Here is a 133,876-nt window from a genome sequence, read left to right as displayed (position 1 = left end):
AAAAATTGAGTCATTTTCACTTGGTTTGCTCTCTGAGCTTTCATATGCCTCATAGTCAGTGTTTGTTTTAGCTGTCCTCCCCTTATACACAGTGTGACTCTTGGGGATGGTCCTGTGCAGGACTGAGAGTTGAACTCGATGATCCTTGTAGGTCCCTTCCAACTCAGCATATTCTTTGATAAATCTTTCCACTTCCAAATACCAAGGAAGGATGATACTATCATGTGGTATGAACTGATTTACCATTGCTAGTATAGCCTTTCCAATGCATGTATCTTAGTATTCCTGTCACTGGAATATATTTGTGTGGTCTAAAGTGCTTATCAAAAGTTGATTTTCAGCACTGAGGAAGTTTCAGATTTCTTTATGAGGACAGAAGAAAGATCTTTGCAAGTGTGTGTGGCAGCGGTAAGGGAATAAATGCTCTAGAACCAGGCTTGAAACCAATTCAGACCCTGTTCTGTTTCAGCTGTCAGATGATGAAGCTGTCAAGCAGTCCAGCCTGCTGGATCATGGCAGAGTATTATCAATATCCACACTCCAGCAAAATACTTTTAAAAGTGATGCTGTGTTGATTCAGTTAAGTGAAGTACCCTAAACACCCAAATTTATTCATACAAAAATAAAAAAAAAAAAAAAAGAAAAGAAAAGCAACTTTTTACTTCGAGGCTGCAGAAGTTATCACTAGTTGAGAGGAAGCAATAGGAATGGCTAAAGTCAGCTGAAGTGACTGAATCTAGTGAGGCTGGAGATTCACCCAAGCAGTGAAAATCCTGGCTGCAACCATGCAGGGAGGATGCCGGAGTGAAGGCTGAGTCGGCAAACAGGCTTGTCCACTCCAGAGTTTGGTTTCCGCCTCTACTCAGCATGGTCCTGTGGTGTCTCTTACCAATGCCTGAGGCTTTGTCAGTGCCTGTTGATGCTGTGAGGAGGGCTATTTCCCAGGGTGGATAGCTCTGACAGCACCGGGCTCTGCTCAAGGGTGTCCTCAGCCAGGGGAATTCCCAGTCAATCTGCACACACTGCTCTGGGAAACACTCCCTGCAAAGCAAGGGTCAGCCTTGGATTTCTCCATATCAAGACCTAAGGACTGCTGTCTTTTTAGCACGTGGTCACAACAGGTGCATCTCTGGGTGTCAGGGAGTGTGGTTTTGTCATCAACCCCTTGTGGACCCTTCTTCAAGGCTCATGCAAATGTGCTTTGTGAGCTCCTCCTTTCCGCATTCTGAGGTTTTGGCCGGTCACCTTGAAAAGTTCCAAAAACAGAGCAAATTTCAAGGTGCTTCCCAGCTTCACAGGCTTCACTGAAAACCCAAAATGTCCCTCTGGGTTTCTGGGTTCTGGGTTCTCAGACCACTGAGGAAAAAAAAGTGCTGTTGGTGGCAGTCTGGGTTTGATGACAGTGCGATCCTTCCTGTGTCTCGCTCTGTGCCTCTACTCATTATCTTCCTTTTTCTCAAGACTGCTCTGCAACCTTCTTGTGAAACCCCTGTGGTTTATTAGAGGAGTGTAATGGCAGCACCAGAGCTTTTAGCACTGCATAACCATGAGTACAGAGGCTCACAGTGTGCCTTTGGTGTTTTGGGAGCAATAAAATGCTCCCCAATGGTCTATCCTAAAAATATGTCTAAAGAATGGGCATTAGAGAGGATATTCCTCTGCACAGTTATCATAGGTTGATGCATGTTGAATAAGCATATTTTTCATATCAATGCACTACTACCTGGACCTCTGGGGGTTCTTTCACGTTGTCAGTGTCGGACACAGTGATAGTAACAGTGGCAAGAGTTTTTGTGAAAGGCAGTATTATGATCTGACAGCAAAACCTGTCCTAAGCATTCATTAAATTGTTCCAGGCACTGGGACAGCCTATGATTATGTCAAACAAGGGAGCAAATTGTACGCTCTGCTTTCCCGGTATGCGCGAACTTAATCTGAAAATCTGCCTAGAAAGGTTAAACACAGCCAGCTTTGTTTAGGAGAACTCCAAACTGGCAGAGCCCATCACCCCAGAGGGTCACTTGTGAGGGGCTACCTGTGCCAAATGCCTGTGCTGGTGCAAGAACGATTTCTGTGGGTGCAGGTTGCAGCTGAGCTTATCCAAGATGTTCCCTCAGGCATTCGAACATTTGGGTGTTCCCAGCAGATGCAATGCTATTTGTAGCTCAGGCTCTGACCTGTACATCTGGAAAGTGGTGGTCCCCAAAACAGAAGCTGGAGTTCCCCGGGAAGCAGTTGTGTGGGGAACTGTGGGCTGTGGCTCCTGCTGCAGGAGAAGCCATGTTCTGGGAAGTGCTTTTAGTGACACCGGAAAGCCCAGTTCTCCCAAGAAAAGTGAGCCTTGAGGGGGTTCTTCACCTTACATAGAAATTACCCACCAGGGTATTCATTAACTCTGTCAAGAAGAGGTGCTGTTAGGAGTCAGGTTTGAGAACAACCCTTCTGGTCATGAAATGTAGAGTGGGACACGAACGAGCAGGGGGTCCTGATTGCCCAAGGCTGAGCTGAGTACTGGGAGCAGGACAGAGCATGAGGCCAGCAGAGCCATGTTCAGGCTGCAGAGCTGAATGCCATGGTGCCTGGGTTGTGGTTTCTGCAAGAAACACGGCTTGTGTCCACTTTTGCTTCTTGCTGCCAAATTTTGTAACTTCATTGGCATCTTTTGATTTTTTTTTTCTGCAGCTTGTAAAGAGCATTTTCTGAAAAAAATTCTCCGACCTTTATCTAAAAATAAATCTGTAGTCCTTGCAGCTAAAAAAACCCAAACAAATCCAAACAAAAATAGCTGACACAAAAACAAGACCTGAATGCATTATAATAGTTCAGAAATCAGATAAGAATGTCTGAAATGTAAGTAATTTGCAAATGCTTTGTAGGTAGGTTCACCTCATGTTTTGGCCTCAGGCACAGAGATAGAGGCTGACACGATTTTTCAGCATTTTGGATTGACCATGCTGCTTGTCCCTGCTGCTGCTCTGATTTATCAGCTTTGTTTAAAGATCAAAGCATTTAGTATAAATAAGTTAATGTAGGGAAGTCTGACTTCTTGCACTCTTATTTTCTCTGTTAATGAGAAGAATGACAATCTGGCTGAATTGACAAAATGAACACTGTCCAGTTAGCTAAAAAATAGCTATGCCAGTACAGAAGACGCAAAAAACTCAGGAATATTCCTCTCAGCCCAGAGGAGGAACCAGCGGTGAGCAGCTGTTTGACAGCTATGAACCATGAGGGAAGTGAACCTGAGTATCTGGCCAGCTCAGAGCATCTTGACAGATGTGATAAGCGACAGGGATTAGGGACCTGGGAAAACTGCCAAAAGGAGAAATTCCGAGGAGCAGCAGGTCCCAGATTGGAAGTCACCTGTTTGGATGAGAAATAAAAAGAGCCAGAATTTTTAGATCACATTTTATGTATCTGGTCCTGCAGAAAGTTCAAGAGTTTTAAGAGAGAAAGAAGCAGCAGATTGTCTTGCCCAGGCTAGTGCAGGTGCTTGAGGTATATCTGGGAGTCAGCCTGGATTACTGCACAGTTTTTGCTGGTGCTAAAAGATGCTGCTGCCTTGCAATGCTGCAGGACCATAATCAGCAAAGAGGAATAGCAAAAACCCAAGGCAATTTGCAATAACTTAGATAAAGCAGAATTAAGAAAAGATCAAATTCCTGCTGGAGTCCAGGTTGTGTTAAGCAAACACTGCCCCTTCCTTTCCTCTCTTCATCTGCAATATGAGCTTTGTATTGCCTTTTCGGCCATGCAGGGATCTTTACTTTTCATTTACTCAACAAAAACAATCAGGGACCTTGGTGAGAGGTATCAAGTCATGTTTTTGAGACCACACGCTGAGCAGCAATGCCAGGATCCCCACCAGCACTATCAATTTCCACAGCTTATTGCCGAGGCAGTAAAGACACAAGCTGCTCCGTGCTGGCCACAGCAGGACTCGCAATCCCTGTGGCACACCAGGCAAACTGCATTTTCAAGAAAAATACCGCAGATGCTTCAACTGGTAGGCCTGGGAGCCATGCTGGGAGTAAAGAGTAACTGGCCAGTGTGACTCGAATAGGCATCAGGATGATAGCAGGTAGCTTCTTTGCAGCATCTGAAACTCTTCAAGCTCCCCATGGGTCTCTGAAGAAAACCAGGGGAAGGAGGCAGTGCAACCAGTGGCCAACCCCAACTAGGCAGGGTGGCACCTGCACTGTCCTTTCCTGGTTAGATCTTCATTAAAAACAGGTCAACATGAGTCAGTGTCCTAAGGCAGTGACACCTGCTGGGGTGTGATAACTTTTAGCTTTCCAACCTTAAGAAAAAATAGCAGTGCTGCAGTTTGCTGCTTGCACTATCAAACGTATTTGCTAAGACCCTTGAGGGTTAATACAAAGAGCTGTGAGTACACAACATGAATAAGAGTGGAAGTTCTGAAGTCATGACTTCTTGCTGATGCCTGGTTATTCTAGCTGAATATTTACTTGGTACCACAGATGGCATGAACCCCAGATCCGTTTCCTGTAGCTGAAGAGAGATTCTCAGTCTTTTTTCTGTCATTCCTATGAGGGTAAACCAGATTCCAATCCCAAAATCGGTATCGAGACATGCAGGAAAAAGTTACTGTAGCTAGGTCCACATAAGCAAGTCATGCAACACCCTGGGAAGGGAGCTGTAGAGGAGTAGCCAGTGCAGAGGCCCATGCAACACACATCACTGTGATTTTTATCACAGACCAGCTCTCACTCGGTCGTGTATGTCACATGCACATTGGTGGTTGGAGTGATCTGATTAAGTTTCCTCTGGCAGGAATCCAGATTGCACACTCCAGGGACTATGCTACAGTGTGAGCCACAATAAGGGGGCAGCCACAAAATGAATTCTAAAAATGTGTTCATGATCCAAATTAAACTACCAGCCTGAAAATACCTAGAGATAACTAGTGCCTTACCCAGTGCCTTAATTCAGTGCCTTGTGGGTGACTGAACCCCACCCAACTCAGCATCCCAACACTCTCCAGCTTGGAGAACTGGAGGACCAACTGTAGTTGAAGAAAAAAAAGAGAGAATCACTGCTAGCATCTGTCTCTCTCCATATTTCTGTGTGTGTCTGTCTCTACAGAGAGCAACTGAATGCTTATACTTTGCATGTCTATATAATTTCACTTTGCTTTCACTTAAAATTTGTTTCAGTTTGCAGGGGGTGATGTCAGGCTGGCTGGCTAATGACCAGTCTCTCATTCTCTAGGGAACAGCAGTCCCAGATGGGACTGTGCATGCAGGGCCCATCAGCTGCCAGAAAGGTCCCTGTGGATGCAGAGCATCCTGCTCCAAGCCATGAGGGCTGGTTTGAAGCAGCAAAAGGCAGCTGGGAAACTGGAGTAGCACTGGCATAGTGCAGGAAAGGGAACACCCAGATCCTGGCTGCCTCTCCAAAATTATAATTCTTTCCTTTCCACGGCATTCTCTAAGGACTAAAACTATGTGTCATCTCATGTGAGAGCTTCAGATATGCTACCCACCCTTACAGGTGTTGGCTCAGAGATTAATTTACTAATAAATATTATTCTGTTAATTATATATCTACCATGGGTTTTCTTAAAATACCAGATGCTGTGTAAACATCACAGTTATCTAGATAGGTTATCTCACACCCTGCCTCCACCTCTTTCCCATTTTTCTCCGTCATGTGATGCCCCAAATGCACATGCCCATCCTTATGCCCACAGGTGCTTGGGACAGCACAGCCCCAGAGCTGCATTTGCAGAAGTGGAGCTGCTGGGTGTAACTCAGAAAAGAAATGATGCAACTCGTAGAAATTAATGAAGTAGTAGCAAGTAAGGCAAGATTTTTTTGAAATGAGAATTAATTATTATTACATACTAAGCTGGTTATGCATCCAGGTTGAGACGTACAGAGTGGGTGGGCTACACTATAGCTGGGAGAAGTGGGGCACACAGCCAGCCCCGTACAATGTGTGTGTTTGTGTGGCTGGTGGCAAGAAAATCCGTCACCCTCTTTGGAGAGTACTGTAAATGTGAGCAGAGTCTGCCAGATGGCAGACGTCCGGAAAGACACAAGGATGGAGCGAAGTACAACCGCATTGTGCATGGCAGTGAGCACACTGGGTCTGTCCGCACATGGAAACTTGCAAATCCCAGCCCTGGGGTGAGCTCACGGGAAAATGCTGGCAAAGTCAGACCTCAACTCCCCAGGCTCCTCTGAGAAACTGAAAAACCAGGACGAGGGTCCGGATCAATCTCGTCTTCTAAGGCTACACAAATCTGGAAGAAATAGCAAGCCTGGATGTGGCTGAGCTGCTCTTGGTGCAGGGTGCACAGAGGGGCATTAAAAAAGACAAACTGACTGACAGCTCATTAGCTCTGGGACTAATTAGAGTCTGGATTATAATCTGCAGACATATGCTTTGGCTATAAACCCGTCTATGGAGTAGATAGAATAAAACTTCAAAATCAGAAAGCACAGGGAATGCAAATAATGTTCCTATTTCCTCATCCAGCTTCCTTTGCTTGTCACTCTCCCTGGGCAGCCACAGGGTAAGGTATCCTAGAGCTGCTGAATGCCAATGTGGAATAGGGAGGGGGAATTTTTATGTAGCTGTTTTCTTAGTTGCATCATGCTACTATTTCCAAAAATTGAATTGCATGAAATGAAGACAAGAATTGCTGGAAGAAAAGAAAGCCTTTTTCTTTTTATCCCCTACAGCATCCTGTCTGTATTTGACTAACTTACTTTCTTCTTTGCAAAACTTTTTGTCTGTTTTCCCTTTCAGGGCAGGCTGAGAAAACAGAGAGCAAAATGGAACCTGTGCTCTGTCCTGCTTTCCTCACCTGCCTCAACTCAAGACACAGGTGGGCAAAGATGGGGAGAGGATGCTTACCTGAGACTTCTGACTTAGGCAATGAGCCTCTGTGCAACACACTTTCTGAATCACTCCTCTGTATGACAAGTAGGGCTAGTCTTTTTGCTACATGTGTCTTTTAGTTTTATTCTTATCCCATATGAGCCCAAATAAGAGAAGCCTAAGACATCTATCTCAATCCAAATGAAAACAGATAGCCTGGAATAGTTGATTTGATTTACACCAAAGGACAAACCTGTTTAGACAAACTGGTATGTGTTCTGAAGCCAGGTACTGATAAGTCTTTCTGATAAGTTTTTCTGAGTTATGCTTTACTCCAGAAACAAAAAGACGTAGCAGAAACACCACAATTTGGGTGTTGGTCTGTGGCATATTGTAACATCTTCTGTTCAGCAGCTCTTGAGACTACGCTGGGGTGTGTATATGTGTCAAGGATCCACAGAAGGGTGCTTTGTAAAGGTGCAAGGCTCTTCCACGCTGCTGTGATATAATGGGTTGTTAGTGACTTGTCAGTTCATGTTTTCAATTACTGTTATTACTATTATTTTAAAACTGTGGGTGTTTCTAAAATTGCTTTATATCAGATAATAAGTATACTCATTCTTCAGTTACACTAATTAGTGTTCTGAGTTTGATTCTGCCACCTCAATGGCTCCAAGAGCTGGGACTGGTTACCACATACACAAAGCTCTTAGCTCTTATCCATAAATAAATTACAACCTCACAGTTTTAACTCTTAATGTCCCAAAGATGATTATTCCTACCTCTGGCTTTTCTGTGGCTTGTTCCTGTTACTTCTTTGGAGTTTCTCTCCCACCCAATGATGTATCTTGCAAAAGAATTTATCTTTTTGACCAAAATAAAAATACAACCCCTAACAAATACCCATTCCATAGCATGTTGCTGTAGAACACATTTATTTGAAGTGTCCCTAGTGAACAGCTTCCACATTAGCCTCTCCTAGGCTGCTCTCATGTTTCCTCCCAGTTTTGCACGCATTCCCCAGCCCTGTGAGGGGACAATTCTGACCATTGCCAGGCTACAGCCTGGAGTAGCCTGAAAATGCTGTGTGTACCCATCTAGCTGAAAACAAAGCTGATGAGCAGTGAGCAGAGCAGAGAAAAATCTTGCTTTTAAAAACTGCCTTAAGAAAATATCTGAGTCTGGCCTAAAAATAAGCAAAGTAGCAGAGCAAGTCAATTAGAGCAAAGAGAGGAGAGGATTCAACAGTGTGGCACTGCTGGATGCAATGAGGCTTAAGGTAGGTTATCATACCAGAAAAAAATGCTTTCCTGAAAATCTTATGGTATTTCTTTGGAGAAAGCTCTAAAGGGGCATTTCAAAGGAAGAAGAAACCAAAGAAACAAAAAAAAATCCAGCCCATATGAAACCTTGGAAGATGGTCGGCAAGGACTTGCATTAAACTGAGGAAAAGCAAATGGGTTATCTAACAGAAGTGACTGAATTTTTAAAGCCTTTTTGGTAGAGTGTGTATGCATTTTATGGTCCACCTCCTGTCTGAAGAATACAATTTTCTCAGAGAAATCAATATATCTCAGAGATATTAAAATCAAAAACCTCAGAGAAATAAAATAGTTTTAATGACTGGGAGATACCTAGAGCCCTGAAACTGGCACAGCCAAATCTATTTAAAGAGGTAAACTGTTTTTCTCATCGCTGGACGATACTTCCATATCACTCACTTACCTGCTTACCTTCTCATCCAGAAGTTTGCTGCTCTCCTGTTGCCAGATGAAGCATCTCAGCTCATTTTCTTACATTAAGAACATAAAGAAGCTGCCGGTAGGTATCAGCTATGGAGCTCACTTCACACCTTAGGTTTGCCATCAAACAAGTCCCTTCACTTTCCAGGCCCACTACAAACCTGCTCCTTTTCTCATTGCAGATACGGGGTTTTCTATCTGTGCAGTAGCACAGATATTGATTTGATTTCTAGCAGGTCTATTTGTAGCACATGTTTCCATCAACACTAAGAGACAGCTTCCCAACCTAACCAACCAATGGTCCACTTAGTGCATTAAACCAATACATTCTCCTTACTGTGGTAATCAGTTGTATTAATAAAGCAAACAACAGCCACATAATAAAAATGAGCTCAAAACACTGCTCCTGGCTTGGCTTCTGCCAGGGGCCACATTGTAGATGTGATGAACTCAGATGCTTTCCTTTGTTTTTGACGTTCTGGGGACACATCTTGGGGTGCCAGAAATGCCATAGAAACCTCTTCCTTGAAGGCTGCATCCCAAAATAAACCCCCTGTCTTCAGGACAACAGTGCCAAACCATTATTCACTGCTGTTCAGGAAGATTGTAGCTCGTTAAGATGCAATGAGTAATATGTTTGAGAGTGTAATTAAAAAGTTTCTCAATCATTAATGGAAACTCTTTTAATGCAGAATAAAGCTTGATAATGTCTGTGATTGTACTTTGACCTGATGAAAGCTCTGAATGGAAACTTGTACAGTAGGTAATATTTATTCTGGCAGTGTGTCAGTAGGCAATGTCTACTGCTTTTATTGCTCTGTGGAATAAAAGTTTTGAGTTTTGCTCTGTACTGAACCATTTATTGTCTTGAAATTGGCACCAGTAACACCCAGCTGGATGCCGGTATGTTTTGTGTTTGTGAACAGACTGATCCATGGGAAACAATCTAGCAGACAAATCAACCTCGTTACGAATTAAACAAAATCTTTACTTGGGTATGAGACATTTGAGCCTGAGGAGCTATTATTTTGGAAAAGGCCCATAAGAGGACTTTTTTAAGACATGGACTTTGTGCGTCTTAAGTGTGATACTCTTAGACTGCCTTCAGTTATGCCTTGCTTTGCATAACACAGTGGACTTTTATAAAACAAGGACTTCTATGTAAATGGTGCTGGGATCCCAAGCTCTGAGTTGAAAGTCAGAACAGAGCTTGATGTCTGGCCAAGCCAGTGAGATGCTTAAATTCTTCTTCTTCTGCCTCCCACCCTTTTTTTCTGCCTGTCCCTGGGACAGGAACTGCCACTTCCTTTCTGTACCTCTACTGCATACCACTGAAAAATTCCTTCGTATAAGCAAAGAGAGAGGTTGAAAGTTTGCCCATAAATAAGTGAGTGTTCAGTACCAAAAATAAGCATAGCATGAAGAGATAATTCTGTGTGCTTAGAGCCAGTCCTATCGACTCTCACAGTCTTGTGAATGTCATGGGATCTGAGGTTTTCTTAATTCCCTGGCTGATGGTAATCGAGGAACCACATGATAACCTTGACTTCATTAACACAATGAAAAAAATCCCATGTAAATTACTCGTTTTGTGGTTGTTGAGAAAATATGAAGCCAGTCTTAAATTCCAAAGGTAAATAAAATCACCTGATGGTCATTCTGACACCTTTTTTTCACTCTTTCTCTGTTATCATGCCTAATGTTTCTAAACTGCTTCTTAGACATGGCCACACAAAACATTGGTTCATCATGAAATAGCCTGTAACAGCCTTTGCATCTTTATGATATTTTTGTTTTCTCCTTCACTGGCCCAAAAGTGTGTGCTGACAATCAGCCTACACCAGTATGTGTTGGATATTCTCACAATTTACACATAGATTGTTCTTGCTGTAGCTTTAATAAAGGCCTCATGTGCTCTTTTTCTTCCTAAAATGCTGTATGCTCAGGCTATTACACTAGTACTCACTGGAAATAGTTTCCATTCTCACAGACTTCCCACATGACTTTGGGAAAGCCACTGTAACAGTTCCTCTATTTTTTCTATATTAAATGAGGATAATCGTATTTCTGTCCGTGGTCTGTTTGGGACAGATCATTTCTTAGCACAGGTGTGTACAGGGCAGTGCCCACCCAGGCTTTATAATCAGTCTCTGTTTACTTTATATGTCCCTTGAAGCAGGGACTGGGATTCAACTTTCTCCCCTGTCAGGCTGGGCCAGAGGAGATATGACAAAGGGAGGAAGCAGACACCAAACTTCCCCGCAGCTGTGCACAGGCCATGTGCCAGCAATCTACAGCCTGGACACTCAGAGATGAGCAACCTTGCACTGGGTTCCATAAAACACAAATCAGAAGAGATTAAGGTTGCTAATGCTGCTGTGAATTGGGGCTGGCATGACTAACCATTCATGGGTATTTTTAAATTACCAAAAAAAAAAAAAAATATCAGGTTCAGTCTTTAATCCATGTCAAAGAATATGCTCTGGGCAGGACTTTTCCCAGTGACTGGGATGATACTGTTTGCTTTCTTGTTGCATAGCTTTCAGAGATGGGCAGGCAGGTTTTTGTCACATGACTTTTTTCTGGACTATGATAAGCTTCAAAGACAGACTAATTTTCCTTATTCTTTCCTTAAATTCATATAGCTTTAAGATGTTGCCTTTAGCCATGTTTCAGAGTTTGAACACTTGATATTTTCAGAAAGAAATGTGAAAAAGAAAGAAAAACATAATAGTTTCCGATCATCAAATATTTTGGGTGAGTCATTCGCCTGCATCGCCAGATAAATGCAACAGGACATCCTGTAACCGTTGGGCAGTTTCTTTAACTTCTCCTTTTTTTTCCCTGCAACATAAATAGTGAAGCAGGGAAGACAGTGGCAGTGGAGTCCTGTCCAGACACTCCTCTTTGCTTGGATTCTTTCCCAGTAGAGGGGGAAAGAATCAGTAGAGGGAAGTTAGTCAGCTCTGGTGATACTACCTACCTTGGTACTCGGATATACAGATGTATTGTGGTTTGCTCCTGGCCAGTGGCAGGGAATTCAAAGGCAAAGCTTCCTGAGGGAGTTATTTTCCTGAGCTTTTTGCCTTGTGGAAGCATTTCTAGCACCAGAGGGAAAGCATAGCTATGAGTCTTCACTGGAACTTTCCCGGAAAAGACCTGGAAGGAGGATTTCTGTGCCACCAGTCCCTTCTCTCACCCACAATCTCAAGACTAATCTTGCCCAGCAATTTTTTAGCTCTTCCACGCAAGTTGAAGAATTTCAAAGAGATTTCTCTTCTTTCTTTTGGATGCTGATAAAGGGATATAACTGACCAGAATACCAGTAAGAGGGATGCAACTGAAGTCAAACAAATGCTGCTCCCAAAACAAGAAAGAAATAAATCAGAACACCAAAACTCTGATCATAAAGTTGACATATTTAAAGGTAACAAAGACAGGAGAAGTTGAAAACATGGCAAAATGAAATATACGTTTTTCTTTCTACTCTATCTGCAAGTACAAACAGAGCTCTGAAACTTAGATCTATCAAAAGCCAATCTGACCTTACCCAAAGATCTTGAAAATAAAAAAAAACCAACCTGATCTGTGGAAGATGTACATCTAATCAGAAATCTTAGAGCAAGCCTGAGAAACAGTTTGCATGTGTGTGAGTATACAATCACCAAAAATTAAACAGACAACTTTATGTTGACAGATCAAGTGAAAGGGAATTAGTGGAGAAATAGCAAATTAATAAAGCACAACTTTCAGCAATAATTCTTGACAGAACTCTGGAGGCATGACTTCACATGAAATAATTGGAATCTACTGAAATTCATGTCCATCCTCAAAATTCCTTTTCAAGACTTGTCCCTACTATGACACTTAAAAGCTGATGAAACTGGAATGGTCATGCATTACAGAGGATTTTCTTTCATTTTTCATTGTCAGCTGTTATATATTCCTTTTACTTCATGTCAGGAAATGCCCTTCTGTGTTTACAAAGGACACAGTACAGTGGTCTTCAGTTGTGGCAATGGTTTCAATTAACCTCATTAATAATTACCAGGAGCCAAATCTGTCAATGATAAGTCTCATAACTTCATGATCTGACAGTGAAACAGGGAAGTCAATGTCCAGCTGCTATCATGTATGTTTAATTGTGGCACTGTTCTTCCCCTCTCTCCCATACACACACACCCTCAGTAGGCAGAACAATAAAGACAAGGCTCCTTGGTTTCATTCTTTACTTACATCAGCATTTTCTTCAGGGTGAGAAGTTCCCTATAGTTCTTTTGAACACATCTCATCTGCACTTCTCCCACTCCCTCATTCTTTGAGTCTTTTCCTGATCTGATCACAGGTTTGCTGGCAGCAGGCATTTTAGCTTTTGTATTGGCAAACTTTTTTTTTCTAATTTTCAATCACTGATTCTCCTGTCCTCTTCAAGTGGAAGGTTCACAACAGTTTTTGTCAACAAAGCATCTTCCACTCTCTATCTGCTTTTCACATCAGATTCATGCCTAAAGTCAAGACTGGGAAGTCTCTGGGGCAGGAACTGTTTCTAGGTTAACATGTATGTATATTGACTTATTCTCAAAAAGCCCCAGCCTCAAACATCAAAGTCCTGTCAGAGTAATGAACTTTTGTGTGGGTGAAAAAGCTTTAGCCTATTTATTCCAGGAACCACTCTAAACACTCTTTTCTGGCCTTAACCAAAAGGCAAAGGTTACTATCCACTTCTTCATTGCCCTCCTAACCCTTGAGCTCCTCTTTCAACCAGCTTCAGGCTCTGCAGCCTCTGTTGAGGCTGTTTCACAATAGTAATACAGAGCCTTTTCTTTTTCTCCCCTTTTATATTGCCTTCCTGAATAATATGGGCTTTCCCTGCTTTTTTTTCAAATACTACCTAAACCCTATCTGCCTCTCCTAATTGTTCTTACACTATTGTTTTCTAAAACCTTTGATTTAGTTGGCTTAGTAAAACATGCTATGAAAAAATGCCACAGGAAAGAAAGTATTGCTTTGTTCCAGATGGTTATTTTTATTTCTGTAATAATTGGAAACTCTTTACAATTTACCCACTAACCTGCTTTCAGTGTTTGTTGTTGCTGATTGTGGTATCCCTTTTCTTTTACCTTCTTATCACCTACTCTGGTGTAATCACTGCAATCCTTTACTGCTCTTTGTACTTCAGAGCACAGCTGACACACCAGTTTAGAGGTGTTCTTATTTCCTTTATCTTTGATGACTGACACAGTTGAGTCAGTTCACAAAAATAGATTTTTCCAGCAGTTAATTGAAAGTTTTTGTTTAAATTACCACAGAAAATAAATAGTGAAGCTGGGAAGGGAAGGAGAGTTTTTGTTATGCTGCTGTTAGATCTTTACATTTGTCATTGCGTGTACTTATTTTTGTAAAGCCTGTTTCAACATAACCTACATACTGGATAATGTCAAGAAGCATGACACTCACAAAGCATATGCAGCAGCGTGTTAAGAAGCAACGTGTTTGTTTTCACATGAGGTAATTCTCTGCCCACTGTCCATATCTAGCCTGCTTCATCTGGCCAAAATACACCTCTGTCAGAGAGGGCTGGTGTATGGCTTATATGGAGGTCACCACTGTCCCTTTCCTTTAGGACAGCACAAACCATCCTCAGGGTTCACGTTGCTGTTAGCAGGCAATGCAGGAGAATGATAAGGAAACAAAGGAAACTGCCTTTTCACGGCTTGACTTTCCCCCAGTCTCCTGGGGCTGGAAGGCTGGGTGATGGAGCCTGCAGCTGCAGAGCAGTGGTGTCCAGGGAGGGGATATGTTGTTACCTCCCAGAAGCCATGACCTGTGCCTGTGTGCACGAGGCTCTGACAAATGCTGCATGACTCTTCTGCACAGGAGTTTGATCCCAGCTGATGCACTCAGCCTCGGAGGACTGTACACAGCTGCTGCCAGAGGTGTGCAGTGTGGTGGTCTTGGGCAGGTGATTCCTGACTGTCTTGTAGCTGAGGATGGATTAAACACCCCTCCTCTGCATAGCCTTCCCTTCACCCACACAGCCAATTGAACAAGAACCATAAGACTGTCCTATAGATGCCTTTGTGCCTCACGAATATCTGCTTCTGACCTCTCTTTGCCTTCATGTCCTGCCCCAGAACAGTGTAGCAGACATACTCCCACTCACGAATGTGACACCCAGGAAAGCTGTCCTGGGATCCTGGCTGAAGCTCATCCCCATAGCTGGGAGCTCTGGTTCCCACCAAACCTTGTCACATTCATACACTCCTTATCTGAGGGTCCAAAAAGTTTTGAGATCTCCTTGTCAGCTCCTTCCTGACACACACCAGCAAAGTGTGGCTGCTCAGTGGAGAAGTCCTCTACAACACCAAGTCCCTTTTTCCTCCATCCGTCTCATTCAACCTGACAGTTTCTTTGAGCAGCGTGGGACTCCATGGGACTCTTTCACAGAGATTTTTGCCATCTCTCTTTTTAAAGAAGTGGCCCATGTTGGCTCCTCCTTATCTTCATTTGTATTCTCCACTGTGCAGATGAGGGGGAAGCCACAAGATCAGAAGTAAATGGGCTGCTTAGTCCTTGAAGACTTTATCTGCTGTGCCTGGGGGATCTGTCACGTCAATGACATTTTTAAGAGCTGAAATTAAATATTTTTATCATTCTAAGTAGTTTGTGTTCTGTGCTAATTCTTTTAGGAGACTTCAGCGTGCTAGGTTTGTTTGTGTGTTCACAATGAGTGAGTAGCCTTAACTTTGCTCTGCGTTCCATGATATCAAGTTAATACCGTCACTGGTAGCCAAAACTAGACTCTTGCCAAAACTGCTATTCATAACTTGCCTTCCAAGAAATAATATACTACTGACTACTGCTACCAGGCAGTTCTCAGGTATTTGCTATTTTGATTTTTGTTTATATGTAATTAAATAATAGGCTTTTTTTTTTTAACACACTTTGCCTCAGTGATAAACTTGGAACAAATGTGTCTTAATATCTCTCTTACATTTTTATGTTTTTTCATTAGGATTTTTCTATTCTTGTCATTACACTAAATTGGATGTTAAAAGCTGTATTTATAAATCTGGCTTTTAGATATCAAGCAGGGAACAAGCCGCACACAGTGTAAGGATGTGCTGTCCTATGGAAACACTTGATGTAGCATCAGGATGCAATCTGGATGAGTGGGCTCAACCTCATATGCAACAACTTCGGTGTGACTCTTTCAGCAGTTTTATTTTTGTTCAATAGATTTCTTCCACTCACTACCTGCCGAACAGAGAAGAGCTAAAGGAACTTCTTCCAGTCCAAAGACAAACAGGCATGGGAGAGCATGATGAAAAATTGCAGAGTGGACAGTGTGCACATGAATGGTCTCACTTTGGGGTCAGTGTTGCTGATGGTGACCAGGTAGAGAAGAAGGCTTGAGTGGGGTGGGTTAAAATGAAGTTTATTTGAGAACAAAGCCTTAAGGAAACAGAGATTAGCAGACCGAGATAGAACCAGAGAATAATTTATGTTGGAGTTCAACTTCTCACTAATATCAGGGCTTTGATCATGAGCTTCAAAGCTGTATTAGGTTGATGAGGACCCTGTCTTGGAGTTTTGAGTATCTCCAAGGATGGAGATCCTGCAGGCTCTCTGGACACTTGTACATTTAAGCACCCTCATGAAGAAAATACTTTTCCTTAGATCCATCTGGAATTTTTACTGCTGTAACTTCGGCCATTGCATTTTATCATCTCATTCTGCACATCCAAGAACCTACTTCTCTATAACATGTCTTCAAGTAGCTGAAGAGCATGATTAGAACTTCACTGAGCCATCTCTTCTCAGCGATGAACACGGGTCTCAGATTTTCCTCATGCATCACATGATCTAGTTTTCTAATCATCTTTATGACCCTCTGCTGAACAAGCTCCAGTTTGCAAATTGATCGCTGATGACAAGAGGTGAAAGATAACAGGATAGGAGAAGAGGTAGAAGAATAAAGAGAACAGTGAGGGAAACCTTCAAAAAACAAAGACCAGAGCAATTAGGGTGCTGCATGCAAAAGAGAATGGAAGGCAGGAAGGCAAAAAAATAGCATGAGGAAAGTGGCCATGTAGTTCCAGCTGTACCCTGTAGTAGCTCTTTGGCTAGAACATCTTAAGAATTGGTCCCAAAAAGCTTTTATCTTAGAAAGCTCTTGTTCCACTGATTCATTTCAAAGGTTAGTGTTGATGTGGATTTCTCTCTTTGAGAATGGCTTACTAAAAATCTAATTAATTTTGCATTGGTGTGCATAAATTATGGAGAGTATGAAATGGAAGGTTATTCACATTAGTTATCCAGAAAAGTGAGTGACTCCAGGTTTTGCACTAGACTTATTCTCTCACAGACACAGATATCTAAGACAGATAACTCTGAGACACGGATGTGAGAGTGGCAGATAGTGATGCCCAGGCTCCAATTCCTTAATTTTCTTTAACATAGAAGGCACGTCCACTAACTTGCTGTGCAGACACATTCCCATCTTTTTTGCAACATACTCATCTCCTGGAATCCAGTCTCATAAGAGTCACTTGACAGTTTTTGCTCAAAATGGTCATCAGGGCTGTAGGTGTCACTAACAGCAACTTCTTCTACTGCTTCAGGACTGCTGTGAACCATTTCTCTAATCACGAGCTTGAGGGATTAACTAGCTGTTGCTCAGTGACCCTGTAGCTGGCAGACACTGATTTGACACATCAGGGCAGGCAGGTACTTTGGAGGCCGGGTAATGTCAGTCCCTGACAATGCACTACACTCATGCAGAGGTGATGGTAAAGCAGAGCAACGTTTTCAGTAATGTTACCAAGAAATGGGACAACAGCTGCCGTGTTTTAAAACGTGTGCATATTTCTGTTTTTAGAGAAATCATTTAGTGTATTACTCGGTAAAGAGATATTTTACATTTTCAGCAACACCTGCAAATTAAGAAGCATCTACCTCTGCTGTGAGTGCTTTTTTTTTCATTTTTAAAAATCTTTCTATGACTAATCAATCTCATTAGGCATCTACGTAGATGTCAATAGTTATCTAAAATGGTGAGCTATTCTGCAATAATAATGTTATTGATAAAGAGCATTTGAAAATTTACAGAAAGAGATGAAATCTTTATAGTTCTATATACTCTTATTAAGTCTAAATGCCAAACTGAAGAGGAAATCAGAAGTCAGAGAAGTAGGTGAACATGCAGTATCAGATATGGACAGCTGCATCCCATTTTAGCCCATTTAAGAGTATGGAATTTCAGAAAGAGCAAGTCCTACCTGTCCATCCTAGTGACCTTCTACGATTGAGTGACTACATCAGTGGACAAGGGAAGGGTTACAGATGTCATTTATCTGGACTGCTGTAAGACCTTTGACTCAGCCTCCCACAACATCCTTCTCTCTTAACTGGAGAGAGGTGGATATAATGAGTGGACTGTTAGATGTAGAATAAATTGATGGGATGGTTGCATTCGAGGGTAGTGGTCAATGGCTCAGAGTCTCAGTGTACATCAGTGACAAGAGGTGCCCCTCAGGGGTCTGTATTGGGACCGGTGTTATTTCACACCTTCATTAATGACATAGACCAAGAAATCTAGTGCACCCTCAGCAAATTTGTACATTACACCAAGCTGAGTAGTGAAGTTGACCCACCTGAAGAACAGGATGCCATCCAGAGGGACCTGGACAAGCTCAAGAAGTGAGTCCATGGGAATCTCATGAGGTTTAACAAGACCAAGTGCAAGATGGTGCACTTCTGTTGGGGAAACCTCTGGTATCAACACAGGCTGGTGAATGAACAGATTGAGAGTAGCCCTGCCAAGAAGGACTTGGGGGTGCTGGTGGATGAGAGGCTGGATGTGAGCTGGCAATGTGTGCTCACAGCCCAGAAAGCCAATTGTATCCTGGGCTGCATCACAAGCAGCGTGGCCAGCAGGTCAAGGGAGGTGATTCTGCCCCTCTACTCAACTCTGGTGAGACCACACATAGAGTGCTCTGGTGTCCCCCCAACACAGGAAGGACATTAACCTGCTGGAGCAAGTCCAAAAGAGTGTCATCAAGAACATTAAAGGGATGGAGCATCTCTCCTATGACGAAAAGCATTGGGTTTGTTCAGCCTGGAAAAGAAAAGACTTGAGGGTGACCTAATTATGACCTTCTAGTACCTGAAGGCAGCCTTGAAGAAAAATGGAGAGGGACTTTTTATGAGAGCATGTAGTGACAGGACACAGGGGAATGGATTCAAGCTGAAAGAGAGTAGGTTTTGATTAGATATTAGGAGGAAATTTTTTACTGTGAGGGTAGTGAGGCACTGGCACAGGTTGCCCAAAGAAGTTGTGGATGCCCCATCCCTGCCAGTGTTCAAAGCTAGGCTGGATGGAGCTCTGAGAAACCTGGTCTAGTGACAGGTGTCCCTGCCCATGGCAGGGGCTTGGAACTAGATGATCTTTAAGGTCCCTTCCAACCCAAACCATTCTATGATTCTATGAATCCAAGTGAGCTCTTTTGGTGACAATATCCAAGATGCTGGGAGTCCCTTAGCAGCTACACATCTTCTGGATGGTTTTGATAACCAGCACTCTCCTTGTACCTCCCTATTTGGTGGTCTTCCTGGGAGGTGAAAGACTTGGAAAAGACATATTATCCTTTTGATTTTTTGAGTCCAAAATAATGTTGGTGGTTTTTTCCTATTTATTTTCAACAGCTTTATTTAACACAAGTTGAAAAGGCTGGAAAAACTGTTTCTTCATAGTAGATTAGAATCAGATTAGAATCTACTCTGTATCACATAGTTAAGAATGTTGAAGATTGGGTTCATTCAGTTTGTCCCAGGGCTTGCACATTTCACAAGCCCCCTCACAGCTGCACCTGAAGAAATGCTGTTACAGACACACAAATAGCGAATTAGCCATACTTATCATTAAGCAATTTGCATGCCTAATGCAATGTGTGCCTCTCTGTTGGTTTGGGGAGTACACAGTTTCCTTTTGTGAGCAAGGTTGATTTACTGTTCACTACCAGAGTGCCTAAATGTAACCCTTTATGAGCAAGAGGGCTGCCTCAGTGACAGCAGTGGGTGCTCACGTATGGGACCTAATTGCAGGTTGCACTGATAACCTTGCATTGGTAGCATGAACTGTTTTACTTGTAAACAGAAGTTGTTAAACAAAATTTAATGTTACTGTATGGACCGCAGAAAGAAAATTGCCCATATGCTTGTCAATTCACTTCATATTAACCAAAATTAACTTCTTAGCTAATCTGACATCTCTTAACAGGCATGCCATCTACAACAATAGCCTAATCCCTCTAGAGCTCAGTCTGAAATTGCTTTTGACATTTGAGTTGTATTTATAGTGCCACCCTTGCCTCCAAGGCTGTTGTTCAACACAACAGTCAACTTCACTTTAAATACCACTGGACCATCACTGCAGTGGCTGTCTAATACAAAACACTGCCCTGAAACATACAGTAGAATGTTTTGATGGATTAAATTTGTATCAATTAATTTTAAGCTGGCTTTGCTGCAGTATAAATTCAGTGGCTCTCTCACAGCTAGCACCACCCCAAGAGTCTGCCCCAGTGCCCTCTTGCCTCCACCCTGTTCAAAGAAAACTATCCTTGGATGTAACCTATCTTGTCTTACATGTGCTGCTGTCTCTACTGGACTCTCACCGGTCAGACTTCATTGTCATAGATCTTACCCTAGATTCCTGTCTTGCCTCACATCTCTTCATCAAACCTTTTCCTTAACCCTTGTCTTTGCCTCAGCATTCTCACACACAGTCTGCTAATACATCACTGTCACTGATTCACAGCCAAGCAAGCTAAAGTCAAGCCATAAATCTGTGCAAGCCATAAATATAGCTGGGGGTCCTCAGGAACCACGCCTTAGGCTGCACCATGCTGTAGACCTTTGTAGGCAGTACATAGCAAGATACAGTTCACCATTTCCCACAGATGCTTCAGTGGGGACATCAAAGGGTCTTGGGAAAGTTCAGGGCAAAAGACACATCTCCAAAAAAATCTGCAGGCTGGTTAGGGACAATGGTGGAAAGGGAGCTGAAAGCTTTATGGTGTCATTATGGACCATATCCTAAGCAGGGACATACACATACTTTCAGAGAAAAAAAGGGATTCCACATCATAGAATACAGGTATTCCTTTGTTGTACTTTAGTGTACCACTCATTTTAAGGTAGAGGACAAATTTGAGCACAAAACCTGCCCACATGGAAAGACAGTCAAGGAGAAATTAAATAATCTCGGTAGCCAAAAGCCCAATCTATTCACAAGTGCTCCAAGAAGGCTCTATTTTTTTCTCTTTTCCCAGCTTATCTTAGCATTTTTAGGTGTTCACTCTGGTCCCAAGTACTATACCAACAAACTAGCACACAGGGAATGCTGTTCCCCAACTCTTGCATGACCCTAAGTCTGTGGCAGAGGTTTTTGCCTTGGTTTGCCCCAGGCTTGTGCTCTATGGTACCTCCCCATTACTACCCAGTGCATCCTGACCCCCACACCACCACAGCATGTCAGGTTGAATTGCATGTCATACTTCTGCAAGCCTTCCAGGTCTGTGATTGCAGTGTGTTACCAGTATTGATCTTTAGTCCCCTCCCTTGGAAAGTACCACTTACCATCATTTTCAAGAGTTAGTCTTGTCTGTAAAGCAGAAGAGGTGTCACCAGTGGAGCAATCTGCCTTTGCTGCCATCCACCTTGTTGAAAGTCCACTTTTTTTCTGTCTTATCATGCCATGCATCCTTCAGAAACGTATATGCTTCCACTCATCCTAGGAGGTCTCCTTTTCCCCAAAACACCAACATAGGTTTGTCATCCCTCACTCTAATTCTCAATCCCTCACAGCTAAGGACCCATCTATCCAAAGAATATGCACACAAAAGCTGCCTCCAGTTGAGCTGATCCAGGCAGGGCAGGTGTACACTTTCAAATAACCTTTGGAAAGTTTAATGACTTGTTTAGATAAGGAAAGAAGAGGGATTACATTTATTCACTTACTAAGCCAATTCTGCTAACTGTGGCAAAAAAAAACAAACCAGAAAGCACAGGGTATGCATGGAAGCCAGTAAGCTCAACAGTTCTGTGGCAGCAAATGTGTGGATGCAATAAAGATGTGATGACAAGAAAGAACAGCCTTCATCTTGGACTAAATAAAATATCCTAGAAGATTCAAAGAGTGGAGCCAGGTGACAAGTACAACCTCCGGTGAGAGCACATGTTCTAATACAGACTCAGAATAGGTGGGTTACACCATAATCAACATTAGTAATTCCTAATGCCTCAGAATCTCCTGCAACCTCAGACTTAGCCTTCCTGACCCCTTCATATCCTATCCTAAACACTTCCACACCAGATAACTTAGCTGAGGCTCAGAGGCTGCTAGGAACAACTCCTACTAGAGGAGTGGGGCACTGCCCTCAGGAGACACTGTGTAACATATTTGCTACAAGCTGATCCAGGACAAGAACTCTGGTAATGCCCATCTTCCACACTCCAAGTGTGTATGAAAATAGTTTCTGTTTCCAGTTTTTTTCAACACTTGATTTTCTTTTTGCCTTCGTTTTTCAATTACTTCCTACTTTTGTTTCCAGCTGAGAGCATTATTTGGAGGGTCTCACAGCAGGGCCGAGTGGCATCAGAAGTGTTCAGGGATGAAATTCCAAACATTTGAAAGCCTGGGGCAAAGACCATTGCAGAGCTGGAGTGGATGGGATGGCACAGCTGGGATTCCAAAGCCAGTAGGGCCTGGCTCCAAGAGCGGGATACAAAGGGCTTCAGGGTAAAACAACAACTGGAAACAGGAAAGTCAGAGAAAAAAGTTGATTTACTGCTCATGTCCGACATACGCATCATTTCAAGTTACAGCAAACAGCTGTCAACCACTCAAGAGAAAACGATTAGTCAGGTTGTCCCTGACAATGTGACCCTCCTAAATTTCACAGGAAATGATCAAGCTACAGCTGGTGGAGGGACTGGCTGTAGTTCCACTTGTTACACTCCTACCCCGCCACCATCTGCTCTTTTGGCTTTCTGAGTTTTTATGAAGGACACAGCACGCAAACGAGAGCCTGGTTTGGAAGGGCAGTTCAGTAGCCCTCCAGCATCCTTTTAGACATACTGCACAGACATTTTGAAGCCTGACCTACACAGGTAGTTGTCATATTCCCAAGCCCAGGATGATGGGTAATGTATCAGCAACAGTTAGAGGTTTCCAGGTTTTATATAATCAAGGCAATCTTCTTCTTGATGCCCAGAGTTGCTCCAGTGATAACTATTTTCTGTCCCACGTAAGAGCTACATTTCATAAACTCTGTGCAACAAGGGGAGGAGTTTGGTAACTTTAACTGGTACCAATTTTTTTCCCTCAGTGCTGCCAGCTTTAACTTCATTAACTCAATATTAACATGTTGCCTGATGTTCTTCTCCCAGAGGAAAATGAAATGCGGTACATGGATGCTTCATACTGCTGTGTGTTTGTCCAGGAATGGGACTACCTGTCCACTGCTACTGGGCTGTTAAAGAGCAACTTGAGCAAGGCAGCAATGCTAATGATGGTCCAGTGCCTTTCCACGAGCAAATTTTCTGTAGCAAATTCCTAGTCCTGGAAAAGGAAACCTACTCTTCCACAGAAGTCCACTGTGGCAGCTGCCTTCAGAAATATCATGTTTCTGAACTAACAATTTGTGTGGTGCAGGACAGGCAAGATGCAGGCTGAATACCCATCCAGGTTGGCAATATGAGGTGTAATGTCCTGAGTACAAGGCAGAAGCAAACCAAAATATCACCACTGTGTGATCTTGCTAATTTGAAAGGATCACACACATGCTCCTGAATTAGCTCAAATCTGTTCTTTCAGGTAATTCAATATTAATCACAGAACTGTGTACAAAACTAATCATCAATTAAACATATTTTTTATTAGCTTCTTCAGACCAATAAGGGTATCTGGAAATGGTAACAAATCTTTGAAAGCAGAGGGCTCCTGGAACAACTTGTTTCCAGCTCACCCTTCTCATTGCCTATCCAAATGAGCTGTGAAGAACCATTGGTCCAGCTGCTTTTCTTGGCTCTTACATAAGGTGATATTCACGAGAACCAAAACAATCCTTTATTTGATCTGCCATTTCTACAGAAAGGCAACTGGGATATTCTATAATGTCCATGTAGATCATTTGCAGTCTCTGTCAGGTTACTCAGGATACTGTTCCACCAAGACAACCTAGTACATTCCAGATGGTTCTCAAACTGGTTTTCAGTGCTGGACACATTTTGATTCACTAAATAACAATTTTTCTGCTCAGAGTCATGAAAGGAATGGGAACAAAATGGAAAAGACTCCTATGTATAAAAACAGGTGAATAAAATACTTAAAATCAGCAAAGACAGAAGGAGCAGCTTTTACTAACTTTCAGAATTACAGCACCTCAAGACAAGCACTTTTTCTATGTGCTGTAATATTTTGAGTTGTTCATGGGCATTGGAAGTAACAAGATGAAATAAAAAAGGCTGAATTTAGGATTTATGGTCAGAAAATATCAGTGTAATAAAATGTAAGCGGCTATGCATTAGGTGGAGTACTGTCTACAGGAAAGATGCCAGCTTTCTGATCTTTAGCCTACTGAGTATGTGTAGTGTTAGTCTGAACAATAGGTCAGTAGAGGGACCTGTGTATTATTCCCCAAAGTATTTTTAAATACTTTCTAAAATTTTAGTCATAAAGTCAGTCAAGATTGTAAATTATTGTGTGATACACTTCAAATAAACACAATGGAACTATTATTAGAAATTAAGAATGTGTTTGTTTGTTTGTTTTCATTTCTTTAAAGTGTTGCAAAACTTGTTTTCCCAGGCTCCAATCCGGAAACAAGAACAGGAACTAGTGAATATCCACATATCAAAGTGCAACTTATTGCCTCATACTTGAAAGTAAAATTTATTTCCTTTACTATTTTTCCTTGAGCAAATAAAAGCAACCCATCTTTATCACACGAAGAGCACATTTCTTAGAATCAAATTTGTAAATACTCTTCTTACATTGGTCAACATGACTTTCTCTAACATAGTAGGAAATTAGAATACATTGCAATAAGAAAGGAAATTATGAAAAAAATTAATGTCAAAACATACTGCTTTTATTTTCTGGGTATTTGGGTTTTTTTCTGCAACAATATTGGCTGAAGAATGTCTGAGCTGGATTGCATTTTTTGTATTCGACTCTTCACTCCTTGTTTTAAAATTGCTACATTATTATGAAGTAGGTTGACAATTTGGACTTTAATTACTTAATGATAATGGCTTGAGGAAGAAATAATATACAGCAAACCAATGCAAATGGTGACTATGCAAATGCTGGAATTTCTAGAGAAAAGACATTTTACCCTTAACAAACTGAGAATGAGTTTCCAAAACTCTGGCTCATACATGCCTCAGTGTTTTCGTTTTACACGTGGTTTTGCCTCTTCTTCTGTGAAGAATTTAAATCCTTGTAAACCTAATTTTGTACAAAGTGAACTTTTCCCTGTGTTTTTTTCATTGAACACCTCAGGTGTTCCTTGGGGTCTCTCTCAATTTGCTATCCTGTCTGAGCTGCTTATGCTTTGATGTCTATTATTTTTCTCTTACTGCTTCTTTTACATTATTTAAAATTCTATTATACTCTGAGTTATGAGGGATCCACAAGTGATCATTGAGTCTGACTCTTAAGTGAATGGCCCATCCAGGGATCAAACCCACAACCTTGGTGTTATCAGCACATGCTCTGACCAACTGAGCTAAGCATTTATGTATCTCATAGAGAGTACTCAGCCACAACGAGAGTAAGGACTATATAAAATATACAGTGAAGTTTGCTGCCTGCTTTCACTGTCCATGACAAAGTTTGATGTACTGCCCAGAGCCACTGTTCCCCACAGTTTGTGTGCAACTTCACGCTCCCGGACACAATCCAAACAGTGATCAGCAGCTACCTACTGGAGTGTGCAGCTGGATTGGTCTGGACCCTACAGGGCGATGTACAGGGCTCTGAGTCTACTGACAGAGTGTTGGACTGATCCCTGGCCCAGGCCACATCTCTCAAAAAATTCCAGAGATGATTCGAAGTAAACATGGTATTGTGGTTTAACCCCAGCTGGCAACAGGGTTACCCCAGTACCATGCAGCTGCTCGCTCACTGTCCCTCCCCAGTGGGATGGAGGCGAGGATCAGAAAAAAGTAAAAACTCCAGGGTTGAAAAAAGAACAGTTTAATAATTTAAACAAAATAAAATATGAGTAATTACAATAATGATAACAATAACAACAACATTATTATTAATAATAACAACAACAACTGTAATGTAAAGGAGAGAGAGGAATAAACCCAAGAAAATACAAGTGCTTCCCAATACAGTTGCTCACCACTCAATGCTTGATGCCTAGCCCATTTCTGAGCCATTATCAGCCCCTTCCTGGAAAACTTCCCCCCAGTTTTTATACTGAGCATGACATTCTGGGGTATGGAATATCCCTTTGACTAGTTCAGATCAGCTGTCCTGGTCATGCTGCCTCCATGCTTGTTGCGCACCTGCCTGCTGGCAGAGCACGGGAACCTGAAAAGTCCTTGACTTAGGGTAAGCACTACTGAGCAACAACTAAACTGCAGTGTGTTATCAGCATTATTCTCATCCTAAATCCAAAACACCACACTGCACCAGCTAATAAGAAGAAAATTAACTCTATCCCAGCAGAAACCAGAACATGGGCCAGTTTGGTGTAGTCCCCATGTTCTGGGTGCCAAGAGCATGGACATGGACATTGCCAGCTGCCCTTGCAGCCTTGCTTAATTCAGCAGTAGAGACATTGTCTGGGATTCCAATCTTCCCAAAGCGGAAAATCAATTGCTGAGTGTGAACACTGGCTGGCTAACGTGACTCACAGTCCTTCCTACAAGGACTTCCACTTCAGTGACAAGCTTGAAGTTCTGTTCTTACCCCATTTTATACCAACCCCCCCAAACTTTCTTGATCTATACACAAAGACATTTAAAACATGTGAAGAACAGCTGATCTACAGATGTAAGGGAGGCTGGAATCAGCTCTTTTCCCCTTTTGATGAATATATAATGAGAGAGAATTACTTTTCTGCTTATGCTTTCTAAAGTAGATTTTGTACATATTCCTCTAAGCAATGACAACAAGGATACACAAAACCACAACTTCTTTCAGATTATACTAACAACTTGTCTCTGTTTTTATTTCTTATGAAGCAGAGTGTATTTATTCCTCTTTAACCCTTTTTCATATTACTTCTTTCAGGGCAGAACTGATGAGTTTGTGCTATGCCTCCTCGACCTACCAATGCACAGTAGCCTATTAAGGGTAATTCAGCACCACTTTTATTTTTCCAAATTATTCATATTAAAGTGTGTATTCTACTAGACTTCTAGACTCTATTATGCACTCATAAAACTAAATTTTATTTTCTCTAATGCTTTGATAGGAGAAGGTGAATGTTAAACCTAGTGGAATACTTGACAATGAAATGAAAAAATAAGGAGGAAAGGAGGGAGAACAAGACAGATGTGGGATTTGTACTCTATTTCTCCAAGAAGAAAGATACAATATCAATGACTTACCCTATAGAGAAAATGGAAACATGATGCTGTAACAGTGAACTTCCAAACAGAAATAGCTCATTTTATATAAACCTTTGGAATCCACATCTCCTAAAAAAAAAAAAAAGTCAGATCTTTCTTTTTTGTATAAACTTCTCATATATAAAAAGGTTGTTACGTGGTTTGTTTGTTTTGATGTTTTTTGTTTGTTTTATTGGTGGTTGTTGTTTTTGTTATTATACACCTTTACGTAAGTTGGGGGAAGGGAGAAAACAATTACCAACTTTTTATTAATACCAACTTTTTATTAGTTATTGAGGAATTCCTTACTGTCTCACCTTTTAAGTTATACTGAGTATCTACATGATGTTATTTTAACAACTGATGATACAATTAAAAGAATACCAGAAACTATTGCCCACTGCATTTCAGAGATGCCCAGGGACATCTGGGACTGATTAAGAAATGCGACAGATTATGGTCTCACTGTTTCTACAGACTATCTCTTCTACAGGATCAACCTGTGTGGGGGAGAGAGAAGGGACTGTGCCAATTGCACATCACCGTGAGTGGCAGGCCTTTACATCAGCACTGAAGATCTGTAAATCCTATTGACGATTCAAGTTCTTCTCTTAAACTCAGCAGGGTGTGAGCTGCACTGGGCTATTTTCAGCTATTTGTATGCCCCGTTACAAGTCCTCACCAGCTCCCCAGTCTACTTCAACTCACAGACTGTATTGGTGGACTTTGGGAAAGTACACAGAGGTACCTTTGAATATCTTGCATTTTGTACCGCTTTGACTGTTCCCCAAACAGCATCCGCTATTGTCAACACTTTATATGGAAAGCTTAAATGCTTTTCTTTTGATATTCTACCTTTGAAATCTCGTGACCTCAACTTGCCCATGTGGTCTGGCAGCACATATATGACACCTTGACTCCAGCTCTTGTAAAGCTTTTCAGCTGCATCCTCTGGCTGTTGCGTCCACACATTCATATTTCCTGTTTTGCTGACCTGTGAAATTTTTATTTCACTTTTCATCAGGCTAGTAAATCATTCTTAAAAGAAAAGAAAAATTGAAAGATAAGCTTACTTTTTTTTTTTCTTCTCCCAACCCAGCCTCCAAAGGACCTTAGAAGCTGCTTGCAGTGGGATTTTGGAGTTCAAGATGTTTTTTAGGCTGCTGGTGGAACACGACAGCCCTTTCTGTTTTGCCTCTCAGACTAACGCGGTTTTATTTAGCTATAATTTTTAGCGGAGGATCGCTTCCCTCACGAAGTTCGCTCTGGGGCACAGAGGCGCAGTGGGGGCAGATCCCGCATCCCCTGCCCCACCTCGTCCCCATCACAGCCCCGCTCCAGCCGGAGGAGCCGCGCCTGCCTCCCCGCCCGGAGCCGCCGCGCCGGGGCCGGGGCCGGGGCCGCCCCCCGCTCTGCCCCTCTCCGCGCTCTCCCCTCGCAGCCCCGCATGCAAATGTGCGGCGGCAGCAGCAGGAAGTCACCCGGCGGGCCGTGAGCCAACCGCGGGCCGGGCGAGGATCCTGCCCGGCCGTTCCTCTGTGCCGGCCGGCGGGGCAGCAGCGCCGCGCCCCGAGCAGCGCCCCGGGACCCCCGCTCCGCGCCCCGGCGCTCACCGCGGAGCTCCCTCGCTGCCGCTCAACTTGCGCGCCCGGGAAGAAAAAGTAAGTGCCTTCCCCCGGGCGCGGCGAGGGGCAGCGGAGCCGGCTCTCCCCCCTTCACCCGCGGGGTGCTGCGGGCAGGAGCGCGGGCTGCCCGCCCGCTGCCTCCGTCCGTGCCCCCGCCCCGGCACGGGACGGGAGTACCAGGCAATTTTAGGGAGGGTTGCTCTCGCTCCTGCCCCCGCGAGGAGGTGCCGCTGCCGCCCGACCTTCCCGGTAGGACTGGATGGGGTTTTGAGGGAAATACTGCATTTGGGATAAAATAATAATTCTCAGGAGCATGGTCTATCTCGTACCCCCTTTGGCTGTCTTCTGCCGTGGTCTGGAGGGCACGGGTGTTTTCGGGCTGTTTCGTGCCGGGAAGCGTGTGAAATTAGCTGATCATAGTCTGCAGTCGGCGTTTCAAGCCAAAGCGATAGCCTTGGCTGAGGTGAGGTGGCTCCTGGGTATTCCTTGTTACACTGCTTTTTTCTAGGAGAGTAATTCCTGGTGTGTCTTCCAAGCTAAAGCTGCTCCCTCTTAACTGTACGTTCCAATGTGCTTCGAATTAAGGGACGGATGAGAAAATAGTATTGTGATGTTTGGTGCATGGTGTTTCTTGCAGATTACTATTGTAATGGTACTGTATGCCTAAGGAATGATGTAGAGGGGTTTTCTCCTAGTAATTTTAGTTTAGGAGCTGATGTTGTAACTTCAGTAAAGCAGTAAAAAGTTTCAGTAGAAATTGCATCTTTCTAATGTTTGCAGTGAATGCCTTAGCAAGAACTCATCCTGCTGCCCTGCTCCCTTCTGTTGGCACTAAAGACCAAAGGGATTAACACTTAAAACTTGTTTAATCAGATCATATTCCTGTGGATATACATAGGGAGCACAAAACTGGTTTCATCTGAAACCCCTAATCAATATACCACCTCCTGCCTTTAGTTCCACCTTTGAAAAAAGAGAAACAGTCTGACCAGTCTTAATGTATGTTAGCACATTGTAATACAAATTGCAAATCACATTCTTTAGCTTGATCCCACAGAGTTACAGTAATAGTTTTGTAATTTAGAAATATTAATGTTGGTTGCAAGTATGTGTAAAGTACAAGTGCCACGTCAATAAGTCTGCACTCATCATAATATCATTGTAGAGTTATTAAAACAAAAAGCGGAAGATTTGTGTTGAGAAATTGCAAAGCTATGTCGGGAAAATGTTACCAAAAGGATAGTCAAACTGTGCTTGTGTGAATTGTTTCCCACCCAGCACTGAGGGCAGAGTAGATGTCTTTTATGTGTCAAGACTTTGTATCTTTTTAATATGTACTATCAACAGCACTCAAAGTATGGATAAGAAAAAATAATTAGTTTTATCTGAAAAAGTAGCAACAGGCTAAAAATCAGTTAGATACTGTTAATGGGATGTTATGAAATCTTGGGCAATGATTGAAATCAATGAACTCTTAAGATCAACAGATGTCTCGTTCTGTGGATCTCTTCTGAGGTTTAGAGCATTTTTCTTTCTCCATTTCAGCTTTGTGAGCTACAGACTAGTTAGAAAAGAATCCTTGATTTAATAACATAAAAATCTATTTTAATTATGTGTTGCTGAGATATATTATTTTTTTAACCACGATGATATAGAATGATCATCTTTGTACAGTAGCCGGCAGATTTGAAGCTAGTCTTTTCTCTATTTTTGAGGAAATAAGGTTTTTCTCCTAAATAAATATACAGAGGACAAGGTAAAGTTTAGGCCTTTTCTTGTAAGTCCCTTGACCAGTTGAGTTGTGCAATGACTCTTTCTGACAAGGCAGTGAATTGTGAAACTTTCCAGTACAAAGTTAAACCTCGTTGCCTTTAAGATGTTTAATATTCTGGGTTTTAATGTTACCCTTTCAAGAAAGTTTCTATAAATGTGAAATTATTAATTTCATGTATTATGAATATAGAAGTATTTGTGAATGTACAAGTAACAAACAAAACATTTCATAATATTTCCCCCTTCCAATTTATCTGTGTACTTGAAGTAACCTATCTTCCTATGGCTTTATTGACTCCTGTAGGCTTAATGGCATCATAGAACAGCAAGTGTTGCAGGAAGCAATTCCTAAAACAGGCAGTGAAAAAAAAGTCCGAAGTCCTCCTGGACTTGGACTTTAAGATCAGCTTAGTACCTGATCTTCAGTGGGGTGTCTCAAAAGACCAGAGACGTTACATCTGGCCCTTCTTGTGGTGCACATCAGGGAGCAACATTTGACCTCCACGTAGTTATTTGGGAAAGTTTAAGAACTGCTTTCTTTAATCTCAGATGTGATTCTATTTCTGTCACTAAAAGGAGATGTTTGTCTCCCTATACATTACTTGGAATCTTAATGGGAATCTTTGAGGTTTTGGGATGAACACATGTTGACCATGAACCAATTTATATTTTTGTCAAAGGCCTAGGTGATCGGGGGAGGGGATGAGATCTCTCCTCCTTTCCATATGTGCATATTCTGAGGGACTGGGAGACTTAATTTCTTAACTCTTGGAGTTTAGGGAGCTCTTTGCAAAACTAAATGAACTCAGAAAACAAGTAGATAGGGAATGAATAAATAAATAAATAAATAAATAAATAAAGGCATGGGGTGGCAATTAGGTGTAGACTAGGATTTCTAGCACTCTGCTGTAGTAGCATGGCTGTACACAGAGGTGTAGGTCTGCAGCAACAGTGATCCCTGAAGGATGTGAGCTGTCATGTGCTAGTGCAAGGGATGGGAGGAGAATCCGTGGGCTGGGGATCCTGAGGGTTGTGTGAGCTTTGTATGCAGGGGGTGATACTTCCTTTTGAAGCTATGGAGCCGAGTGTGTAAATAATTACATCAAACCATGTGACTCTGTTAAGTAGTATTTATTAAAATTTTACCCCTTTAGGATTTCCATCACTAAGAAGAACAACTGTATTCTGTAGAAGAACCACTTGCCCAGCTGAGAATTAGGATTTTTCTCCTGCTGATCATATTCCTACTTTCTATTTTTTCCATTTATTTCTGCCCCCTATTTCATGAGAGTGCAGAACTGCCGCAGATGGTATAGAGAGAAAGGCTTAGAGACTTGCTAAGCCATACCACAGGAAACTATGGAGATAAAAAATGTAAAATTACATTCGTATGAGAACAGTCTTTAGTGACGCATACAGGGAGAAGGAGACTGCTGCCCTGTAAACAGTAATGGTGCATTCTCAAAGAAGTTAGCATCTACTAATAAAACACAAATGCAATGTAACTGTCCTTAGTGTGACTGTTGCTAGTTTAAACTTCATTGTCCTTCAGGGAAGGATGGAAAGGTCTGTGCTTTCGTATTTATTTTTGCCTGATTCAAATACATTTCCTGTTGACATTGTCATTAAATGCTGTAATTTCCGAGACTGAATCACTCACATTTGTGTTCAGCATCTTTCCTGAAAAATTTGGGTTCATGGAACAAAACGCAAAGGCGGAATTATTCTTGTCCTGGAAGCATTTCCTCCAAATATTTATGAGATACTTGTATTTGCTGTACGCCCTAAAGAAATACTCATAGAGGTAAATAGATCAGTTATTTTTATCAGCCAAACATCAGAAGAGAGAGGGTATTTTGGCAGTAACGCTTTGCTGGGAGAGAAGAACGAGACCAGGGAAGGGTGGAGGGGGTAATGGTTAGATCTCATTTCTCTGAGGGGAAAAAAAGGGTAGACTAGTACCATTCAAGCCAGCAATTGCTCTCTCTTAGGTCAGCATTGCCTATCTTTTTCAAACTGCTGGCATCTTAAGTATCTACAATTCGTTCCTGTGTTTGCGCAGTGTACTATCTTACTTCTTCAGTTCAAAGGACTCAAATGATAAACAATCTGAACAAAGTGTCCTTCTTGCTCTATGGTCTCTGCTGCACGAGGCATGAGGCTACTTCTTCCTGTGGTTGATATGTTGTAGAATTTGCTACTTTAATTTGCGAAGGCCAGCTGTGATAGGAAATAGTGCAATCTCAGACTGGAAAATGTGATAGCTCACCATAGGGGCTGAAGTATGGGATGCAGCTATTCTTCTGGAATGGCACTTTTTGCAGTTTTCTCTGTTTTAGCAGGCTGCTCTAGGTATGGAAATGATAGAAGTTTGGAGGGAATGGATTCCCTCTGAGATGTGTTTTTAACTACTCCTTTGTTCGTTTAACAGAAAGCTGTTTCAGGAAGTTCATCAACAAAAACAATCTGTTAAGTCAGCTTTCTGATGTGGCATCTACAATACATTGCTTTGCCTTTCATGTTTTCCTTCATTAGTTTGTATATAGTTGAACACAAACCTGTTTAATAATGTTTTTTTATTAATTACTCGGGTTTTATCTCAGGCGTTAGTGCAGAAGTATATTTGTCTGCTAAGCAGGTTTGTTCTTTCCACATATGACCGTACCAGGGGCTTAGAACAAAAATAATATCAAAATTTAAAGAATATGTTGCAGTGAATTCCTGTGTAATGGTAACACATTTATAAATCAGTAGACCTGACTTATGACTAGGTTTTACTCTATTCAGACCAAGAAAATACTTCCTGGTAGTATCAACTGAGTAGGGAAACATCTGGATGATGCCACATCTATTGATTGAATTTATTGAAATTGCTTGCTTGAGTATCCCTTGCTAGGATTGTGAGGCGTACATTCAGTAGATGTAGTGGAGACAAAATGGTTTTCTCCAGGGCAGCCCCAGCCTTACCAGGTGTTTTGATGGGATTTTAAAAACCTTTCAGTAAGTGCTAAATGCCCTGGGGTAGCTGTGATTCAGGTATGGCTGGACAAGAGCTGGAGAACTGGGGTTACCAGAGCTGGTGCCAGTGTCACTGAGGAAGTGAAAGTTTTTGGTAGACACACAGGAAGGGGATGGGCAGGAGAAAGAGGAAATCCTATATTGGATGTCCTGTGTGCAACTTGTTCAAAATACACTGCAAGAGTCATTTGAATGTGCTGTTGTGGCATAGCAGAATGTGCAAATGGGATTCAAAGTACATTTTTGTAACTCCAGACCTACCATTGCAAAAGATCTGCTAAACTGTGCAAAGGCTAGAGAGAAGCATAACAGCCCGTGAGGGGTGTAGGAAAACTACTGCTACTTAAACTGCAGTTTAAGCAACTCTTCTGTTGTATTGCTGGTGTGGCACTTTGTCTTCCTTTTTCTGTCCAGCTGTATTTGGATTGGCTTCAAGAGAGATTACAGATGCTGTCCTGGCACCAGTGGAGGGGCACCAAGCCATACTGAGGTGAATGCTAAGCCCATTTCTCTTGGGATGTAGATGGCCCGATTGATAGTTTCTGTTAGGCACGCAGTAGATAGCAGTGTTTCCACTAAGCCTGACCAGTAGAACTTGCCTCTTCTGAAAATCCCCTACTAAATTTCCTTGGAAGCAGTTCCCATGCCTTTACCACAATGCTTGCCAGTGTTTCTGAAAGGGTGCTAGACCCATACTGCTTCAAATGCCTTCATCAATAATAATGTGCTATTTGTTTGGATCTTTTTCTCCCCATTTCCCGGAAAATCCATATTTCAGTCTTTACCCTGCTGTAGCAGTACTCCTTGCTGCTGTTTCCTTTATTGCTTCTCCCATCATTCTTTTATTTTGCCAACCTAATTTTGCTGTTTCTTTCTCTCCATCTTTGTCTTCAGGACTGTCGGTGATACAAACTGTTTGTTTAATCTCTTGATTTAGACGTCTGTAGGAAATTTTCTTTTCCCCTTCCAGTAAAGTAAGCCTCAGCTCTTTTCATAATCCAGTTATCATTTGCAATCTATTTGTGCTACCTTATTAGGGAACGTGTGCCCAGAAATATATAACCTCAACTTCACTAAGAGGTACGAAGTCCAGTGGAATACCAACCTGGCAGTATTGATATGGTCTTCAAAGTGTTTTAAGAAGGCTGTGCCTCTGTAAAGGGCAGCTTTGTACTTCTATAGATGGTCAACAAGACTCTTCTATCTAGAGTACAGTTTATGTGTAGTGCAATCTATCTTAGTGACTACTGCTGTTTACCACATCTGATTTAAAATGGTGACCTCAACCTGACTTGAAATAGGTTAGTTTCGGTTATGAAAATGGTCAGTGAGAATTGTCTGTTGACCCTTTGCCTGCCCTTCTGTGATGTTGTTTGACCTTCTCTGGTCAAGTTTCATTTCTGTCGCATGCAGGTTTTTCTGTGCTGTGTAGTGGCACATGGAAAAGGTTTTTGAGCCAGAGTTGACTCTCCTTATAAATGTGTCTGGTTCACTGAAGTAGAGCGTGGATTTACCAGCATGTGTGATGTGTGCTGGCCTGAAGAAGAAACCAAGGCTTGGTTTTGTGGGGGTGTGGTGCTAAGACAACAGCTCTTGCTCCAGGGTCTTGCTGTGCTCCTTGGTGTTGGTGTGCTGTACACTGAACCCACAGAAAGTGAAACTCAAGAAACTTAGATCTGAGAAGGCAGTGCAAGTTGCACCAGCAGAAAAGAGATTTGTCTGGTGGAGTGATAAAGTGGGAGGAATGTGCTTCAGGTGAGATGCTTCTCCTCTTGATGGAGCATTTAAGCAGGGTTGAGGGCACTGGATACAAATGTAAAAAAATTAGAAAACTCAGCATTTGAGTAGTTGATTAAAATCAGAGATCGGAACAGTGTTCTCTTCTGTAATGCATTTAACTAGGTTTAGATGGGTGAAAGGTCCTTCTCCTTAGTCCTGCAATAAACAAAAATATCAAGATGGTTGGTATGGTATGACATAGGAAAGAAATTTCTCCCTTGAGCACAGAACACAGTTTCAGTGATGTTGTTTATTACGAATTCTATATCTTGTCATACTGATTGACAATATATGCTTTCCTAGCATGTATTCTCTCCCTATTATTTATCATCCTTTGCATTTGATTGTTTTTTCTCATTTTATCTCTCTGCTTCTGCAGTCTTCCTGCTTCATTTAGATCTCAGAATTAAGCCCAATCCTGACTTCTTAGGGATATTGGCTTCCTCTCCTGCACCTTTCATCGTATGTTTTGTGTTGTCCTGAGAATTTCCTGTGCATGTCCAAACGATGCAGGAGTCTTATTGGTTTTTCAGACATTTTCTTTGCACAATGCTTAACACAGTGGAATTCAAGTGTAAATTGTGGACTCATTACTGTCCTCCTGAAACAAAATTGAATAATCATTGTGAACACTGATTTGTTCTTAGTTCTTGCTTTGAAAGTTAACTGCATGGGCTGTGAGTGCTGAAGTCACGGATAAACATTTGGGCTTGTGCACAATCTAAGATAGTTTTTTTAAGTACAGTATAACTGCATGTCCTGCCTATGAGCTGTTTACTTGATACATGAAGTTACAAAGGTTATAGACTTTAATGAGCAGCCAGTATGGTTGTAATAATAGTGCTGTGAAGTTCTTCCAGTCTGCAGTATGAATGTGAAAATGATCTTCATGGACCTCCGGCTTACCATGAGTCTAAATGTGCCAAAATTGTCACGCATGCTGACCTAGTCTTTAAGGTCTGTGTCCTCCTCTTTGTGCAGACAGTCCTGGTGTGAGTCTCTCGAAGTCTGTAGGACTCGTGCAGGCTGTGTGCTGTCACAGGATTAGAGCCTGGTTCAGTGGAACTGGCTATGCTTGTAACTGCTATGTCTTTATCTGCTATCAAGTGCAAGGCTCTTGGCCATTCAGCAGGACTAGAAGAAACAGAAAATACTAAATGATGCACAATCTAGTAATGATATATCATGAATACAGAAATGTTTGTTGTTTTTAGAGAGTGAAAACAAGAAATGTCAAGGCGAAGTCAAAATAGTAGCAGAGGTATTAGTTTTTGAAAGTGAAATAAATTAACCTATTGAGAATATGCAACATGCATATTCTGAGTTCTTCAAGTCAGTCCTCTATTCAGATCTTCTATTTAGTATAGAATAACTTCTCCTAAATGTAAAAGAACTTTAAGCAAGTTAATATACTTGCACAGGTGTTGTCCTAGTAATTTGGTGGACTATGTGTTCATTCTTGCCCTTGAGAGAGATCACCTGCAAAAACATACATGTGTTTAAAACTCGAAGGTCTCCAGCTCTTCCTTACAATGTTTGAAGCTGGAACAATCAACTGAACTGTCACACCAGCTATTCACCATCCTTCCTCAAAAACAGTTTCCAGATTCTCACTCTCATTCCTCTGTGAAAATGGAAAGAATGTAAAATATTTTAAATTTTGGTTAACTTTAGAGAAACTTCTTATTCATGCTCCTATGTGCAACAAATGTGAAAAACAGGCTTAGAAACTTAGGTGTGAATTTTTATTCATGTTCATTCAGTGATGTATTTCCTTCAGTGACGTATTTCCTTTTACACTCTTACTGTCACCCCAGCTTGAACTTGTAGTTTACAAGACTTTAGTTAGAGTGTGATTCTGACTTTCAGACCTGAATTGATGAGATTTTGCCGTCCCTTGGGATATGTTTGGTAGACCTAAGAGAAGTGTATCTATTTAAAAAAAAAAAAACCCAATGTCAAGGATGCATCTAAAAACATTCAAAAGATGCTTATCATATAGCTCTTTTAGTTCTATTTATCATGTTTGCAGCAAACTGTTGGTTCAGATGATATCCTTGGGTGAGGCTGCATGTATGCCAAATTGCAACAGTTTCTTGAAACAGTTTGCTAAGCTGGGCCAGAAATCAAGGGGTACATTCCTGGTTTAGATTGATGCCTTTGAAGGAATATAAATAACACAGAATTTAAAATTAAGTAAAATAAACAAGGTATGAATAGACTTTTGTGAAGTGCCAGAACCTGGAGGATGTTCTTGCACCCTTGAAGTTAAGGGAGGTTCTGCTACGTAAGATCACTGAGAACAAGACGAGGTGGTTCCTTCCAAGGATACTTACACAGTTAGTGCAGAATGCTGTTCTAGTATCCCTGTAAAGATTAAACAGCACAGAATTTCATTTCTGCTATTGTAATTTACTGGCACCAGATTTGACACTGTCTGATTTATTTATTTTTTTTTCAAGAACTGTGGCAACTTCCTCTTGTGACTTAAAACTTCTCCTAGGCTTGCAAACTTCCAGGAGGAAGTGAGCTCTGAGTGTTAGCTCCCATCAGCATGAACGATTCAACCCTAAATTTTCCTCTGAGCGTAGAATTCATTCTTGAGTCCATGTTATATACCCCATAGAATGTCCTGTGTTTCAGGAGGGTTCTTCTGTGTATAACTAGTGCTGTACAGCTAATGAAATAAAATACAGTCTGCTGGAGAAGTAACTTTTTTTGCAACTCAAATGTATACTGGTGTCTGAAATAGTGAAAAAAACCTAATTTTTTGTGAAGTTCAGGGCTTTAGACATGCTATGCTATTATAACAAGAATGCTATGTTTTTGTTGCAAGTTTTGTCATGAGTACATATCAGCATTCAAACATGGAGGTGACAGCAGCTAAAGAAGCTCTCTGACCGATGGAGTGGGACGGTAAATGCAGGATGGTGCGAAGTAATGTGAGTTAAAAAATGACAAGGCTATTACATAGTTAGGATCAATTGACACATCATTCTGCACTGATTTAGTCATAACTGTCTTAATCCATTGTAAAATGCATAAAACCAGGTAAGGTTTATAATAATTGATTAAATCTCTGGATACTTAATTACCAGAATTTGAAAAAAACTCCAAAACCTAAAATACATTAATGTTCCACTCCCCATTTCTCTCTTTTATTAAGCACTCTGAAAACAGAAGATAAACCCAAAGGAGAAGTGGTATACTTTTTATGAGGCCACCTTCAAAACCTTCATCAGGGCTTGCTGGCTGTGAATTTGCTGTCATCCATCATGTTTTCATTGGCTTGTTGAGAGATTTGGACAGGCTAGATCGGTGGGTTGAGCCAATTGTATGAGATTCAACAAGGCCAAATGCCAGGTACAGCTCTTGGGTCACAACAACCCCATGCAGCACTGCAGGCTGGGGGCAAAGTGGCTGGAGCACTATCTGGCAGAAAAGGACCTGGGGCTGCTGGGCAACGGCTGCTGAGCAAGAGCCAGCAGTGTGCTCAGGTGACTAAGAAGGCCAACGGCATCCTGGCTTGTATCAGAAATAGTGTGGCCAGCAGCACCAGAGAAGTGATCATACAGCTCTACATGACACTGGTGAGTCTGCACCTCGAGTCCTGTGTTCAATTGTGGGCCCCTCACTACAGGAAAGACATTGAGGTGCTGGAGTGTGTCCAGAGAAGGGCAACAAAGCTGGTGAAGGGATTGGAGCATAGGTCTGATGAAGAGTGGCACAGGGAGCTGGGGTTGTTTAGTCTGGAGAAAAGGAGGCTCAGGGGAGACATTATCACTCTCCATAACTACTTAGAAGCAGGTTGGTTGTATGAGGTAGAGGTTGGTCTCTTTTACCAAACAACAAGAGGAAATTGGCTCAAATTGTGCCAAGGGAGACTTAGATTGGATATTAGAAAAAAAATTCCTCGCTGAAAAAGTGGTCAGGTGTTAGAACAGGCTGCCTAGGGCAGTGTTACACTCTCCATCCCTGGAGGCATTCAAAATACCTCTAAAAGTGGCACCTGGGGACATGGTTTAGACTCAATGATCTCAGAGGTCTTTTCCAACCTTAACAGTTCTATGATTCTATGTTGTGATAATTTCATGGTCTTCATGATCTTTGCGTTCTATTTACAGTATAGCAATGGGTTTGAATTACAGGCACACCTCAAAGCAAGAGATCACATCTGCAAAATACTCTTTATTACCGGCAGCATCTTTAACTAGTTGAAGGTCCCATTCATAAATAACCATCCTCTTCCCTTAGTCATAGGAACTATTAATAGTCACTCAACAAATGTCCTGTCAATACATTTGTCCGGGCATGAGCATTATGCTCCCTTGCTTGAATGAGACAAAGGTTTCAAGTATCAGCTGCTACGTGCAAATATACCTTCCTTTGCACCTTCTGGAGAGGGCAGAGAGAGTAACAAATTCTAGCTGAAGAGCTAGTTGGAGTACAGCCTGGTGATGATTCCCCAAACTCACTCTACATTAGCAATATGCTCGCTTCGTCCCTTGTTGTCTTCTGAGTCTCAGTGTAAACGAGGAGAAGCTCTCATTTCTCTTTCTTGTGTCACATGCTAAGTGCAGGCATGGGGTACTGCACAGTAGCTCATGCAGGACCACTTGTTACTCAGGGTAATTTGTTCGTGTGGCCGTGCCTTTGGTTTCAAGTACATTGATCAGTGTACTGAAATCAACACCTGACTAAAGCTACCATGGGTATGAACCAGGCCTTCAGACTGATGCAGAAGCCCTTGTTGCACTTGTCTCAACTACACCTTGTTTTGGGAGGCAAAATGTTTGTATGTGAAGAAAGGGAGTGTGGAGAACTAGGTAAGTATTGCTGAGAGTGAAGAAGGATAGTTCCGAGATCTGCGTTCTCCAAAGCAACAGTGTGAAGCTTGTCCTATCCTTCTGTCACATCATTTTTTATGAGAATGAAGACCTTTGGGCTACTCCTGGACCTCACTCCAACACCTTGTTTTTTTGTGGGTAGTTTCTCGTTTTCCTATGCCACAGTTACTGTTCTAGTTCTTAAAAAGGGAAGGGAGAAGGATCCTTATCCTAGTGGTAGACATGGACATACATAAAGCTCAGGGCAAATACTAGACTACTGAAACTTTAGCACACTGCCATTATTGGCCGAAATAATCAATTTAAATCTGAAAAAAAATTTATGTGAGTCATAGATACACTCAGCGTGGAATGTAGACATAGTCCTTGGGGTTTGTTAGCTGGAGTGACACACTTCCTAATAGTTAGGAAAAATGTTGATCCTCTTCAGTGTAGTGGTTTGGCCAAATTCTCTTTTGGAAATGCATATTTGGTTATATGGAGCTGCTGTTTGTCATTACTGAGCTTTTTACAAGTCAAGAAAATGACATTTTTACTTACAGTCTGCATGACACTTTTAAGTCTTTAAAGTATTTTGGGAACCTTTGTTTTGAGTTGGTTAACATACTGGTACAGTTTTTCTGTTCCATGTCATATGGTCCTTTTCAAGAATTTGATAGAGGTATTTATTCTGTTAGGTCAAACTAAGATGTTATTTGACCTTTTCCCCTATCTTCAAAAGATATAGTACAGTGGAAAAAAGCTGAGGAAATGGAAGATGTGGTTGCCTGAGGGCTGGCAAAGTGAATTAATTCATTGTTGATATTGATTCAAAATTTTGGAGGATGCCGTTGAGGCAAATGACTGTAATAAAATGAAGAGAGTAATATAAGGTCAGAAAACAGATGTTAGCTTAATGTAAGACTTGATTTAAAATTAATGCCAAAAATACTGACTACATTAATCTGGAACATTTTCATAATATATAATTTTTATTATACAATGTTAACAAAATTACAGTCTTGTGTGAACTAATTTTCTTGTGTTTGGGGTTTTTTTTCTTAAATTGAATAAACAATCAGTAGTTTGTACAAATTCTGTTCCATTTCAATGTAATGTTTTGTTTCAGAATTATATTTTCATCCTTCTGAAAACATTATCACATTATTATACCACCACAATGACATTAGTCATTCTCAGTGTTTCTTTTTGATTTTTATTTCCTCTTTTCTTTTTTTTTTTTTTTTTTTTTTAACCACTGCCATTATTCCTGTATAAAACCAAGCGTTTAACTAATCTAGACAAAACTGTACTGGATTTACAGAAAAGTAGAAAATGCTCTTCTTTCTTGGTCAAAGCTCCCCACCCCTGTTAGAGCTATCTTTCACGTCATCAACCATGATAATATCTATTATATGTGTTATGCTATCATTTATGAGTTCCAACAGATATTGTGTATCGTTTAGCTGAGCACTGAATAAACTTATCCTCTCCCTGGACACTTGAAGGCAAGACAGGCAAAGGTTGCAAAGTGGATTTGTGTCACATGAATATAGAAAAATGTTTATTTTGACTGATACAGTTAGTTTTGCCAAAGCACTCCTGCTGCAAAGGCTGTGCAGGGAAGTACGTAATCCATAAACCTCCCCTGACCACACCTCATTTCTCTATAGCTTTATTGGATCACTTCACGCTTGGAAGTTTGAGATGTGATGACTTAAGTCAGTTATTTGCCATTTAGTATATAGTAATATGCCAATTAATGTTGGTTATTGCACCACTGAAGAACCTGGTCTAGTAAGTAAACAACAACAACAACAAAAAAGTGAAGTATAGGAGAAAAGGTTTTTTGTTGTATGATCTGATTGTGCTGCTCAGAATGGCTCTGCCTGTTTCAGAAACACATCAATACAGTGTGATTACAGCAAATCCAGATATCTTATCTGACCAAAAGTTTCCTTATGTTCTTTTGTCAGCTGTTCTTACGTCAACTGTTGGGGGATTTCTGCTGGATGACCTCTCCTGTGAAAACAGGCTGAGGTGGGGTTGTTCAGCCTAGAGAATAGAGGGCTCCAGGGAGACCTTGGAGCAGCCTTCCAGTACCTAAAGGGACCCTGCAAGGGAGCTGGAGAGGGACTTTTTACAAGAGCATGTAGTGACAGGAAAAGGGGGAATAGACTCAAACCAAAAGAGAGTAGGTTTAGATTAGATATTAGGAAGAAATTCTTTACTGTGAGGGCAGTGAGGCACTGGACCAGGTTGCCCAGAGAAGCTGTGGATTCCCCATCCCTGGAAGTGTTCTAGTCCAGGCTGGATGGGGTTCCAAGTAACCTGGTCTTGTGAAAGGTATCCTTGCTCCCAGCAGGGGGCTTGGAACTAGATGATCTTTAAGGTCCCTTCCAACCCAAACCATTCTATGATTCTAATGCACAGTTCACTTCCACTATGCCAGCACACCTTTTTGCCCTGTTGTAAAATGAATTTTTATTTTAGAAGTATTTAAATTAGGAGGTGGACTTGGACTATGAATGTTGCAGAGTCCTAACCCCTGATTTCAATATGAAGGTAAATGTGAGAAAGGAAAACAGGTCACCAAAGGGTGGAGGACTGGGTGATGAGAATTTCAATGAGAACAGTAGTCAACTTGGTAATGGATTCAGGAAAGGTGTCTGCTAACCCAGACTGGTTTAATTGGACTGAGATATTTGTGCATTAATGTTGTGAATTAGGGCTCTGAAGAGGAGGAGAAGAAATACTGGTGCAGGGCTTAAAACTGAGTGCTGCAGAGGAAGTAGAAACGTGTTGGATTTATAACTGTAGTAGGAATGCAAGTGTTTGGGAGCATGAAGGTGATAGGATGACACTTTCTGTGACTGATATAGGAAAACATTAAAAATAATCTGAGATAGCATGGCCGAAGTAGAATTTGTCTTGGTCACAATTGCTAAGGAAGGAATTATGAAAGAAGCTCAACAGGGTAGCGGTTCCTGTCTGCTGCACTTCCCCAAACTCTTGGCAGGACCACTGTCTGTTGCCTGTTACATTAGCATTACACTGAGACTTCTTTTAAATACTTTCATTTGCAATGAAAAAATAAGGGTCCCCTTGTGATATTAAGAGGCATTAGAAACACACAGGTGGCTGAGAATATTGTGCAGAACGAATAGTCTGGCAAAATAATGGGGAGAAATTTAATATCAGAGTGTAAGGTGATGCCACTGGAGATATGAAAGTCTGCTGTGACAACAGTTTGTCATCATTATGAAAAATGAAACAAACCTAGATGTCTTATTGGATCACCAAATGATTGTAAAAGGTTAGTGTGATGAAAGTGTGAAAATAATAAAGTAATTTCTGTAATATATATACATCTTGATAACGTATTTCTATAGATGGAAGAAGTAGTAACATTATTTGCTTCGCAGCATTGCTAAAAGTCATCTCGGAACACCTGGCCAGCTCCAGCCTCTTGTCCTTAAGAGGAATGAGTTCAGAGTGGAACAGATATAGGGAAGGGCTGCTAGGATAATCAGTGGAAGTGGAAAAGACTGAGGGAGTTTGGTCTTTAAAGCCTAGAGAAGAGGCTAAAAAAGATGTGACTTCTCAATATTCCAAGAGGATGAAGGGCTAAATGCCGTTATTTTCCCCAAAATGTGCTTAAGACCGGGAATTATGAGGCAGCTTCTAAGCCAAGTGGAATGAGGTTCTGAAACCTTTCAGTAATAATATTTTGTTCTTCTGCACCATCACCCATTAAACTCTCCAAAAAAGGAGCATGGGAAACTCGCTTCTGAGCTTGTATGATGTGATTGCACTGCTCAGAACAGGTCTAACTTTCCCAGAAAGTAATTTTTGGTCCTTTGCTCTAATCATGGGTCGTAAACTAGATAGCTGTGTGATCTTGCTCTGATAGCATGCACCTTTGCAGTGTGTGACTTAAATGAGACTTAGTTTGAGAAATTCTACATTAACATGCTTGTTGCAGAGTTTTCCACTACAGGTGGTTACACTGGAGATTAACTTATTTCTCTTCTTTGCCTGTTTATATAGATAGGTATGTCAAAATATTATTTTAGCCTTGTCTCACCTTTTCCACAAAAAAAAAAGATTGAAGCAGTTAAAAAAATTCCCCATTATTGTTCCTTTTTTAAAAATGCTGTCACCTGTGCTAGTGCTCCTCACATCACAGGAGCAACGGCAGTCTACACAGGACAAGTGTGTTGTAAATAAACACTGAGCAGATTCAGGCTATCCATGCTCCTTTTTATAGGCATTGCAGGGAGCACATGGTGATTTGTGCCCACGTGTGTATGCCATGTATATGTGTTTCATATCAGGGCTAAATTCTGTTTGGGAGACATAGAGATGATATGATCCAGACCTATAGAAGTAAGCTAAATCTTAAAAAGGCATTAAAATACACAAGGCAAGGATTGACTGAGACATAGATAACCGTTTAGCAGAAAGGCAAGGGAAGAACAAACTGCTTAAGTTCCCCTGGCTGGTCTCAAGTGCCAAAACAAGATGTGGGAAGTGAAACAAGCCCAGAATGAAAGCCGACCTGGGATTTCTGTATTTGCATGAGTCTAGTTAGATGAAAGTTACCAGACAGTCAGGTCTTACAGTAAAATTTAAATGTGTACCTATAGGTAATACTGTATATTATTATTAAATAAATATATATATACACACTTTTTTATATATATATGTGGTGAACTGCAAGTAAAGGAATAAAACCAGAGGCAACACTAATAATTTTTGAGACACTCAATAGGAATGGGAATCTACTTCAGTTCGGTTACTCTCCAGTTTGGTTCTTTCAACTTTACTCCCAGCCACAGATAATTTACTTTTGTCGCTCTTATTCTCACTCTGGTCTAGTAGCAAGTCTTCACTGGCACAAATATGTGTAGAGCAGTACTGATCAGCCTTTTCTGAGCTCTACCACCTCAAGTTAAACTCATCCTCTGTGTTCCTTGGCAGTTGCTTTGCCATGTGATGATGGGTCTATAATGCACCCAGGTTTCACAGGCCACTCAGAGGTAGTCCTCCTCATAGTCCAATAACAGAGGTATAGAAGATTGTGCAACACTTGGGTGCCACAGATGATGTGGAAGCAGATCAACCTTAAGTGGAGGTCAGCAGTAAAGGGGAAGATAAATGAATTCCTTAAATTTAAGATTTTTACCATTTTTTTCATGGAATAGTAAACTTGAGCAGTTGATTAAAGTGATGTAGAAAGTTGGATGAGCTTCTGAGAAAGCTGCTTTTTGTGTCCATGAACAGAGTGGGGTTACGATTCTTCCTCCCAAGCAGTTTTAATTGACATTGATGACATTGACTTTGTTTGGTTTTTGAGACACTTCTGCCTTGACCTTGAGGGAAATGCAGAGAAGTTTCATATGCTCATTGTTTAGGAGATCTGATGAAAGCATCACTGTATTACCTCTGACTTTATAACTTGTGAAGTAGCAGCAAACCAGCTGGCTTTAGAGGCCAGAATGAAACATCTTAAACAGAGGAGAGCAAATACATTATTTTCAACTTTTGAAAAAGGTGTTAAAAATAAAACTATTTACTCCTTTGCTCTCTAAATTGCTTTAAAGCTCCATGTGTGATAAAAATTGGTTTTATATATATAGGTGTAAACAATTGCTTCCTGTTCTTTGGTTCAGAAGTTTAAATATAGAGCAACATTCAAGACTCAGAGTAAGCTGGGAGTCTTGATTATTTTTTTTCTTATTCTTATGCATAAGAAATTTGTGATTTAAATTAAGAGTTTAATCTTCATATTCAATTGAATACAAATTTATGTACCTGTTAAAATACATATGTATATAGCTCATAAAAACCTAAGCCACGCAGAGAATTCATATTTAGATACATGATTACTCACCTTTTGAAAATATATTTATTTGATAAAATAGAGTTGGTTTTATACTCAGCGTTGTAGTTCTAATTATTTTAAAAGTTACTTTGTTACTGGAAAAGCCAAAGTATAATCTGTGAGGATTTGAGAATCATTTTCATGAAGACATGACTTCAGTCAAGGAGAGGTCGGACACGTCAGGTGGATTTTCAGGAAACTGTTTCCAGTGTGCACCATATATACTGCATGTGTAACAGAATGACAAGGAAGAGAATGGTTGTGACCATAAACAAAATGAAAAATAAGATCACCTTTGTAGATGATGGAAAAAGTAACCACTGGGAGGAAACGAAACCTCAAAAGCTGCCGATGGTGGATGGACAGGGCATGGTCACATGAACCTTGACTGCTTGCAGTAGAAAGTATTGTGGCTTTAGACACATTACATGGTGCTAATGTAGAAAAAGGCTGGTAGAACAATAATATTTTGGGGACAGACAGCAGCTTTTAACCCTGGAAAAACGTTTCACTTCTGACTTCCACTCCCCGCAATCCATTTTGGAAATAAGACCCAAGTGTTGCTCTAGCAAGATGAAATAGGGGGTTCAGAGGGAAAATTAAAGGCAAAAGCCTTGCAGACATCAAAATCAGTGTTTGTGGAGCAACCTGCTGCAGAGACTCTGTATGATGGTGCTTATGGAGCTTTTTGAAGGGTGCCTCAACTTAGATACTCGTCACCAGGCTGCAGCTGTTGACCTAAATACTTGACTTTACCTTTTAGCCATGAAATGCCGTATGCTCTTTGTTAAAAGAGAAAGTGTTACTTTTTTAGACATCTGTTTATAAAGATTAGCAGCTGTGCTAAATAGAGTTTCTTTTAATTCAGTGTTTATCTTTCATGTCTAGAGGTGTGGACAGGGCAATAAATGAAAAGCAGGGATGAAAAGTAGTGTCTCCCGTATTGCAAAAGTGTTGGAATGGGAAACATCTGATAGGGACTGACAGTATTTTCTCTGTTGTTTAAATTACTTTTGTCTCTGACGAACAGTAACATAGTTATTGTAATGATAATGTAATGATATTGTAATGATATTGTAATGATGCTGGGCTGTCTGTATTGCTCTTTGCTTACGGTATTTTGTCTCTTCATGTATCTGCACAAAACACTTCCTTGATGCTCCTTGTGATATGGCAACAGAGTGCTATGCAAGTGAACATTTTACATACCAAGTGAAATATTTTATTTATGCATGAATGTGCACCCCTCCCCCTTCAGATTCTCCTTATGACTTCTGTGTAAACTAAGATAGATATACACTGCATACAGATTTTATATTTCAAAGCTTTTTTTTTTTTTGTATGGGTAATTTGCTAGGGTAGAGCGTTTGGAGAAATAACTTTGGCAATGATATATTATTCTGAATTTTGAATATTTACAGTGGGTGTTGACTGAAACTCTCCCATCAGTGCCTGCTGTTCATAGTAGCCCTATGAATCTTAACACTGATACCACTCTCAAAAGCCTGGAAAAGGCCCAGATCAGATTTCAGTATAAAAAATGTATCCTACTATGCTGGAAACAAATACATCTGTCACTGCAGGTGAACTGGGCAGTCACTGAACAGAAGCTTTTGAAACCAATACAGTTGCATTTGCTTTGCATGTAGGACTGATCTAACAGAATTTTGGATGTGCAGTCTGGAACTCAGTGCGTATAGCTTTACAAAGGTCTAGCAAGTACAGAAATATAAAATCTTGTGGTCTTTAAAGAGTTCAAAAAGTGTTTTGTTTCACACTGTCAAAAGGACATGTCCTCACTGATCCAGTTTTGACTGCTTAGAAACTGTTTTTCAACTCTGTTTGTGCTTTGTCTCCACTGCCTGCCTATACTTGTTTAGAAAGGGACTGCTGTAGGAGGTTACCTTTAGGTAAACCCTTGTTATCAACTTGCTCCTACTGAATGTTCAGTCCTTGGGACTGTACTGTGGTAAAGGGTGCAGTAGACCCCATTGAACCAGCTGTGGGCTTCAGCACTAACTGTTGGGGCTGTTTGCTAATGTAGAACTAACCAAATCCTCTGAGGACTGTGGAGTTTCATCTCTATGAGGCTCAGGATCTTCTCTTTGTTGGAAGCCATCACACGTGTTATCTCACATGCTGTATTTGTGTGATTTCACATGACATCGAGTAGACTTCTGTGTGATTATGAAGCACCTGCACATAGGAATGACAGGATCTGTTGTTGTTACTCTCATGAGCAAATGTTAATCCTGAGCTTATCAGCACAGCCTCACAGCAGGCTTAAGTTTGTGTGCTATAAGCTGCAGAAAAAAATCTGAGTAAAGAACGCTTCTGTCTGGGTCTACACCAGCACTGAGCACAGTGCAGTCTTTAAAGATATGTTCAGCTTTCTTACAGGAACCGGGAAAGGGATTTTTGGCTGACAACTTAGATCAAATTACCTTACGTCCTCCACTTTAGCTGTTTGTTCTGTAGAAGGAGAACTATTCAAGAACAAAAAGGTTAGCCCTTAGGTGGATAAATACCTGATCTTGCAAACACAGCAGGTAATTAAACACTGGGCTTCCTGATGTCTAGGGTGAGTTTGCAAGCACCAGTCTGCCTGTGGGTGTACAGAAATTTCCTATGAACCATTAACAACAGAACAAGAGTCATCTATATACCTACAGTTATAAATAAATAAAATAAATAAAAAATCCTTCCCAGTATTTCAAAACAACCCATATAGATCTGAGATTTTGGAAAAATCTCTCAATAGGTGTTTTCACAAACTAAAATTAAGCATTAGAGATACTTGCTTCTAAGGGAAGATTCTGGCTGAAGATGCCCCACAGTGTCTTTAGATAAGTGTGGTAACACTGAAATGCTAACACTCAAGAAGAGGAAACTGTATTCTCTGCCTGGTCAGTGCCTATTGATTTTCTGTAGGATTCCTTTTATTTTTATTTCAAGTGAAGATGAGAAGGGCAGCAGTGGGTTCTAATAGTGCTTTTAAATGAGTATCACAGTTCACTGCGTCACTGCTGAAACCTTATCCACCAAATCCAAGGCTTGTTGGCAATAGATGATGGATAATTTGCAGAAATGGTAGGAGAAGAAGTATCTTCCTCTCATGTTTAGAAGAAAACATTCTGTGGATAGGTCAGTGCATCTGTCATTATGTGGTTCTTCCTCAATAAAAGGATGGGAGATTGAATGAAGATGATGTGGAAAGTTGAGACTTGCCACGTGGGACTGCTTGTTACCTTGGTTTATTTTCATAGTCAGTTAGAATTGTGATTATCATCAGTACTACTACTAAAGTACAAGTCTTAATATGAACCCAGACCAATCTGGTTAATGATCCTACTTGCAGGATGTGTATGGCACCATCCCATTGAAACAGTTGTATCTGCAAGTGGGTGCCTCTACTACTACTTTAGCTTTTTCTATGTTTTCTGTCTTAGAGATGAAGGTAAAAGTGAGATGTACTATAGGGTGTTACAATCTGCTTTAGCTTCTCCAGCTGTGTTTTAGTCAGCGTTTGTTTAGTTGAGCCCATATTTGCACTGAGCTCTTATTTTAGGTTTTACGTTGTTCTTCAAAGAACTGGCTTTAAAGATTAATTAGGGCAAGGGGGAGTGTGACTGTGTGCCTGCAAGGGAAAATGTGACTGTGAACCTAGCATTAGAGCAGTGACCTGAAAGGAGAGAGAGAGGAAGGAAGAAGAGGTTTGAAAAGCATTCGTAGTGGATTCTTTGAAGAGTAAGTATAATTACTCTCCTCTGAGGGAGGAATGTAGAAATAATGCTGTATATATGCTTGCTGAAGTACTATGTAATTGCATCACGGGATTAGGAATCAGGTTCCAGTCATGCAGATGCGAACAGCTGTATCTCATCTGATTTAGCATGGATGCACATCCTGAGAGAAGGATTATCCCTCTGAATTGTATGGGAAAAGAAATACTTGTGTGGTGCTTTGCCGCCACTCATACACACATCGACTATTTCAGACTGCAGTAACTGGCCAGTGTGAACAAGGAGGCTCATTACTGAAGGTCACAATAGTGGTTTGTCTGCCATGGAGCTGGGACTGCACAAGTCATCAGCTTCATGTGAGATGGGGATTTGAAACAAACAGAGCTCCCTGCTAGACTGGCTTCTGCAAAATGGAGAGACACAAACATTGCTAGATTGAGCTGCAGTTTTCATAATTTGGATTGGAATTTCTTCCTATATTTTCCAAAGCAGTCTTTTCGTTAAAACACGCAGATAAAAGTTGTCACTATATTATTACTACAATTACTACAGTAATTGCATTTTTGTTGTATCTGTTGCAAAGCTTAGAGAAGTGTCAGAAAGATACAAAGAGTTTTGTCAAGGGAGGGTAGATTGGAGAGAAAATACAATAAATCTGAAAATGTGGAAATGGTAAATAACTATTTACTTCATATGTGGATTGAGACAAGAAGTCATTTCTTTCCTTTGCAACAGAAAAGAGCTTTCAGCATGTGTGCCTAACCTTCAGTTGTTCTTCCCATGAACTATTGTGTATGAAAAGGAAGCATGTTTTTTCTATGTAGCCCAGATGATTTCATGGGAAAGGGCTTGATTTATGGCATAATGATTTTGTTTAATATCTTTTTTATTCCAACAGGAAATATGGGATGTATAAAATCAAAAAGGAAAGAGAATCTGCATGGAGATGGGCTAGATTTGAAGAATCAACCAGTACGTAAAACTGAACGAACTATTTATGTGAGGGATCCAACGTCCAATAAACAGCAAAGGCCAGTAAGTAGATAGTCTCAGGGGAGAATTCCTGTAGCAAGATCAAAGCATGACTGGCATAACTTAAATTTCAATCCAAAACATATGCATGGAAAAATTCAAATGGTCATTAATCCACAATTGAGCTTTTGGAGTTGTGCAGTTCACCCTCAATGAACAAGTACTTAGGAAAATAAAAATTAAAACTTGGTGGTTTGTTAATCTCTGTTTGTCATATTTTCTTCATGAAAACAGTAATCCTTGGCAATGTTTGATACAGATATAACTATGACTGCAGAGGACTGCTAGATGAATTTAGAAAACTTGCAGTAGTTTAGAAGGATTTTTAAAAGCATTGGTGTTGGGTTTTTAATAGCTGTGGGATCCAGGTGCTGATTATTATACTTAGAGGCTGAAGGAATCATAGGTGATTCTTTAGCAGCTCTGGCCAACTTTCCTTTTACTCACTGCAAGCCGCTACTTGACCTCGTGTGAGGTGTGTAGGGAAGGATGGGAGGAGAGAGTGCAGTGGTGAAGGGAGCAGAGCTGTGCTGAGGGAGGAACAGGATAAGGGTACTTCCATGTGTGCTGGCACTGGAAAAGAAGGGTGCTGGGATGGGGAATACCACTGGGTACCAAGTGGGTTTGCTGATTTTCAGATTGACTGGTACCTTTTTTCCCCCACCTTCTCTACCGTGCTGAGGAAACCGTGTCTCCTGACTGCCCCTGTTAGGGGACCATGGTCTCTGCAGGTGTGAATGGCCCCCTTCTCTCCTCTCTCTCTCAGCAGCTGACACAGTGAACTCAGCATGCTCTCAGCCGATGTACACACGTCACAAACTACCATTATTTTTTTTTTTTGATTACTCTTTTTTTTTTCCTTGCGCACTTCTAGTGACTGAACCACGCTTGTAGTTCTTTAGCATGACAGCTACATGGTAATAACTGTCTTACTGAAGTGCCCTACTTAAAGCCTCTTCAGCAGAAATCCCAAAGCTGTGAACTTCGTCCCCACAGCTTGTGGCACATCTTCATGAGGTCTGAGCTGTTCAATTTAAAATCTAATGGGGACTTACTATACTTTCATACTGTAATTTGCTTTTGAAGAGTGGTGGGGAAATACTGGAGCATTCCCTCTTAATTTAAGACACATAAGATGATACCAAAGCAACTGAATACTATGTAATTATAATTTAAGATCATCATAATGATGTAAAACTGCTTAATTAAAGACTTATTTTGTTGTAGGCAAACCCAGAAGCACATCTCTTACCAGGACAGAGGTTTGCCAGTGAAGGTACGTTTTTATAGAAATCTTACAACTGCATGCTATGCCCATGACAGCCTGCAAAATGACGTGAATGCTCCTTTGTCTTTCTACTTTTCTAGACACAGAGGAGCATGGAGTCATTGTGGTAGCTTTGTATCCCTACGATGGCATTCATGAAGAGGACTTGTCCTTCAAAAAAGGAGAAAAATTGAAAGTTATTGAGGAGTAAGTGTGACAGTACTGGTTGTATTGTAGATTTTCTTTGGGCTCATCTAATTCCATCTATAATGTCTCACTTTCTTACTTGTAACATAGGTCTATGAATGGTAAGTGAGCTCCCTTATATATGATAATACAAATGCATGTGGAGTTGTGCCAGGTTGAATTGGACTGCAGTGGAAGGTGTCCCTGCTCATAACAGGGAGGTTGTAAATAGATGATCTTAAAGGTCCCCTCCATCCCAGACCATTCTATGGGTCTGTGATTCTCTGACTTGACAGCTGCCCTCAGTAACAGCAGCCAGCATTGATCCAGTGGAGCCAATGGCTTCTCAGGGAGCTTGAGGTTGCAGGAAAGATTATGCTTCTCTCTCCAGCACAGGTAGAGCTCTCAGCACACTAGAACTTAAATAACAATTTATCGTTTTTCTTTCCTGTGAATCCTACTGTTGTTTCTGTTTCTCAGGCTGGGAGAATGGTGGAGAGCAAAATCTCTCACAACAAGGAAAGAAGGCTTCATTCCCAGTAACTATGTGGCTAAAGTAAACACCCTGGAAACAGAAGAGTAAGTTCTTCCAGGTTCTAAATACTGAGTAACTTCTTCACCCTGGTGGTGTATCCTTTGTGGGTGGGGAGAGAAACGGTTGTAACTCTTTGAAATACTTTTCAGATGGTTCTTCAAAGACATAACCCGAAAAGATGCTGAAAGACTACTCCTGGCTCCTGGAAATAGTCCTGGAGCTTTCCTTATCAGAGAAAGCGAAACATTAAAAGGTAGGCTTTGGGGTGGGTTGCTTTGGAATTGATATAGAGTTAAAAACACACAGTCAGTCTTCACAAAAAATGGCATCAAGTGGCACTGGATGTGGAGTAGTCACAGTGTGTACTATTGTGTGAATTTTCTGCAGTTCTGTAGGAGTGAGAAGAATGAGAAAATTACCAGGAAGCTAGAGAAGAGAATAACACCCAAAAATGAGATAGGGGGAAAAAAAAGTGTGCGTGGGGGTGTGATTACACTGACAAGAAGCAGGAATGGATGAAGTGGCATCTTTTCTCTTCTTAACGTTTATGACTCCCTTATTGGAAGACTCTTTACTGTGGTTGCTGTGTTCTGTAGTCCTCCATTCTTGGGTCTGCATCCATTGTTGCAAGTTTAAAATATAGTTAGTGCATAATGAGGGTTTTCACTTCTACAGTGTAGTGTGATTCTGTCCAAAAAGCTTTTTTGTAAAGTTTTATACTGTAGGCAGAGCACTTTGCACTGAAAAACTTAGTGAAGTTTCTCGGCTCTTCAGCTGGGACTTTGGGAAGTTCTGCCACAGGGTCTGGACTCTGACAGCAGTCTGACTGGATGTTCCAGCTGAATGCTGCAACAGTGCATCCTCCAGAGGAAGACACATGAAGCTCTTCAGCAGATCATATGTCTGTCCCCTCCACAGGGTAGCTTTTTTGGTCCCAGTACTGCAGATTCTTGATGAGGTGTAGCTCTGTAATGGGTCTATATCATTGTTTCTGTGCTCTCAGATGAAGACTCCTAAATGAAGTTTTCAAAGGAAGACTCCTAAATTCAACACAGACTACTGAGAGTAAGGCAAAGTACCCCACTGTCACTGGATCTGTGTGTGAGGAGAGATAAGGGGGTGAGGTGGTTTCTTGTCCTTTGAAAATGAACAAGAATTGTATGAGTAGACGAAAGGAAGAGCGCTGTAGCTAAGGGCAGATGCTCTCCTGCCCCAAATTAAATCCCAGCTGATGTTAGACTCCCTAGAACTAACAGATACGCTCTCCCTCCTGTATGCCTTAAGCCATCTCCAAACTATCCTTTTTTCAGTTGACCCACAACAACCAGCGTGTTCCATTTTCAAAATGCTGATCTCTGATTTTCAGCTTCTGCCTGAGTAGTGTGACAGCCCCGGTCTTTCTTTCCCAGCCAAGCTGGGGGACTTTCCATGAAACTGGGCATTGAATGTGGAGCTGCCTGGAACATGGAACTCCTGAGTTTGTTGAATAAGATTGAAAAAGAAAGTGTCACTGTAAGCATTTTGGTGACCGGTTCAGGACCCGCTATGGGCTAACTTCCTCCTGTTGATTGCAAAATGCTGTTTGAGGAAATAAGGGAGTAAAAAGGAAAACAGACAAAATGGTGATTTTGTTGAGCTCAACTGTATATGTGTGGACACTGCAGACTTTTGCTATCTGTTAATGATCATTCCCTCTTTATCCACAGGCAGCTATTCTCTCTCCATAAGAGACTATGATCCCCAGCATGGCGATGTTATTAAGCACTACAAAATCAGGAGTCTAGACAATGGAGGATTTTACATCTCTCCAAGGATAACTTTTCCCAACATCAATGATATGATCAAACATTATCAAAGTAAGTTAAAACAATTAGTGAATTACTCAATAGAATGCAGCCATTGTTTCCTGTGATGAAAAATAAATGCTTTCTTCTCTTGTTTCAAAGCTTTTAATCTTTTTTTTATTTTTATTTTTCCTAAATAACTCAGGCATGCATGTTACCAAAGATAAAGTAAAACTGACTGGAACTCAAGTAATGTTGTTATCGTAATCAGACCTAATGCTGTTTGTCCTGTGGCATACCATTGTGAAATAAAGACTAGGTTTGTAAAACACCTCATCAAAGTTATAATAATGTGAAACTGTAGTAAGAATTGCCTTCAATTTAAATGAATTAATTCTGTATTTGAGAGTAGATTCTTATTGACAATTAGCAGAAAAACATATAGACTTGTAAGTGTTGTCTTGTACCTAGTGTTGAGTGTGAAATTGTTTTTTATTTCTCCTATAAATGTATTTTTTAATCATTTTTAATAGCATTTTGAAGGAAGTAAAATTCCACAGACTTCAAAGAAAGAAAATTACACCCACATAGAATGTATACATTTCTTTAAAAAAAGAGGGGAGAGAGGAGAGGGACAAGTTTCTACCTATGTTTTACTGCAAAACTGGCTTTTAATTCTGCATGGTCTCCTAGTGGATTGCTCCAAAATATGGGGTTTCTTGGTCTTGTGACTGGGAAGACAGAAAAGACAAAAAAATATAAGACATAAAATAACATAGATATTTTTCAAAACCATTCTGAGGACCTGGCCATGAAATTTTTCAGAGTTGTTAGATATGTGTACTAGTTTTTTGGCACAGCTGGAAAACCTGAGATTTATTCAACAATTATAGAAAAGTTATAGCTGGTCATTGTCTGGAGAAAAAATAATGTTGACCTACTTAGGCTTGCATGCACATCTGTCTGAAACCACGTTGAAAGAAAATTTAATGACAAATTCAGAACACAGGTGACTCCAGTGTGGATCTTAATCAACGTACTGTTAGTAATCAGATCTGATATTGTATTTATTTGGTACAAATTGTACTAAAACCCCTTAATAATCTGCCAATAGCCATATGCATGTGATATTTCTTTATTAAATTTGTCTCTGAAAACCAAATTTCAGATCAGAGGCACTTGAAGTTATGTGAAAGCACCAGGTAGGCTACATTTTAATCGCAGTGTCCGATTATTTTGGCATTATTTGAGGTAGCGCACACGTATAATTAAGTGATGTTTGTCTCAAGTCATGAGTCACAGAAGTGTAATGTATTTTGTATTTTGTTCTTTTTCTTTCAAAACCAGAGCAATCAGATGGTTTATGCAGAAAGTTGGAAAAAGCTTGTATTAGTCCCAAGCCTCAAAAACCATGGGATAAAGATGCATGGGAAATTCCACGGGAATCGATTAAGTTAGTGAAGAAACTTGGAGCTGGTCAGTTTGGAGAAGTCTGGATGGGTAAGTTTATTCTTTTGAAATAAGTATTTAACTCTGAAAGAAGTGTCATTTCAGAGTCATTCAAAAATGTAGGGGACATGAACCTGGTCCGATATACTTGTAAAGCAGCCAAATCAGGTCCAGAATCTAGCTTCTTGTGAGGAGAGGGGTTTGTAAAAGAGGGTAGATACCTAACAAATAAGTGGAATAAGTACTTATGGAGTCTTTTAAAGGAAAAAAGTAGTGAGTGAGCACTGTAATTTAGAGGGTTAAAGACAACAGGGTTTTTTTTGGTAGGGTTTTGTGGGGGAAATAGAAGGTGTGGCTCCCTGTCTCAAAATTGATGGGTCTCTCAGGACTTTGTTTCAAATCAGAAAGTGTTGAAGAACACAAAATAAAAAGAAACAATGTCTTTTAGTGAATTGCCTATAGAGATTTCATTGTCTCTTTGTAATGAAGATGCTCTAGTGTAGTGCATGGGACTGACAGACTGAGTGAAAAAAGAGAATAGGCTTGACCCAAGAGTATTGTCTGCCAGTCTCTGCTCAGAAAGTAGCTGACTTCTGTAGTAAGAAGACTAGAGATTGAACACCCTCTACCTTGAATTATCATGCAAGTCCCCAATAATAAAACTGTCATAAGACTTACAAGTTGTAACTGTTAATATATACACAGCAAAAAATTAGAGCATTAATTATTGTCCCCTAAATAATTATCTTTGTTGGCTTACAAGCAATATTTTCTCAGCCTCGGTGACTTCCTTTGGCAAGGGGCTATGTCCAGTGTCACATGGGCATAGTGAAAATGGTTTAATCATCTTGCTTTTGAAATGCTGCCTCTTCTGACACCTGAGTATTCTTTTGGCTTCTGTATTGCATGTTCTGTGCGCTGTTCATTACTTATGCACTTTTTACCAGTTACCACCTTGTTTGGGGTAAACTATACCTTCCTCCCAAAGTCTTCATTAGGATATTTTTTAAAGGCCAAATCATTCTCTTAGCCTTTCCCTGAATCTCTTTTTTGGATGTTATATTTAAATCGGAAAAAAATTGTTACAGTTATAATCATAATAGATCAGATGATGGTGATCATGATTATTATTAATTTTAAGGTGTAAGATTCTATAGGCAGGGTATTTCTGAGCAACTTAAGAGTGTATCCCAAAGCTTACTAGAAGACACAAAACTATGAAAGGGTCTCTGATGACCCATAAGAGTGGGTCAGTCTGACAGGAATGTCACTGCTTTGAAGAGATGCTCTCATTTAGAAGAGCAAAGCACAGATTGGTGCTGTTTGAGTGGCAAATTACACACACAACTACAGTGTCAATCAGAAAGCTCTAATTCAGTCATAGGTGTAATCTTTTGGTATAAATCATGTAAAAAATGCAAGCAACGCATCTCTATAGAAAAACATAGCCAAATTCAGCCTTTTATCTGCCTTCATGGGAAAAGGCTTAAGAAACCCTCTAGCTATGATATACATGAATGACAGTTTAGATATTAGTCAGGACAAGTGTCAGTCACTGTGCAGTTATTTCTGTTTAATAAATCAGGACCAGAAATGTTCAACTGACACTGAAATACTGTGGAGAACTTTTTGGTAGGAGATAATCAACTGCTTGAAAACGTAGATCATTTTGGGAAATGACTAATTCTGCACAAAGGAATAAAACTTTAGAAGGGTGTTTCTGGCTCAAGATGTTTCCTCTTGTTTGTGTCATTATTTTAACATCTAAAGTGGGCCTAACCCCTGTGTCTGAAATGCTGCAGTGTGAGAAAAATTAATGTACTGTGAAAGCGATCACTGTGTTTCCTCTTCTCTGCTTCCTTTCTGAAGCAAAAGAAGATGATTTGCATGGCATAAGTCCACTCAGCTCAGGGGCATGGTTTATCTTAGAACCAAGGAAGTTCAAGCTGGATAGCGAATATTGGGCCAGCTGTGTGGTGCGGGGTGTCAGCAAACACCGTGTACTGTAATGATCAACCAGGGACATTGGGAGGAATGTAGAGGTACTGAGAAACAACCTCGTTGCTGCGCTGTCCGGACTGGAGAGCTGGTTGTTATGCTACCACCTCACATACAGCAAAATTATTTTTCAGCTGTAGTGTGAATTAAAGGGCAATACTGTCCCATGGCTTAATTACTAAATAAATTTCCTCTTGATAAAGGGTACTTAGAATTGTGGTTTCAGAGGGAACAGTGTCCCACTCAGAGGAACTGTGCTTCCTAGTAAAGAAAGATGTAGAGCTACTGGACAGAGTCCAACAAAGGACCACAAAGATGTTGAAAGGACTGGAGCACCTCTCTCTTGAGGAAAGGCTGAGAGACTTGAGACTGTTCAGCCTTGAAAAGGCCAGGGGATGTTATCAATGTATGTAAATAGCTGAAGGAGGTATGCAGAAAGGACGGAGCCAGGCTCTTCTCAGTGATGCCCAGTGACAGGACCAGAAGCAAAGGGAACAAACTGAAACACAGGAGGCTCCCCCTGAACATCAGGAAACCCTTTCTCATTGAGTGAGTGACCAAGCACTGGCACTGGTTGCCCAGAGACCCTGTGGTGTCTCCATCCTTGAAGAGAATCAGAAGCCAACTGGACACAATCCTGGACAACCAGCTTGATTAGGTGTGTTGGACCCTGGTGCCTTCCAGAGGCCCCTTCCAACCTGAACCCTTCTGTGATTCTGTGAGATGTGGGAATATAGAGATAACACTGTTACTGCAATGTGAAGATAGGAAAGGGTATCTCTTACACTATTTTCTTTTTAGTATGCCTATAAGTACTTTCTGGGCTTCCACATTGATATCTTCCTCGTGAACATTTTGGAGGGAGTTAGATTATATTGTGGAAGGACTAAGAAAACCCTAGGAACAAAAATACAAGCTCCCATATCCCCAAAGCACTCCAACACATACCTGAACTGCTAAATTGTTTTGAGGATTCTATTCTAAGATGTAGAGAAGAACATGGCTCGTAGTGTGAGACATCATCATACATTCCTCAGACTTTCATACTACTGCTTGCTTCACATTTGATTAACAGAAGCTGAAACTGCAGAGGGACTCACTTCCTGCCGTGGTATGAAAAGTTTTTAGACCATGGATGTTCAGTGCATCTGGGCAGCTGCTTTGGTGATGTGATGCACCAGAGCAGCACTGCAAGAGCAGGGTCTATGTTTTATGCATTTTTGTTCCTAGTGTGCACTGATATGATGTGAATCATGATGCTCTGTGGTATTAATAATCCATGAAGAAAATTCTCAAGGAGGGCTAAGAAGAAAGCTAACAAGGCAAATGCAGCCATTATAGTGTATTTTATTAATGAGGCACATCTTGCTTGCATCTCAGGTGTAAAAGATTCTCTTATTCAGTAACCTCTGAATTAGAATATAAGTAATATGTGTTTTGAAGGTGTATTTTCTTCTGCAGCTGTTAGAAAAAAAACAGAGGAAATCATATCACAGAAATCCTTTTGTTACAATAAAAGACGTCTAAAACGAACCAAGAAAACTTATTGGTACATCTCATTACTATCAGAAAAGAAATTTGACAATACATAGATGAGCTGAATGTTAGTTGCAAAAAATCTGAACTTACATCAAATGTTCTAGATCTAAGCAAGAATTTCATGGTTTATCTATCTTTTTGAATTCACATTTAGATAGCAGACCTAAGTTCATTCAGCAGACCACGGTTCATTCATATAATATGGCAAGCAATACTGCTACATAGCAAGTGCTGGGTCTACACCCAAAATCAGGCTCAGTTCAGCCAAAGCAGGTGTTAGTGAATAGTTCAGAGCCCCAGGCACTGTACAAAGCTGGGGGATGATGCCGTAGTCACCTCTTCCCACAGCTCTCTGTGCAGTTACTGGAATCCTTCTGTGATGCAGATTAAACCTTAAATTTGATGTCACTAAAGCACTTTGAGGTTACCAGTTTTCTCTCCACCTGAGCAAAGGCTGCAGTTCCTTACCTGAACAGTAAGATTATCTTTATGGGCACTACCACAGAGGTTCTCACAGCAATGACAGGTGACCTGGCATGAGGACTACGACTTTATTGGGCTGGGGTGGTACAGATGCATACCAGAAAGATGCTGCCTGCTCCAGGTCCCAGCCCAAATAAAGCTAACACTGGTTTTGCTGATAATGTGGGTGGGAGAGGTGACAAATTCCAGTTTTGCCAGATTCTCAAGGACCACTTTTTTGTGTGTACTCATAGAGTTCATGACCACCTTTCCTCAGGGTTTTGGTGGCATCCCTGGCAATACTTGATGAAATAAATGAACATAAAAGAGATCAAGATCACTTATCTCTAGTGCTCCCACCAGCTATTTGCTTTGTATGTTACAACCAGAAGGTCAGGGTAGACTTTTTTACAGCAGAAAACCTCAGTGTCACTGAGGCATTGTAGTAAAGCCAAGTTTCTGTAAGTAAGACTCTAGTTTGATAGACCTCTGCAGTGAACGTAAAATACTGTTATATAGCTAATGGTGTGTTGCTCATAATTGGTTCACAGAAATAATGATATTAATTGATACGTTTAGTAGAGAATTCAACAAACTGAGAGTGGAAATCACGCTCTGCATTAGGGTATGGGATGGAATAGTAGAAATTATACAAATAAGCTTTCAGATTCTTAAGCAGAAAGAAATACATTTAATATTTTTTTTCTAATAGATATAAACAGGTTTGACCTATAGCTGTAATTTTTACTGTTAAGTAATTTAGAGAAATGTCTATGTTATGCTTTGACCTGATCATGTTTGGAAAAATGGATTTAATAATTGTGCAGGTGAATATTTTGTGATTGGCTTAGTGGCTTTTCTCAGATGATGATTCTTCTTCCAAAAAAGAAGATGCAGTGGTTAGAACAATCACTTAAGATCTGGGAACCAGGTCCTTGCTTTGCCACTGATTTGTTTTGTCAGGATGATAAATAGAATAAGGAAGTGGTAGATTCCAATTTGGAGGTGGTGATAGTCTGCAATGTTGCTGAATAAGGCAATGAGTCTATTTCATTGAGTCATGAAAGTTTTATCTCTTCTGAGAAATATTTCTGCAGTGTTGCAATGGGCATGATGGGGTAAAAAAGTTACATCTATATCCCTATCCCTTTCTTTCTTTCTCTTTTATTTCTTTTATTTTTCAAATTAAATGACTTCATGAGATAAACTTTAGTATCAGTGCTTACTACTCTATTTTTAATGCTATTTTAACATTTATTTCATGTTTGGGAAAATCAGAAAATAATTCTCTCTACTTTTTATGTCACGAGACTATTACATTAGAAGGTTTGATAAACAAAGAAATGAACCACAGCCACAGTCTCCTCCACTTTTGGCATGGGCTATGTGATAAGAAGTTACCACATTTTAAATCTTGTGCTGAACAGTGCAGGATTGCAGTCCTGGCAGCATACCCTTGTTGGTCACAAGAACACTCGTTTGACTGCACTTTCCCGTAATGCTCCATTTTGAGCACTGAGGGTTACGGAAAGGATTATAAGCATGAGACTGGCATGCATAAAATAGCAAAAATCATGGGATTTAAAGATACTCCAGAATCTTGCAGTCAATCCTTGGACACTGTTGGGTTCTGGGAAAATTTAGGAGGACATTCATTGAAACATGTCTTGACAAGTATTTTATGCGCCAGTTGTGAATGAAAACTTGGTATGAAGTAAAATCATTTGCTTGCTTGTTTGTTTTTTTTTTTTTTTTTGAGATGACTGATTTCTAAATATAGGGAATGGATCATTTTTCACTGCAACTTTTTATCAGTTGCAAAATAAAAAGGAATTCTAGCATAAATATTTGTGCTACATCCGGCACTTGCTTTCAGACTCTTAGCTATTCCTGGAATCTAACCTCACCTGCTTTACAGATTCCTGCTAGTCGGGATGCTGTGTGGTGCAGAGTGACTTCAGCTGCACTGATTGTACTCCCTCTTTGTAGGTTACTATCACAATAGTACGAAAGTGGCTGTGAAGACTCTGAAGCCTGGAACAATGTCTGTGCAAGCCTTCCTGGAAGAAGCCAATCTCATGAAAACGCTTCAGCATGATAAGCTCGTTAGGCTTTATGCTGTAGTGACCAAAGAAGAGCCTATTTATATTATAACAGAATTCATGGCAAAAGGTGAGAAAAACACTGGATCTGCAAACAGTGTTTTAGGTGAACTCCTCTGCTTCTCCTAAATTAGTCCCCTTTCTTTAAAAAGGAAGGAATGGTAGAGTTATTTTTTGAGTGCTCAGGTATTAATTGAAGAAGCACCATTTGTGAATGTGATTTTACAGTTTTCTTAAGTGCAGCATTTTTAATAGTTTCTGAATCAGAGGATAACCCCAAAATAGTCTCTGGTTCCTTTGGACTCCCTACCTACATTTTGTTTCTGGTATCATAGCAAGGCAATTAAAATACACCTTAGAAATTGCCTTATGTGGCCCATGAGTTGATAAAGGTGTGTGTAATAAGGTGAGTGAGGTGTGGTCCTGCAGGGATGGCTGCATTACTAGAAAAGGACCTTTATAGAGCAATACTGCAAAAAATATGCAAGGTTTCCTTTCATAGGTGATAATTTTCCTTGTTTTGTTCTGTTTTCAAGCAATTTTGTGTTGAGGTGTTTATGCTTTATGACTTGGAAAGGCTTGATGTGAGTACTTCGCCTAGGCAGCTTTCCTGATTGTCCATAGATTAGCATGCTTATCAAACTCAGCACCACTAAACTGAGATGTGGTCTGATGGGAGTTTTCTACACCCAGGAAACATCCAGAAAATTGGGGACTGGTGTGACCTTTCTTTTGGTAATAAGCTGCACTGACTTAATCTTTCTCTGTTGTAACAGGAAGTTTGCTGGATTTCCTGAAGAGTGATGAAGGAAGTAAATTGTTGCTTCCAAAGCTAATCGACTTCTCTGCTCAGGTAAAGTTTAGGAAATACGCTCAAAATTAGTGGGGTTTTATTTCTTTCAGAGTCTGAAACTCAAGCTGGGCAGCTTTATCTTCAGGGATTTTTGCATAAAGAATCAATTTTCAGATAAATTTTGAGTAAATGAGGTTATTTGAAAGGAGGAAATAGATAAAAGAGGTTTCAAAGGGAATGTGTGAGGTCACTGCTGGTGACCTACCTAGATGTCAGTGAAACCCTGATTAGATGGCAGCAGTACACATCTGCTTTCCTTTGTGGAAAGGCTGCTTTCAATTTGAGCAGCCATGTGTTGAAAGTATAAGTACAAGTTTGTGACTTTGTGCTTAGGAGATTCCTTCAGTGTTAATAAACGTATTGGTTTTTACTTCTTAAGTCAGGTTAATTGGTCAAACGTCTCTTAACCTCAGTGGACTCTACTTGGTTTCAAATTCTTACGTAAATTATTGTGAAATGATGTTTCAGTATACTAGTATATGATTCATGAACCAGGATGTTTGTTTCAAAATATACAGGTTATGCCATGTCAGAAATGAAACCTGGAGAGAGAGACCCCAGAGTGATTTGTGTTTCACAGACTGGATCAAAGGTGCCCAGAGCCCAGTGTTCTGTCTTCGACAGTTACCAGCATTAGATGTCCAGGGAGGCATGTAACAAAAGTAGAGTAATAATTGTGGTTTTGTGATTTGTAGTTCGTGTTACTAATAGATAATGAAGGTATTTCTGTTAGGTTATTCCTAACCAGTCTTTTAGGGGTTTTATTATGCATTAGAGTTCACAGATATTTGTACCCTATTACACTAATTTGTTGTAACTCATGAAGAAAGATGGGAAACCTTTAAAAGGTATGACAAAACATTCGGGATTTATACCAAAAAGTCACAATAAGAATATCATATCAATGTTTTATATAAGCATTGCTATAGAGATAAATATAAGATTGGAAATATTTCTTTACCAAGAGGGTTGTCAAACAGTAAAATAGGCTTCCCAGAGAGGTGATCAATGCCCCAAACCTGTCATTGTTTAAGAGGCATTTGGACAATGCCCTTAATAACATGTTTTAACTTTTGGTTAAAATGGCCTGAAGTGGTCAAGCGGTTGGACTAGATGATGGTTGGAGGTCCTTTCCAAATAGAACTATTCTATCCTATAGTATATTACATATCACATGTTATTATGTAGATGTTCAGTATATCAAATATAGATTTTTATTTAACATCAATCCAATGCAGGAGCAATTTTTGCTATAATTATTGGTTTTGTGTAGCTATAGGCTTTCTACGTTTTATGAATTCTTTGAGTAATCCGTCATTGAGAATTTAGTGGGATAAAAGCTTTGAAGATGTAGAAAACCTGCTGGATCCCAGGTCATGGCCTGAAGAGATGAATAGCAGTGGGCAGAAAAGAAGGAAAAAAAGGGAGCTTTGAAAATAGTGTGTAAAATTTAAGGGAGAGAAGAACATCTGTGAGCAGTGATATTAAAGGAGACCTGAGATGTAGAGAGAAAAGCACATGTAGTTTCGCAGCAGACCTTTTTGTTGGAGTTAGGGATGTTGTGTTCATTTTAAATACTGTGCTTACAGAAATTTAAGGCTGAAAAAGTGCAGTGAACTAGAGCACAACTCCGACTGTGTATAACTTGGGTAAATCACTTCAAGATAACAGGGGTCAGAGATTGTCATTTACAAAGCTTTGAAGGTCAGATCACTTGGAATGGACATCACTTGTCACCCTGATCTGACAGCAACCTCTCAGAGTCAGTTCCTTGCACTTGGCCTCAGAGGCCAGGACCTTGTGCTGCACAGGTGATGTGAAAAGTCCCTCTTGTCAACTCAGATGTAGACTATCAAAAGAAATTCCTGAGAGAGAACTGTGCATTATTGGCTTGCAGTGATCCTGGAGGGGTTTTCAGGAATGCCTCTCTGAGATTTCTGGCTGCAGCCCAAACAAAACTTTGGAACAGAGATAGCAGGATTTTTCTTGTGGAAAGAATCTGTAGGGTTTTTGAGCGCCTTTGTAAAGAACGCTTAATGCCATTGGGTAATAACAAAACTGTGTAGAACAAACTTGCAGGCTGTGTGTGTGGTTCCAGACCAGAGATTTCCCTCTGACCAACACCGATGTTCCACTGTTCTTCTCTATCTCCGACAGTCTGAATGTTAATTGATGGGTCTTTAGGGCAAAAGATGGACAAAAATATTTTCAGACTGCTGCTAAGGTCGTGGCAATTTTACTGCAGACCTGTGGATCACACTTTTCCAAAATGTAGGCTGTATATAAAGGAGAACACAAAATGTATGTAGCATTTTTGGTATGACTCTAGTTTGTACAAATGGAGCACTAATTTACAGCAATGATGTTAACCTCTCTGCAGAGCTAAGGGGAGAGAAATTTTGAGAGATATGTTTCAAAAGTGGTTAAAAATAATATGGAAGGAAGCTTGTGGTGAAGTTTTTAAAAAACATCAGGTTGTTTCTTTTTCCTTGGTGGACACACATGTGAGGTCTTCATTAGTGTCTAATCACGCCGTTCTGGCAAGGCAGTTTGTCAAACTGTCCCAGCTTCTCCTGGAAATGCAAGAAATTGTAGCTGAGCATTAGCTTATTTTTCTCCTTTTGCGTCTGTGATGTTACATGACACAGGAGGGACTGAGAATAGGAGAAAGGGAGGGAAGGTTGTGGTCTGTGTGACTATTAGATGGCTGAAGAATACAGTGCAGGTAGATGTACAGGAACACTCACCTGAAGCCGATTTTCCAAGTGTTGTTGAAGAGCAGCAACAGCTGTGAGTTGTTGTTTGCACTGCCAGGCTGTTGTTTAGTGCTCCACTTGCGGAATTTATTATGCCTTTGCCTTGAACAGTCTTGAAAAAATATGTGTTTACAAGAGGTGAAACATTCTGATTTTGAAAATGAGGACTGCTGCCGTAGGTGAAATAACACCTTTTTAAAAGTAAACCTTTTTCAAGCAAGTAATCAAATATACTCCTGCTCTACTAAACTGACTTTGCTGTTTAGTTAGATGAACTCACTCATTGATGGCCGTTTTTGACAGAGATAGCTGCTGCTACTTGGTTACACTTACATCTAGTGCCTACTTTAACTTACAGCTGTGGATTCTGGATTTTGATGGGTTTCCTTCTGAACTAATGGTCATGATTTTTGAAATTAAGTTTGTGGAAAAGATGGCAAGAAAATGCTTGCTAGGAAGGTGGTCCAGCTCGGTTTCTAAAGCAACCTGCCCTCTGACAGAGCTGAAGGTGTCTCTTGTGTTTTAATTAGTGAATGTGAGCAGGGGCAATCTAGTGTTAGCTGTGCCCTGGCAAAGACAATTTTCTTCACTAGAGGTGAATGTCAGATGTCTCTGAAATGAGAATGTTTTAAAGGAAGCTGAGGTTTGCAAACATATCCTCAGGCACATACTACTTGCTTTAGTACAGAGCAGAGCTGTGGCATTTCCCATAGAAGTCAGCAGAATTCTCAGTATGTTGGACACACCAGAAACAGCCAGGAATATGGAAAAAGCAAAACCTGAGCCTGCCTCCCTGCCTGTATGGCCACTGTCAGTGGATGGGTCAGCAGCATGGCAACCCCTTCAGCTGCTCCCACAGCTGCCTATCATCTGGCAGGCATTACCTGGCACAGGTAATGAGTGGTTCCCAGTGGTTCCCTTTGCTGGGCTCTGCCTGCCAGCTCAGCCACCAGACTCAAGGAATCCAAAGGGGCCATTAGCTGTTGATTCCCGGTTGCAAGTTGGAGTGTAAGTGAATTTCATTGCTTTGTCCATGGTCTACTGCCGGATCTCACTAATACAGCAGGGCAAAGCAGTCCACGTGGACATTGCCCAAATTCCCCTTGGTCATTTACAGGCAACAGCATGGCTCCTTCAGCACTTAAGCAACTGGCAAACTCTGGATTTTACTAGTTGCTTTCTGTCTTACCCTAGAGGAAATTTACCTGAAGAGCCTCCAGTTCTTTGTTTCACAGTTCTTGAATTCGTACTTGCTTCTGTTTGATGAGATCTACTGTAAACATATGATGGGAATTCAGAGAACCTTTTGTGTGTGTAAACTCTTCCTGCTTCTTATGCAAATCCATTACCTTCCTGGTAGCACACACATGCATAGTGGCTGTGGTTAGGAAACTGGTATCTGTTTTTACTGAACACACTCATGGTATAACTTTTGAACTGGTCAAATCTTTATCCTAAGAACAGTCTTTTTCTTTCTCATGCATTGCTGATGCTTTCATTAATTCTACTGTGACCCACAGCTTCACTGGCAGCTACTTTCTGCCTTCTGAGGCTACAGTGTCATTGAAATAATAGTAAACTTATAAGAAAATTAATAGAGACTTTTAATACAGTGTTTTAATCCCTCTCACCCCTCTCTTTTAAGGTCATAGGGGAAAGTCCTAGATTACAATTAATTTTAAGTCTTATTTGGCATTGTGACATTTCCACTGCATATTCCTTTTCAGGCTTCTTTGATTTTTAATGATACCCTCTAATGTTCTAGTGCATAATTATATACATTACTTTTATAACACTTTTTTTCCCCCTGGGTCTGCTTTGACTACATAACTGCTTGACTGGATCAAGAGGAATATGATTTTGCAGCCTTTCCTGACTTCACCTTTAGAATAAGCACTGCTGCAAACTGAAAATCGTTATTCCACCGATATATCACTAGAAGATATGTGTCTTTTGCAACAGTTCTTCACAGACAAAGAGTCACGTGAAGATGAACTCTCTTTTTGACAACTCTGTGATCAAGAAGTGTGTTTTATTTTATTATGCATCTGGCCATTATTGAAAGGTACCTGAAAGGTACCGTTACTGAAAGGTTAATCCTAGACCAAAGACAGCCCTGTCCAGATGAATAACACATCTGCTTCAAACCTTTCAAAACTGCAGGCTGCTTTTAGTGAGGCTTTTCCCAGGAACTGAGACAATTACCCAATTTAAGGCAGTGTGAAACTCGGGGTATCCTCTGCTTAAAATGCACAGACAAGATGCTTGTGTCTACCTAAGAATTTTGCACTCATTTCCAGTCAGGTTTTTGGGATGCTCTGACTGACCACCAGCTGTGGGCCTGAGCAGCCCCTGTGGGCAGCTGAGAACAGCTCTGAGGCCACTGTCCCACACCTGCCATGACTTTTAGCTGAAGCTTTACAGTTACAGAGGCTGTCTAGTGGAATGATTTATTTCTCCCAGAAGACCGTTCTCCCATTCTTACCCTGGGTGCGTAGTTCCTGGTGTGTAGAGATTTGTTGGTTGGTTGTGTTTAAAAGGATTTAATTTGGGTATTTCTAAAAGTGTGTCAGTAGTTCATTAAAGGTGACGGGGAACTGCTCCTTTCTTGGCAGTAACACTTGTGCAGTGTAGGCAGAATCCTCTCTTAAAGGCCACAAAATATATTCGTGAAGCTCAAATTAGCTTTCCCATCCTGCCTCCTGAATAGAAGTTACATGTAGCCGAACAGTCTTGGCAGGTACCAATGATCATCAAAAGACAGGGGAAAAGGCTTTAATTTTCTTTTGTTCATATGAATTTCTCTACCATTAGCATATCATTTGGCAATGAAAACCCAACAATTATCATTAGAAGTTATCACTTGGGCTCTGGCACCCAATCCCGTGATCAAAAAAAAATCGTAATTTTTTTTCTTTCTTCTTTTCCCACAAGCAAAGATTTAACGTGACTAGACGTGAATTCAGTTGTCCAGTTGCTGTGTTTCCCCTCCTTCTCCCATTCAAAATTCCTTGCTCATTATTCTTTTCCTACTTTGGAATTTTTAGCATGCCCCAAATACTTGCATATGCATGGATTCTTTGAATTTTTCTGATTCAATGCAGTCAAAACCATTGTCCTGGAATTTTACAGAAATATAGTTTGTATGTGCTGAAAATGTAATGAATCATTTATTTTCACATTCTTATTTGTGACTAATCAAATGATGACTTTGGTGAATCCAGGACAAATAAGAGGAAATAAAATGGTCTTTCCAATGGCTTTTCTTGGTTGGACTTAGGAATTAAATATCACCACATCACAAATGTCTCTTTTGTGAAGTGGTTCTTCATGCCCTAGCCAGCAGTTTGCCCAAATATTAAATCTGTGTGGGGAAGAAGGAGGAAAGTTGATTCCTCTGTGATAATTTATGTTTTTTTGGTGATATTAGTGGACCTGTCTGCATTTTGGCTTGTCCAACCTCAGCACTGATCTTACACCAAAACCTTCCTTTTCATCTCTCCTTCTTCCCAAACCCAAGTAATGGCGTGGGGAGGAGAGAGAGGCGGAGCAAGCTCTGAATTAAATTACCGCTCTTCTACTGTGGAGCAATTATTGTGTGTCTAGTAAGACTCTGTGTGGCAATTATTCATTAGTAGCTGCTTCCTTCATTATAAAACATCTTACTTATTTCTAGAAAATGTGAAATGCAGGTGTTCTTCATTCTCTTCATTGTCGGAGTTTCTTTCTGGTTTGGTGTGAGAACCCCCCCTGCATTGTACAAGGGCAGTGTCACACTGCTCTGAAGAGTATATCGGTTTGTAAGAAGAGGTTTGCAGTGGAAGGAGGTGGGAGGGCAAGTGGCTCTATTTTTCCATTGCTTAAACCGAAAAAGAGGAACAAAGACCATGTGGTTTTGTGTTGTAAGTGTGTGCCTTTGCAGTACCCCTCGGGGACTTTTTAGAAACGGATAAGCAGAAGTGATGGTAATGCTCTCTTAAAATTTGGTCAGGTGCTCCTGCCTGCTTTACTGCAGAGCAGAAATGAGCACCTCTGGTGCTGAGAAGAGATCTGTCCATGTGTCTCCCTCCTGAGGTGGAGAGGAAACAGCCTGCGAGGAAGGTGCTGCTGGGGACTGGCACTGGCAAAGGACCCTTGCTGCTTTACTGCTGCCTCACTGGCAAATCTGAGAGTTTGTGTGTTCCCAAAATCATATGGTCACTAGTGAGGGGTCTGTCACCCACCCACAGACATCCCAGAGAGGTACCTGTGGCACAGGTTGCACTGTGGCCCTTGCCTGGAAATGGCCCATCAACAATCTCACAAGAAAGATAAAAAATGACAGCTCACAAGAACAGGTTTTATTTTTGTTTTTTCTTTTTTTTCCTTTAGCTTCTCCTAAACTTTTGGACAGAAGAGTCTACACATCAGTTTATTTCTCTGAGTTTAGAAACTGTTATTTCAGTTTGGATTTTTTTTTTTCCTGGAAAGTAAAATGTTTTCCTTCAGGAAAATACTGACAAATACTGAAAAAAATCATCCCTGGTGCCTATTTTGCAGACATTAATCCTCTTTAACTTGGTTTGGAAAGCAATTTGGGCTGCTGAAATACAATTATATTTATTTATGATAGTATCTGAAATCTGGCTGTTGCTAAACACTCCTCATGTATGAACAGGTACATGTTGTTGTAGAATAAAATAAAGTTGTTTGCCCTATCTTAGTAATTGTTTCCTGATTGTCCAGACCTATACTGAGTAAATAGAAAGCTGTTGGTTTTGGTGGGTTTTTTTAACTCTCTGCATTGTTGCTTCACCAGTCCTTAAATGGAACATCTGTATCTTAACTTATTCATTCCTTCTATTTTCCTAGTATTTTGAAAATAAACCGGTTAGCAGTTTGGGAAAGAGAATATTTTAATAGAACTCTTAGGGACATTTTAATTAAGATTTTGTTTAAGGAAATGTCTCTCATACATGTCTAATCCTGCTAGCTGTTATTCACCCAAGCAATTCTTTCAGAGCTGTTACTACTGTAAGCATAGTTTTACAGGACTGGATCTGCACACAGGTTTTCCATGGCAACTTCGTTTTCCTTGCTTCCATGTAAAAAATGCTCCGAAGACCCCAATAATGAATAAATGGATGTGGCTTTGCTGATACACTGGAAAAACAGAATGGTCAGAGCTGCTAATGGAGTTGTGTGGTGTCAAAATATCAACACAGTTGTTCTTTTGCTTACAGATTGCAGAAGGGATGGCATACATAGAAAGAAAAAATTATATCCATCGAGATTTGAGAGCAGCGAATGTTCTGGTTTCGGACTTACTGATGTGCAAAATTGCTGATTTTGGACTAGCGAGAGTCATTGAAGACAACGAATACACAGCAAGGGAAGGTATGTCTTTTCACTTTTGTCTTTGAAACTTCCACCTCTGGGAGGCAGTGGGGCTGTATTTAACAGTAATACAATCACCGAGGGCAGAAAGTCCTGTAAAAACTTCCTAGAAGCAGCATTGTAATGCCAACAACTTCTGAAAAGCTTAAGGAAACAAATAACCTTTCTGTGCTCTCCAGGCTTTTTGATGAGTTTATTTTAAATAGGCTTGAAAAACAAAATAAAATGAGAGTACTTAACTGCACACAATTTTTTTTTTAATTGAAGAAATGAATTACACAGCCACAGCTTCCATCTCACAGAACCAAATGCCAAGAAAATACGATCTTTTGTTCTCTTCACATCCTTAATTCCTAATTTCAGAAAGGGAAAGGAAGGAGCCCCAGCAGGTGTAGTGGCTGGTAACAAAAAAAAAGCTTTAGCGGGACCGGTTCTCTTTTAAAGCTGCTTTAGGAGCTGCAACATTAATTTGCATGTTCAGCAGCATTGCTGCTACTTGTAGGGACACTGGAAGGCTGGGCCATGTCCCTGTTCAGCACATGGATGGGAGGTCAGAGTGCAACAGGGTCAGGACTGGAAAGAGGAAAAACATTTGAAGTTAAGGATATGTGTCTGGGGTTTGCCAGGTGTGTTTTGCCAGTGTTGTCAAGGATCCTTTCAGGAAGGGCACAGCCAGTTCGTTGCAGTGAAAAGTTTTTATTTGTGCTTCCATGCACAAATGGCATGAGGGTAACTTTTCAGAGCGAGTTTGTTGGCTGGCTTTCCCCTTCTCGTTTCAAAGACACTATGTCAGGTTTTCACACAGTCTGGATGGAAATTGTGGTAATGTAGGACGAGAGGGGAAGAACCAAGGTATGAGGAAGAAAGAGAACAATGTGCTACAGTTGAGAGTAAAGGAAGATGAGCGATTCAGCAGTCAGTGAATTACAGTAATTCTAATAGATCAGAGCAAAGGGTCTGATTAAGCAGTTTTCAGAGGTACAGACCTGTATCTGTGTGTTTTAGCTACCTCTGAACATTGTGTATTGATTAAATTAACTTTTCACGTTATAAATTTTTTCTGTTGAGTTTCTTTGATGTGTTTGATAGTTTCCTAGCTTACCTGGTATTTTGTGTAAGAATGATAGAGCAGGCTAAAAAGGGCTTAGAGACAATCTGCTTATATTGCTTCTCATTGTCAAAAGAACTAATGTAGTATTCCCAACAAAGGCTGCCTGAACTTTTTTCATTTAACTGGAAGGAGTTTGCTTTTATTTGGCAGTTTCTGGAATCAGTTAGTTATATACGAAGGACAGGAACCTAAAATATGATTTTTTTAAGGTATGTCTTGCTACTGCTTTTGCATCTGTGGCTGAATGGGAAATGCATTCAAGTGTATGTTCAAGTCAAACTGACTTTATTTAAAATAGGGAAAGTTAGTTAAAGTTTTGTGACGTTCCAAGTGATGGGAATTGTAAGACTGTTGCCTTACCACTGGGCAGAAGGGAAAACAGTGACTATAATTTTAGCAAAAATTCGCTACACCTAGGGATCAGAAGGTGCTATGTAACTTGCAGTATCTTGTTTGCCACTCTGACACAGGACATGCAGTGTGGCAGAGTGCATCCTGCAGCACATCTCTGCCGATAACTTTAGTACAGAAGGAATTTTTCTTCTTATAAAGAAGGAATTTTGGTAATTTTGCTAACTTAGGGGTATCAAAGGTGTGTCATTTATGACCTTTTACTGACTTGATATTGAGTGTTTAAATTTGCCTTTGACTATGACTGTACTTTTTTGTTTTTAGGTGCAAAATTCCCTATTAAATGGACAGCACCAGAGGCAATTAACTATGGATCTTTCACTATTAAATCTGATGTGTGGTCATTTGGGATTCTCCTGTATGAAATTGTTACATATGGAAAGATTCCTTATCCAGGTATGGGCCTGGGTTTTTACTCTGTATTTACACTTTGGTGTTAAAAAGCAAACAAAAATATGCAGTGATAGAGCTGGCATCTGACAATAAGTGACCCCAGTGATTTGGAAAATGTCTTACAGGTAATCTTACTGTTTTGAGAACTTACAGTCACTGCACATGCCTCTCTGGGGTGAATTTTAGCAAAGAGACTAAAGGCACCATGAACACATAGCCGTTTTTATACATTCCAGAGGTGTTACATCTGCATCAAATGGTGCATTGTCACAGATCTCTGCTTTATGAACAGAAGCTCAGTCCCACTGTGAGGATGCAGTGCTGCAAGTTCTAAAGGTGCTGTGTAAGCTGCTGGGGTTTTTTATAGGGTAATATGTGAAAGTACTAAGAAAGCATGTTTTCACAAACAAATAGGCTGTAATGATTTGTCAGCGCTGGCTAATCTAAACAAATATGAAAGCAGACCCTAAGGCAGTGTTGATGTACCACTAGGAATATTTACTATTTGTTGTTCCATATAGCTCAGGTACGAGGCCACAGAGGTGTACACAGCAATTGTAGCTTCATTTAGGTAGCTGTGAGATGATTACGTGTTTCATTTTTTCATTGTTAAACACAGTATGTATCAATGTTTCTAGCACACAGATACTACTTGTATGAAGGGTTTTTTAATGCACATGGAATGGTTACATCTCAGGCATAGATGATTAATTCTGAGCAACAGACTGTATTCATTTAAGCTTACTGAGGTTATGGAAAATTGACCTAAATTCTCTTCCCTTCTGGGCAAATGGGGAAAGTACAGCCTTACTTACCTGTATTGCACGTATCATAAGATGGAGTAACTTCTGAGAAGAACACTTGGGATCCTGACAGGAAAGGGAGAACAAATACTTCATCCAAGCAAAGCTTTCCCAGGGCTTCCAGTGCTGCAGCTCTTGCTCTTTAAGCAGTGAAAACATTTTCACTACCGCTTCATGAGCAGCTGGAATTCTGCATCCTGCCAGAGATGGTTAAGAGGCAGACCCAAGGCCCTGAAATGACTGAACACCTCTGGGTCCAAGGGAGATGGCACCTCCCATGAGACTCAGGCAGCAGGAAAAAAGGGGTGATGGTAGCCAACTTTTACACTGTGTTATGGAAGAACGTATCGACTTTCCATACAAGAGTTAGAGCCAAACCAGACATTCTCATTGCACTGTAAGGTTCGAGTCCAGGAACACACTTAAGCTCAGGACTAGCCCCCTTAAACTTCAAGAGGTGATAGGGCTGCTTGCACAGCTAAGTGTTTAAACATAAGCTCTGGGTTGGTTTGTAGGTAAGGGCTATGAATTATGTGACTGCTTAGCAGGTCCTCCCAAAGCTACTCTGAAAAGTGCTCCTGTCCCCAGAAAGGATCAGACAGGAGTTGTGTGCAGCCAAGAAACAAGTGATTCTTCCCACAGTCAGGATATCTTTTTTTTTTTGCCTGTTAGCACATGCCTATGTTTCCAGACAGTTGCCTGAGCTGAGCCGGGCTCACCAGGTTATTTCTGGATGCCTCGAAAATTGTCCTTCCTTCCCTGAGCAAACCAACAAGCTCACCTGAAAGCCAGCGTTACAGAAATACAAACTCCAACCCAATACTTAATTCTGCAGCTAGGTCTGCTCTCTCTTTGCCTCCATAAACCATATCATATTTTTATTTTAAGAACAAAGTCAGTCTGTACAGCAGGCACTGTACTGCTGGAATACTGTGGGAAAATACCTCTTCTAGGGGCAGTCTGGGCAGTTTTTCTTTCTTTAAATCTGGGATCAGTTTCATAAGCACCATAAATAATCCATGCACTGTGGATTCATTTGTCAACCAGCAATTAGAAGTGGAAGGCTCTTGACTGCATACTGAAAGATTTTAATAGTTTGCAGGTATTGCTTGCATTAAAAAGGAAGAGGGATATATATCCATTTTAAATAGAAGTATAAATTGAAATAGCCTCAGACTGAAAGTTGATACTGAGAATCAGAATCACAGGAAAATAAAAGGGTGACCCATTATCTTTACATGAAGAAATGTGACAGATTTAGGCAAATTACCTCAGCATGGCAATAGTAACCTGGTGATAGGTTGTAACCAGCAGTCACTGGAAAGAAAGTAAACTGATTTTTCACTTCTAATTGGAATGCTTCAAATTATTATTTTCAATTATTAACCAGCTCTAGCAAGCAGAGAGCATTCAGCATAAAGCTGCATATAAAACTATTTGAGTTGAAACTGGTAAATAGTTAATACCTGTGAGGAGAATCTAGGTAAGCAACTTGGTGGGAAGGATGTCCAACCAAGAAACTTGGAGCTTTTGTGATCTTTGTTCCTAAATTCCAACAGCTGTTCCTCTTCCTGAGAAACTCAAAGCAATTAGTGGGACTATTGGTTCAGGAACTACCTCTGAAATATGAAACAAGATTCTCTTAAAACTAATTTCTGGGTGATTATATAGTACGTCAAATGCTGGCAACATCCACACCTGCATTCCAGTTGTGTCTGCTGCTCTTCACAGGGTATGACCCTTTCTGTACAGTGGGACTCTTCCTTTGTACCACAGTGTTCACGTAATTTGCCAGGCTCTCTAATGTAAGCAAATATGTCTTTGGAAAGCCTAACAGGTACCACAGCATAAATTAACAGACGTGGACCAAAACTTTAGAGCTAGTGTCCCTTACTAGCATTCAAGAGGGTGTAAGTGCAATAAATATGCATGTGGGGATATATTTCTTTTACTAATTAGGATTTAGTTATGATGAGACCTTATGGCAAGAGTTATGATGATCTCTAGTCACAGGAAAAAAAAAGTTAAACAAGTGGCTATTTTGAGAATATTGCATGGACTGTGGGTAAGCCTTTTTCTTTTAAATAAAACCCCAAACACATGTAAGTATGTACGTGATGTATTTACTATGGGATACTGATGAAAGCACCTTAATTTTTTGCTTCTGAGCTCCAATGGTTATTTAACATAGTTTTCCTGCAGGGCAGCTGAAACACAGGCTTTGTCTTTAGCATTCAGGATGTAATAATTGGTCCTGCAGACACTAGATCTAAGCACAATCCTATAAAGCACTTAAACCCAAAAAATCAGTCCCACCCTGCCCAGTAGCAGCAGTCCTCATGTAGCAGCACACAGTTAACTAAGACTTTGCATAGTATGAATAATTATTTTACTGTACATATTATATTCAATCCATTTCTTTAAGCTCAAGCAGTCAGATCGCTGTTCTCTATAAAATGCTTTATTGACTTTCTTCCTGTCTTTAATTTGTCTCTATATAGCAGTAATTCCTTATTCTGTGACAACATGCCATTCCACTACTTCAAAGTATTTCTTTTCTGCACATGGGCAGTATCAGCTCAGGAAAACTTCCCTTCTCTTTCCAAAGAGGAACTGAAAATACAAAAGACGTGCCCAAAGTAAGCACTTTGATCCAGACTCAGATTACATGGCCGATGGTATTTCTGGAATAGGCTAAAGCCAAAAGGCTTGAGCTGAAGTCAGCTATATGAGCTATGGTTATCTTGAATAATCCAAGTAGTTATACTGGATAAAGTTGTCATTTGGTTGTAATTCAAATGTGTCCTTACCTGCCAAGTGGCATAAATCATAGCCATAGTAGCCAGATAATGTGAACAAAGATCTGCTCAGTCTGCAGCAGCAGAGCTGCACAGTCACCAAGTACTTGGGGGAAGCACCACATCTGCATCTCACTGCTGACCTTGCCCAGAGCAGGACCCATCCTGCGTCCTCTGAGCCAAGTGTAGCTGCTGTGTACTCAGCAGCAGTGATTGTCACACGTGGACCTGATCAGAGGCAGAATTGCCTGAGAAAACCACGAGAAACTGTAGTCTTGGGCAGAGATGGCTGCTGGGTGCTTCCTGCATGTCCAGTCATCAGAGCAAACAGCGTTCACTGAGTACAGAAACCTTAGAGTCTGTGTCCTGGAGAAGGTAATCCTGGCACCATTACTCCACTGGGTTGCATTAGGTTTGCAGAGGAAATGACAAGCCAAAAGGCAGGTTTCTGGGTAGGCCTAAAAAAGCAAAAGCTGGCCCTAGCATAGCTGACCTTCTGAGAGAAGGTGTTGAAATTGTTCTGTGAACCGATCTCTCAAGGGTTTGATGAAGCAGGGGGGAGGGGTGATGGGAAACAAAAGAAGTAAGGCAGAGGATGGTGGAGTCCAGGGCAGGTATCTCTCACATGACGTTAGTTGGCATGTGAGACTCAGGATGCACTTCTGATAGTTACACTTTGTACCCTCTGAAGGAAAACAGTAACAGGGAAACAAAGCACAGCTCAGCACAGATGGCAAGATGGTTTTGCATGACAGCTGTTACAGGACAAGGAAGAAGGGAGAGGAACTTGCCTGTTACAAGTAAGGATTTTATGAGTGACTGTCCAGTGTCTTGCAATCAGCAGCACTTACACAAAAGCTGATGTAGAAGAAAATCTGAAAGTGTGCTACTACATTGGGCAGGGTGACTTGGCAGCAGAGTCCAACAGGTAGGCGGCTCTCCATCTCAGTATGGATGGGGACTATAGCAAGCAGGTTAGTGGTTCTGCAGCTAGAGACAAAGGCTGGGCTTTTGCTGTGGATCTCACTGCCCCTGAAAGCAGAATAAAGGGTGGCAGGACTGGTCAGAAGAACAGAATGGAGATGGTTCTGGAGACAAGAACGATGATCTTTTTAGACTTGGCTCTACCTATGCTGCAAGACTTAACTGCAGAAATGGAAATCCTCCCACCCCCCAGGACTTTCAGAGCAAGTCCCTCATTGTGGTGCACAACTCGGCCTTGTTTATTGAACTCATGTTAGTAGCTACTCTTTAAAAGTAGCAGTAGTCTTGTATTATTGGGTGAAGGTCTTTAAAGTGAAGTAAATAAAAAAAGCAATTTCTCTAGGAATTGAGATAATTTAATAAAATCTTTTTGTTGTTTTTAAAGGTATGAGCAATTCAGATGTGATGGTTGCTCTTCAGCGTGGGTACCGAATGCCACGCATGGAAACCTGTCCAGCTGAGCTTTACGATATCATGAAAACATGCTGGAAAGATAAAGCAGAAGAGAGGCCAACGTTTGATTATCTACAGAGTGTGCTTGATGACTTCTACACAGCAACAGAAGGGCAGTATCAACAACAGCCATAGAACAAAGAACACTTTTTCTATTGACGTGGATCATTGGCACAGACTATCATTTGAACAGACTGCTCAAACCAATTACTTCATGAGTTCAGATGTCTTAACTGAGTGTGGAAGCTGAAACGCTGAAGAGAAATAATAATGTTTTTATTTGGTTGAACCAGTTCCTCTAAAGCTTGAATTTCTCCTTAAATGTTCTGTGTTTTGCATCTGTAGAAACATCCCAAAGCAAACAGGCTTTTTGGGGTGGGGAGGGAGGGAAAGCCATCAGGCCCTGGTACAGCTTGACAACACCTCCTTAGGATGTAAGTCATGCAAATATGTTACAAGGAGACCTTTAAAAAGGGGTGAGAGGATCCAGGAACGGCTGTTTTTCAAAAGAACAAGTCATGAAGAAGAACTTACAGATTTAAGACATGCTGATGTTCTTAAATCATCTTTTTTGAAATACAGCATATTGTGAAAATTATTTTTATATACTTGTTTCACATTAGTATCTGGCATACTGTCACCTCTTGTAAGACTTTCTAAACAGATTTCCTTTGAGGAAGAGTTATGTATGTAATTCTTTACACTGAAAATAGTTCTGTTTTACTGCTGTATTACTCATACTAAATTTAAAATACTTTTCAAAGCATCACAAAGCCCTCACAGATGCAGAAATACAAGATGAACACCCGTGACAGCAGAAGCAGCAACACACCTGGCTCTGTGTTCAACTTTCAGCTTCCCACAAGGCCAAAGTAATCATCTGAAGTCCATGGGAAAGCACAGGATTGTGAAGGAAGTTAATACTTTCATTGCAGTTGCTGAAACTGTTACCAGTGAAAATATGTTAATGTTCATTTTTAATCCTCTTTGATTATTCACGACTATTCCTTATATTTTTGCGGCTTTAATCAACTAACCTCAAATCTGTTTTAAAACTAAAACTAGCTCTAGCACTATCAAAAACAATTTGTGGAAGTACGCAATAGAATACCAAGTTACATGGCAGTGACACTGTAGTTTGTTGTTCAGTATGCAAATCTAATTCTTAAAGTGAATGCAATTTGCTAAGCTCTGTATATTGAATTGTTCTATCAAATTACTTACCAAAACAGATGAGCCAGGGCAATTGCAATGTAACCACAGCATAGATTACTTTTTGTTTTTCAAAGTGACACTGGTTCTTACAACTGAAACCCAGTACACATCTTTGCCACCCTTCAGGCCAGTTATTTAGGCAGATGGTACTTTGCAGAAGCTTAAAACCTTTCTGATAAAACTTCAGTGTGCCTGCAGTTGAAGTTCAGCAGCAGAAGTATTCAATGCTTTTCTTTTCCATTGGCTTCCTTCAGTCAATCTGTGCAGTTTAAGCAGACTATCAGTTAAATATGTAAATAGTTTCTATTGTATGGTGATTTTTAATTTTAATAAACACTTCATCTGAAGTAAGTTGTGTGGCAGTAATTTGAGATAAAACAAATGGCTGATGTTGTATCCACAGTGGTAGCTTCACGTGGAACAGGGAAACATCTGTGCATCACCACTAACAAGACTAATGGATTCTGCTTTCCTTACAGCCATTCAACCTTGAGAAGCTGAAAAGGACCAAGCCAATAATTTTTGCATCCTTCATGTGGTTTCTTTTTGACCTGACCTGGAGGGCATGAAGAGAGGAAGCCAGTCCTCAGGTATCCTTCAAAACAGCTTCTCAAAATCCTTTAATTTAACAGCAACACAGTCCTTTAGCAAGCCTTTGGAAAACATTACAGTTAAGTACAGGTTAATACTTCACTACAGGCTTCATTTTAAGACAAACAAAAAAAAAAAAAAAGCATAGGAGCAGTTGCTCTGGGAACAAGAGTTTAGTGTTGCTAACATACACTAAGACAAGAATAGAGCCAAGGTATAGCACTAGATAGTTTGAAATGTTATTATGGAAAGTTTCCAGTATTAGCCTGTTCTGATGATTTTTTAACTTCTGTTTGAATATTGCTGTTCCTAAAGCAATTTGTACATAACAGCTTTCTTACTCAGGGGATCAACACTCGGTATCTCGTATAACTACACCAAAATATTTTTTAATAGCTGGAATAGTTTGTGTGGGAGTAGAATAATATTTTATAAGTTGTACTACCTTGCAGGGATTATAGGCCTTTAGAACTCCTGAAGCCAGATAATCCTGTTTAACAGAAACAGTTCAAGACATGAGAAAAGCGGTGGCTGAAGGGCAACATCTACAGTTTGGTTAAAGAGGTGTCAGAGTGATTCCTGATACCAGCATTTGCACAGGCCAACCCAAAACTCTACAGACCTGGCAAGAACAGTCGTACCAGAGAAGAAAGGACTGTCCTCAGTGTCACACAGGAAGGCTGCACCACCTAGTGTCTCCCCAGGGAGGGTGAGGTTCTTGCTCTGAACGTGGTCCCCTTCCCACTATGAAAAACACCATCACAGGGACTGATCCATCTGGTTTACTTACAGATTCTACAGCAAGCCTCCAGCACTTGAAGGCATGGTACTTTCACAGTCGATAGAAAAAAGGTCACCCTCACTGACTGAAAGGGCTCTGAGAAGCCTATTTCAAATTTTATCATGTTCCAGCCTTCCAACCTTGAGTTACTAGATAACAGCTAAATAATATAATTGGGGCTATGATTCTTTCAACTCAAGATCATCCTATATCAATCACTATGATCATTTGGCCTCTAATTTTGTGATCTTTATCTTGATTTTACTGCTTTATAAAAGGAACAGCAACTTAATTTAGCAATAGAAAATTTTATTAAGTAGATTTTTCAAAGTTTAATGTATATTCTTAGTGGAAATTCAAATGATATTAAAACAAGTTTCTTTACAAAGCCAAGTTAGCTGAAAAATAGCAAGGAGACAGATAAGGTCTCATTTTATTGCCTCTTTTAGCAGTTTGTTTAGTTTGGTCCCAGTAAGGCAATCTTCAGGTCAAAGCCAGAATAATAACTGAAGAACCAAGCTATTTTAGCTACTTGAGGTTAAGTTTATGAGCCATCTGATTTCTACGAATCAACAATGAAATAAAATAATTTAAAAACATAATTAGCAGCAGATTAGGATCATCCCACTTTGCATGAACCATACATTTAATCAGTATAGAAGACCATGATAGCAGTTACTCAAGAATTAAAACATATATTTCTCAAATCACATCCCTATACCAATAGTAAAAGCACAAGTTTAGACCTAAACTTATATAGCTCTAAATTCAAACCCAACTCAGTTGAAAAAGTTCTGTATTCAACATTTTTCTGTCAGTTACCATGACAGTGAAGATGGTACCTAAGGGTGAGAAAGAGCTATCAGCAGTTTAATACTGATAAAGAAGCCCAGAAATTGCACACTTTGATTTATCAAATATTAGTCTTTTGCTTTATGAGGCAACAGTATTTTCTTTCTTGAATAGGGTGAAGCTTCTTCATTCTTCCCCCAGCCTTTACCAAGAGGTGAACAAGCTGTGGTTGCTGCTGGGGATTTCAGGTTGGCCAGCAAACCTCTCCTGGGTTTCTGTTGTTTTGGCTTCTCTACAAAGAAATGCTTTTTCCGTTCTCCCAGTTCTTTTTGCAGGGAAGACACTGTTTCTTCAAGCTCAAGAACACATGTAGCCCAGTTCTGAAGACTATTTATTTCTTGATCCTGTGAGGATAAGGCTGTGTTAGGTATGCGAACACTCCAAGGTCTTTCTTATGTAGTTAATTTTCTGGTTCAGATTATTCTACTATACCCATGAACACCCTTTATTACTATGCCAAATGGCTATTCAGTACCCATTTCCTCTAAATTACATTAAAGTAATTAAAAAAACCAGCAAAATATAGGACCATCAAATCTAAGTAGAGCCCAAGTCTGACTAAAAAGCTGATGGTAAAATGCTCAGCCACACTGTGCAAAGAATTGTTGTTGTTCTAGGAACCAAATAGAGGTGGCTTTTCCTGTCTTGCAATATCTGAAAGCAAAATTGGTCAAATCAAAACTCTTATCATGTCATAAATCTGCTAACCAGGACTGAATAAATGCTTTGAGTGGGCAAAATACGGAGTATTAAATATGCTTTCTAATCTTTGTGGTTAACAAGAAGTCACCTTCTTATTAAGAATGAACAGGAAGATTACTTCCAGTTAAGAAGGTCAAGTCAAATAATTTTCAGTCTCAGACTAAAAAGTATGCAGGAAGTAATTTAATGTTCAAAGAAAAACATCACGAAGTGAAGTATTATAGCCACCTTGCTTCATTTGCAGATTACAAGTGAGTCATAGATGCAAAGTGTCAAAGAGTTCAAAATTTTCATTTGTTTTTTTTCTAGAAATCTAGTTGATATCTGAGGTCAGATGCTGTAAACTTTAGGAAGTCCCTGCTTTTGAAGGAAAGATTTCTATTTTTGTATTAAACAGTTTCCCTGCCCATATCTCCTTGGCCACCCCTGGCAGGACTGTCAGTGTAGCTTTAAAGCTATAGATCCTTAGGCCTCATTGCACTAACATTTGTGCACTGACACCTTGCTTGCCTCAGCAACACACTTCATGACTAGAGTTCTAAGTAGTATTTTCTTTGCTTGGCAATAATTTGTGGCATCTTTAGATTAGCAAGATTTGTCAGCAGAGAGTTACCCTATTGACCTCAAGCTGAAAAATGAGTCTTGTCTTACAAGATTCAAAGTTAAGAAGTGAAAACACAAGGGCTTCAAACTCATAATTCAGGAAGTCAGGAGCAGAAAGAAGTGCTAACATCAAAACAAATTGCTAATCTGAAATGTATAAAGATGCAGTACAACTGTAGATACAAGCCATATTAAAGTTGCTTTTAAATTGTTTACAAACCTTGAGCATGATTGTGTGTTTCAGTTGACTGTTTTCTTCTGCCATTTTTCTGTAGCCTTCATTAGCTTCTAGCAGGGTTTCATTCAGTTTCTGTATTTTAAACTTCAGAGACTTTATAAGCTGAAAATAAAGCCCACACATGCTGAAGTTCATGACAGCACGTTTTACATTAATTTTGCTTATGACTAGAACAGTGCAAACTACAAGATCAAAACAATGAAGATGAAGTCTGCTTCTCTCAACCTCTAAACGTCCCAACTCATCATTTTGGCTTATAAAATACAGTTGGAGCATTCAAAGGCTATCGTGCAGAAGTTACTAGATTTCCACACACAGACTTGTCAGTCACACAACAGCAGCACAAACTAAGCTACTTCTGGAATAGCCTGCTCCATGTCAGTAAGGGTATTTAAACCAACATTTTTTGTCTCATTAACACCATTCATATAAAGAATTGGAGCACAGTTACCACAGAAGACCTCACCTTTCTGATGCAAATATTAGTTGATTAAGTCCCAAGAGGCAAAAGAAACTCTTAACCAGAAACATTAACATTATAATTAATTTACTTCTACAGGGTTGGAAGGAAAAATATGTAGATTGCTAAAAAAAACAAACCACACCCTTTGGCCATGTTTAATGGCTGAATGAGAAGTAAAAAGTGGTGAATTACTCATCACACATGCACTGATCTGTGAGGCAAAGCAGCAGAAGGGCACTGATGGAACCAACTGTTTTAAACTGTTGTCACTTCAGTTATTGCCAGGCAGTCTCACCATTCTAACACTTTGTAGCCACATGAAACAATCAATAACTGTATACCCATGTCATGTGTAAAAGCCAAATTTTCACTACAATTTGAAAGTTATTTGGAAAATCATGTAGAGCTACACCTTCATCAAGAACAGGAATAGAAAACAAAGGCCAGGGCCATGACATGAGACATTAAAATTGGTAAGGACAAATTTATTTTTGGAATATTCTTTCTCAATAGAAAGGGATTTAAGTTCATTTTCCATTTACATGTTTTATTAGACCCAGCTGGAAACTATTTCTCCAATCCCTACTCTTGTTTGTTATTAGTGAAAGGAGCAGGGCTTGTTTGTTCCCTTCTTCCCATCCTCTTTAAACATGGGAAACTAACTGTAGCCTTACAGGAAGGTCACTCAAGGTATACATTAAAAATGCACACCCCAAAAAAAAAAAAAAAAGTAATGTTTTCCATCACAGAGCCTGAACCTCATAATTCCCACCTCTATATGCTATTCAGAACACAGGGATCTTGTTTGAAGAACAGAGGCATTACTCTTCACTTAAGGGGATAGTGAAGTTTAGTACTTCCAGAAAGGACTAGTTTAAGGCACTGTTTTGGCTCTAGATCAAAACTGTGACTAAATTCTGTAACTGTTCCCCTGTGCAGGAGCAGGCAGCATTTCAGGAAGGAAAACATTGAGGCCATGGCAGCAGTGTTTACAATAAATTCCAACACAAGGCTACATACTTCCTCACTTCCAACTCACTCCACGTTCACAATACTTGTTACAGTAGTAGATTCCTCTACAAACCAAAGTCAAGTCAGAACATAGACAAGCTCTGGCAAAAGTAATCCACAACCAGGCAAGGGCTTTCTTGTAAACTTGAAGGCCATTTGCAGGAATCTTCATGCTTTTGTCTACAGTGCAGATTTTTAAGCACTGAACCATGACAGAGTTTACAACTGTTATCCCCAAATCCATTACATACTAAGCAAGAGCTACCTCTTCCTTCTCTTCACATTGTTTCTGCAATCCTTCATTGGCTCTCTTCATTGTCCTGTCCATAAGATCTATAGGGAAAAGAGAAGTTTGCTTGTTTATATCCATTACCAAAAGTAAATTGAACTTTGAACACCCAGATTAGACTTCCTACCTCGTTCCATGTTATTTTCAGTAGTCACAACATCTGAGTTCAGACTACCCAGAGCCAATAGCTTCCCTGACTGTTCATCAAGTTGCCTTTCCAATTGTAGTATTTTCCTCTCTCTATCCTGAAAAAATAAGGGCACAATGTAGAATTTGTCTGTATTTCTACTTGATCTAATGCACTACTGCACATCCTTCAATTAAATCACACATGTATATGTAATTTTAAATAATTTCACAGGTGGAAGGTGCAATGGTTATGGTTAGGAAATCACAGTAAAGAATAACACTCAGATCACAAGACCTTCTAGGAAGAAGTTACTTTACACAGGGAGTCAACTCTTCCAGTCTGAAGATTTCCAAACTGTACTTGAAGTAACCATATGGCAGAAAGGAAACTTTAGTGCATCTGTGTTAAACACTGTTGCCAATTAGTTTGTTAAATAGGGAAGAACAAACTTCAGAGGACTACATTTTAATCTCAACCTCTTTTTCAGTACCTGTCACATTGCTAGGATGGTATCTCAGAGTGAGAAATTAAACAAGTGCCACCATAAAGAAAAGTTATTCATCTAATTCTGGTTCTCTGAAGCTGCCTGCTCAGATTTCATGTTATGCTCTCCTGTGTGAACTAACACTTTTACATCTTAGGGATTTCATTAGTTTCTTATCTGACTTGCTACTAAAACCATCTTGTTCTTTGAATCTTCCCTCATGCAGCCTTTTGGCCAGTGTAAGATGCAGCTATAAATACAGAGAGCACTATTAAACTCCAACATGGTGTATAGCTAGCATTAAAGTGAACATAAGAACAGTCTAAGTGAGGAAAAAGGACAAATGTGAAGGAGCTGGAAAAAGAGATGCCAGTATAATACAGTGTTGCTTGTCAGCACCCGAATGGAGTTTATATCACAATCTACAACAGAAACCCAGTTCTCTCAAGTCTGAAAGGAACCTGCCTACTCATGGAATGCAACATCTTACCAGTTCCAGAATGGGAGACTGCAGTGAGAAAGCCCCTCTGGTGTATACTCCAGTTCTATTCTTCCACTACATATCTTCTGAAAAGAGTGAGACCCACAGGCCTCATCTGCTGACTGGATACACTTAACCATCTATGCAGAGGTTAGAAAACTGAATTGCTCATGGCTGAAGTGGCCAAGTTGCAAAAGGAACAGCAACTTACTGATGCCAACTCTGAGCATTTCTACATTTAAATACACTCAGGAGATTTAGTTCTCTTCTGCATAAAGTTTGATTTCTGATCAGTTTGTCCCATAGTCCTCCCCCTCTCACCATTATAATTAAAATAGCTACCCTGTACCAAATTCCCACTGCCCTTTCAGAACTAGCATTTTACTCTACACCCAAAAATCTCCAGAAAGCCAGACTGCTGTATACACCATTCCTCTAGATGTACCAGTCATTGCACTGCAGAGATAAAGATGACTTGGATGTAACTGAACCGTGGCCTCAAAGTTCAGGAAGTTTAGATATGCACTAACAGGTACTGTCAGACAGAAGACATCTGTATCCTTATGGTTAGCACTACACACCAGAACAGCAAGACTGAACAACTGCCAGTTATTTTGACTGCTCAGGGTTATATTTAGAAATTCAGAATGATTCTGTTAGAGAAAAGCAAAATTTACAGTTAAAAGGCTAGTACATGGTTTTTAGTGGCAGTCAAGTCATACCTCAACTTTCTCTTGTTCAGCTAGAAATTCTTCTATGGGAACATAATGGTCTTCAATTTGTTCCATTGCACACATATAGGCGTGTTTCTTAATGGCCTCTTTATACATTTCAAATTTGCTCTCCAGTTTTTCTTCATAACTGTCTTTCATATCTTCCAAGCGGTTGCTGAGGAGAACATATTGCCTTTATTTAATATTTTTTTGCTACATGTATTCAACTGACAATGTCAAAGTTATTTGTCTAATAATAAATTTGTCTAATAATAAATAGTGAAGTTAAGAGACCAAGAAGTATTGTTCTCCTTTTTAATCTCAATGATCCTACAGATCTGGCCCACAGCATAACTTCCACTTGGCATATACCAAGAGAAGCACTATAAAAAAACACATACTTAATGTCTGTCAAACAAAAAGTTTTATAAAAAGAAAAATCCACCAACATGTAGCAACAGAAACTATTACACCCATTTAGAAGTGATATTTGAAGTATATTGCCAAGGGTACCTTTCACTTTGGGTTTCAGATGTGGGTTTTTTTCCATTAAAGATAAATGCCAAATTCATTTTCATATAATCATAGAATGGCCTAGATTGGAACTGATCTTAAAGATCATCTAGTTCTAACCTCCCTGTGATGGGCAGTGACACCTTTCACTAGACCAAGTTGCTCAGAGCTCCATCCAACCTGTCCTTAAACACTTCCAGGAATGGGGCATCCACAGCTTCTCTGGGCAACCTGGTCCAGTGCCTCACCACCATCACAGTAAACAATTTTTTCCTAATATCTAAATCTAAATCTACAGTGAGTTTGAGTCTACTCCCCCTTGTCCTGTCACTACATGCTCTTGTTAAAAGTCCCTCTCCATCTATTATTTCAATATATTACACATTACTCCTGTCACAATTTGAAAACATGCCCCATCAGTGACACAGAACATCACCTCAACAGAGGAAAAACATCAGTGCTGTTTCATGTGTTTGGCCAAAGGCAACCAAACGATTTTTAAGTCAGTGCAGGTGTTAAACCATAGTGTGCTCAGCTGGCAACTTGGTGTTATTCTCTGTTAGCGACTCAAACAGCAGGAAACTGATTTAAACAAGAGTTAAGAGGAAGTGAATTCAGTTTGAGCAATCTGGACACACAAGAGACATACAATTCAAGCTACCTTAAGCACATGCATGCATATTAACATGACCAAGTGTATGTTTTGGTACAATCATAAGCCTCGGTGGCGTACCTGTAACAATCTTGCACATCTGCTAAATAGTAATAACATGTCAGGATAAGCTCCAGTAATTACAAACGAAACAGAGAAAAGTTCAACGGAAAGCAGCATTACTTTTTCATTGTACGTGGGAAGATCTGTATAATATTCTTTCTCCCCTTTCCATCAGAGGTTTTGAAGCTTCTCTAAGTAACATGAATGTGCATATATATATATGTGTACATACATAAACATGCATGCATTTGCATATGTGGAATCCTTTCAGTCTCAGAGAAGACTGAAATACAACTTGCCTCCAGGCTTCTTCTGTTTCCAGCAGCTGTCGAAACATTGCTTCTGCCATCTCTTTACGTATCTTCACCTCCAGAAGGAGCTTACTTTGCCTTTCTGCAACCAGCTTCTCCTTTAAGTTCTCTGTAGTTTTCAAGAGGTCCTAAATTTAACATATTTCAGTTCAGAAAACAAGCTAAAAACACATATTGATAGGCATGTCAAACAAAATATTCATACAGGCAGCCATCCACAGAGGGTACATTTACAAGTCTGCGTTTTCAGGGGGACTCACCAAAGGTTAAGTATTTTCAAATGTGAATTTCTACTGCAAAGACAACCTTTGTCCATCTTCATGGTTTCTGCTATCAAAAGCTTCACTGCTGTTTTGGCATTTAAGTACTAATTTCTACAACTGTTTAGCATAAAGCCTACATGAGTTTTACAGTTTATTAGATTGTATCGCTTTGCTTTTAAAATGTTGCATCTTAACTCATTCCTACTGTTTCCAAAAGAGCACAAAAAAACTAAATAATGTTATTTTAAACATACGTGCTGCTTCCTTACTCTTCTCATTGAGCAATCAGTTGAATTCCAAATTTAGCACTTGATCTAACTAGAAAGCCACAGGCATCCTTCCACAACTACACTGAACTAGACCACATTGAAGTCTAGGTCTGTTTGACACTAAGCATAACCTTAAACTTCCCATTTGATGCAGCTCCCAGCACAACTCCTATGCTAAAAGATTATATTAGATAACTATCTAATATAGATTATATTAGATAATTAGATAATAATTAGATATCCTAACTAATAGCAATTGCTTTCTTGGGTTCAGTTTTAAGTAGTTGTATATCTACCTCGTGACTCAGAATGGTGATGTCCACTTCCTCTTCTGCAGAGGTTTCAGTACTGTCAGGAAAGTCATCTACAGATGTGTTAGCATCAAAGTGCATTATAGCTTTGCCATCACCTCCAGCAAGCTTGGGTGAAAAATAACCAAAACTTTTGGGTAGGATTGTCTGGATAACCTGGAAAATCCAGAGTTGATTTATCAATGCTTGCCAGTATTGCAAAATACCAGGAAGAAGTGGCATGAGTGCACTGTTGTGTTTACACAATATTTAATGATTACAAGAACATTAATTAAATCTTATGTCTTTAAAAAAAAAAAAATCAATATGAATAATAATACTCAAAAAAAAAAAAAAAGGAAATACAATCTACCAGTAAACTTAGTATGCTTGTCTAGAAAGACAGTTTCTCTCTCCCTAAAATAAAAGGGTTTTAGTATAGTTTCCTGCAAAGGTAATGAGAAGCAGCAAATCCCTAAAACAGTTGCTCCTTCCTGAAATACCATGACCAGAATTCAGCAACTCATGGTAGTTACATAAAGATTTTAACCTGATATGTAGGACAGCATACCAGGGAAGTTTGTCTCTACAGTGCACACTCATGATGAAAGTTGCAGCTGGAGAAAATCAGAAAAATCATACTCTGAGATCATACTAGACATGCTATTACAGACTTGTAACATGTCAGAACTATTCCATGGCCCCAGATTAGAAATTTATTATTTCTGCCATGAAATACAGCATAGCCCACTATCCATAGAGGCCCACTCCCTGCAAGCAGCAGCTTCCAGGGAACTTGAATGAAGTTAAGGCCAAACATCAACATCAAGTCCTGAATTTAATGGGAGACTGACAGAGGTAGCAGAAAAAGCTCAAAAGCACATTAGAAAGCAGCCCATCCCCATGTGCCAAAAGACAAGCCAGCAAGGGAAAAGACTGTCCTGGCTGAATAGAAGATTTGGCTGAAACTTGGGGAGAGGACAAGGATATCATGAGGTTATGCAGGAAAAAAGATGAATATAAACCCAACTAGAATGAAATCTGGCTACTGTCATGAAAGACAACAAGAAGTGTTTTTTTCCCCCGATACATCAGCAATAAAAGGAGGGCTAAGAATAATCACCATCCTTTATTGGATGCAGATGAAATATATGGTGACAGAAGATGATGAGAAGGCTGAGGTACTTAATGCCTTCTTTGTCTCAGTCTTTAATAGTTGTGCTCAGGGTACTCAGCCCTCTGAGCTGGAAGACAGTGATAGGGAGCAGAATGAAGCCCCCTCAAACCAGGAGGAAATGGTCAGGTACCTGCTACAACACTTGGTCACATACAAGTCAGTGGGGCCAGAGGGGATCCCCCCGAGGGTACCCAGGGACCTGGAGGAATGGTTTGTTAAGCCACATTGTTATTAATTACTTGCACTTGGCTAAACAAGAGAAATGCAGGTGCAAAAGATCTCAGACTACAAAATAAGAAAGCAGCTACTCCTTTTACTACCAACTGTCCAAGAAGTTGTGAATAACTGTCATCTTGTGCAACAGATGTTTAACTGCACACAGGTTAAATAATTCATCAAAAGCTTGAACTGAAATCTTGAATTTGTTCAGATATGTGGTATAACCAGTCATATCTGGAAGTGCTCTGACTACTTTTTTTACACAGAACATGGGTGGTATTGAACTGAACAGCCAGACAGCTACAGTTACTTGAATTTCTTATGACCAAAATAGTTTTGAGGATGGGCAAGACTGCTAGAAGACTTTTAGAGGGAAGCCACATGCAGAAGAATTAATATGATGCATCAGAAGTCAGAATCATACTCAAATCCATACAACCTGACAATTTCACAAATCAATAGTGATTTAAAAACTGCAGAATAGCAGAGAAAGTAGACGCACTCTTACCTGTCTGGCTATAGCTGAAAATTTCATTACATGTAGTGTTTCATCATATGTGGAAGCGTGCTGATTGATGTTTACAATCATACAAGCTTTGCCTTTCCCACAAAAAAAAGGCTGAAACAGACGAGTCAATTTGCTTTCTCTGAATGGAATATAGCTTGGCTTCATCCTCATGGAGACAAAAAAAAAAAATAAAGTTGTGAAACAAAATTTTTAGAACTATAGGATATTGTAACTTACCTTAATTCTGTTTCTCTTTTTCAAGAAAGAGATCCTGTAGGATGCTCATATTTAAGCCTAAGCTATTTGACACTAAAGAGCAAGGTTTTTCCTGGATCTCATAAGCTTTCCAACAAGCTGAACTATTTAAAAGTAGTCTAGTGTCTGCATCACAATTCCCTAGTGTTTCAAAGCAGATAGTGGAACAAGCCAAAAGCTAAATACAGGACATCTGTCAGCTGTCTGATGAATCTACTGTATAATTTGGAGGTGGAAGGAAAGAGGACAAAGTGAGAGTTCCATACACAAAGTACATTGCTCATACACACAAATGCACCCAAAGAAAAAAATCATAGTATTTTTCTGCAAATTGCCTTTTATAGTTCTCCACAAACAACAGTTTTAGGGAAAGAATGTTTTTTTCAGGTATTCCAGTGACATCTGTAATAAAGAAGGCTTACAAAATGTAGATTTCCATTTTTCTGACTCTGCAAACTACTTGCAGAAACATGAAGGGATACTTAGGTTTTCAACCTAAAACTTGGCATGTTGTAAACAACTTGTCACTTACTTTGGATTTTGATTTTGTTTCAATGCTGCAATGCATTTTCCAAGGATATGAAGAGAATTGTTAATATTTCCTGCTTCTTTTAGTCTATCTCCAAAGACGTGTGTTTTATTACACCTCTCTGATCCAGCCAAGTCACAGAAAGACAACCTGCACAAAAATTATCCAGAACACACATATGAACTTATTTCTAAGCAGTATGAAAATAGAACATCACAACTTTTTATTTCTTCGTGTGTCTGAAGCACAAATGAGTGATTTTTTTTCAGCCTACCTAGATCACAGAATTAATTGTACTTGAATGTCGAGCTTTTGTCCAGAAGGCACAACACACGCTATTCAGCACTAACCTATCTATCTTCCCAAAATATAGAAAGATCCTTGAACAAAGTTGCTGATCCTAAGGATAGTCTACTCAGCACAAAGTAGTCTGCTTGTACCATTCATCTAAAACTTTGTGGGCATTCTAACACAGAATTCAGTTTAGAAGCCCACGTTTTGTTGTAATTCTAAAATAAGTACTCCCAGACAGGATGAGATGAATTTCTGAAACACTTTCGCACAGTGAGGCTACACTACAGAAGCTCTTTGATAATCACCTTGACCAATTCAAGTGCTGAGAGGATTGCAGGATAGTAGTGAGCTTCAATGCACTGCAGTCTGCCTGTTTCGGATACAGAACCATCTGTTCACTGTTGCAAATAGGTCAAAAGTCCTTCCCAGCTCACCTTAGAGCTGTTTGCTCAGCTATAGCAATGTGTGCTGCTAATCTCAGACCACTGAACTCAGACCACTCATAGCCAAGGAATTTAATCAATTTTACTTCACATTAGGAAAGTCCCTGAAATACAGGAAGCTCTGGAAGTTGGATGATTTATGTGACCAAACCATTACTCACTTGTACATAAATCTATTTAAATAAAGTAACGCCTTTGTAAGACCATAACCTTTCACACAGCTGAAGTAAGTCCTATATATATTAAGGCACATATTTCAACTGTGTGAAAGAGTATGGTCTCATGTTCTTTATCCCTTTCAGTACAAGATGAAAAGCTTTTTTCTTCCTTAAGCAATATACAAACTCTGTCATTCACCTAACAGCTGCTACAAGCTTTGCCAGAGTAATACAGCAAAAAGCCCAGATGCAGTCATTTCCTGAAGTTATCTTTTCTTAAGAGTATTTATCACTGTAGCATCTGACATTAGAAGGTGTTAACTCACAGTGAGGTATATTTATTACCATTTCTGCTCAGCAGAGAAAAAGAGAGAAATCAGTAGGCTCTAGGACTGAACTAAAACATTCTGTTACAGGCTATCTTCATTTTTCCATATAAAGTTAAATGGACAATTAACCAGAAGAAAAAAAAAAAAAACCAAAAAAGCTATATAAATGGCTTCAAGATGAAAGATTAGGCTGCTTCCTCTAAATCACAGAAGAACAGATTTAAGCATAAGGACTTAAACAATGCTCTCACAGTGTGCACCTACATTAGCATCTTAGATTAGGAGAACGGTTTTTAAGCAAATCGCTTATGATTCCCCTCCTATAGTAGACTGGGTCATGGAACAGTCTCAGAGCACGTCACCTGCCTTCTTTTTTGGATGATAGACTTTAATTTGAATTCTAGAAACACATCAAATATGTTGCCACAAACTTTCAACTGATAAACTCTAATCTGGTCCCATAGTAGAAAGATTATATACTGGCATAGCTTGCACCTTGGGTCTTCAGCACTAACTGCTGCACCTCAGCTTTAGAGATCAGTTTTTATCAGCCAGCCACCTGAATTCTGCTTACCAGAACATAGAGTGGTACTACTCTGTCACCACCCTACCATTATGTAAGACAATACACCTATTTCCCTCAATTTACGTACTACTGACAGCTTTAACAGGTTACCTCCAGCCAAACCTTAACAGAATAAGAGACAGGAAGACACTTCTAGACCTGTCCCTTTTGGGCTTCCAGTCAGTTTTATGTGGCCAGTCCTGATTTCTGTCTCAGCTCTCAGAGAACTTATTTATTAAGAGAAAGTTCACCAGTTTACCATGTTTACACCTTATCAGCTTTTCCAAAATATTTACATTCTGGCAATCATGTGAAGCATTCACTTACTCTGAAACTCCAAGAACACGTGGCTCTTGCTCGTCAGTTAGGTTTAGCAGCCTGATGGAAAATATACTGTGACTGGAATGGAATAAAATCCTTTTAATAATCACAGTTATGAAAATTAAGCAGTCACTGAAGCAAAGGAAAATTTGTATGCTACAGAAAGCTCAGTGTTCAAGAAAGAACAAGAATTAATTCATTACTTTACGTTAGTTGCCTTTGCAATGTATTCATTCAGTAGCAAAAGCAGCAATAAAAGCTGTATTTTGTGACTTTCTATTTCTTTGCATACAGGAAAAGGAAAAACATCACATGAAGCCTACCAACTGCCTTGGAGAAAAACAAGCCACTTAAGTCTGCTCTTCAGAAGATGAGTACTCAGGTAGCCACTTTGTATAGGCAGTATCTGAACTCAGTAAATCTGAGGAATTAACTTAGAAATAAATGGTGGGGTGAAGGGACTAAGTTAAAGTTCAACAGTTCTGTAATTTTGCCTACTTCAATATGCAAGGTTATTTCTTCAGTATTGAAATAGTTCTGTTTTCTAAAAAGGTTGAATTTGTAACACTTGAAAATCCAGTTACTCTGGTTTTGACACAAAGCTAGAAAGGCAGTGGACATGCTGTCTGAAACCAAACAGAAAAGTCACAGAAGCAGGAGTGCCCTGTTCCCAGTTTATCTGATAAGTCAGGAAGCACAGAAGACAAAATTCTCCAGTATATGCCTAAAGCAGCAGGCATTCTAAGCATAAAACTCTGTCAGAAAAGCATGAAATTTAGCAGCAACCATCTTTAGCTAATACAGAATAATATAACACTTGCTTTTTGCAAAAAAGCAGGCTTATTAACATTATGATTATACTGGCTAAAAATACAACATGGCCCTTCCACATTTAAAGGACAAATTAGTAAGAGATCATTAAAAATCAAGAAAGGCAACATTTTCAATAGACATTATATTCCACTTTCTCTATTTTATCCCACTGCATCAAAAGCCAGGTTCTCCCTGATCCCTCTCCATAGCTGGGTAAATGCTACAAATTCAATTCTTAAGGTAGCAAGTAAGCTCAGCTTGAACACAGCAGTCTAAAAGCATCTAGATAACCTAGCAGCACTGCAAGACACTGGATGACTTGCTCCTTCCTACATCCCCTAGTGACAGGCCCCAGGTTTACAAGAATTATACTCCCATTATCAAAGAATTATAACCAGTTTTTCCTTCACCATCCTCACACAGCCATTCTCACTCAGCACCCTTTAGCATTTGCCAAGATGTATAGCCCTGTTTGCACTCAAAAATTAGTGTGATTTGATATTTTTGGTTTTACAAAGACATGAATAGTAACCCAAATCCAGCTGTTAATAAAGTCATAGAGGCTCTCCTACTTTTCTGTCAGAGAGAATTTCACAACAAAACCATAATAGTCAAGGAAAGTATTAAACCACTATTCAAGAGTGGTTCATTTCAAACATATTCTAAAGTCTCCTCTTTCCCCTCCTCCTTCAGAATATGCTTAAAATTAGAGGAACAAACCTTCTACTCGATTGCTCATTCATTCTGGTACAAGCAAAGCTTCGGTTCTTGTTTCCTATTTTTAGTATTTTGCATGCTTCTTCAGTGCTTTGAACATTAATCCACTTTAAATCTGGGGGGGGGAAAAAAAAAAAAGAGACCTTTTACATACAATTCTGATCATCAGAGATATTCTGTGAAACTGCCTAGGTCATAAAACAGTATTATTACCTTTAATATAAGAATTTCCTTCTTGATCCTCACAAATTCTTAAAACTCTGCGCCTTTGAGTCTTTGAAGATAATACATTTAATAGGTCATACACATATTCATTATAAATTTCACAAAAGGAAATCCACACAGATGCTTGTGTTCTTTGGTGCACATTAGTCCTATGAACGTCGAGTGGAGCAAAGTTCTTCTCTGCTAACCCAAAACACAAAATAGTTCAAAGACCATCCAACTCATTAATAAATCTTCATTCAGTACATAGAACCTTCTAAGAGGAGAAGGCTTGGATACATTTGTGTTGTACAATTAGATACACAGTGCTGTGTAACTTGGACTTCACCCAAGAATGTTCAAACTTCTCAGCAGTCATCTGTGCCCAGAAAATGCCCAAGTTTTAAGCTATTGCCCCTACTCTACCACAAGCTTCCAGCACTTTATACATTATTATTGCAGAACTTAAATCTCCCTCTTCCCCAAAAGGAGCAAAACTATTGAAATATTTTTACAGTTGCTTCTTCTCCAGAGCTGAGACATTAAAATTTAGTCAAAAACTATATATATTTACTTTGTAGTACAATAGAGATTTTTTAATCTACCAATAGTTACCCACTTATATTTCTAAGTTTCTACTGTTTTTCCACGTACACAAAAGTTTTCCACTTTACCTAGTGAATTAGAAGGATGACTGTTTGAGGTACAGCTGGAAGGTTCCAACTTCACATCACAGACATTTGTCACAGTATTTAATATGCTCTCTGTCTCCTTGAGAAAACAAGAAACCATTATATCCACATGGACAGACTATGAGGATAGCAGAAGTTAAAAATTATAGTAATTCCAATATTTAAGACTTAAATATTGAAGTAGTTTTAAGTGCTATATCACCCTTACTATGGCTTCAGGTGAAATATTTTTAACAGCAATGAATTATCATCAATGAACACTCTTCCCTTCACAATAATTATTGCTTACTGCTACTCCCAGCAACCTGTTTTGGTGGCCAATTGCTGCTAATATCAGAGAATTAACTTCACAGTCATGAGAGAAACAAGATTCTGTCAGACTGCAGCAGCCCAGACCACCTTTATGACCTGCTGTACAAATCTGAACAGTGCTTCAGTCAACCAAAAGGACTGGAGAAGTAGGTTTCCCCTAGGAATAATTGACAGGGTGGTAGACAGTGGACAAACCAAAACAGCAGAGATTACTAATTTGTCTGCTTGTTGCAAATCACTGGCTTGTGCCAGGTCTGTGGAAGTATGAGTCAAACTTACTTTTAAGAGTGGAATAATAGCTTCATTCAGACTTAAAGATCTGAAAAACCAACAGTCTAGGTTGGTTTAATTCAGACTGAATTAAGAGGCCATTAAAAATAGATAAAAGCATAGTTTCTTTAAGCACACGCATTTGCTGAATTTCTTCACATAAGCAAAGTTATTTAAAACCTACCCAGATTCACCAAAGCACAGGCTTCAAATTACCTTTGGGAAAACCAGTGCAACAAAGTAGCAACTCCCACTATTTAGAGATTCCAACACCTTTACCTCCAAACCAGGTCTTTTACAAACAGAGAAGCATGAAGCCGTACTTTCAGACCTTCCATTTTAAAGATAAATGGCATAAAATAAAATACAGCAAAATAATGCAAGTGACCATTTTGCAAAGACTGTACTGTCTATACGATTGTGTTTATTAAGTAGTTAGAATTATAACCACAGCAGGGATTCTATTCATTGTTTGTGAAGTACAAAGCAGAACTCTAAAGCGGGGTATGGGACTGACACAGATGGTATCCCAATTATGCATGTCAAAAATGTAACAGTAGGAAATGCAGTAACCACAGTGCTTGTGCCCATGGTAAGTTTTCTTCAAAGGTATTGCAACAAAAGTGAGTTAATTAGCTACATTGCTATACTGTTCTTCAAATCATAGCACCAAGTACAGAAAAGAGCCTGATGAGTGCCTGAAAACAAGTGGGAACAGGAACTGACATTGCTAACAACAGAAGCTGACATTAATAGAAAATACAAGGACAGGTGGGAATAGGAATGCAAGTGGCTTTTAACCCAGTAAAAACCAGTATTTAGTCCCATGAATGGAACTACAAAAGAGAAGGAAGGAGAGGGTGTGAACCCTGCTAAGCAAGAGCTTTTGCAACAATACTGTATATGGAACGTAAACAGTAGAACAATAAGCACTGCAGTAACTCCGGGCAGTTAAAACAGAATGAAAGCAACAGCAAGCTTTTTCTGCATGATGTGTAAACTGAGCCTGGGAAGTGAGCCTACAGAAATCCATGTAAACTAAAACCAAGCCCACAAAACCATATCTCTTCTCAGATTACAAGCTTGAGTGAGCATCCAAACAGTGATGCTATTCATGCACAAGCTATCAAGAAGCACAGCTTCAGAACTGGGGATTGCTGAGGTATCAGCTATGAAGCATTGTACCACACAAACAAGGTCTTGCCACATAATAGTTTCCTGATGCATTTTTATCTTCAAAATAAGATATTTGACTTCCTGTTCCAGACATTGAGCTTCTGCTTGTTCCTTTTTCCAAAGCTGTAGTTTCCATAAAGTTTTGAAAAATATTTACCTACTCTCCTCCTGATCATCTCAATTTTTCTTTAAGATGCCCATCCCTGTGCATGTACATACAGACACTTTCAAAATAAATATGCAATCCTTAGCATCCTTTCAGATTTTTCATCCAAGATACTTCCTCAAGAGCTAATCAGACTCAGACTAAACAAAGTTTTGTTTTGCAGAGTTTAAATTAAGCAACAGAATTTAGAGTGGAACTTTACATATGAATTTGATTCATAGAAGGATATTCTTTCAGGGTTAACTGGAGTACTTTAACAATGTTAGTATTAAAGACCACAGAAAAAAAGCAAACCCAGTCAGTCATTACTTCTATACTTCCCAGAATTCATTCAGAGTTGCCTTGAATGCTACTCAGCTGAGCCTTCTGGGATGAAATGCACAGAATCACAATTCAGGTTAAAAACGTTCTGAACAAAAGGAGACAAGCCAGACATCTTGTGACAAGTTGGAACTGGGCTTAGAAGTGTAGAATAGTCACACAAGGATGCCCATTTTCTGGTGAGATGGTTTTCTTACACTGGAAACAGAAATTACTAGATAATAGGAACAGGAGGCTGCCACAATAAAGACTCCTCTATTCCACTTACAATCTTCAAAGATCAGAGTTAAACATGCATACTATTCCCTAAAGCAGACTAGAATCCTTTCAGGACATTCGTTTTGTGTCATCTCACTTCGCTTGCTGAATCAGAAAGTTTTCTTATGAAGGTACATGAAACACAGGTTTATAAACTTTTTAATCTGCCTTCAGACTGTCTTCCACCAAAAGGGACTCTTCTTGCCTTCTTCACTGCTATATCTCTCCTGAGCTACGAATGTCACTTGAATGACTGCACCAAGGCCCAGCCTGGGAACCTGACCTACAAGAAGAATCACTTAACAAGAAGCAGGTTTTAGATAAATCCTATAAGCTCTCAGACTTTTCAAGGGCAAGTGTCACCACAGTGTTGTCAGAACTACTCTTCTATAGAGGGAACTTTTTCTATAGAAATTCAGATTTGGCTTTGCAATGGTCTTTGGTTTGAACTGTGTGCTGCAGAAAGTTCTTCCAGTTTACCCTGAGCTCCAAGTACAGCCAGTTCTCTTATTCCAAGGTTCAACAAGTATCCATACTGTAGATTTATATAAATCTAAAGAATCAATAGTGGAATAGAGATTTTAAAACTTCCTGTCTTACAGAACAGCTTTAGGAAGCTTCATTCAGTAACAAGGAAGTATTTGGTCACTGACCTCTTTCAGTGAGGCAAGAATAGCTGTTTTTAAGGCTTCTTCTTGTTTAACTTGTGCATCTTCTAGTTTCTTAACATCATTACTCAAATATGGCTTGAAGTTCATCTTCAGATAATGTCTTTCCCTTATGTGGTTAAAAATCACATCCAGTGAGCGAGGTAAGATACCAAGATCTTTTGAAGTCCCTTAAAAATATTAAAAGATGAAGTGCAGACATTCATATAGGCTTGGTTTTTATAGGTGTACTTTTATACATGCAAATATTTTATACCTTGGATAGTGAATGTCTTGCCTGCATTTGTAACCCCGTAAGTAAAGACCAGTCCGTTCACTCCATTAACATATGCTCTTACTATTTCTTTCATTGAGCTTTCAAAAAATTCACTCTGAGTAGTTTCTGGTCCAAAGACCTTGGAGAGAAGGGGGAGAAAGAAAAAAAAGGAGTGACAAATTGCACAAAGGAGTTTAATAAGTAAAAATATTAAGCACTCGTTAACAGTGACTGGTTTTTTAGAGCAAGCTGGGTAGGAGATACCATCTTAGCTTTCTGTCTTGCCTGAACCCCTTCTGATTCAACGTTTTCTCTTGGGTTCTCACAGGATGCCTGCTTAATTCTGAGAGGCACTCAGGCTTGCACTCATTTTTGAATATTTTCCTACTCCTAAAACAAACTGCTCAGAATGCTACTGAGCACATGCTGTGGATACTTTCAAGAGCTCTGCTGGTGATGTAAAGCTCTCTCCTCACTCTGCACCAGTTACCCACAACTGACAAGAAAAATCAGCATTACAACAGTCTAAATGATTCAGTCCCTGGAGCTGTTTATCTTTTGATACGGTAAGAATAGGATTTCTTTCAGCAGGTAACAGAGTTAAGAAATTTACCTTCAGTACAGAAGGCTATAACAGTTAGGCTGCCATTCTTTCAAAAGTAAGTTCATAAATACATGCTTACAAACATAAGATTTCCTGTACCACTTCCCATATGAGAGCATCTGCAGGAACAGCAGAGTAAATCTGTGCCTACAAGAAGCTTCTGTAGCATCTAATCAAGGAAAACCACAGAACTGCCAAAGAAGCTTCCTTGCCTCATCTAATAGGCACCTCCATTGTAATGCAGCTTTCTTGACAGCTTGTTAGTAATTAACAAGCAGTCTTTTTATTAAAGGCAAGTACCACCACATGTAATTAAAAGAAGAGAAATTAAGTTGCATGATATCATACAAGATTCAGCTTTCATTACAGTGGGAAAAAACAAAAAAACCCCAAAACTAAAAATTTGAAACAAGTTTGCGTACCTGAGAAAACGTGAACCTGTGCACAGCATGACCAATCCCTCTTTCACTGTTTTTCATGGCAGAAGACTCTTTGGGTGCATTAAGAATAACTGTCTGGGCATCTTCAATAGTTACACAACCCTAAAAAAATAAATTAAAAAAAAAAAAAACAAGACAAGGTTAATTAAATAAAATTATTCAGGAATAAAGCTATCTGAACAAAACAAAAAACAAACTCAACACCCTCCCTCCCCCCAAGAAAACCCAAAAAACAAACAGCCAAAAAGCCTATTGCCTTCACCTATTTACTAGAGCTATAAAGAGTTGCCCAATTTACATATATCATCTTGAGGCACATAAGTACAAAGATATCACTTCACATGAAAGCCAGAATGTAGAAAAAACTTTTCTTTTTCTTGGAAACGCTTTCTAAAGCCTGGTATTTTGTGACAGTGACTTGCACAAACAAAGCTCTACCGAAATCTACTGGTTTTCCACATCAATCATTTTCAATGTGAAACAGACTATGAGCAGCATTAATAAAGTAAAATAAGTCTGAAGCATTATCCTTTGATTGATAGATGGTATTACCAGTAATGAAGGAAATTGAATTAGTTTCAAGTAATTTGATTGCCATTTCTCAGTTAAATAAAGGTGAAATACAATTACCCAGCACTCACTAACTAGATAAATGTAGGATGCGGTGTCAAAGGAAAATTTATTTTACATCAGACTGGCTACCAAAAATGCAAGCTGAACTACCAGTATATCTTAATAATGTCTTGATGCATCAGCTGCAAGGATTGATTGTAACTAAATCTGACATTTACCTTCAGAGAATGGCCAGAGCTGTTAGGACTAATAATCCATATGTAGCATGTGCATAGGAAGCACTGCTCTTCCTAGGAGCCTCAATTAACAAGTATGTTTATTAGCTGATATAGACCTCACAGATGTCTTTCTCATCAGGGGAAGAGGGGCACTGATCTTTTCTCTCTGGTGACCACTGACAGGTCTGGTGACCACTGAGGGAATGGCAGGAAGCTGTCTCAGGGGAGGTTTAGGTTAGATATTACAAAATGGTTCTTCACTCAGAGGGTGGTTGGGCACTGGAACAGGCTCCCCAGGGAAGTGGTCACAGCACCAAGCCTATCAGAGTTCAAGAAGCATTTGGACAGTGCTCTCAGGCACATAGTGTGACTCTTGAGGTTGTTCTGTGCAAGGCCAGGAGCTGGATTTTGATGAGCCTTGTCAGTCCCTTCCAACTGAGAATATTCTCATTGTGAGAAGACCTAAGAAGCTGCTTTCTGAACTTAGACCAATCACTTGCTCATTGTCCCAGGCTCTAAATGCATATACTCTTTAACATTCCTCCCACACCACCAGGAATAGGAATGCAGGTCAGATATACTAAACCCTAGGGAGCTACTGAATAATCCAGTATCTGCAGCACATGCCATCAGCTGCCACTGGCCTCGTAGAAATTTGTAAATAGAGGCTTTGAAGTAGTCAGATCTGCAAAGACTGGAGCCAGTTGGTAACATGTCACTCTGCTTGTCACCTCCAGCTAATCCCACAGGTAAAGTGGCAGGAGCTAGGCCATTTCTGGCACTATACACATTGTTTATATCCAAAAAGCACAACTTCCTGCTCTCCTGCAAGTGACTCTGGAGAATCACTGCTTGTATCAAGAGTACAGAATTTCTTCCAGAGGTTTTAAGTTTTTCTTGCAGAAATCATTATCTCTATAAGCAACAACAGATCAGTTAAACTGTTGATTGTCTCTTTTTAAAGTATCAGTCTATAGCTATAAGAAATAGGTTTTGGGTTTTACTTGTTTCTTTTCTTGCCACATATTTGGAACAAAGATGCTTTCCTGAAAATTATGCATGGCAGGGAGGCAAAAAAGAGGTAAACATTAAATTAGTCTGATTGATTAAAGAGATTAGAAGGGGGGATTAATTGATTGTGGTGTGTTTCTTTTTTTTTCATTTGTCACCTGGATTCAGGTGATAGCAAAGAAAATAGAAAGCACTGAAGATGTTGAAAATCTTTCAATGACTCCATTTTTGGACACTGAGAAAAAAAGTCTTAATCCCATGCAAAACAGGTTATAGAGCTAATATGTTGGAAGTTCAACTATTTTAACATGAACTACATGAAGACAACGGCTTCAGAAAAAATTTAGTCCAAACTTCAATGATCACTTTTCCCCTATTTCTAAGAACAAATTGTTCCTCCAGTGGTCAGGAGGTCAGAAATGTCGCCCTCCAAAGAGCAACGAGATAAACAACTCATAAACCAGTTTGATTTTGCAAATCAATTTACAGTTAGAGCCAGTTCAGACTCTGGAATTTACCAAATTGGAAGCATGGTGGTAGTACACACTATTCAATAAGAGCTGCCTAAAGAAAGGTGAATGGAAGTTGAGGGCAGGGAGGGGTCTGGTGTGTGAGGATAATCCAAATGAAAACAACGCGAAGGGTTCCAGCTCTTGTAGATCAAATGCAAGGATGCATTTTTTAAAACCAATTTGCAAAACATAGATGGAAACTAATATAAAATCCTTTGAACAAGTCAGGAACTAGAGGTCTATCAGAGACCCTGCAAAGACAAGGGCTGAGACATACACTGCAGGGACCTTGTCCTCCAAAGATAGTTAAAGGAATTCTTTGCATCAATGATCACAATGGAGGGGAGTGTTTCTGCATGTTTCTGTGTGCACTTGAGTGTAAAACACTGAAGCATCTGAATCTGACAGTATAAATGGTAGAGGTTATAGAACATTTTGACAGGATGAGCAGCAAGTAACCAGGATGAGGCAGGAAACTACTCAAGCATTTCAAAGAACTCGAAGGTCAGATACCCAAATTACTCCTAGAATTACATAATCTCTCCTATGAAATTCCTTTGTTTCTTGAGCATTGTACAGAGTTAAGAGTAAAACCTATTTTTAAACAATGTACCAAGTGGAATTTTGCAGAGCTACAGGTGTGCATCTGTACCCCACAAATAGTAAAAACTGTGGTTTAAAAAAAAAATTAAACAAACAAAAAATCGCATTTATCTAGGTGTCCACTAATTCTATTTGAAAGCAGTACCTGGCTTATGTAAAAAAGTTCCACTTTACAATACTGCATGTTCTTTGGGAGAGAAGAAAAACCTAATTCTTAATTCTACAAAACTAACCTGAGATTCATGGCTTTCAAGCTCTGCTATAGAAAAAGGCCTCACTCTCAGGAAGACTTTCAGAGGATGATATACCTATTCAATAAAAAAAAGGCACAAAACACAGTTACAATTACCACTTTTTAAACAGAACAGACACAAATAAATCATATCAGCATACATATCTGATGTAGTATTTCCTATTTCACCAATGCCTCACTTTTTACTTCCTTGTGAAGTTCAGACTCTAACCTTTCATTTGCTTCTTTACCTTTTACTGTCCTTAAGTAACCCCTTTTGTGTGTGTGCCGCCCCCACTTAGCATTCTTTCATGACAAAGCTAGTATTTTGATTTTGAAAGAGCACACTATCACAGGCATAAACTGCACTGCTTCCACCTTCTGGTCTCCCTCTGTATTGAATTCAAGCTGTGTTCTCTAACAGCTGCTAAACAGTATTGCACTTCCATTTTGTATGGAGCGTGTTCAATTAATAGATTGACATATTCTTAGCCTCAAGGGACCACTTCCTTACCACCATCCAGGCACCAGCCACTCATCTTCCTCAAAGTAACACCCATGAAACAATTCTCAGCTGCTAAGATGGGCTTTTTCATCCCCTAACCATTACACAATGGTCTCCCCACATAGGTAAAGCAATAATTGCAGGGAGCTTTTTAGAGGGATCCTAGCATTCCTGCCTTTCTCACAGAACTTCAAAGTCTTTGCTTTGGCAACTTTTCATTCAGCAGATAAATTTTCTCCAGCCCTCTAATGACCAGCACTCCACTGATCATACAAAATTAGATCACCTGAGGAAAAGCCACCCAGGAAACCTCCCCCTCTAAAAAGGAGAGATTGCTATACTATCTTTTCCTCAAGTGCAGAGCACAGCATTATAGATTTTATTTCCAAGCACCTAACAAGTCTTAACACAATTTCATATGCTTTTTCAGCTTACTAAAAAGAGCAGCACAGTCTCATGGCATTCAAAGTGTAATTACTGAAGTCCTTTACTTTTTTTTCTCAAAAGCTTAGCACATGACATAGCATTGACCACCTGTATTTGATACGGGCTATGACCTGTGTGTAAGCAATGAGAAATAAGCAGAGGCGTCAAACACATCTTAGGGGGTAGAGGAGCACAGCAGTTCCTATGAAAGATTTGTCAGAATTAAAACTTTAAAAATAAATAAATAAATAAAATGCCGCACAAAAGCCAAACAAACAAAACCCCCAGCATCACCAGAAGACGTCTTGTAAAACCAATGCACACCTGCTGTTCCTCCATATTGGGCAATACTGTTGATTCCAAGGGCGAAGGTTTACCCTCAACATTCAGAAAAGAAACCGATTCCAACACATCAGATACTTCTGCAGGAACATAGTTTTTCCCCTCATCATCCATTGTTCCGTGCAAAGGAACTTGTAAGGAAAAAAGAGAGAAAAAAAAAAAGCCCATCATTTTCTCAGAGAACAGACAAAAATACACACGGAGCAAAACAAAGATGAGGACAGCTTGTATATAAACAAGCATTTCTGAGGGAGATAAGGCCACCTGGAGAAGTTTGGGAGTATGGAGGAGTCTTAAAAAAACAAACAAACAAAAAACAAAAAAAAAAAACAAAACAAACCACTAACAGGTTACCCTAGGAAACACAGAAGGGAAAGCACGCTAAGAGCCTCACTGGGCACTGCTCTCATCGACCTGGAAGTGTTGCAGCCCCACCCGCAGGGCTCAGCGCTGCCCAGCCCTCAGGGTCTGATCCCTCCCCACTCCCGGACCCCTCCTCAGGGAGCGCCCGCCCGGGCAGCGCCGCTACCTTGGCGCGCGCGGGAACCCGCGAGCCGGGCGCGCGCAGGGGGGAGCGTTTTGGCCGGGGGGAGGAGGGCGCTGATTGGCCGAGAGCGACCGGGGGGCGGAGCGAGCGGTGACGGACAGGCCGCGTGAGGGCACGGGCACCGCCCCCTCCGCCCGGCAGGGGGCGCTGCCGCACAGCGCAAGGCGACGGCGCCGCCGGAGCCGCTGCTGGAGCTGCCGCTGGAGCTGCCGCCGCCGCCGGCACGGGAAGGAGGACGGGAACGGCGGGGACGGGACGGGACGGAGCCGCGTGTGCTCGTGATGCGGTGTTTGTATATCGTCCTTAGTAAGGCACGGCGGCAAAGAAGAGGTCTGAACGGACAGCGGTCGTTCCAACGAGGCACGAGAGGTGCGCTGCCCGACGGAGCCGCGCCGCGGGTTGAAGGTGGGGGGGGGAGAAGCGGGTACCGAAATGTTTCCACCCGAACGAGTTACATAAAGTCATTGTGGGCGTTACGTAAAACATTTCGACACTCCCGCGGTGTTGTCGTAAACCGAACAGAAAACAAATAAATCCCGTAGCGTTCCGGTCTCGCAGAAGCCGTGGGTGGGACAGGTCAGGAACCGCGGGAGGCGAGGAGGGGAAGATGCTGCGGGACGGGACCTGCCCGCTGCCGAAGGAACCCCGCGGCAGCCTGAGGTCCATCACCTTCCACAGGCAAGCCGTCTGCTTCTCCGGTAACCAGTGGAAAGCCTGTCCCTTCATACAGTAGGCAGGCAGCAGTACCTCTGCACGGCACCAGTCCCAGACGCAATGGTAAAGTTGCATTTGCGTTTTAAGTTGGAGACGGGTGATGAGAAAGATACGCACTCAGAAGACCGCAAAAAACTGTGGTCTTTGAAGTGCCACAGCTGCTCAAAGAACATAGATGGGGCTTTAGGTCACTGAGGTATGTTTAAGAGGCATCCCCTAAGTCAGAGGTACAGCCGGCTGTAAGCCAATGGAAAGCTACTTCATAGCAAAAGGTTTTGACCAACAGAAAGACCAAAGACAGAACTGATGCTGAAGCACACCAGCTTTCCCTAGATCCATTAAAGTGCCTTCAGTCACAGAGCTTGAGTTAAGCAGAGGGAAGAGTAACACTTCTCATCTGCTACTTGTTTGCCCATTTATCCCCATAAAGAGTGCTCCATATAAACACAAATAATTTTAAAACTACAGCTAGAAGTGTTTGTCAGGAAGCTCATATTTGTAGCGTATTACCAGAAATGGACTTTTAGGAAAACACAGGTGTTTTGTTTTGGGGTGTTTTTCTGCCCCTTTGCTCATGCAGTTCTTCAGGACGTTTCCCAAGGAAGCAGGCTTGATGCAATCTGTACATGTTAACTCAGTTTCTCACCTCTCCCTATTACCAAAGCTCTCAAGCCTGCTAACTATATGGTTAGAATCCTTCTAAGGCTTTACATTTAATGAAATTGAAGGACTTGAATGCCCTGAGTAAGAAAGCTCAAGCTTTGGCCACTGTTTTAGGTCTTAGCAAACATAAATAGGACCTCAAACTAGACACCCCCACTAAATTTTTTAGAATTCAAGTTCTTTCCTATGCTTGGAAGCAGAAGCAGCAACCTTATCTTAAATGGATTAAATGAAACTGTTCTCTTTTATTTAACTCTGGGCCTTCTTTGCCTTGTTGGTTTAAGAATTAATCATACCCCCTTTACTTGAGAGCCCTAAGTAGCAGCACTGAAAATGGCTGTTTTGCTGCTTTACATATGAACCTAAACAATAATCACACCTGTGGAAATCTAAGCCTGAAAAGATAACTAGAGAGTTCCACAGCTTAAGTTTTGTGACTCTACATGCAAGTCTAAAGAATGAACTTGCTAAATTCAGTGTATTCACCACAAATTTTTATGAAGTTCTATGAGTAGTGTCCTCAGGATCCTTTGACTGAGACATGCTTGGAAAAAACAAAGCCAAGTAAGCTTAGTGTTAGTTCTGTCTTGCATGGCAAGAACCAAGAATTGAAAACTTAGTAATTTACCTAAACATCAATTTTAATGCTACTGCTTGTCTGGGTATAGACTAAGATTTCAGCCAAAGTTAAACCCTTCATGAAAAATATATTTTTAATAATTTAAGTGCTGCATGACCATACAGTCACCAACCTACAATGAAACCATGATGCCCAAGTTTAATTTTCCTGATGTTTACAGATAGCATATTCTTCTTAAAATGTCATACAATCCTCTCACAGCATTTTATGATCTCTGTTGTCCTTCGTGAAAATCATCACAGAGCTACCTTTCAACACCCATATGAAAACAAACAGTGACGAAAATTTGTAAATCAATTTTATTCAACAACGATGATCATTTAGGCATCGGCAATAGTAACTTCAACTTCTACACCTGGTTCAATGCTGATGGAAGTGATCTGCTTCACGATCTCAGAAGGGCTGTGTAGATCAATGAGCCGCTTATGGATACGCATTTGGAAACGATCCCAGGTCTTGGAACCTTCACCACAAGGTGTCTTCCTGGTAGTGATCCGCAGGGTCTGAAAAGTCAAACACAAAGTATTTAGCAGATGCACAAAGAGGAGTAATCTCTCCTATCTGATGGTAAATATGATCACCTAAGCCATCTAAAAATACTGCATGGTATCTATGACTTTATAAAGTTACCTTTTAAGTTATAGTTTACTAATGTTAGCACTCCTTCCCTGCATATTTAATTTCATTTTAAAAAAAAAGTTCATGATGAAAACAAGTTGAACAAAAAAGCCTCTTCCACATTCAATATATTTTGCATTAAACCCTTTAGCATCAAAGCAACTTGTGAAATCATTATCTGTTTACACTGGGTCAACACTGTTTAGTAGTACTGCTTTTCATCTCACCTTTTTTTTTGAAAAAGATGTTGTAAGTGCATAGTTGCAGAAAAAAAAAAACAACTTTTAAGACAAGAAAAGTGTTAAGTACCTTGGTGGGCATGCGAACAGGTCCCTTCACCTTAAGGTTTTTTTCCTTAGCGCCTCTGATCAGGTCAGCACAGACTGGAAAAAGACAAAGTAGCTCAGGTTTGTGACTATTTTACTTACTTGTTTCCTTAAGTGAGTATTTCAAACAAGATGTTGGCTCAGAATAGCGTATTAAGTGATCACTGCCATTCATTTTAAGCATTATCCTCATAGCCAACACATACAAGTGAAAGTGTTATGCCCTGGTGAGCAAAATCAGGTTACAACAGTAGGCAAAAGCCATTACTACAAGTTTAATCTGTATTTAAGCTATTATAAGCCTGAAGATCCTGCAAACAGTGATTCTACAACATTTACATTATATGACTAAATACTGGCAAAGCCAGTTGCTAAACAAGAATAAATAATTTCTTAAAATAACGTTATACTAAATTCTTCATAACTCGAGTGACAAAACATTGAGAAACTGGTGCCTTTCAGTTCTTATACATTCAAAGAATGACAGCTATTTGAAACCCACCCCCCATGAGAACTAAAGTGAAGAAGCTGCACTCTCTTACATTAGCCATTATGACATAAGTTTTCAGCAGGATAAAACCCCCCAAAACACTAGCTTTCATTAAGAATTAAATCAAAATGTACTTGTCAGTGTATGAAGTGCTTTGGGTTGAACTCAGTGAGCTAAGCCACAGGCAAGCAAGCAGGCAAACACTAACATCTTTTAATTACAACTGGTTTCAATACATTTATTTTGCAATGCGTCATGTGACATATTCATTACTTGACAAGCTACTCAAGTAAACAAAAAAGTACTACTCACCCTTCTCCAGTGATTTTACATTGCGACTTGTCAAAGTAATTCTAATACGATGAATTGCTACCTCTTGTTCCACAGGTGCTTTGCCAGTATCTTTAAACGCCTAAAACATTCAAGTTACAAATATCAGACACTACAGTGAACACCAACTAACACTATCCACAGCCTCTTAAGAACAGACTTCTAGAGTGCAAAGAACAATTTAGCTATGGGACTACCTTGTTCTGCTCAGTAGGTGAGATATCTGAAGTGTATGGTGGAAGGAAGAAGAATGGTGGTGGGAAGAGAATGAAAGAACCACGTTGTATCTCTGAGGAAAAGCTATTTTTTAGTGTCTAACTGCATCTCACAGTGGGAAGCTGCAAGCACACCCCTCCATGGTTTGTCTGTATACAGGTAGTACAAACACTCTTTGTCCTCAAAAATAAATACAGTTGAGGCACCATTTTACCTCGCCACCAATTAAGTAGCAAAGACTTGGTCAACAAAACTGCAACAACTCACACTGCGAGAACAAAAAGGGGTATCTGGCCAGGAAGACTAACTCAGCCACTCAGGAAACTGATTTGAGAAGCTTATACAATTAAGTGCTTGCAAATAATTGGGCATTAAGGCAGGCTATGTGAGCTGATAAAAATAGAAATAAAAATATGGAGGAAGAAAGGTCTTCAAAAAACATGGACGATGTATAAATATATATATATATATGTAAAAGTATAGATATGAATGGCTAAAGGGGGGTTGCCCAGAGGATGGAGTCAGGCTCTTCTTGGTGGTGCCAACCAGTAAGACGAGAGACAACGGGCAGAAACTGATGCACAGGAAGTTCCATCTGAATATGAGGAAGAAACTTCTTTACTGTGCGGGTGACCGTGCACCGGAACAGGCTGCCCAGAGAGGTTGTGGAGACTCCCTCGCTGGAGATACCCAACAACCGTCCGGATGCAAACCTGTGCAGTGTGCTCTAGGACGACCCTGCTTAAGCAGGAAGGCTGGACTTGATGTCCCACTGTGGTCCCTTCCCAACCTGACCGACTCCGAATTACGGGCTGTCACACACACTGACGAAGAGGCACGACCTGCCGCATGAACAGACGCGCAGCCCCTCAGCGTGAGCCGACTCTGAGGACACACACGCGAGGCCGTGTCAGCCCCGCTCCCGCCGCGTCCCGGGGCGCCGCTCCCGCCGGGAGCTCACGTGGCAGCTCCCGAAGCGAAAAGCACTCCCGGGCTCACAGGCCGCCCTCCCTGCACGCCGGTGTGGGGTGGGCTCCGGGAGCAGCCCCAGCAGCCGGGCCCTTCCGCGCCGGCAGCGCCGCCCTTTCCCCGGGCCGAGGGCCGGCCTGGCCCGGGCGGGCGCGGCGGCCACGCGGCGCTGCCGGCCCCTCTCCCTCTCCTTCCCCTTCCCCCTGTCCCCGGCGCTCCCCCGCCTCACCATGGCGGCAGCGGAGCCTTCCTGGCCGACTTATTCCCGGGCTCGGGGAGGCGCGGGGCCCAGCGAACAGCGGTGAGCCAGGAGGCGGCGGCGCGGCGAGAGGCGGGCGCGGCGGCGGCGGGCGCTTATATAGGGGAGCGGCACCGCCTCCATCCGGGCGCCGCAGGACCTTTCACCCGCCCGCCGGGCACGGAAGCGCCGGGGCGGGGAGGCTGGGATGGCTCGGCTTCCTGCGCCGATGGTCGCCCCGTGGTCTCGGCTGATGGCGAGTCGAGAGGCAGAGGGAGAGGGGCCCGGCGGCTGCCGTGACCCCCGCACCGGGCTCGGCCGCGCCCAGCGGGGCACAGCGCCCTCCCCGCTCGGGCCCCGTGAGCATCTTGCGCTCCTGCCTTTCCCAGTGGATCTCGGCGTTCTCCTGGGGGGAGCACCGGGAGTTGACGCACAAGCGAGGCTTTATCGCTTCCGGGGATAGCGAGCCCGCTCCCGGCTGAGCCCTTGGGTCTTGTTGCTTTCGTTCATTACTGAAAGCCACAGGACGACAGGACACAATCCTAAGCAGCGCCAGGGGAGGTTTAGGTTGAACATCAGGAATTTCTTCGTAGAAAGGATGATTAGACATTGGAATGGACTGCCCGAGGAGGTGGTGGCATCACCGTCCCTGGAGATATTTAAGAAGAGACTGGACGTGGCACTCAGTGCCATGGTCTAGCTGACATAATGGTGTTCGGTCACAGGCTGGAGTCAGTGATCTCGGAGGTCTTTTCCAGCCCACTTGATTCTGTGATTCAGTGAATCGGTAAAGTGGAGGTGCGAGAGCAGAAGCTTTAAGTAAAAGTGCTTGTTTCTTTCACGCTTACATTTAAGGACTTAAATGAATTTTATTTGTGAGAGTTCCATTATTTATTGAGATTGGGTGTTGAAAGGGATGTTTTTTACTGAGAAGGATCACTGAGTTGGCCTGGACAGTGGTAACTGTCAGTCCCAAACCAAGTGTTTTGCTGAAAACATGTCTGTTTCTAGTTACATCAGTGGTGAACCGGAGAAACAGTTATTACAAAATTATGACCTACACTAAGGTCTCTGGCCACCGTGATTATCTTTTAATTTTAATACTTTAATTCTAGTTCGGGATTTAGTCCAGGAATCATAGACATGGATAATGTTAGCAAAACTACTGCCACCTCTGGAAGCTTAGTGATTACTACAGTTATAAAAAAGCTTGCTTGGTGTTTTAATATGAACTTACTTTCTGGGATCACACTATTCTTAATATATATTTTTCCCCTACCAAATGAGTTATAGGTCTTCATATTGTCCTTAAACCTCAGGTGATGGAGGTAACTTTTATATGCCAACTACTCTGTTGTGATGCTCAATTTTTAGGCTTATTTGCACTTGGATTGTTTGTACTTGCTCTTTGAAATCTCTAGTTTACTAATATCTTCTTTGAAAGGACTTGAGGCTATATTCTGATAAAGCAGTTCCAATAAACATGGATACAGAAGTTGTCATCCTGTTGCTGCTTTCTGAAATGCAGCGATAGCTTTTGCCAGTGAAGATCAGTACTTGGAAAGTGTTTTGATGATAGTCACGTTTCTCTGGTCTCTTCCTCCCTGCAATGAAAACAGCATTTGGTTCTGGTGGTTTGTTTTCTGAACCGTTTAACAATTATGTATATACTATTTTTGAACTCATGCATAAGGAACCCATGTTTACTCTGTTACCAGCTATTCCAAATACTTCCTGAGGAAGTTTTCCATCTATAAGTGTTTTATATCCATCACTCTTAAATACATGACCTCACACTGATCATGCTGAAACACTTAATTTTCCAGTAATCCAGATGGTTCCCAACCAGCAATCTTGCTACACTATTTACTTAGAGCTTTTATGAATGTTCTTAGTAAACTTCATTTCCAGATAAAATACTGAGTAGGTTGCTGCCAAGAACTAATTCCTGTGGGATTCAATTAGAAATATGTCTGACCGAGTCCTCATTGGTGACACAGACCTGTAACTTTAGTTTTAAGTTGCTTACTACAAGCTATATGTCCACAGCTGTGCCAGTTTCCCCTGTGTTCTACTGAACAAGTCAAAGTGCAAATGTGTTACATCAACACTTTCCTGTTATTTACCAAATGCATGCTATAATTGCATGAGGAAAAAAGAGTCATTCCAAAAAGATACATTTTCCATGCATTTAAGCTGTGTAATTTAAGTAAAATTTGCTCATTTATTTCTTTTTCCTGGATCAAGAAGTCGGTTTATTGTTTTGGGGTTTTATTCTGGAATTAAGGCAAGGTTGACCGTAAGTTCCTGAATTTGTTCCTTTCTTACTTATTTTTCTGGTATTGGCACAACCTCAGCTTTCTTTGAGATTTTTCTTTTTTCCTGAGCTTCCCCAGATTTCTCAGAGCTTATGGAAAATCCACATTACCAGCACACAAGTCTCCTCTGCCAGCTCTTAAAATTCTTGGATACAGGCTATATGGAGCTGCTGATTTAAAAACCGCCTTACTTCTATTCCTATGTTTAAGGCTTTCCATGGCTATTGTTAGACTTTTCTGATATATGTTGTTTTTCTCCACAAATGTAGAACAGAAATTTATCTGAACTTCCTGTTTGCTCTGAAATATGTGCTCCTTCATGCTATTCGCATGAGTAAATAGCCATTCTAAATACAACTTTTTGCATGTCTTCTGAGTATTTTGCTTTTCTTAGCTTCTGATTCATATTTTGTATTATGCCTGGTTTTCCTTTGGTTACATACTGGTTTTAATGTAGGTTTTTCTCCCCAGCCAATGATAACTTTAGCAATGAGATTGTGATTCTGTGACTTATAATACCCTGATGGCCTGTGCTTTTTAGATGAAGCTTCCAGGAGTGTTTCCCTCATGTCAAACAATTAGGAGGATAAAAGATTAAGAAGCAAGACATGCTTTTAACATGACTTAGTAGTCTGTAGCAGAAACAATTTAATACCTAATTTAATTTTATCATGCAGATTATCATTCCATGTGCATTCATTATACCTTCTGACTTTTATTTTGGGTTCAGTAGATTACTGGAGCTCTTTCTCTCCCTTCTTTTGACTAGTTTGTCCTTCAGAAGACTAGATCTTGGGATGAGCCATCTATGTGACAGAAGAGTTACCCAAGGGAGAGTGTGCCTGTTGTCACTCAGCATCTTCTAAAGTATTGTAATAACTTAGTGAAATGAAGGCTTGTGTTGTCTTCTGGTGAATGTTGAACTGATACATCTTTGGCTGGGTTAAAGGACAGATGTATTCCTCAGACTTTGCCACTTGGATTGTGAACACCGTTTATTCTTTTGAGTAGATTTATTTTACTTATTTCACATAGGTAGCCCGTGAATGGTTTTGGCAGGGCTCAAATTAGCTTCCTTAAATCTGCTTTGTCATTTTTCATAGTGGTTATTTGATGTGGGCAGCTCCCTGGAAGCTGTCTTGGTTATGCCAGCTTAATACCTCTAGTCTTTGCTTTCAGGAGTGATTACCATATTGCCAAATATTCCTATTTACTTGTAAATTACTTCTTTTTCCATGGTCTCAGGAATCTGAACACACTTTTAAGGGTTTTGTTTAAGCTTCTGGTCATAAAATACCTGTAAAGCAGTATCATACCTGAGGCTTCTCAGGAAATCATCAATAGACAGTGGAATATCTGAACCAGTCAGGAGAAATCCAATGAAAGCTATTTTCAAACCTTTTAAGAAAGGCTACAGCATCCACTTGGTCTTAACTGTAGGTATCTGCTGATTATCTTGTGTTAAGTTACTCAGTTGTATCATGTCACAGAACTCTCCTCCAAGTTCTTTGCTGAGCAATTAGCTTTGTCTGCTGATGCCTCAGCTATTGGAACTTCAGAAAACCCACTGAACTAAAAATACTCCCTTTTAAAAGATTGATCTGTGTGGATGGGTTGGTAAGTGGCAGTAGTCTCTGCAGGTAGCAGGTGGACAGAGTGCACAGTGCATGGGCACCAGTCTGCAGCTGGAGTTCTCATATTGCACTTAGCCTGTCCATTTTACATTTTCTAAATTTTCATGCCAATTCTGGCATAAAGCTCAGCATATAAAAATGCAGCCCCCTTGAAATACTAGGCTCCCTTTACCTTAAAAGTTTCTCATGTAAGCATGGAAAACATGAACTAGGTCCATGACTTGGGAAAAAAGCAATTGTGCTTCGATGGAGTTCTTTACTGCTGACAAATGTTGCTGGAAATATTGATCATTTGGAGTCTTTTTTTTTCAAGTGGGCAACTTGAACTTCATAGTTACAACCACAAGCTCTTTCCTTCTAAATATGTACTTTATGCTTGACAGATAATACATGTGGCTTCTAATATCATTGATGTGGTTAGAGCAAAGCTTCTCCTTTGCCAGCCTGTTCTGCCTTGTTCTTCTGACACAAATCAGAGTGGCAAACATACATAGCTGCTGGTATGCTACAGCATTCTAGTGACACCAAATCTGTGATACATCACTACAATATGTCTTCAGACCCTTGGGATTGAAACAGGATTGTCCATCTCTGCTGCTTTCAGGAGGAAATTATTTGAATTTGTCTTGCTCTGGTTCAGTCTTAAGTTTTTATTTTTTTTTCAAATTGATGAATTATGTCTTCTCTGCTTGTCTGGAAGAATGTTTGTTTCCTCTCCACTCCTTGCTCTGCAGATGTGATGCTTCTGTCAAATTTGTAATAACGAAAAATCATTTTCAGAGAATAACTGTGCAACTCACATAGTCTTGTGACAGCAACCAAGGTGGTTTATTGATTAGCAACATGTAATTTGCTGGTAATCAGTGAACTATACATGCTGGATCAGTATCAGCCATACAACAGAAATCACATTACTAGAGGCTTACAAACTGTTAGTAAACACCTACAAATTTCTTACGTATCCTTCTACACCTGATCCCACTTACATATGCACACATTTCTGTATGTACTTCCACTCTCTTGCAAGAAGTGTGGGTTACAAACGCCCACTCCCACTCTGGGGAGCCTGTGCAGCTAATCCACATGCCAGCAAGAGCGTACTCTATGAATTCCCACGTGCACTCCTGAGAGGTGGGTTCCCACTGCTCTGCCTCATCTTGTCAGCCCCCCAGCCTATACTGAGAGCGGTGTGGCAGATACTTACCATGTCCTCCGTGGGGAGGATCTTAGAAGTGTTAACACCTGCTGCTCTGGTACTGCTCTCCCACCCCAAGGTTTCTGCAAATAACCACAGATTCTTGTGCTGCTTTTCAAGCTAACTTTTGCTTTTTTTTTTTTTTTTTTTCCCCTCCTTCTTCTTCTCTCAAAAGGCTCTCAGTTATCTAATTCTCTGGTTACTGTTTAATCTGGGTGCCCATTGTTTTAAGCAAGCTTTGTTACTGCTAATTTCCTCTTAGTGTTATCAGGTTTTGGGCAAACATCCTCTCAAAACATGCCGATTTTGGGTACTCTGTTCACACACACTATTTACACTTGCATTCCTACCATATCATCTGTTGTTATCCAGGCCAGGTTACCAAAAGGGGGACATGCAATTCCTGTGCAAAAAATCCCCAGCATCAGCCCAGCGAAAGCAAAACCAGTGGGCATGCAAACAGAACTGTGTTTTTGCATCCAGTTTTCATTTCGGAAATCACTTCAGAAGACTTCATGTGTTGAAAGTTTAACAAAGTACAAGAAATGAACTCTACACTATACAATTCTCTCCAGTCCAGATTTGTCCACTTGAGGCAGCACTGCTTGGCACTGTTGGTTGTAATCTCTTTTACTTTGAGAAAATAGACAGTTCAGGAAGACTGCAATTGTTTGTAGAACAGGTTGAAGACTTGCTGCTACTCAGATAATATCTATGGGACTTGTTGAACATAGCAAGCTGTGTTAACAACAGAATTGGAAATGGCTTCCAGGTTTGTTTGCTACTCTTACCTCACTGGCTTCTTCATGGATGCTTTGTACTCGTAGTGTTTAGGAACTAGTGGTGTATGCTGGTGCATACAAACTCTCACAGTACTGTACTAGTAAAAACTTTGGAATTGTCTTTTTTCCTTATGTCTGCCTCCTGCGATGACTTTATAGGAAGCTGCCAGCAGCTGGATATTAGTGTGTTTGGATGTTTGTCCTTGAGGAAGAAAATGTTGTTTAACTTTACAGCAATTCTGTTTACCAATATATGTAGCCCACATATATGTTTGCCCGTGTCCCCTGTCTACTTTCTTAGAGCCCAGTCATGAAGTCACTGATCATGCTTTTTGCATCCAAAGACCAGTTTAATCTAATCTAATTCTTTGGCGAGACAGAGTAGTAGGGAATTGTTTCATGGTGCTTCTGCTGCTTCTCTATCATGGAGCAGGGATAATTTGAGGAATGGTCCTGACCTCACACTGCCTTATGACTAGAGGAAAAATTCCTCTTGATATGGAATGCACCACTGCATCACGTTTAGGAATTTTGTTCCTGAGAAGTTTTTCCTCATCTCTTTAAGATTAGTGTCTATTTCCTGATCTAACTGGTTTTTAGATGATGAAAGTTTGCAAGCACAAAATTTAGCAAATTCTCGTCACAGATGATGATGAGACTTAGAGCTGATCGCCATCTTCATGTTACAGTACAATTAGAGCAAGATATTAGTTGCAACTCACAGTTTTATCTAGATTACATCCAGGTGTTGGACTTTTGTGGGACTTGTGAAAAGGTGCCCTTCCCAACCCTGGCATCAGTAAAGAAAGATTAAAGCCAATTCAGTAATGCTTCTGTTGTGATCTGACCTTCTCTGACCTAGGCAAGTTAAATTACTCAAAGCCTGACAGAAATAGGAATAACAACATAGAACTTAGGACCTGGAACTAAAGGAGATACTGTGGTGTTAAAGATGTGCTTTAGAAACAGGAGTTAGCCTCTGAGGAAATTGTTACACTGTGATTGCTCAGAACAGCTGGTGAGATCCACAGTGTAACATGAAAGTGATCCAAGAGGCATCAAACATGAAGAAGTTTTGGTTTCAAAGGGATTGCTAACTTCTCTGAAAGGCTAACATGGCAAAGTGGCAGCTGTGGCTTACTGCATAGGAGTTCTGAGGTTGTGATAGGGGGGCAGGAGCAACAACAGTAGAGTCTGTAATGTCATCTCATGGAAGACCCAGAAGTTTTGTGTAAGAGAACAGCTTACTAGGAGAGTACAGCAAGTCTATTAAACTTGTCTTTCACCTAAATGTATGTCAGAAGTTCCTACTTGTAATGAAAACCGGGCTTGTACATGTTCTTTCACACCAGATTATGAAACATTGGTGTAAATGTGAAATAAGTTTTGGAAATTATCTTTTTCCCCTGCACAATCACTTAAATGATGTAACAGCAATTATATGTAAATGCACACAATTGCACTTCCAACACTCCTGCCTCCGTGCACAGTGAAAACCCTAGCAACAGGTTTTCTGCATGTGGATCAAGGGAACCAGTATTGTCCACAGGTTTAAAACCAAGGAAAAAAATAGTATTAGCATTTAAGAGGGTTATGTTCAAGCATTCAGTTTTTAGGCAAATAAAATTATATATCGTGGTATACACAGAACGTGGGTTTGAGTATGGTAGCCATGCCCCTTGAAAAAATGCCAGAAATACCAACACTGTTAGTTTTTTTCAGTATTATGGCTTCATGTTTTTCTTTTAAATACAAAACACTCATGTTAAAAAATATTCTTTCATTATGAATGACTGTTGGAAGATGTTTCTGAGAGCACCCAGCAGATGCTTGATCCTATCAATAGCCCCTTACCACATCAGAGCAGGTATATTTCCTTTTTGGGAGTCCCTTATTCAGTATTCAGAGGAACAACTGATTCTCATACACTCTTATTCCTGGTGTGAGGTAGAGCCAATAACTTTGTTCTTGCAGGCACAAATGCTTATGCTAATACAAACAAACAAACCAAAACCAAACCAACAATACACATTTGATAAAGGAAGTGTAGCTTTTTACTCTTAAAATCTTCTGCGTATAAAGGAAGTTTCTTTTCCAGTGAAGAAATCTACTTTGCTAAATCATTGATGCTATTAAAGTATAGGACTCTCAGGCAGTTTTGGGGACTGGTAATGGTTTGCAGAACATTTAAAAATTAGTTTTTCAAGAGCACTTGGGTTTTTGGAGGGCTGGGGCTGAGAGTAGAAGGTTATGCTTCTTTTAACTAAATGATACTACTATGATCTGGTGGTAATGGGTGACCACTCTGAACTGAATCAGTGGCCTTGTCTAATTTTAAGCACTAGTTCAAGACCTTAGTTTAAATCATACAGTGTTCTGAGAGTTCAGTGGGCAGGTATCTCCAGCATACAACATAGAATGTCACATGCCAGAATAAAGTTATTTTTCAATTAGAGCTTCACTGACTCACAGGCTTGTAGCAAATAGGTTTGGGGTTTGGGGTGTCTTCCCTCTCCCAGTTTCTGCTTTGACTCCTTCTCCAGCCACCTCCCTTGTCGCCCTATGCAAATGGCCCTTTTTCTGTGATTGGTCAGGTAGTGCTAGTTTTTATGATCAGGACACTTTTTCAAATGCTGCTTGCAATTCAGTATACAACTTTTTAAACAAACTATGCAAGCATGAAAACATTTTTTAAAAACCTAGCATTTATTTCCTCTGAAAGTCAGCTTTTGGCAGAAATGATTAATTAAACTTTAAGAATATCCTTTTCCCCCTAAAATCAGAAAACATCTATTAGCAATCATTTCAGTCTCAAACACTATACAAGGATTGATTACTTTAAGGGAGGTCAGGAGTTCTGACACTTTCTTAACAGAGAAATCTGGGTGACATGGAAAAAGTATATATCTCCCTAAACTTCCTGTATTATATATAGTCTTAACTACTATTAAAAAAAAAAAAAATCTAGCTTCCCCAGCTTATCAGTTCCCTTATTTACAATCTCTGTTCAGGTGCAACTTTCTTCACTTGTCTCTGGGACCAGCTTCATTTGTGTCATATCTGAATCAAAATCCTTTCCCTATTTTCACAGTAAGTGGTTGAGAAAAATACATGGCTTGAAAATAAAACTGATTTTCCTTCCACCCTTGTGGGGGAAGTAACTTGAAAAGAGCTAGACATTTACGTTTCCAATTTGCAGCCTACTTTGCTCTTTGTAGCCTGGCACATGTGCAGTAGAATATTTATTAAGTTATGAATTACCCTATTATCCCAGGTGCCCTGCAAAGGCAAATGCAATCACCTCCCTGCTCTGCTGAACACTTGGGCTATTGAACCTCAGGCTGGGTTGAAAGCAAAACTCAGCCTCACGCTTGGAGAAGTCCAGGGGCGGATGGTGGTTCCTCTACTGTCAGACTGTCCCATGGCATCCTTTTAGCTGATGGCAGACTGGGATAGATGCCAGTAGACTTTTTTGTTCCATTTTCCTTCTTTAACTGGTTTTAAGGCTTTTCATTTGACAGGCAGACAAATATTTGGCAGCTGGGTTAACTGAAGCATAGAAAGAGGCTCTTTGAGTGCTTCATGAAGGTATTTGCAGCAGATAAATGGCTAAAATAAAGTATACGTAAAATTTTCCACATACAGTTAATTTTAAAAATAACCGTTCATTTTCTGTCCTGATTTTCATCTTTGTTCTAGTGGATAAATTCATGAACACAAATGCTAATGCTGCAAAAGTGGATATACAAGTCAAATAATAAGCATCCACTTGACTCCCATTGAATGTACAAATATTTGTGTTATATTGTGTAAAACAGTCTTTGTTTTCTTTGCTGCGGTATGTCTTACCACAGAATTCAGAAACAACCCATACATCTTCACACTTACATTTTCGTGCTTCCCATCCTAATTCTGTACTGAGGATATGCCCACCTCCAAGTAATACAGTATTTTTATTATTTGAAGATAGTGATGTTGTTACCGCTTTCTTTCTGTGTTGAGATAAAGCATAATACTGGGGGGGGAAAAGAAAAAAAAAAAGCCTCCAAGGAAAGAGAAGCAAACAACAGAACAAGCCAGGACCAGGGTTACAGAAGCTTCTGGATGATGGGAAGCCAGAAGGAAAGAGGAACAGATAGAGGTTCCCCACTTAATTATCAAATATGTTTACCTGGAATACTTCACCCCACCTCCAAATAAAGAGAGTAGCATCAGAATTGTAGCTTATGCTTGCTTTTTTAAAAACCTATTTTGAAATATCTGTTGATATTTCTATTTGGGAACCAAAGATACTAATAAGAGCATGAAGATTAATACAGAAGATAAAATTCCTGTAATCAACTTAATGGCCCTTTGTGCACTCCTAGTCGAGCACATCTATGACTTTCTTGTTCTGGCAGAGTCCTGGGCTGACCAGAGAACTCCAGACGTGTCTCACCAGGGCTGAGTGAGCAGCAGGGAATAATAACCTCTTCTAGCAGTGCTCCGGAAGAGCTGGCAACACCCTTTGGAGCGCACCACAGATGCTGTTGGCCGCCTTTGCCACAAGGGTGCATTGCTTGCTCAGGTTCAGCCTGGTGTCTGCCAGCAGCCCCAGGTCCATGCAAAGCCTCTTTCCAAGCGGTTTGCCCCCAGCCCCCTGCATCGGTTCCCATCAGTGGATTTCTCCAGCTTGATAAGATCTCTCTGAACACCAGCACAAACCATCCAAGATATTGACTGTTCCCATCCAATTCTGTATCAACTGCAAACTTGCAGAGGGTGCACCATCCCATCATCCAGGGCTTAAATAGAGGTGTTAACCTGCACTGTGTCCAGTATGGATCTCTGGAATGCACCACTAGTGACTGGTCTCCCACTGGACTTAATGCCATTAATCACAACTCTCCGAGCCCAGCAGCTCAGCTAATTTTCAGTTTCCACTATCTAGTCAGTGCTTCATCGGTTTCTTTATGAGAATGTAATGGGAAACAGGCCCAAAAACCTCACTGAAGTCAAGATAAGCAACAGCCACTGTTCTGCAGCAGCCAGTAATCTCATTGCAGAAGGCTACTAGGTTGATCAAGCATGATTTCCTCTTCACAAATCCCCAATCATCCCCCAAACACCTTTTCGTCCCTCATTTATTTGGCAGTGATTTCCAGAATGGTTTGTTCCACCAGTTTCCTAGGGGTTTAGGTGAGGCTGACTGGCACGTAATTTTTCACATCCTCCTTTTTGGCCGTCTTGCAGACATGAGTTAGATTTGTTGTCTTCCAGACCTCAGGAATCTCTCCTGACCACACGACCTTTCAAAGATAGTCAAGAGTTGCCCCACAATGACATTGGCAAGCTCTGTCAGCATTTGTGAGTGCATCCCATCAGGTCCTCTGAACTTCTGTAAGTCTTGTTTCAACATTCCCTAACCTCATGCTTCTTTACCAACAGTAAGTATTCCTTGCTTCGGACTCCCCACTGGTCTCTCAACTCTTGTATATTTATTATTTACATTTGAGTTTAATCAGGAGGTCCTTGTTTATCCCTGGGGGCATCCTGCCACCTTTGCCTGATTTCCTGCTTATGGGGGCTGAATCTTGAGCTTGTAGAAGGCAATCCTTGAAAATCAGCCAGGTGTCCTTGGCCCCTCCTCTTCAGGATCATATCCAAAGGAAGTCTTTAAAAAATAAGCTTTCTGATTACATGATTGATATCTGTACAAGATACATTAGCAGATTCTATATTAAAGGAAATAACAGACACACAGACATGATTTGTTTAGAAGGAGCCAATATTGCTTTCGTTGGAAGGAGTTGCACTTCACAATTGTGTTGGATTGTATTAGAATTCTTTAGGAGCACTGACAGCATGCAGATAAAGCACTGATTGATGTGTTCCCTGAGGGTTTCCAAAGGTATTTGAAAAATCCTTCCCTGCAAGCTTTTGAAAGGTATTAAGCAGCCACATTTAGGAGAGAAAATCCTGCTCTGGATATGTCATAAGATAGGCACAAGAGGTAAGAAGTAAAGTGTCAGTTCTCTTAGCTAGAGAAAGTGCCCACTGATGTTTCAGGGGATCTTGTGCTGCCCAGCACATCCATAAATGACATGCAAGAGAGTGAGCCATAAGATAAATTTGTTGATAGTGGAGTTATTTCAGACATTAATTGCAAGGGCCAACTGGCAGAAAAAAAATTCAAGGTATATGCGTATAAAGTGAAGCAAAAGGTAAAATTATCCCCATCACATAGAACCAGGGATTCTGAGCTATTAGGGTTGAGATGTTTCTTGATTAGTATTAACTCAGAGCTCAATAGCAATCAAAAAACCCTCAAAACAAATCAAACCTTAGAATTTACTAGAGACCACCATTATTACAGCAGTGTGATGTGCCTGTATCTTGAATGCTGTGCAGAGTTCTCTCTCTCTCGCTATCAGAAAAGAACCCTGAAAAACTGACAGAGACATCTGCAGAGCTGATTATACTTCAAGAGTAGGTCTTGGCCATCCAGTATCATTCTGTCAAGTACAACAGAGAAGTTGAAGGGTGCTTGATTTTTCACAGAGACTCAAGTAGCACTTGTTGATGCTGAAGGATCATTAAAGAAAAAATAGCAGTTTTCTAGCAGTATAAGCAACAAGTTACCTAGGTTGGCAAAATAAATACAACACATAAGCATCTAGGAATTCCTAATAAACTTCAATTCCATTTTTATTATATACTTTTGAAAACTGGAGAAGCACTTTTATTTAAGGCTTCATGTTAAGATCAGGCATGTCAATGGCTTTATCTAATATTTTATCTCTAGATGCCCTCAGCTAATCATTTCAAAAGGTAATTGACTTATCATAATAACTTTAAGATAAATTCTTTATTAAAATAAGTTATGCAACACACACAAAAAATGTTCTGGTTCTGTAGCATAATTATTTTGACAGAGAAAGCATGGGAAATATTTTCCAGGATTCACCTTAGGTTTTTTGATTCCAGCCAGCATTTTACAGTTCCACTTAACGGGTACGGAAGGCCAAGAAATAGTTAAGCTTAGATATGCTTTATAAACCATTAATTTCAATTACCAACCCAAATACCATAAAGACCTACAGAATCATCTCAAATTCACATAGTTGCTCATTTCCAGGATTTCACGGGGCTAAGAACAGATGTGTGTCAGAAATCAGGAAACTGGCTCAATTCCTTTGGGATTTTTTTTCCAGAATGGAAGCAAGGGGGAGGAAGGGTAAAGAAGAAAAACAATTTGACTGAAACATCACTCTTTCTCCTGTCTTAAAAAGAAGCAGAGTCTTTGAGCAGAATGGCAATATCAGCTGCAGCAGTTTGCCTCTGATAAGGGCTCAGATGTACAATTATCAGTTCTGATAAATCATGGATCAGAGCTCTTTGTCATCTGCATTGCCTACAGCACTTCCTTTCCCAGACACATTACAGCCAGATTAGGAAAGATAGTAGATAAGACATAGGCAGTGCAGAGAATATAGTTCAATAGCAAACACTTTGAGTACCAGCAGAGTATCATTATTACTGCTTTAAGCAAACTTCCTTTTCAGTACTTCCAGTATCTTGTCTAATACTGACCCATGTATTATGAAGCACAAATAATCCTCCCTTTACCATTAATCTTTCCCCCATTTTTTTTATTTTTCTAAATCCCCCTGTACCTCAAAAACCTGTTAACTTTCTACTCTGCACAAGATGCTCTTAGAATGCTTCAGATGTTAAAGTTTACAGTGTTCCAACTAGCAAGTTGCGAGTAACACCTCCCTCGTAGCAGGGAGGTCTTATAAAAGTACAGGTTGTTAATGTATCTTCTTACTCTTAATAGCCTTAGACTGGCAAAAAGTTTCCTTGTTTCAAGAAGTATGTGGGCAGTAAACATTTTCCTTATCAAAAGCAGCATACTTACTGGAATTAAGTACATCCAAGAACAAGGGAAAAAAACCCCACTGACACTCCATATTTATTTTTCTGCATTCATTGATTCGTGATACATTTTGAAAATACCGAAAGGTATTATGTATAAAGAACCTTGCAAAAGCAGCTCCTTAGCCCCTTTTTTTGTACTTCACTTAAAACCAGCTATTTTTGCACATCACATTCCACAGTTTCTCCCTGAGCAAGAGAGCACACAACAGATCAGCCTGAAGAAGTTTTATCTGCCAGTGTCTTGATCCTTGCATCTATCCTCTCCAAAGGTAAAACCTCACAGTTTTATTAAATCTCTTTATTTACAGTCTTCTTATATCAAAACAGTTTGGTTCTTTTTTTTATATTTTTTTTTTATATAAAAAACAGCAACAAAACCTATAGAACACACAGAGGCTAAATTAATTATGTTCAGACGAAGAGTTAAGGAAAAGAAAAGTTGACAAAACAAATTTAAAGTGTCCAGAGTTTTCCTAGAGGCTCTGTTTGAGGGCCCTGAGCCTGGGAAGCAGCTGGGCTGCACTCAGGCGCTCCTCTACATTGGCTTTCCAGCAGCAGCTAATAATACTCTGGAGTATCTGGCCCAGTGGTGACTCGTGGAAAACAGCAGCAGCCAGCGAAGGGCGTAAGTTGTAGGCTACCACAGCATAGAGCACGTACTGCCGCTCTCCCAGGTAGGGCTGCTCCCGCATGATGATTTGCCAGAGGGTGATGGCAAACGAGTAGATGTCTGCTTTGGCAGTGACCCTCTCCCCCTTGAGGAGCTCAGGGGCACGGTGTGTGTAAGTGCCCCCTTGCTGGCAAACATGGGAGCTGTGAGACAAGCCCTCCTCCAGTTTCTGGGAGCACCCAAAGTCTCCAATCTTGCACACTCCCTGCTCAGTGATGAAGATGTTTGCAGGCTTCAGGTCCAAGTGCACAATGTCCTGTGAGTGGAGAAAGGCTAAGCCAGTCATGATGTCACAAGAATAGCACACGGTCTCTTCCATGCTCAGGGCCTTCCTTCCGCATCCTCCTTCATCATCCTCACCCTGTCTCCACGCATCTCCAGTGCCATAAATCACATGGTGCAGGGTGATGCTGCCCACATACTCCATGATGATGGTGCCCAGGCTGTTCTCGCTGGTTGGGGCACACGTGCTGGCAGCCACCACACGTACCACGTTCTCATGCTGTAGCCAGGCTACGTTCAGCTCAGCCCAGAAGCTCTGTCGCGATGCCAGCCGGTTTTTGCTGCTTTTCTTCACCTGCTTCACAGCCACAGTTGTACCATGGTAGGTGGCTTTGTAGACAGAACCAAAGCCCCCAGAGCCTATGGGCTGCAGGAGACAGAGCTGCTCCCAGTCAATGGAGCACCAGGCCAGGCGGGGAGGCAAGCGGCGAGTCCTGACTGAAGGAGTTCCCCCCAGAAAGCTTTTGCTGTCTTTGCCAGGGATAACTAAAGGGCTGCTGCAGGGACGCAAATCTGCAGATGGGGAATACTCAAAAGATAGAAAACAATTAAGAGGAATAGGTGATGGCATAATAAGATGGAGAAAACCAGGGGCCAAGCCAGAAGACTAGAAAATTTCCCCAACAGAAAGGACTCCACACTGCCTTCCAAAGCCTTTTATCCTCCCTTCACCATTCTCCCTCCCACCCCCAAATGAGCTGCATCTGTCTCAACTAGCTGAACCAAATCAGGCTCACCTGGAAACATTCTTCTCCAACCCTGAAGCAAATCTCTAGAAAGTCAAAGCAAACGGATTTAAAGCTAAAAAGTTAATAACTCATAAGTATTTCACATCATTTCTAATCTCAAAAAGAAAGATGTTCTGCCCATTGAATGCCTCTAGCAAAATGCCCCAGGAGTTAATAAAGCAGTGACTAGCGAATGCATTTCTCCATGACTCCAGGCAGGAATGATCAGCATCAGGTGCATTAAACAGCTCAAAGTCTTTGTCAGTGGAAGCAGCTGAAATGGTGAGCACTAACATTTGATGAGGCTACAGCAGGCATAACTAAATATAAAAGTGTGTTTGTAGAAACCTACCACTTCAACATGACTGTGACAAGAGGACTGGTTTGGCTGCTCAGTTCTGCCCATGCAGGACAGCAACCTTAATAGCAGCATAAAAACAAATGATTGCTCTGCATCATCCTTTGGATATAGTAACTAAAATTATATATAAGTATTTGTTAATCTTCCCATTACACCCCATGCAGTTATTAGAGGTATGTATTTATTTCTGGATCCTCCTTCAAAAACTTATTCCTGAATTTACAGAGCTGTTCTGGCAGAAATAAAAAAAATGTAATTTTGCCTTGGTGTTTCTTCACAGGGGCTTTTGGAATTTTGACCCTGCTTTCACATATTCACAGTGCTCATTCTAACTGCCATAGTGTTTAGTACCTGCTGCAGTGCCCAGGTATCAGAGCACACTTACAGAAGCCTATACAACTAAGGGCTTTTGAATATTCCAATAAGTAACCTTCTGTACATGTTGACAAGCATCTTGGAAAGACTGGGCCTCATTTCCCACCTCCTCATCCTTCAGAACATTCCTCTGGATGTCAGCTTTGTTGGTGCAGATCCTGCCATGGGACTTCAAAGACTAGCAGTGCCTGTTTCTCCAGAGTTTACCTCTGGGCAGTACTGACTCTGAGGCAGTTTCTGCAGAGTCTTCCTGGTGTTTTCTGTTCCCTTTGTTTTGCTTCTCTGGATAAGATGCAGCACAGATCACCAAGGAAGGTTTCAGGGGTACTCAGAACATGTGCAAGCAGAACTGGAGTGTTCACCTTGAGATGGATTCAGTTGTTCACCTCAACAGGCAAACCTGATGTCCAAAAGGCATCTTCTGACCCTACTTGAACTCTAGAGGGTGAATTCATTCTGTAGTGAATCAGTGACAGAGATCTTCCCCAGTACTGAGACTAAGGACTATCAGGAGAAATTTGTCACAGCAATTCACAGGGAAGCAGCCTTGGACCAGAGATGAGTGAGAATGGGGAATTTGGGTTATCACCTGGCAGTGTGGGAAACAGATAGGCAGTGAAAGAACTGGATAAACAGATGCTAATAGGAGTTGTTATCAAGTGAGAGTGCAAAGACTTAAAGATTGCAAAAGGCCTCTCAGTGGCCCTGGGTAGTACAGTTCCTGCAGAAGGGACTGGCTGACAGCACAAGGTTCCTCTTTCCTGGCTCCTCCCAGAAGGGACTCTAAGAGTTCAAGAGGCCCCTGGACCCCTCAGGTGCCATTACAGCCTGTGAGCTTTGTTTGTACAGTACAAGCCAGCCAGGTAATACCCTGTTGCTGCCTGCTCCTTGGGGCAGCTCTCTGTTTTGAAGCACTGCTCAGCATCAGTTACACAGGGCTGTTTGGGGGTGGGGAAGAGGACCAGAGAATCTTTAGTGTATTTACTTTCCTTTTCTGAGCAGCACTGTGATGTTATACTTGTATGTAAAAGTCTTCACTTCCAATCTCTCCAGAGAATGTTTTCTACGCAGGTGAGTTGTGGTGGAAACAAAAAGCTACAGAAAACTGATGAACCTATATGGAAGGGAGGAAAGGTTGTTATGCCTGTTTCCTGAGTACTATTAGGGCTCCAATTCTTCAATGGGCTTCTTTGCCAAATAGTATATAAAAGCACCAAGAAGACATTTCTGCTCTGAATTCTCCAAGAACTCAAGCCTATTTTCACCAGGTTAAGCTGCCAGTGAAGTTCAAAGGGCAAGTTGGTTGTGGGAGAGGCATAGGCAGAAGGATGCATGGATGAAGAGACCTGTTAAGCTGACAACTATAGGAGCATATCTGATGATTCAGAATGCTACAGAACACAGTAGTGAAATCTATGTTCATAAAACAGAGGGTTAGAATTAGGGTTGTTCTCAAATTTCTTCTATTGAAATCTCATTCAGAAGGGTATACCAGACCTTCCATATTATTATATCCAAACTTTTATGTCCACTTTTTTCAGTTGTCCCTTTGTTGATAATTTTCCTGTTACCCTTTTCTGTTAGAAACATTTCTGTTTTGCCCCTGTCATGGCAGACATGTGGTATTGTTCTTGGGGAATACACTGAATTTTTGAACAGGAACGGTCTTAATGTAACTTACTGTCTCATCTCAAACTTACTGCTGTGGACAAAGCAAGGGAACATCCAGTGCCTTTCAGTGTGAACACAATTAAATCAGATTAAAATGCAAGCAGGCTTTTATTAAGAATAAACATTATTTTCCTCTAATATGTTGATGACTTGGCCCAGTGACATCACAGGAGACACAACTGCTGTAGGACATCCTTGCCACACTTCACAGCCTTGTTTAGCTCCAGCATTATCACAGGCTGGAGTAGGGAAACACAGCGAGGCCTGAGGAGCCACTTCTAGAAGGGAGCAAGGCTGCTGGGGACAAGCTGCCCCTTCCCTCCCAGCCACCCTTCCCCAGGGAACCCACAGCAACCTCCAACCACACTGTTCCCACTGCACTGCTATTTCCACAAGGAAAAAAGAAGCTGTAGGAACCAGAACTCCTTGGCAGAAAATGCAACAGGAACTTTTACAAGTGACAAGAGGGAAACGCACAGTCTGTGCCCTGTGGGCTGCAATATGTTGCAGCTACAATAACCTGCAGCAAGGATGATTTGGTTCCAAGCTTGTGTGCTGCAAGTAAAACATACCTGTGCATCCAGTGCTGCATCAGCTGCCCAGCCTAATCTGTGCTTCTGGCTGAGAAGGTATACAATATCAGTCTCACTCAGTTCCTCCGTTTATATTTCACTTGTTTATCAGGAATATAGAAACTCTTTGTGTTGCGGTTGTTAGTTACTGCTGCTGTTTGTCTGGTCACTGGAGAGGAGAAGTCAGGTGCAATACCAAGGGCCTTAAAGAGCTGATATGGATGTACGACAGGACACATACCAAAAATCAGAGTTTAATTTTGATCAAGGTACATCGCTCTTGTGGTTAACAGCCAATTTTGTCTAAAACAGGCGAAAGACAGAACTGGGAATTGGAACTGATTTCAGAGAGTTTAGGAGTATATATCCTTCTCCACAATCATTACTTTATTTCTTTGTACATTTGGTTGGTGTACCATGTAACAAACCCTTGAAGGCTTGGCCATCCAGAGGCTTCCAAGAACTACTTTACAATACATTGTGTTTCTAATAAGTTACTTTGTAATCTTGCTAAAGGAGCCAAATGTAGCTCTTCAGGACTTAAATTACAGTCCTACTATAAGCAAGACAGTTCTTTGCCTGTGCCTTAGTGACTTCTGAGAGGTTTTCCCCTCTATTTCAAATAAAAGTTTGGGGTTTTTTTGTTTTTCTCCATTTACTGTCAGTTCCTGTGATCTCGGTTTGGAATTTGATGATGAACCTACGTTTTCCTTACACACATAGTGTTTCATGGTCCAAGTGTTGCTTCCAGTCTCAACTCACAGATCTCAAATGATATTCAGAGTTGCCTGAAAGGAGTTCTGATATGATCAATTGCACAGGTGTAAGTGATACCATTATCTGGAGCCAGTCCCTACAAGGCTTTCTCTGAAGATAGGCCACTGATTAACTTTTTTTTTTTTTTACACTAAAAGCACAAGTCAGAAAAGAATCCAGTTCATGTTTCAGGGTTTGGCTGTTTTGGTGAGACAAATGACACCTTGGAACAGCAAATATAAGCAAGTTTTCTTTAAAGCAGTGAGAGGTAAACCCAAATGCAAAGAAAAAAATACATCTGCAAGAACTTTGATGCTATTTTACTGCTGAGACATAATAATAATAAATATTTTAAAAGGTTAAGCCCTAGTTTATAAATAATAAGATCAAGTTTCAAACACACATTGCCAAACAGCTGCTTGATGCTTTTTTTCCTCCACAGAAAGGTTACTCCATGTGTTCAAGAACATGAAGCAAAGGCTCTCCTTACCTGAACACACTGAGGTTTTAACTGGAGGCACTGGCAAGGCAGGTGAGATTTCACAGCTAATTTACTGGGGCCTCAGTGACCAAGGTGGATCAGGGATAACAACCTGGGATCTGCTGCTGCAGATTAATATCACAATTTCAAAAGAGTACCTTGCAACAAACTAAGAGAACCTTAACTTAAGGATAAAGACAATGAAATGTGAGATACAGGCTCTCACTCATAGCAGTATTTTCTGGCCATGCAAAGACAGACACCTATGCTGGCAGGTTGACTGTTATCACATGGCAGGCAATTTCAGTATTTTCAGCCAAATTGTCCAAGATGGGTTTTGCAGTCTTGCCCCTGGAGCAAAGCTGACTTTGCTGGGTCACAGGGAGATGCCAAATATAGTGGTGGAATATGAGACTTGTAGCTTAAGGACTAGAAAATAGCTTCAGTGCTTAATGAGAAAACTTAATCACGTACAGCAAAGAGCCCAGGGAGTAGTTTTAGTGCTAGCATAGTGCTGAGAGAAGCTGCTTCCCCAGGTACATAGATCTAATGCTGATGCCTAGGACTGATGCATAAAGGGGTCAGTCTCTCCCAGTAGCTTGCACAGTCCCATTAACACAGATCATGCCCAGCTCTATGACTGTATATTAAATACATTGCCATAGCAAATGTGGCACCTTCCTGCAAACACCAACTCTTTGCAGAGTTGTAGAGGGGAAGGGGCAAGAGGATCAGCTAAATTTGGTGGCTCTGAAATGATGGCCTGGCTAACTCTGGTGGGCCGCAGCAAATTCTCAGAGGCTCCTGTAAATTAAAGGGTTTTTAAACCCGACTGATTAAAATGGATTATACAGTTCAAGTACATTGTTACAATTCATAAATTTTCATCAGTGAGTAAGCAGAAGCTTCTTGTAAAAATACTGCTGAAGAAAAATATGCCTAAGCTGAAGAGAGCACATAAACTATGGGGCAACCCTGCAATACTTTATTGGCATAAGGAGCCAGACAGTGGCAAAATAAGAGAAGACAATTTTCAGGCAAGGACTGACTTCAGAAAGTTTGGGAGTTTAGTCTGTGTTTATTTGTCATGAACGTTTGATATCTGATATTCCTATGTTACAGTTCAGACATGGCTCACTTATGGCATGCCCCTTAACCATATAGAGCCCATATTTTGTTTTTATTTTCAATATAAGTACTTGTGAGGGAACTTAAGGATTTACCCACGACCATGCGTGTAACAGTTTAACACAAAAGCCAGTAAGCCAGAGCTGAGTTTAATTTCAGAGGCACAGCCAACAGAACTTTTCTGTTAAAATTGTATCTAGTACTACACAAGGACAGCTGACAAACACCTTCCTTGCAGGAGTCTGTGCGCTCCTTAGATAAATCGCTGTCTCTCATAGATTAATCAAGTATTTGGAAGAAACTCTTCCAGCTTGCATGGGAAACCACACAGTGTGTTAACTAGGGGATACTTTAACAAACAGCATGACTCACTTTGGACTTGTAAAACACTAACATTCTTCAGAGTTAAACATTTTGAAGTAAACCAAAACAAAACAATTTATCAATTTTTCCATCTTACATGGGTGTTTTCCCATGCATACATACACACATACATGTCTACATGTACACACAAACGTATATATATATATATAGATATATATATATACACATACATACACAAAAGTTTAAGCAGTGTACTGATTTTTAGAGACTATGACTATTCAGGTTCTCTGCATTACTTAACACACATCAAGCAGAGATCTGACTGATTTATATGAAAATTACACTAAGCCATTCTTCTTTGTACAACAGTAAGGATCAGTCCCATGGGTAAACTATCAAGGGATCAATTCAAATGATTTCCAGCTCAGCCACAGACTGCATTACCATAGTCCTGTTTTCAGACTGCTCAGTGGATACCTTATGTCTCTTCAGCTCCATCTGAGGCAAACTAGCTCTATAGTTGATGGTTTTATGATACAAGTATATCCGAACAAGACAAGATTGTTCAATGATGACACTGAAGAACTGCTCATTGTATTTTTTACAAATACTTACTCCTCTGAAAACGTTAATTTCCTGAGGACACACAGGCCATTACAACAAATAAAGATAAAAATAGCAGGCCAGATGTTATACCTTTATTAGTAGAGAAAGTTTATACTGAATGACCTGGGATACAGCACATAAGCAGGAACTTGAAGCTTCACACTACTGCTGGGGTCTGTAATTTTCAATGCTATTATCTTCACTGTTGCTCAAAACACAGAAATACAGTATTGCTGTTTATTTGCTAAAGGCCCCAACTCATAATAATGAGCAGCAGTTAATCTTCCAATACACTTCTCAAACTATTAAGTTCAGACTAAATTTTGTAATAGAGCTTATCTTGCTGTGCTACTTGCTGCCTGTTTGTGATCACCAACCCTCGCTGTGCCAACTACTGCAGCTGCCACTTTGTAAAACTTACTTTCTGTCCGATTTAATACAATGTTTTGATTTGCAAAGCGGAGGAAGCCAACAGCATGTAGCTGCTCAGTTCTTGCTAGTTCAGCAGTAGCTCTGCATCACAGCTTTTCTCTGTCAAAAAACAACCTTTATCCCAGGGCATGCTTATCTGTGGGAAGGAAAAGAAGGCATGAAAAATGAGGGAGGGTGAAGGGGAAAAATGGAATAATCTTACTCTTCCACTCCTGAAGGACAGAGAGACAGGTATAGAGGATACTGAAGGACCATTTTTCTGTACTTTCTTATGCAAGTTTTGGAAAGGGAAGATTACACAAGAGAGAAAAGGGAAGATGCCTGTGGCTCTGATTTAACAAAGCAACTCTGGAAAGACTGCAGAAAGGGATCTCTGGATATAACGCAGATATCATCTGTGCAATCACATTCCACTTAATATAGAGGCTGACGGAGTTTCTAGAGCGTTTCCGGAGGCTGTCCATATGGAAGGATGACATGTTAATAAGTAACAGTAGGTGAGACCAGCTATGATGGGAGGGTTTTCTCTCGAGGGGTTGTGGGCGAGGGGGCGTGTGTTTGTGGGTGGTTATAAATGGTTTTGCAGAGCATTTATTATCATAGAGCATCTGTAGAGCTCTTGACTCTCAATATAACAAGGCCAACCCTCTCAAACAAGTTAGAAACCTGTGGCACAGAAGTGATAAGTC

The 133,876-nt window shown here is 40.5% G+C and overlaps 4 protein-coding genes and 1 non-coding gene across 8 annotated transcripts; 1 reads left to right on the top strand and 4 right to left on the bottom strand.

The window, feature by feature from the left end:
• The first annotated feature begins 28,750 nt into the window (after positions 1-28,750).
• Positions 28,751-79,732, top strand: LYN (LYN proto-oncogene, Src family tyrosine kinase). Of its 4 annotated transcripts, none has more exons than XM_050322467.1 (13): positions 28,751-28,888; positions 50,777-50,913; positions 52,138-52,186; positions 52,279-52,384; positions 52,844-52,942; positions 53,048-53,151; positions 54,605-54,754; positions 56,030-56,182; positions 62,120-62,302; positions 63,009-63,085; positions 71,064-71,217; positions 73,004-73,135; positions 78,103-79,732. In XM_050322467.1, exons 2-13 carry the CDS (start codon positions 50,782-50,784, stop codon positions 78,303-78,305), a joined length of 1,542 nt encoding a protein of 513 aa, XP_050178424.1. In that variant the 5' UTR covers positions 28,751-28,888; positions 50,777-50,781; the 3' UTR covers positions 78,306-79,732. The 4 variants fall into 4 exon arrangements, with proteins under 4 accessions (XP_050178424.1, XP_050178415.1, XP_050178396.1 ...); XM_050322458.1 differs by having other exon boundaries at positions 28,764-28,888; positions 50,777-50,850; XM_050322439.1 differs by lacking the exon at positions 28,751-28,888 and adding an exon at positions 29,037-29,101.
• Positions 79,733-81,232: 1,500 nt separating this feature from the next.
• LOC126638667 (kinesin-like protein KIF20A) lies at positions 81,233-105,372 on the bottom strand. Its single transcript, XM_050312742.1, has 18 exons — positions 105,184-105,372; positions 103,930-104,004; positions 100,762-100,881; positions 99,736-99,874; positions 99,465-99,649; positions 96,291-96,387; positions 95,626-95,820; positions 95,416-95,527; positions 93,889-93,960; positions 91,776-91,922; positions 90,989-91,154; positions 89,091-89,261; positions 88,251-88,390; positions 86,733-86,898; positions 85,043-85,160; positions 84,892-84,959; positions 83,135-83,254; positions 81,233-81,953 (listed from the first exon to the last, which is right to left on the bottom strand). Exons 1-18 carry the CDS (start codon positions 105,370-105,372, stop codon positions 81,678-81,680), a joined length of 2,556 nt encoding a protein of 851 aa, XP_050168699.1. The 3' UTR covers positions 81,233-81,677.
• Positions 105,373-108,045: 2,673 nt separating this feature from the next.
• RPS20 (ribosomal protein S20) lies at positions 108,046-111,110 on the bottom strand. The gene is made up of 4 exons (XM_050320894.1): positions 110,944-111,110; positions 109,512-109,611; positions 108,693-108,766; positions 108,046-108,268 (listed from the first exon to the last, which is right to left on the bottom strand). The coding sequence occupies exons 1-4, from the start codon at positions 110,944-110,946 to the stop codon at positions 108,086-108,088; spliced, it is 360 nt and encodes a 119-aa protein (XP_050176851.1). The 5' UTR covers positions 110,947-111,110; the 3' UTR covers positions 108,046-108,085.
• LOC126649642 (small nucleolar RNA U54) lies at positions 108,843-108,907 on the bottom strand. The gene has a single exon (XR_007631104.1). It is a non-coding gene; the product is annotated as a small nucleolar RNA U54 (small nucleolar RNA).
• Positions 111,111-125,202: 14,092 nt separating the features above from the next.
• MOS (MOS proto-oncogene, serine/threonine kinase) lies at positions 125,203-126,404 on the bottom strand. Its single transcript, XM_050330926.1, has one exon. It carries the CDS (start codon positions 126,322-126,324, stop codon positions 125,275-125,277), a length of 1,050 nt encoding a protein of 349 aa, XP_050186883.1. The 5' UTR covers positions 126,325-126,404; the 3' UTR covers positions 125,203-125,274.
• Positions 126,405-133,876: the final 7,472 nt, after the last annotated feature.

This window comes from Myiozetetes cayanensis, unplaced genomic scaffold (genome assembly GCF_022539395.1).
Source record: "Myiozetetes cayanensis isolate MyiCay16 unplaced genomic scaffold, myiCay2020 scf1, whole genome shotgun sequence".
NCBI classification, from domain to species: Eukaryota; Metazoa; Chordata; class Aves; order Passeriformes; family Tyrannidae; genus Myiozetetes; species Myiozetetes cayanensis.
Note: the sequence above shows the minus strand (reverse complement) of the source record. Positions and strands in the feature narration are given on the sequence as shown.

Excerpts from the sequence above, each read along its gene's own strand:
- LYN (XM_050322467.1), top strand. The coding sequence starts at position 50,782 with ATGGGATGTATAAAATCAAAAAGGAAAGAGAATCTGCATGGAGATGGG. Across the intron at positions 52,385-52,843 it reads AAATTGAAAGTTATTGAGGA|GCTGGGAGAATGGTGGAGAG; the intron begins GTAAGTGTGACA and ends TCTGTTTCTCAG. Across the intron at positions 56,183-62,119 it reads GTTTGGAGAAGTCTGGATGG|GTTACTATCACAATAGTACG; the intron begins GTAAGTTTATTC and ends CCCTCTTTGTAG.
- LOC126638667 (XM_050312742.1), bottom strand. The coding sequence starts at position 105,372 with ATGATGGGCTTTTTTTTTTTCTCTCTTTTTTCCTTACAAGTTCCTTTG. Across the intron at positions 104,005-105,183 it reads CCAATATGGAGGAACAGCAG|GTATATCATCCTCTGAAAGT; the intron begins GTGTGCATTGGT and ends TTTATTGAATAG. Across the intron at positions 91,923-93,888 it reads CGTGTTCTTGGAGTTTCAGA|GTTGTCTTTCTGTGACTTGG; the intron begins GTAAGTGAATGC and ends ATTTTTGTGCAG.
- RPS20 (XM_050320894.1), bottom strand. Across the intron at positions 108,767-109,511 it reads TGTAAAATCACTGGAGAAGG|TCTGTGCTGACCTGATCAGA; the intron begins GTGAGTAGTACT and ends GTCTTTTTCCAG. Across the intron at positions 108,269-108,692 it reads CTGTTCGCATGCCCACCAAG|ACCCTGCGGATCACTACCAG; the intron begins GTACTTAACACT and ends TTGACTTTTCAG.
- MOS (XM_050330926.1), bottom strand. The coding sequence starts at position 126,324 with ATGCCATCACCTATTCCTCTTAATTGTTTTCTATCTTTTGAGTATTCC.